Raw genomic sequence first — 144,179 nt, forward strand, 5'->3', positions numbered from 1 at the left:
CAAGACTGGCAGGAAAAAAAAAAAAAGAGCCAGGCTCATCAAGATGTTCTCATTCATGTCCCAGCTCTTGGATTCATACGTTGTAGGTACTTAGACAATGGATGAAGACATCCTGTGCAGTATCATTTCATAGTGTTTCAATAACACCAAGAGGGAGAATGAATTTAACTCACAGTCATGAATTAACGGAGCATGTCTCCCCTTTTTCTGTTTGTACACAGTCAGAATTTGCCAGTGCTAGCTTAAAGTAATTAAACAACTGATCAAAGGGCGTAGTCTAAGCATTAATAATAAAGGTATGAGAAGGCAATAAGATAAATGCACCAAGGTACTCTTCCTGTCTTTGACAAGATTATTGCAGAAGATTAGGTACCAATAATCCTCTCTTTATTTAAACACAGGATAAAAATTCATAAAACCCATCAGTTTTCTGCTAGCATCAATAATTCTCCAAGTATCCATAGTTACCATAGTGCCCTAGGATTTCTACACATTGTGTGGCAGAGAAGTAGTTCTTTGGACTCAAGGCCAAGTGAATCAACAGTTACTGTAGAACATCTTGAATTCTGTATGGGAGTATTTAAGGTTAGCATTTCTCCTGTGTCTTAGTGGAAAACATTCCAAAAGAAAAAAGGAAGTGAAAAACTTACAGGAGAACAATTTTCTGTTGACCTAGAAGCCAGAAGGTACCAGAAATTAAGGAAGACAGCAGATTTTCAGGCGTAAGATAAGTGAGAACAACACTTCTCAAAGGTGGAGCACAACCCTGGGATTCAGACCAAAGCTTTAAATGAAGACAACATGACTTAATTTGGGGGCCTGGTGTTTCCCATGTAGGCTGTGGTTCTGGGAGGCAATATCAAAATAGGAATTTGATGGCTGGGAATATGGCCTAGTGGCAAGATTGCTTGCCTCATATACATGAAGCCCTGGGTTCAATTCCCCTGCACCACATATATAGAAAATGGCCAGAAGTGGTGCTATGGCTCAAGTGGCAGAGTGCTAGCCTTGAGCAAAAAGAAGCCAGGGACAGTGCTCAGGCCCTGAGTTCAACCCCAGGACTGGCAAAATATATATATATATATATAATAGGAATTTGAAATTCATTTTGTAGAACATAGAAAAGAAGACTTGAAAATTCCCATAGATGCCAGCTGTAATTTTCAGGGAGAAGTGAGAGTTTGTCAAACATAGGTATAAATCCTCCCTCTCAGGAACCACTCTTGCTTAGGTGTGACAGATAATTTCCCCTATCATACATGCTTAGGTTCTCTGGTTGTGGAACACATTTCTGTCTTCAAATATAAAGTTTCAGGAGGAAACTAGCCCAATATATCTATAATTGTTGCAAAATAAACTAAACTAAAAATCTTCCCTCAAACAAAACAAAATTCAAACAAAATAAAGGAAGGGAAATAAGTGGCAGATTGTATGTCCTCAGCTTGAGAGCCTTAGCAGTCAATTATTGAGTATTTTGACTAAATATTTCCTCTGGTATTAAAACAGACACTGAAACTTAACCAGAGAAGAACATGACTATATCAATATTTTAAAAATAATTCATTAGAGAGATGCATACAGTTCTCATAAATCCATTCCTAGTACTATTATTTTTGAATCTTTAGTAAGTAGGATGGGAGAAAATACCTTTGCCTTTACATGACTATTGGATGCCATTATGTTTTTATTCCCCCTTTTTGTTAAACATTTTAGATGTCCAGCAATTAGATGGCTTGATTGAAATATGCCAGGAAAGTCCAGACACACACCTGTTGCAAGTTGTAATCACCAGTAGCAACACAGTGGAAGAAAGAGTTAGCTCTTTAGGTGTAAAAGGTGTAGGAAATCATTTTACTATAAACCAGGCTTCACTCACACAGCAGAGATACCCTATGAAAACAATGAATGCAGTTAGCAGAAGTAAGATCTCAGCAAGTCTCAGAGAACTCACACAGGAGAAAAATCACATGAATGTAACACATGTGGAAAAAATTTCAAGCAAAACTCATACATCAGTGTGTATCAGAGAAGACACACAGGAGAGAAATCTTATGAATTTAACCTATGTGGAAAGCTTTTCTAATGGACATCACAGGTCAGCATGCATCAGAGAACATACAGGGGAGAAACAATATGAATGTAATGCCCATGGAAAGTGTTTCATCATACAGTCATACCTCAGTGAGCATCAGAGAACACACCCAGGAGAGAAACCATATGAATGCAACACATGTGGAAAGTCTTTCAACTGCAAGTCAGGTCTCCGCAACCATCATAAAACACACACAGGAGAGAAATCTTACGAATGCAACAAATGTGGCAAGTCTTTCAACCACAATTCAGCCTTGTATGTGCATCAGAGAACACACACAGGGGAGAAGCCATATGAATGTAACACATGTGGAAAGTCTTTCTCCCAGAACTCAAACCTCAATTTTCATCAGAGAACACACACAGGAGAGAAACCATATGAATGTGACACATGTGGAAAGTCTTTCAACTGCAAGTCAGGTCTCCGCAAACATCAGAGAACACACACAGGTGAGAAACCTTATGAATGTAGCAAATGTGGCAAGTCTTTCAACCACAATTCAGCATTGCATGTACATCAGAGAACACACACAGGGGAGAAGCCATATGAATGTAACACATGTGGAAAGTCTTTCACCCAGAACTCAAACCTCAATGTTCATCAGAGAACACATACCGGAGAGAAACCATATGGATGTAACAAATGTGGAAAGTCTTTCGCCTGCAAGGCAAACCTCAATAACCATCAGAGAATACACACAGCAGAGAAGCCATATGAATGTAATACATGTGGAAAGTCTTTCAGATGGATGTCAGATCTCAGCAAACATCAGAGAACACAAACAGGAGAGAAACCTTATGAATATAACAAATGTGGCAAGTCTTTGAAGCACACTTCAGCCTTGCATGAAAATCAGATAACAGACACAGGAGAAAAATCATATGACTGTAACACATGTGGAAAGTCTTTCAACTCCAAGTCAGATCTCTACAAACATCAGAGAACACACACAAGAGAGAAACTATATGAATGTCATAAATGTGGCAAGTCTTTCAACCACATTTCAGCCTTTCATGTACATCAGAGAACACACACAGGGGAGAAGCCATATGAATGTAACACATGTGGAAAGTCTTTTGCCTGCAAGTCAAACCTCAATAACCATCAGAGAATACACACAGCAGAGAAGCCATATGAATGTAACACATGTGGAAAGTCTTTCCGATGGATGACAGATCTCCGCAAACATCAGAGAACACACACAGGAGAGAAACCTTACAAATGTAACAAATGTGGCAAGTCTTTCAACCACAATTCAGCCTTTCATGGACATCAGAGAACACACAAGGGAGAAAATCCATATGAATGTGACACATGTGGAAAGTCAACCGCAAGTCAGATCTTGGCAAACATCAGAGAATACACACAGGAGAGAAACCATATGAATGTAACAAATGTGGACATTCTTTTGCCTCCAACTCAAACCTCAAGAAGCATCAGAGAATACACAGAGAGGAGAAGCCATATGAATGTAACACATGTGGAAATTTGTTCATCAAGAAGTCAATCCTCAATGAGCATCAGAGAACACAGCTGGTGGAGAAAGCTCATGAATGTCACATACATGGAAAGTCTTTAACTGAGAAGTCAAATCTCAGTGCACATCAGAAGACACACAGGAGAAACCATATGAATGTAACACATGTGGAAAGTCTGTCATTCACAAGTCAACCCTCAATGTGCACCAGAGAATGCTCACAGGTGAGAAACCATATGAATGTAATGCATGTGGAAAGTCCTTCATCAAGAATTCATTTCTCAGTGAGCAGCAGACAACACATAAAGAAGAGGATTCTTATGAGTGCAACACATGTGGAAAGTCATTAAGATGGATGTCAAATCTCTACAGGCATAACAGAACACACACAGGCAAGAAGTCTTAGTAATGCAACACATGTGCAAAGTCTTTCCACTGCAAGTCAAACTACGATGTTCATCAAAGAACACACACAGGAAAGAAACCTTATGACTGTAACAAATGTGGAAAGTCTTTCACCTATAAGTCAGTTTGTAACAGACATTAGAGTTTAGGGGCTGGGAATATGAGAAATCAGCATCAAATCAGAAAGATGGAAACAAAGATTCTAAGAGCTTTGAACTTTGGTCTGAGCCACCCTGGAACCATGCACCTCCATCATAGTGCACAAATGTTGGAGAGGTTGATGTTGAGCAGCAGACTTTGACCAAATACCTGGGGGCGCTGACTATGTTGGACTATGAAATGATGCACTTTCCCCCTCAAATTGCAGCAGGAGCTTTTTACTTTCCACTGGGAATTCTTGACAGTTTTGCATGGACACTACCTCTTCATTACCTGTCTTTCACTGAGGAATCCCTTTTTCCTCTACGTCTTTTCTTCTAAGCTGCTTTCAAGGTACTAGGGACCTCAACTAATGTATACAGTTGCCACATTTGTTTATAAACTTGGCACTTTTTTTTGTAACTGCAGTTTATTTCTAATATGGTGAAGAGAAGTAAAACTGTTACTTCTATAGAGCATAACTGTGTGTGAGCGAAGTCATTTTGGAGAGCTTTTTACCTAGTTCTGTTTCTCAGTTAAAGCCTGCCACCTCGTTCTGGTTCTTTGGATGCTTGCTTCCCTGCTTCTGTTCTCATCACTTTCTTGAGCTACCAAATTTTCTTTTTTGTAACTTTCTCACTTTAAATCTGCATTCTAAATCCAGTTTTCATTTTATGTGTTTGTTTTTGTTTATTCGTTGGGAAAATAAAACATGATATTCAGAACAAAAAAAGTTAATTTTCCCTACCTTTCTGAATTTTATGCTCCTGAAGGATATTGACAGATTAAAATACATCTAGCCTCCACTGCCCTTTGAAAACATCCATATATGTGAGTTGCTGTGGAGCATTTTTTTTTTTGTTTGCCAGTCCTGGGTCTTAGACTCAGAGCCTGAGCTCTGTCCCTGGCTTCCTTTTCCTCAAAGCTAGCACTCTGCCACTTGAGCCACAGCGCCCCTTCTGGCCATTTTCTATGTATGTGGTGCTGGGGAAATCGAACTCAGGGCTTCATGTATACAAGACAAACACTCTTGCCACTAAGCCATATTCCCAGCCCTGTGGAGCATTTTTTAATGGGTCCACTCCATATACAGCATGTTTATTCCTTTCTGTATTTATAACTCACATACTGTGGATACACTGTATGTTATATACACAGTGCCCTGTTGACATTTTGACCACTTTGATCATTTCCTGTACAATGTTGTAAAACATTTATTTTATACCATTTTTTACTTCCCAAAGTGTATGTGTTCAGGCAGAGCCAGTTGAATTTCTCAGTGGCCTCAGCAGTGCTTTTCTGTGCATTGTGAATTAAACTAGCAGAAACTACTCTATCCTATTTGTTGTTTTAATGTATATGCTATATCAATCCAAGTTCAGATATCTCTAAATTACTGGAGATTTTCTTTTATATTTCCAGATAGCAAGGTAGATAGTAAAATTTCTAAAATAAAATGCTTACAAAGAGTGCTTTTAAGTGATAAAGAAAAAACTGAAGCTCTGTTTTTATTCCAACCAAAAGAATAGATGGAATTAGAGGAGGTAAGCCAACATCAGAACGCCAAATGATGTGTTCTCATTCATTTGTGAACTCTAGACCTAACAGACACACATATAAGCACACATGCATGCACTCTCACACACACATACACACATATAGCATGATTGGGACATTGGGATTGCTTAGCAGAACACAAGTAAAAGAGAAGGGTGGAAGAAACACTTTAAAATACATTATGCCAGTGTGAAGATGACACAAGGAATCTCACTGAAATCTATTGAACCAGAGGGATACATAGGGACCTAAGGAAAGACTGCAATAGAGGAGGTAAACCAAGCTCAGTTATGAAGGCTTTTTGTGAAATACCATGATGAAACTTTTTGTGCAGTTAATATACACATATGCATATGTTCTGTGGCTTAATATAGTAGAGCACTAGCCTTGAACTGAAGAGCTCAGGGACAGCTCCCAAGCCCAAAGTTCATGCCCCATGACCGACAAAAAACAAAACAACCCCCACTCACACACACACAGTATTTAGGGAGGAGGTAACCGTTTGATAAGAAATGTACTCCCTGCCTTACCTATGAAACTGAAACCCCTCTGTACATCACTTTGACAATGAATAAATTTTTTTTAAAAAGGATGCATGAAATCTGGGCACCAGTGGTTTACGTCTGTAATCCTTGCTACTCAGGAGGCTGAGGTTTGATGATCACGGCTCAAAGCCAGCCTAGCAGGAAGGAGAGGAAAGTCTGAGAAACTCATCTCCAATTAACCACCAGAAAACCGGAAGTAGTGCTGTGACTTAAGTGGTAGAGTGCTAGCCTTGAGCTGAAGAGCTCAGGCACAGACTGGGGAAAAAAATGCATGAGCTGTTGGAAGCTGAGATAAGTGTTAGATGGAGGGACCATGGAGACAGTGATTGTGGGTGAATATGGTCAAAGCACTTTGTGTGTGTGTGTGTGTGTGTGTGTGTGTGTGTGTGTGTGTGTGTGCTGGTCTTAGCACTTGAAGTCAGGCCCTGAGTAAGGACCCAGATTACTTTTTTTTTTTTTTTTTTTTGCTCAAGACTAGAACTTTACCACTTGAGCCACTTGTAGCTTTTTCTGTGTATGTGGCACCAAGGAATCGAACCCAGGGTTTCATGCGTGCTAGGCAAGCACACTATCACTAGGACAAACTTCTGGCCCCCCAGATTACTTTTTAAATATTGATTATTTTTGAGCACCAATTAAAGAATTACCATTGTTGAAGGTACAGAATACAGATTTTCTTGGTGCCAATTACTCAGATCCCTCAGAAAGACAAAATCAAGTTTATTACTTAGCCCCTGGTCATACCTACTTCCTTCAAAAGGTAGGGCATTCCTTTGGCTGATTTCTCACATTTCTGAAGGTTTTATAGTTGATGCATTTGTGCAGTTTATCTCCTATCCTTTTATTATTATTTTTTGTAAGTCATGGGGTTTGAACTCAGGGCCTGGGTGTTGTCTCTGAGCTTTCCTGCTCTAAAGTAGTGCTCTACCACATTGAACCAAAGTTCTATTTCCAATTTTCAGATGGCTAAATTGTATGGCTCACAAGAGCCATATACATGCCTGTCACCAACACCCAGAACAGTCCCTCCTCTGGATGATTGGGAGAAGACAAACATATAGACCTGCTATTCATCAGGCCCAGAAGGGGCGGGTGTTCCCTTGCAGGTGGTACTCAGAAGCTGGCATAGTTGTTGCCTCCATGACAGGGATAAGTCACTAGATGACACAAAGGCAGTAAGGTCACCTATGTCCTCATGATGCCCAGCCTCAAAGATGAAACCCACAGGAAAGTAGGTGGGCCCCTTAGTGTTCTGTGAGGCTGGATTAGGCACCACAAACACTAAGCCTTTGTAATCTTAATGATGCTTTCCCCCCATATGTCTGATGCTGGATGTCCCTAGTCAATTTTTCATTTCATTTATCACTTCGTCCAGAATGTATGGTTTCTGTTCATCATTTCAATCTCCACATTCAAATCCTCAGTGGGTGAAATATCTTCTGCCCAAGTTCCTGGAATTTGTTAGTCCCTGGTTTCCTTCAAGTCACTGAGAATTACTAAAGAGATTATTTTTTTCTGAGATTATGAATTCCAATGTCTGGGCTTCCTTATGGATAGCTTTTGTCAAAACCTTGATCCCTATGCATAAGCCATACTATCCTCTCTAGGCTTCATACCCTTTTGAGAAGTGAACATTGAGTATTACCAGGTGGTCAGTCTGAGAAAGAGATTATTCATCCTCATGAGTTTGGTGCAATGCCTTGGTGAAGGTTCTAATCTTCTATCCTTGATAATCAAGCCTGATCTCCTTGCACAGGCCACAATGTGTGGCTACTACACTCTGCCCCTGGCCCTCAGTGTAATGGATATTTCCCTGGAAAGGCTGAGCACTGGGGCATCCACTCTGCCATTGGGCTGTTGGTTACTTTTCTTTCCAAAGACACCCAAAGCTGAGGCACTAGTAGTGGCTCATGCCTGTGATCGTAGGTACTCAAGAGGTGAGATCTGAGGATTGAGGTTCAAAGCCAGCCTGGGCAGAAAAGTCCCCATGAGACTCTTACCTCCAATTAAGAACTCAAAAGCTGGAAGTAGAGCTGTGGCTTAAAGTGGAAGAGTGGTAACCTTATACAAAAAAAGCTCAAGCACCCAGCCCAGCACCCAGGTCCTGAATTCAAGCCACAAGACTGAACAAAACAATAACACCCAATTATCAGACATTGAAGTTCTGTGGGAGAAACTAGAACCTCTGGGCCCAGGCCTTCCTGTACCATAATAGGGCAGCACCAAGTACAGTGAAAGTGAAATGAACACTTACTCTGTGCTGGGTGTATAGGCACTTCATTAGAGTGGAGAAAGGGGGTGACATCCTGCTTGTGGATAAAATCCTTTGTCTCCTACAAGGGTTCCTATTTCATAGCAGGTAGGAAGGTATTATTTTTTTAACACTAAAAGTGAAAGACTAAAAACACAATGTCCACACTATAAGAAGAGAATTGTAATATCAGTATTCAAGTCTAACATTTTCTGTTTCTAGCAACTAAACTTGCCCTAGCCCAATCTGTAAACATTTGATTTTCTGCTATTCATACAAGTATTCATTCACTATACTCCATAAACAGACCATAAACTCAAACCTCCATGGTGTCCTGTATCCCAGGAGGTGTTTCCATTTTAAATGGCCTATTAACTGGCATGGCATTAACCCAATCTGACTGTCATTGAGAGGTGAAGAATGGGGTTTAGGAGAAGCATTTCTGCATGGTCTCCAGATCCCTGGGTTTTGTTGTGGTGGGCAATACCCTCTCTAGGCCAACCCTGAGTAGAGAAGGGTAGCTGTAACACTGAGGGAGGGCTGGTCAGTGTATCAAATGCCAGTGTCATTTTGTCATCAGGATAGGTGTGTGCATTAATGATTCTCAGTGTCCTAAACTTGAACTTTTTTTTTTTTTTTTGCCAGTCCTGGGGCTTGGGACTCAGGGCCTGAGCACTACCCCTGGCTTCTTTTTGTTCAAGGCTAGCATTCTAACTCTTGAGCTACAGCACCACTACCAGCTTTTCTGTATATATGGTATTGAGGAATCGAATGCAGGGCTTCATGCATGCTAGGCAAGCACTCTACCACTAAGCCACATTCGCAGCCCCTAAACTTGAACTTTGAAAAGCAAATCAGAGGGGCTGGGAATATGGTTTAGCAGTAGAGTACTTGCCTAGCATGCATGAAGCCCTGGGTTCAATTCCTCAGCACTACATAAACAGAAAAAGTTAGAAGTAGTGCTGTGGCTCAAGGAGTTGAGTGTTAGCCTTGAGCAAAAGGAAGCCAGGGACAGTGCTCAGGCCTAGAGTTCAAGCCCCAGGACTGGAAAAAATAAATAAAAAGAAATCAGAGCAGACTGGAGAGAGAAATCATCTCAAAGAACAACACCTAAGTCCATGGAGTTATTTTCTTATGTGTGTGGGGTGAGGGTCTTCATCATAAATTGGAATTCTGAACAACTGCAAATTGAAAATGTGCCAATAAAATTACCTTTGTGTCTGAGATGTGGCTTAGTTGTAGAGTGCTTGCCTGGTATGCATGAAGCCCTGGGTTTGATTCCTCAGTACCACATGAACAGGAAAAGCCAGAAGTGGCAGTGTGGTTCAAGTGGTAGAGTGCTAGCTTTGAGCAGGGACAGTGCCATAAGTTCAAGCCTCCAGACTGTCCCCCCCCCCCCCCCCGAAAAAAGAAAAAGAAAAGAAAATCACTCTGCACTAACCAGAGCCATACACAGTAGAATTTAGTGTGGAGTTTCCCAACACTGGCTCATGTGAGCTCATCACAAATCTGGACCCCTGTAGCAATGAGAGACATGGCAGGCCCGCAGCTCCAGTTTCTTGTTGCTTTGCAGAGCAAAGACTCTGATTTACAGAGAGACCCATTTGATCCATGTGGGAAATCCCAGAGTGGAGGTGGAATGAACAGAGCAATGATTCAGAGAATTCCTGGGCCCAAAGCAGACTTGTAAGAGGGGGAATAAATTAATGAAAAGGAAGGCTGGGAATGTGGCTTAGCGGTAAAGTGCATACACAAAGCCTTGGATTCGATTCCTCAGCACCACATTAACAGAAAAATCCAGAAGTAGCACTGTGGCTCAAGAGATAGAATGCTAGCCTGGAGCAAAACGAAGCCAGGGACAGTGCTCAGGCTCTGAGTCCAAGCCCCAGGATTAGCCTCCCCCCCCCCCAAAAAAAAGGAGAAAATCTTGACGTCTCTGCTTGCAATTTGGATGTGCCTGCCCTAAGCAATTCTCTCTGCAGTGACTTTGTTGTAATCACCTTGGAATTGGGGACAGACTAGACTGGCTGATCATATATTATGACAAGGGACCAGAATTGATCCCCTAGGAATATTAGTGCCTCCTCAGGTCAGACCACCAGCCAGGCAACAAGGAAACAATGACTTACTCATTCTGATCAGTGATGACAATCTTATCTGGGAGAACTGAAATTCTGACAAACCAGGCCATACTTTGACCCAAACATATCCATGCCTGTTTTGCCCTTCCCAAACTCCCTTTAATCTTATAGCTCATGTCTGTACCCCAAAGGTGGCTGAAGAGATACAGAACTGCTGTCTTCCTAGGGCATACCTGGATCTTGTAATATATTGCCTTTCTCTGCTCTTTTTACATGTCTTTTTATGTGGTGTTTCCATTTCTTCTCTTAGGACACTAGGCAGCCAGGCACTTGTGGCTCATACCTATAATCCTAACTACTCAGGAGGCAGGCTGGACTCTGAGGATCAAGGTTCAAAATTAGTGTGAACAGAGCAGTGTATGAGACTCCATCTCTAATTATCCAGCAATAAGGCTTAACTGGAGATGTGGACTAAGTTGTACAGCACCAGCAGTGAGAGAGTGAGCTCAGCAAGAGCATGTTTAACCAAGTCCAACCAAAGTTCAACCCAAAAAAGTTGGGGGACAGCTCAAAGAAATCCTGACATACATTGTGAAACCATATATAAATACATATGTATATATATATATATACATTTATAATAAAATGAAAAATTCTTTAGAGATGCTCAGTTGTAGAGATGATATGAAAATGAAAGATAGCAATGTTCAGAGACCAGTAGATGTTAATTGACTTGAATAACACAGGGGGGAAATTGAGAACAACCAGATTTTCAGCAGCCTATGGACAATATCAAGTTTTCCAGTACAAATATCAATGATGTGTTAGCATAGAAAAGAAGTTGAACACTAGAAAAATACAAAAAAAGAAAATCCCATGAAATAAAAAGTTAATATAGACCCTAAGAAAATGTTTATAAGCCATATATGTGACAAAGTGCTAATAGCTAGACTATATAAAGTTCTCAAAACTCAACAGTAAAAACTCAGTTAAGAGGTGGCCAGTGGATATGAAGACAGAAATCAGAAAAGATGTATTGAAAAGCACCCTCCATCACCAAGACTAAAAAACTTGTTTACCAACTAACTTGCTAGAATTTATTTGAATAAAAACCATCACCACCACCACAACATAGGACATTATTCATGAATCAAGTAATTCCTAAACCCAGAGAAGTTTCTGAGAGCACCACCCATATAATCAGATAGCATTTATAGGTAAACAAATTTGAGTCACAGAAAACAAATCACCTGACTACAGCCAAGTCAACAGACCAGCCTGTGGGTGGAGGATAACTACTTCATTGTTTGCTATGTTATCAGATAACTAGCTCTGGGGCTTTCTGCACAGTGCTAAAGCTCATTTATTGTGATTTCTCCTTTTATGGGTATGGTCTATTAGATCCAGTGCAGGAGCCCAGTCCAAATGCATGGCCCCCTACAAAGTGTAACTTAACATTAGCCACCAGGGAAATACCAGTTAAAATCAAGATACTATTAGATACCTCTTAAAACACCCCAAGTAATCATTGAGGAATTTTCCCATTTGGCAAAGATGCAAATAAATCAGGTATCTCACACTTTCCTAGTAAAATCTCACCAGTGTGAGATATTAAATCTACCAAATGTATGCATAAGCAGAGCAAACTAGGTGAGGATACTTAATCCTAACTAAAGTGTTATACATAGAGCAATTTATCTAGGGGAACAATCAAAAGGCAATCAGGACCCAATTATCTAGGGGAAGCAAAACTTTCTGAGAGTTTTACAACTCATGACCAACCTGCAATCTGAAGAAGGTCCTCTATAACCTCTAGAGCTCTCAAAAACTGCCCAATCTTCTATTAACTTCTATTAAGATGCCAAGATTAAGACTTAGCATTCTTATTTCACCAAGAGCAAATATCACCCACTGTGCTTCCTATCCTCAAGCATTTCAAACTGGTGGCCAGCTGCATCATCACCACATGTGTAGGGAACCACAGCATGTAGGAAGCAGACATGACCCAGGTGCTACAGCACTGGATCCACTGGGATGCTGCAGGAGGGGCTCCGGGGCCCTACTTGCCTTTGCTACCCTCAACATGTGAGGGCCTGTTCACTCACAGCCCACTGCCTGAGTTCTCAGACCCTCCCATGCCCTGTCCTTCCTTGAGCTGGCTGCAATCCTACTCTAGCTCAGCTAGGATCCTGCCATCTTTCTCCCCTCCTCCCCTCCAGCCCTTGTGGACCAAAGAAGGACCACAAAGAGCTTCCTTCTCAGCTCAGCTTCCACCTTCATCATCCCTACGAATGCTACCTGCTAATGGTGTCTGCTCCATCTATGAAATCCTATCTGCTCTGCAGAGATGGCCTGAAAAGGACATGAAAAGCAGTTTCCAGATGAGTGTGTCTCTCGCCTTGGCAACTATGGGTTCTTCAGCCTAGTATCCCTCCTTTGGGAGGCAACCTGCAATTTCCCAAAACACATGCTACAGTTCTGCACAAGTCAAACATATGGATTCCCCTGCTTAGCTTTGGCTTCCTCTTCTGCCACACATTGGACAAGGCCACCGGGGTCGTTTTCCTGTTTAGATATTGTAGCCATGGGGCTGGGAATGTGGCTTAGCAGTAGAGTGCTTGGTTAGCATGCATTAAGCCCTGGGTTCAATTCCTCAGTAACACATAAGCAGAAAAAGCCTGAATTGGTGCTGTGGCTCAAGTGGTAGAGTGCTAGCCTTGATCTAAAAAGAAACTCAGGGACATTGCTCAAGCCCTGAGTTCAAGCCCCAGGACTGGCACCAAAAAAAGTAAGAAAGAAGGAAAGAAAAGGAAGGAAGGAAGAAAGAGGAAGGAAGGAAGGAAAGAAGGAAGGAAGGAAGGAAGGAAGGAAGGAAGGAAGGAAGGAAGGAAGGAAGAAAAAGAAAGAAATTGTAGCCATACACTCTGTCCAGTGCTGTTCCAATCGAAACAAAGCTTGTGGCTTCCCCCAAAGGCTTTGCTTGAAATCCATGTGACCTAAGGTCATAGTGGATACATCCCCATGCAAACCTCTTCCCATTAGGATGAAGGCCTGCCTGAAAAAGGAAATCCATTCCAACTCTCACCTTGTATCTTCCCATCCTCCAGGGATAGTCTTGAAGTCTTCCAGAAGCTGACTAAAATGTTCTCCTAGGAGAAAATCTATATGAAACTGTAACCCCTCTGTGCATCACCTTGACAATAAAGGGGGGGGGGGGAAGAAAAAAAAATCTACAAGGAAGTATGGTCCCTGAAATAGGTTTTGGCCTCTGGGGCGGGGAAGGAACTCCTCCAAGATGGCCTTTTTTTTTTTCTTTCCAGAATGTCTAGTTGTGTATCAACCATAGCAAGGCTAGAAGCATCTGTTCTGTGCTTGGGTATAGGGTAGATTATATGGGGAACCGAAGGCCCCTGACAACCCTCTAGAATGAGTAGAGGAGGCAACCTGGGTGTCTGAGGAAGGAGAAGGAACTGACAGGGTTCAGATCTCCAGCTTCCTGCTGACATTTCCTCCTGAGTGGGTGTCCTGTGCTGGGGCTGCCTTCTCTATACACCCAGCCTGATACAAGCCATGCCTCTGCTCCATTTCTGTGTGGGGTTCACATACCAGAGGAGAGGCACTGAAGGGGACTTGGGGTTTTCAGATGCTCAGGGACTAACCAGCCACAGGAATATCCTGTTTGGGATCCAAACATCCACATCCACCATATAGACAGCCCCTGCTATATGCTCTGACTTGCCCAGGGAAAGAGACTGCTGATGGTCAAGGGAGGCTCAAAGCCAAGAGTCTAGGCCATGGCTGTCACACAATGTAGGGATACTGGAGGGTTAAATAGTGAGAGGAAGAGAATCTTCTAACTCCATGGTCAATCCTACCAGGGGAAATAGCCAAACTCCATGGCTTTCTGGAAAAAACTAAACAAAGGGAACAGGAAGACAGAGGAATTTGTAAGTGTGCATGCCTGAGGTCACATATTACCTAGAAGGATTGGACAGGGCTCCCATAGCTCAAGCCACCTGTTGACCCACTCCTTGAAGAATGAGATATAGCACTACACAAGGGCCTGCAGGAGCACAGGGGTGGGTGATGGGCAGGACCACAGACCTTGTACATCTGCCAAGTGCCAGCTTAGAACAGGGCCAAACTCAGATCCATTCCTATGTGCAGGAAGTCAGTGGCCTTTGCTAGGAGCTGGAGGATAGATCACTGAGTAAGGAAGCCTGTCATGCCCCAAGATTTTCCAGATGGCTGGTTCCATGAGGCTGGGACTAAGTCTAGGGTGACTTGTGGGGAGGTTAAGAGGACCCTTCTTATCATTCTACAGATTAAGGGGTTGGAGATCTAGAATATCGCATTCTGAGGGTATCCTTAAATAATTTTAGTGAGCCCCTGTCTCAATGATAAAGCTTTGTAGTGGTATTAAGGGCCTTTAATCCCTGCTCTCTGGGTAGAATGTGATCTCACCTTCCCAAGTAACTAGGATTGCAGGCATGAGCCACCAGCCCACACTCCAAATCACACAAAAGGGGACTTTGGACCCCAGTTTTAATGGATAGTCAAGACAACAGCTTGTCTTTGGGAAGCAGAGTTGGGCCTCTGGCTTTCTCCAGGCTCTGCTGATGACTAAGTAGCTTACCAGCCCTTGTGGCCTCTGCTGGAACTCAGCAAGCACTTCCAGGGGTTGCTGATCTGTTCCCTCTGCAGGTAAGGGGGGGAGGGGTGCTACACAGCCCAGCAGCTACCAAAAGCAAAGACCCAGTGAACACCAAGCAAGAAATCTCTAGCTTCATTCACAAGAATCAGACAGAGCTGGGAGCTCTGAGCCTCAGCCTGTATATCCCTAGGGAAGTCTCTGTGCTCACATAAATCCAGGAGAGGATGGGTGGATGAAGCAGGCAGGGAAAGGTACTCTTGCCTGCTCAGGAACTCTAGAAGCTCCGTCCTTGCACACATCACCTTGCCTTTGGCTTGCTCCACCTGCTTACCTGTTTGCCAAAGTAAGTCCCACTAGGCCAGGTGTAGTGTTTTATTCCTGTCATCCTTGCTACTCAGGCGATGGAGATCAGGAGATAAATGGTTCAAGGCCAAGCATGAAAGGTTATAAGATCCCATCTCCACCAAAAAGCTTATCATCCAAGCTCCATGGTAGGTGGATGTTTACAATACAAACTGGCCTGGAAAAGCAACTCCAGACCCAGTGCGAAATAGATCTTAAGCAATTCAAGCAATTGGAGCATGGCTTACTTCCTAGAGACCCTGCCTGGCAAGATAAAGCATGAAACTCTGAGTTGACGACCAAGTACACCAAAAGAAAAGAAATTAATTCACAAGACAATATGTTGGAAATTACCACACTATGGAAATGCTGAGATTGGGTGACACCAAGATGCACACACCCCATGGAAGGCAACTTGGGAGGCAGAATCAGGGCAGGGCAGCACTCCTGTGCCTAAAGGTCAACTAGTCTCCATCACCCTTCTAAAACTCTGAAGTGCATATGGTGTTTCCCAGCACAGTGACTAACCCGCTCAGTCCTACAGAGCACCATTGGCTCCTGTACCAGCTGGTCATCTGGGTTGTTACTTCAAACCACCCATGTCCTGAGGACAAGCTGCTCAAACTCTGGCTAGAAGCAGGCATCCATTGCCTGCAGGATGATGCCCCTTAGCTGGACTTCAGACCTGAGGAAGAAGCAGATATCACAGCTATGCCAGAGGACCAGGCATTGCATGACACAACTTGGAGAGAAAAGATTATGATGCATTGCCCTTGGAATCCTAACAACTCAGCAGAACAAGGTATGACGATCATAGATCAAAGTAACTGAGACAGACAAAGCTGACAGTCTTCTATCCACTTAATCAGCAAAAGGCTGCAGTGGAGGTTTGGTTCAGTGGTAGAGTGCCACCCTTCAGCTAAAAAAGCGAAATGAGAGCACAAGGCCCTGAATTCGAGTATGAAAATGAATGAATAGATTTATCTGTCCTTTCATTATGAATTCACATACAATCATTGTAAAAAGCATAAACAAACCCCATGAGGAATGATGAAAATGCCCGGGAATCTCTGCACATCCTCTCAAGGTGTGTCTTCTCGCCCATGCTGTTTTCTGCATTGCCTGGCACCACTGCTTAGTCGATTCTTGTCTGAGTTCTTTATTGGGTCAGTGTTGAAGCAGATACAATGCTCTAGCTGTTTCTGCAGTCTCGCGGAGGAAAACACTGATTTCCAGGAAGTCCTTCCACTTCCGTGGATTAGGTGGGGGAGTGAAGTCACCAGCCAGCCCGAGCTGACTCAGACCTGGGATCTTGGTCCAGATAACACCCCTGCAGACCGGCTTTCTCCAGGGTGTCGCAGTGCGCAGTGGGAAATGTAGTCTCCCTCGGGCACAGACCTCACAGGCGGGGCTGTCAGGCTCCCCCTGCGCTACCGACTCCCCGCCCATTCTCGGCGTTTTCCGCCCGGGATTTCCGGCTCCTGGCGCTGTGCCACGTTTCCGGAAAGACTCTGAAGTGGAGTTCTCAGCGTTGCAGGAGTTCTCGCCGTGTTTTAGAGAACCTAGCGACCTGGGTGAGTGGATCGCGGGAGGCTGGAAACCCGGGTGCAGTGGGTGGCCGGGAGGCTCCACTCGCTGCTCAGGTTCCTCCGGTTTGGGGTGACTTTGCCTGCGGGTCACAAGAGTTGGTACCGCCAAATCAGTGTCCTTCCAGGGGCGAGAAACTAGCTGGTTCCAGAAGATTCGAAGGCATGGGGCTGGGGATTTAGCTCAGCCGAAGAGCGCCTGCCTGACACGCGCAAGGCTCCCCGGAGTTCGGTCCTCAGCTCTGGGGGGTGGGGGGGGGGGGGGACAACAACTATAATAGACCAGAAAAAAACCAAGGCAACGAAGGCAGCCTAGGTGGTTGTCAGGCTAGGAGGGCTGAGGAGGCCGGCGTTTATATTCCACGGCTGCTTCTGCTGTGAGCCTGTGTGACACCGTCACGGCTGCTACCCAGCCGAAAGATGAACGCGGTCACCACTCCAGTGAGGTTGTGAACACAAGTGTGTGCTGGCCGGGTCATGGGACACGGCAGGGGTATTTGTGGGTTCTGTGTTTTTTCTTCTGGGGATGTTTCTACTCCCCTCCTGCACCTTGTAGCCCGCTTAGCAGTTCACACATGTTTGTACACGACCTTGTTTCTAGAAAAAGTTCTAACTGGCTGATGGGATTGTATTCTTTGGAATTGAGGAAACACGGCAAACTGGAAGGGGGGCAGAGTCTGAACAGGAGTGTCCATCCTGAAAGAACACCGCCCTTGTGAACTCTCACTAGCCCTAAAGAGCAGAGGCAGAGAAGCACTACAAGGAGAAGCTCTAGTTAGCTTCTCTTGCCGTACCATTTAGCTGCTGCTTTCCAGAGCATAAGATTCAGTTGGTAGTGTTTTCTCCAAAGCTCCCAACCACTCTCCCACCTTTGAGAGAGATAGGTGAGCTGGACTGAGCAATGAGTCAGAGCTGAGTTATGCGAGTAGATAGGAAGCTGTGGTTTGTAGTGGAGACATATCTGTCACACCGGAAGCATCTCTTTCTCCAAAGAACCCTAATGCCAGTCTCAATGATTCAGTCTAACTCCACTATCATTATTAGAATGCAAGCTCTCTCAAACGTAACCTATTATTAAATGTGGTCTCTAGAGATGTGCTTCTTCTGTTTTTCCCTGGTTATAGTTCTGGCAATTCAAGAAATGCTGCGGACCATATGCTTGAAAACAGAAATGACAAAAAAAATTACTTAAAGATGATGAATGTTGCCCAAGGTTCTGTTATTGGTAGACATTAAGTTTTATCCAGTGTTGCCCACTTTGTTACAGTCTGACAAAAGTAGGATGTTTTCAAATTGAAATTTCTTTTTAGGCCATGGGGTGGGGGAAAATTCCAGTCCCATAAATTGAGGTATTCAACCTCTAACAAGTTGATTTTAAGCTTTTAAAGTAAAAGAAAAAACTTTGGTCTCTGCATATGGCCTAGTGGTAGAGTGGTAGGGTGTTGGTGGAGGGAGCATGCATGAAGCCCTGGGTGGGATTCCTCAGCACCACATATTTAGAAAAAGCCAGAAGTAACACTGTGGCTCATGTGATAGAATGCTAGCCTTGAGCAAAAAGAAGCCAGAGACAGCCCTCAGGCCTTGAATTCAAGCCACAGGACTGGCAAAAAACAAAGTTAAAACTAAAATGCATACATTGCTTTTTAATGAATTACTTGCTTTTTTTTTTGCAGCATAATTGTGTTAAGGAAGGCTAGCACTAAGGAATTTTCAAACCTTTGTTCACATCATGTTCACTGGTGTCTTTTGCCAAAACAAGATTAATGGCAAAGTCCAGATCAGTGCTTCAGGCTCTCTGGGTACAGCACGATGTCCCATCTGGGAGTTAGTACTGGAATAGGAAGCCACGATAAATATATATTCTGCACATTTTCCCTTTATAATTCAGAGTGAAAAATAGTGATTATAAGAAACATGCTTTCTATGATGCTTAAGTATTCCAAAACAGGAGATACAATGAAATGCTCAATGATAGCTTTATATTAACTGGAAAATATTTTCTACATTTCTAAGTGCATTTCTGTAGTTACTAATTTTAGTAAAGTCATCATATGTCTTTCTGGGTTACATTATTCATTTATTTTTGAGGAAACTTTAGTTTTGACCTCACCTAGATATGAACTACAATTATATTATGTACCACTTAATGGTTTTTGGATACATCTTTACTGGAGAATATAATATGTCTACTTCTCCCATAGGAAGCTTTATTATTATATTATTATTACTTATCCATCCATGTTTAGTGTTTTGTGCAGGAAACTTTGGGACAAAGGTTCCTTCCTGACTCCTTGATTTCTCCCTGTGTGCTGTGAGAATCGTCTTTGCATTGCCAAGAACAAAGAAAAATGAACGGGTCTCTGGTGAGTCTCTTTTTCTTTCATTTGTGCTTTTTATGAAATGTTTTATGAGCTTAATGGAGTCCAAGGATGACAGTGGACAAGTAGAAACGATTTAGCCTCAGGAAAGTGGTTAATAATAAGAAAAAGATGGCTTGTAGATTTAGCAGAAAATGATATCTTAATAGTCTTATCTAAGGTGAGTGCAAATCTACCTTGAATTTTTCTCTGGTATTTTTGATGTGAGAAAAACCACTTACACTTGTTACATAGTCCAGTGAAATATAAGCATGCTAACTTCTTATGGAATGTGAAGATTGGTGGCTATCAGTCTGAAATCTCATCCTCATTAGTCATGTATTAACTTATCTTAATGGTGTTAAACATCTTTTCGGTTTTTTTCTGAAGTTACTGAATTAGTGTGGTCCCAAACATCTTTGCATGTTAGAGAGGCCTGAGTAAGCCATTATACTTAAATGAATGTCCACATATAACCCTTGGCTGGTGTGTATTGTCTGTAGAGAGTGCAACAGATGCCATAGGGGTTTTCTCCCCCAGAAGTCCATTAGTCACTGAAATTGTAGTCAAAGACCATAACTGTAGTTCAGGGTTTTTCTTACTTGAAACTTATGGTTGTCTATATGGCCTTTTTAGAAATTTTTATTCCTTTCTAAAGGGGCCTGGCACACTCTTTTTCTCTATTTCTCTTTCTTTTTTTCCTGTACTTTTTTGAGTTATTAGACTTAAAAAAATTAAACATGAGAGTTTCACTTACATAAGTCAAGCATGGAATAGATATTCTTTTGGACAATGTCACCCCTGCACTGACTCTCTTCCATTATTTTCCTCCCATCTCACCCATAGGTTGTACGGTACATTTTCAACACTGTGTCCAGTGAATACCATTGCTTTCCTTTTCTCCTGGAAATTGGGGACACTGGAATGTTGTGAGGCAATAAGAACACCAATTTATAAACAGCTCAGTAAGGCAAAAGTTACTTCTGCAGAAGGATGTGCTATCAGCCAAAAATCTGGCAAGGCAGCACATGGAACAAGCAACTGCTCCCAATTTGTCACTTACGCAGCAGGCCCTGTACCTCTGCTCTAATTGGCCAACCTCAGGTTCATCATTGCCTCATCATTTTCTAGATTAAAGGGAATAGTATCTATTAGTTATTTACAGGCTCTGCTCCTGTGTTTACTTGCTGATATTGTCTCAGTAGACTCATCAACAAGAGCCAAGGTATAAGTCCAAGTCAGGTACTTTAAGCAATCCACTGTGATAGAAAAGATCACTTTTTTCAAAATCCCTTCCTTTCTTCTTATCTCCTTTTCAACCTTCCTTTCCCTCTTCACTGCATTTCTCTCTCTCTCTCTCTCTCTCTCTCTCTCTCTCTCTCTCTCTCTCTCTCTCACTCTCTCTCTCTCACACACACACACACACACGCCTTTCTTCTCTAAATGCTCCTTCTTGGGCCCTTTTTTTATTTCATTTATTTATTGTCAGTGCTGTACAGAGGGGTTATCATACATAGAGCAGTGTGAACATTTCTTATCCAACTTGTTACCTTCTTCATCATTTTTTCCCCACCTTCTCCCCTCCCCATTTCCATCCCCCCCTTGAGTTGTGCAGTTGGTTTATATCATATAGTTTTGTAAGTATTGCTGTTATCTTGGTTTGCCTTTTTTCCTTTGTCTCTCCATTTTGATGTTCCCTTTCCCTTCCCTAGTTCCAATACACATATATACAATATCCAGTGTACCCAAATCAGTTATAGTGACATCAGGTTAAACCACAGGAAAGAAAGACAAAAGGAAAAGGGCATAATTTCACATAGTATGTTAAAAGTAATAACAGTGATAAACCACTTGTTTCCATAACTTGGAGTTCATTTCACTTAGCATCATCTTATGTGTTCATATGTACATAGCTATTGAGCTATTATTGTGCTCTTCTGTTAAGATAATCCTAGAAGTGTACTAATTATTCCCAATAAGGGAAACTATAGAGTCTATGTTTCTTTGGGTCTCTTCACTTAGTGTGATTTTTTTTCCAAGTCCTTCCATTTCCTTACGAATGAGGCAATGTCATTCTTTCTGATACAAGTGTAGAATTCTGTTGTGTTTATGTACCACACTTTCTTGATCCACTCATCTACTAAGGGGCATCTGGGTTGGTTCCATATTTTAGTGAGTGACAAATTGTGCTGTCATGAACATAGTTGTGCTGGTAGCTTAGGTGTTGTATTTCTTGTAATCTTTTGGGTAGATGCCCAGAAGTGGGGCTGCTGGGTCATGGGGGAGCTCTGTGTTTAGCCTTTTTGAGGAACCTCATATTACTTTCCAGAGTGGTTGAACAAGTTTACATTCCCACCAACAGTGTAGTAGGGTTCCCTTTTGGCCACATCCCTTCCAGCATCTGTTATTATTAGTTTTCTGGATAATGGCCATTCTTACTGGGGTGAGGTGGAATCTCAGTGTTGTTTTGATTTGCATTTCTTTTTTTTTTTAACATGTTGCCTATTTTCATTTATTTAACAAATCCTGGGGCTTGGACTCAGGACCTGAGCACTGTCCCTGGCTTCTTTTTGCTCAAGGCTAGCACTCTGCCTCTTGAGCCACAGCGCCACTTCTGGCCATTTTCTGTATATGTGGTGCTGGGGAATTGAACTCAGGGCCTCATGAATACGAGGCAGGCACTCTAGCCACTAGGCCATATCCCCAGCCCACTATTTAACAAGTCTTCATTTTTATGTCATCTTCTAGTTCTTGTAGTTAATCTAGTTACTGAATATACATTTGTGCCTAGATTTTCCACATTTAAGATTTTTGCATGTTCTCAACGGGCCACCTTGTTTTGATCTCTCTGTTCTATTTATTTTATTTTATTTTTTAGCCTTATGGCATGACCAGCACTGTAAATTTATTTTTATTTATTTTTTTCTTATTTATTGTCAAAGTGATGTACACAGAGGTTACAGTTTCATATGTTAGGCCTTGAATACATTTCTTGTACTGTTACCTCCTCCCTGTCTCTGTTCTATTTATTTATTCTTAAAACTGGTCTTTATTTCCCATCAGCCTTCTTTCATTTTTTCTATGTGTCTGCAGAACTGTGTAAGATGGCTTGGTGGTGGTGTTACCATTCAGCGGCTTCTGCAGCGGGAGCTGCAGACTGGTTTACAGTGACCAGCAGGAACAGTGGCCAGTAGGGAACTGTTGGGTAGGCTCATGCATATCGTCAGAACACTCTGTGCCCTCAGGTTGAGTGGCAGTAAATTCAGGAGCCTGCACAGTCCATTCACCCTGAAGTTCTTCCTTGCTCACAGCCTTTTCAGCAGCTGCCTGCTCTTCCTTCTCAGTCTGTTCAGGATCTCTGAAGAAGGAGCAATATGGCATGTCCTCCCATGGATTGTTCAAGAGAGATGGTGCCACCACGTACACAGAACTTCCCAGGCCAGCATCTACCCTATCCGACCTACTGAGGGAGCTGCCTTGTTACAAGTGTTCACAGGGCAGAGGAGAATACATGTTACGTGGAGCAATAGGTAAAAGCCCCAGCCCTCTGTGAGAGGTTGAGATCACACAGCAGTTCTCAGGATCTGGTTAGTGACTGAAAAAGGGAGATTTGCATTTCTTTTATGGCCAGTGATGTTGAGCACTTCTTCATGTGACTCTTGGCCATTCTCATGTCCTCTTCAGAGAAGTCTCTTTTTAGCTGTTAGCCCATTTGTTGAGGAGGCAGTTGGTTCTTTGAGGATTTGTTTTGGAGGAATTTAATTTTTTGAGTTCTACATATATTTTAGAGATGAAGCCTTTGTCTGTTATGACAGGGGCTTTCTATTTGTTTGACAAGCTATGTCCCTTGCCATGCAGAAGCTCTGCAGTTAGATGCAATCCCATTTTCCTAACCTTTTCTTGATTTGTTGTGTTTCTGGGCCTTTATTAAGAAACTTTCATCCTGTGCCAAGGAGCCCACATGTTTCTTCTATTTTTTTTTTTTTTTGGCCAGTCCTGGGCCTTGGACTCGGCCTGAGCACTGTCCCTGGCTTCTTCCCGCTCAAGGCTAGCACTCTGCTACTTGAGCCACAGCGCCGCTTCTGGCCGTTTTCTGTATATGTGGTGCTGGGGAATCGAACCTAGGGCCTCGTGTATATGATGAGGCAGGCACTCTTGCCACTAGGCTATATCCCCAGCCCATGTTTCTTCTATTCATCCTGTAAATTTTCAGGGTATCTGATTTTACCTCGAGGTCTTGGATCCATTTGGAATTGATTCTGGTGCAGGGTGATATCTTTCTTTTGTTACAGGTGTTGAACTAGTTTTGCCAGGACAGTTTGTTGAAGAGGCTTTCTTCCGTCCTATTTTTTTTTGCCCCTTTATCAGAGATTAAGTAGCCATATGTCTGTGGGTTCATCTCTGGGTCTTTGGTTCTTTTCTATTGGTCCTTGTGCCTCTTCTTGTGCCAGTACCAAGCTGTTTTTATTACTATAGCTTTGTAATACAGTTGGAAGTTTGGTATTGAAATTCTTCCAGCACTGATCTTTCTGTTTAGGATAGTTTTTGCTATTCGCGGTCTTTTATTTTTCCTTAGGAATTTTTGGATTGCTTCCTCTATTTCAATAAAGAATGGTGTTGGGATATTGATGGGTATTGCATTGAATATGTAGATAGCTGTTGGCAATATTTCCATTTGTACAATGTTAATCCTCCCAATCTAGGAGCATGGGAGGTTTTTTCCATTTTCTTAGTTCTGCTTTAATTTCCTTTTTTCAGGTTTTTAAAGTTCTTATCATACTGGTCTTTCACTTCTTTGGTTAAGGTTATTCCTAATTATTTTATGTTTTTTGAGGCTATTGCAAAGAGAGTTGCTTTCCTAATTTCAGCCTCACTGTTTGCATTCTTCATACAGAAAAGCCATTGATTTTTGAGGGCTTATTTTATATCCTGCTACTTTGCCAAAGTTTCTGCTCAAGTAACTTGGGAGTAGAGTCTATGGGGTTCTTTAAGTACAGGATCATGTCATCTGCAACGAGAGAGTTTAACTTTATCTTTCCCTATTTTGATCCCCTTTGTATGTGCCTCTTGCTTTATTGCTCTAGCTAGGAATTCTGGTACTATGTTGAAGAGGAGTGTAGAGAGTGGACATTCTTGTCTTTCTCCTGATTTTAAAGGAAATGGCTTTAACTTTTTGTCATTAAGTATAATGCTCACTGTAGGTTTGTCATAGACAGCCTTATATTCAGAAATGTTCCCTGGAATCCTAATTTCTCCAAAGCTTTCATCATAAATAGGTGGTGGATTTTGTCAAATGCTTTTTCCTTGTCTAAAGAAATTATCGTGATTCTTGATCTTGCCCTTAATGATGTGGTGAATTATGCTAGTTGACTTGCGTATATTGAACTAGCTTTGTATCCCTGGAATGAATCCAGTTTGATCATAGAGTATGATTTTTTTTTTTGATGACTTGTTGAAGCCAATTGGCCAGAATTTTGTTGAGAAGTTTTTTTTTTGGGGGGGGGGCAGTCCTGGGCCTTAGACTCAGGGCCTGAGCACTGTCCCTGGCTTCCTTGTGCTCAAGGCTAGCACTCTGCCACTTGAGCCACAGCGCCACTTCTGGCTGTTTTCTATATATGTGGTGCTGGGGAATTGAACCCAGGGCTTTATGTATACAAGGCAAGCACTCTTGCCACTAGGCCATATCCCCAGCCCTTGTTGAGAAGTTTTGCATCGATGTTCATCAATGAAGTGGGTCTAGAGTTCTCTTTCTTTGATGAGTCCCTGTCTAGTTTTTGGAATAACAGTTAGAATGTGTTTGGTAGCGAACTTTCACTTTCAATTTTGTTGAAGAGTTTGGGGAATGTTGGTATGGGTTCTGTTTTGAAGGCCTTATAGAATTCCACTGTGAATCCATCTGGGCCTGGGCTTTTCTTGGATGGGAGATCACTTACTGCAGTTTCTATTTCATTGCTTGACATGGGTCTGTTTAGTAGGTTTAAATCTTCTTGGTTAAGTTTGGGCATATCAGTTTTTGCTAGGAATTCATCCATTTCTTCCAGATTCTCAAATTTATTAGCATATAGGTTTGTAAAATATTCCCTTATATTCTGAATCTTGCTTGTTTCTGTGGTGATGATTCCAGTCTTGTTTCTGATTTTGTTTATTTGGATGTGCTGTTTTCATTTTTTTGTCAGATTTGCTAGGGGGTCTGTCGATATAATTTTTTTTTGAAGAACCAACTCTTTGTTTTGTTGATTCTCTCTATGGCTATTTTGGTACTCTAAGTCTTTTTAAATTCTGATTTAATATTAATTATTTTCTTACATCAATTGGCTTGGGGTTTGGCTTGTTGCTCTTTTTCAAGGAGCTTAAGGTGCTTCATTAAATTAATTGTTGTATAGAGATTTCTCTAGTTTGTTGATGTAGGCGCTCAGAGCTATAAATTTTCCTTGAGTACTGCCTTTGCTGTGTCCCAAAGGAGCTGGTATTTTGTGTGTTCATTTTGGCTAAATGCCATAAACATTTGAATTTTTGTTCTGATTCCTTCGATGACACATTGGTGGTTCAGCAATGCATTGTTCAGTCTCCATGAGTTGCAGAATTTTCTATGGTGGCTTTTTGTGTTGAGCTCTGCTTTTATTCCATTGTAGTTTGAGAGAATGCCGGGAATGATTTCAGTTATTTCTGAATTTGTACAGATTTGCTTTGTGCCCTAAAATGTGATCTATTTTGGAGAATGTTCCATGTGCTGTGGAGAAGAATATATTCTGGTGTTGCTGGGTGGAATATTCTGGAGATGTAGGTTAGGTCTACTTAGTCTATGCAGTTGTTTAGTTCTGAGGTTTCTTTGCCCAGTTTTTGGCATGTTGATCTGTCCAGAGGTGGCAATTGTGTCTGGACCCATTTTTCATTCTTCCGTTTTTCTTGTTAGGAAACTCTCTATTCACATTCTTTTTCTTATACCTCATAGAGGTAAACCACTATCTTACCTAAAGTTATCATGTACAATGAAATGGATTTCTCCTAATTCTGTCCTCTCTGTTACGTCTAAGATCATTAAATGTGGTCCTGCTTTTTTGTTTCATCTCATATTGTATTAGTATTTTCAACTGTTGTGTAGGTAATAACAGGAGCAGATGGTTCTAGTCAACAATAGAGTGACTTGTATTATATTCAAAATGTCACTGTTCACAAACCTGAAGGACATGTATTCAGTAATAAGGTTTGGGCCTTCAGGAACTCGGGTTTTAGCTAGCAATAGTGGCAACATCTACTAAGGTCTCTATTGGGGAACACATTTATACTGTAGTCAGTGAAAAGTTATACAAAGAATAAAAAGAAGATGCACAGAATCTAATATTTTCATCTCTTTCCTGTGTATCAGTTATACTATTTCAAGGTGGTATTGTTATTAGCTTCCAGTTATCTCTCACTTAATAAGATTTTGAAATTCTCTCTCTTTTTGTTGCCTGCCGAAGAGCTAGAATTCACGGCTGGACACTGTCCCTAATACAGTCCCACTTGAGCCATGGCTCTTTTTTCAGCATTTTGCTGGCTAATTGGAGATGAGTCTCATGGACATTCCTGTCTGAGCTGAATTCAAACTACAATTTTCAGATCTCAGCCTCCTGACTTGCCATACTTAGAGATGTGAGCCACTGATGCCCTTCTTTCAAACTCTTCTAAATTACTTGTTATGTTTTTTCTTTGTAATGGCCATTAATTACTTCAAGTCAGTAAGTAAAAGAGATACATATATCACATATAATATGTGAGCCACTGATGCCCTTCTTTCAAACTCTTGTAAATTACATGTTATGTTTTTTCTTTGTAATGGTCATCAGTTACTTAAAGTCAGTAAGCAAAGGAGATACATATATCACATATATTTATTTTCTCTTTTAAAAAATATTTATTGTCAAAGTGGTGTACAGATGGCTTACAGTTTCATACGTAAGCCAGTGAGTAAATTTCTTATCAAACTTGTTGCCTCCTCCCTCATTTTTCTCTCATCTTTCCTCCTCCTCCATCTCCCCCACCCCAGAGTTGTACAGTTGGTTTACAGCATATTGTCTTGTAAGTATTTCTGTTGAATTGGTGAGCATTTTACCCTTTGTCTCTCCATTTTGATGTTCCCTTTCCCTTCCCTAGTTCCAGTAAATGTATATACAATACCCAGGGTACCAAAATCAGTCACAGTGACATCAGGATTAAAACAATGGAGAAGGAAAACAAAAGAAAAGGGCATAATTTCACACATTGTGTTGAAAATAACAGCAACAATGATAAACTACTTATTTCTATAAACTTGGAGTTCACTTCGCTTAGCATCATCTTATGTGACCATATGTACATAGCTATTGAGTTATTGTGATCATCTGCTAGGACTTCCTAAACGTACTAATTATTGCCAGTGAGTGAAACCATAGAGTCTGTGTTTCTTTGGGTCTGGCTCAATTCACTTAGTATGATTTTTTTTTCCCCCCAAGTTTTTCCATTTCCTTAGGAATGGGGCAATGTCATTCTTTCTGATAGAATTGTAGAATTCCATTGTGTGTGTGTACCACATTTTCTTGATCCATTCATCTACTGAGGGGCATATGGGTTGGTTCCATATTTTAGGGAGGTAAATTGTGCTGGGATGAACATGGTTGTGCTGATAGCTCTAGTGTGGTCTTGCTTGTGATCCTTTGAATAAATGCCCAAAAGTGCAGTTGCTAAGTCATAGGGGAGTTCTATGTTTAGCCTTTTCAGGAATCTCCACACTGCTTTCCAGAGTGGTAGAACAAGTTTACACTCCCAGAAACAGTGTAGTAGGGAGGCTACGTCCCCACCAGCATCTGTTATTATTAGTTTTCTTGATAATAGCCATTCTCACTGGGGTGAGGTGGAATCTCAATGTTAGATTGGTTTGCATTTCTTTTATGACCAGTGATGCTGAGCGTGTGTATTTCTCTTTTTTTTTTTTTTTTTTTTTTGCCAGTCCTGGGGCTTAGACTCAGGGCCCGAGCACTTCCCCTGGCTTCTTTTTGTTCAAGGCTAGCACTCTACCTGTTGAGCTACAGCGCCATTTCCAGCTTGTTCCGATTATGTGGTGCTGAGGAATCAAACTCAGGGCTTCGTGCATGCTAGGCAAGCACTCTACCGCTAAGCCACATTCCTAGCCCCCATATATTTCTTATATAACTCGCATAATATTTGTCACACTATTTTTAAATGTTAATTTGAAGACAGGTTTGCTCTGTAGTCCAAACTTTTGTTGGCCTTGATGTATATAGCCTAGGCTGTCTAGTAACATTGCCTCAAACTCTCCCATATTCTTGGATTTTAGGTGTTACCATGTTTGGCTACATTAACCATTATTATTATTTTATTCTTGTCTAAGAATTAGACTTGAGCTTGTTATCTGACACTTCTACCCATTGGCTGGGTTTTACTACCTGAGCCTCTAGCCTCTAGCCTCACCATTCTTTTTTTATCTTTATTGACAAGGTGATGAACAAGGGGGTTACAGTTCTATAAGTAAGGTAATGAGTATACTTGTCTTTAAACACATACCCATCCCTCATTTTCTCTCCCTTATGACACCAAGATGCATATGAACCTCACCATTCTCAAATGTTTAGTTGATTGATATTGTATATGTTCATATTGTTGTTGTGCAACCTCCTTTTCCATCCATTTATAATATATTTCATCATCTGTATATGAAGCTGTATATATTCAAGAAACATGCAATTCCTGTTTCTGTCTACCCCTCCCCCCACCCAGTCTCTTCATTCTGCTTTTTGTCTCTATGAGTTTGTCCACCCTGGGAACCTCAGTAAGGGAAATTCTATAATGGCTATTCTGTCTTGTGTGTGTGTCTGAGAGAGAGAAAGAGAGAGAGAGAGAGAGAGAGAGAGCAGGCAGATAGGGAGATAGTGTGTGTGTGAGAGAGAGGGGGTAGGGAAAGAGAGAGAGAGAGAGAGAGAAATGCTTGTGTGCCAGTCCTTGCACTTGAACTCAGGAACTAAACACTCTTCTTGAGCTTCTTTTGTTCAAGGCTAGCACTCTACCACGTGAACTGCAATTCCACTTATATGTTTTTTTGCCCAGATTCCCTTCAAATCACAATCCTCAGATATTAGCCTCCTGAGTAGCAAGGAATACAGCTGTGAGGCCCTGATGCCCATCCTGTCACAGCTGTTTGTGAGTTCTTTGTTTTATTTAGCTTGTTGTATTCAAAATTCCTCAATGCTTTAGCATAACCTAGAATTTCCTTTCTTTTTTTCCAGTCGTGATGCTTGAACCTCAGGGTCTGATCACTGCCCTTGGCTTCTTTTTGCTCAAGGTTAGCATTCTACCACTTGAGCCACAGCTTTCAGCTTTTTCTGTATATGTGGTGCTTGTGGGCTCTCTCTCTCTACTTCCCCTCGCGGGGGGGGGGGGGGGGGGGGGGGGGGGGGGGGGGGGAGGGGAAGGGGCTTGTCCGCCCCTTCCTGGGTGGTCCTTTATCGCTCTCACGTGGGAGCGATAGCCACAGGTAGCCTCAGTGGTTTGTGGTCGCAGGGTGCCCCAAAACCGCCAAGAACGACATGGATGCGTGGGCCCCTGGAGAAAACCTCTAGGGCTTCTGTTTATTCAAATGAGGAGCCCCCCAGATATACCCCAAAAGTGGGCACAAGAGAGGGGCCCCTGATTGGTCCCAAGGAGCTGCCCCTCAAGTGATGTCAGGAGACTTCCTTTGTGGGCAGAGGTCCAGCCCCCCAAGGATGGGCCCCTGGGGTACCTCTCCACCATAGCACATGTGCTAGCCCCAGGAACAGGGGCTTCTCTTCCTGTTAAAGACAGGAAGGGGAGGGACAGGCCAAGGTCAGCTGTGGCCCCTTAAAGGTACAGCTGACCCCAACAGTTAGCATTCTACCACTTGAGCTACAGCTTTCAGCTTTTTCTGTATATGTGGTGCTGAGGTATCGAACCCAGGGCTTCATGCATGCTAGGCAAGCACTCTATCATTAGGCTACATTCCCAACCCCTTCCTTTCTTTTTCTAAAGCATACTTGTTAAATTTTATGTGTTTACTATGGTTTTTTTTTTTTTTTTGATGTGGTTCACATCTATCTTTTGATTATTATGAGTAGTTGCTATTAAGTGATTCACTCCCCACCCTCACCCCCCTCCCAGTCCTGGGCCTTGGACTCATGGCCTGAGCACTGTACTGCACTTTTTTTTTTTTTAAGATTAAAAATTTTTTTTTTCTTATTTGTTGTCAAAGTGATGTACAGAGAGGTTATAGTTTCATACGTTAGGCCTTGGGTATATTTCTTGTACTATTTGTTACCTCTTCCCTCATTCCCCTTCCCACCTCCCCTTTTCCCTCTCCCCCCCCATGAGTTGTTCAGTTGGTTTACACCAAATAGTTTTGTAATTATTGCTTTTGTAGTCGTTTTTATTTTTATCCTTTGTCTCTCAATTTTGATATTCCCTTTCACTTTACTAGTTCTAATACCAGTATATACAGTTTCCAATGTACGCAGATAAGATACAGTGATAGTGTGGGTACAACCACAGGAACCTGGCTTATTTTTGCTCAAGGCTAAGTATTCTACCTCTTGAGCCACAGTGCCACTTCTGGCTTTTTCTGTTTATGTGGTGCTGAGGAATCAAACCCAGGGGCTCATGCATGCTGGCCAAGCACTCTACCTCTAAGCCACATTCCCAGGCCCTAGTTGCTATTAAATGATTCTGCCAATACCTGGTCAAACCCCTGCTTTCTCTTTGGTTGGGTGCAAGTATAAAACTGTTGAACCATATTCTTGTGTACTGCTATGTTTCATTCTTTTGTATCATCTTGGATTATTTTTCATTCTTGCCAGAAATCCACCAAATTTCATACTTCTCTTTGTCCTTCCCAATATTTGTCCTATTTTTGGAGTTTTAATATTTGATGTATCCCTACTACTGGGTATAAAGTGGGTATTTCATTGTGGCATTTATTTGAATTTTTTGTTACTACTAATACTGAACACTTTTTTATATGTTAATTAACCATTTGCCTGTATTCTCTATAGGAAGGTCTTGTTCATCATTTGCCCACTTTAAAATCACTTTTCATTTGTTTTTGAGTTACAGGATTTTGTTTCATAATTTTTAAAATGGTCTGGTTATTAATCTAGTACACAAATATTTTCTCTAATTTCATGGATATTTTGCCTTTGATGAGATATGTTTTCATATTTTACATTTGAACTTGTCTGGTTTTTGTACTATGCATTTTTGGTGTTATATCCAAGAAGTAATTGCCAATTTAATGTCATGAAATTTTCTCTCCCTCTAATAACTGTACTGTTTTTTCTGTGATAGTTTTTTTTTTTTTTTTTTTTAACTAAGCAAATTGGCAAGTCTGGCCTTCCTCCAAGGAGGAAATTTTTGTTTGTGGCCACCATTGTAGTACATTTTGTCCCAGATCCATTTTAATTTCCTACAAGGCTTTTGAATCTTAGATTAAATATCTTGGCTTTTCTTACCTGTTTTGGGAGAGTTTGTGTTAAATAAGTACATAACTTGTATTATTCTGATGTATGATCTGTCTTTTATTATGTCTCTGTGTGTTATCATGCCATTTGTATTGATGTTTATTTCCTCTCATATGATCTCAATTTCAGCTTTTCATTGATTTTTGCTTATGGCCTCTGTGTTTGTTTGCTTATTTATTTTATTCTTTAGGGTATGCCTTTGTGAGTAACATGTTTTTGAATTCTTTTGTTTTTCAGGTCATTTCAGACAATGCTTTATGTCTTTATTTACGTTACAATGCTAACATGATTTCATTTATTTTTACCATTTCACTACTTCTTGTCTCCTTTCCTCATTTGATAGTTGTTATTACTTCTTGTCTTGTTTTTTTGGCCAGTCCTGGGCCTTGGACTCAGGGCCTGAGCACTGTCCCTGGCTTCTTCCTACTCAAGGCTAGCACTCTGCCACCTGAGCCACAGCGCCCCTTCTGGCCGTTTTCCATATATGTGGTGCTGGGGAATTGAACCCAGGTCCTCATGTATAGGAGGCAAGCACTCTTGCTACTTGGCCATATCTCCAGCCCACTTCTTGTCTTTTTTTTTGCCAGTCCTGGGGCTTGGACTCAGGGCCTGAGCACTGTCCCTGGCTTCTTTTTGCTCAAGGCTAGCACTCTGCCACTTGAGCCACAGCACCACTTCTGGCCATTTTCTGTATATGTGGTGCTGGGGAATTGAACCCAGGGCCTCATGTATAGGAGGCAAGCACTTTTGCCACTAGGCCATATTCCCAGCCCACTTCTTGTCTTTTTAAAGGTGCTAAACCAGATCTTTCCATCATAGTCACTTCTGGGTATCCGCAGAGAATGTTCCAGAAGCTCTTTCAGATACCAAAGTAGATTTTACTTTCCTTCTATAAAACTTTATTGTGATTTCATATAACCAGCAGACATTGATCTGTACATTTTATATCACCCCTGAATTACTTCTGACACCTTGTACAAATTAATGTCATGTAAACCCTTGTTATTCACCATTTTCAGTGGATTATCACAGTTTTTATGTCTGTACTTGTTCAGTACAGAATGCATATATTTTCAGATTTTAAGATCAATACTTGGTTGAATTTGTGAGACACACAAATATGCAAGGCTATGGTATTTACTTGTTGCAAAAGTTATCATGTATGACGGGGCTGGGGATATAGCCTAGTGGCAAGAGTGCCTGCCTCGGATACACGAGGCCCTAGGTTCGATTCCCCAGCACCACATATACAGAAAACGGCCAGAAGCGGCGCTGTGGCTCAAGTGGCAGAGTGCTAGCCTTGAGCGGGAAGAAGCCAGGGACAGTGCTCAGGCCCTGAGTCCAAGGCCCAGGACTGGCCAAAAAAAAAAAAAAAGTTATCATGTATGAGCAACTAATAGAGTGTAGTACTATATTTTCCTCATAAATGAGAAACCAGGGATTTTACATTGATTGGAATTCATTCTCAGCCTGAAGCAAGGAGATTCTGAAGAGGTCAAACCTACAGGCAGCATTTTCTTGAGGTCTCATTTCTAGAACTACAAGAAATGTATTTCTATCCCACTCTGTTTTGGTATGACAGCCATAGGAGATAAATATACTTAGAGTAGTGTCATATTGCAACCTTATATATCCATATAAGACAATACTTCCATAGATAAGCTTGACCCTTTTTACATAAAAACAAAGTTGTGAGGTTTGGCTTTTTACTTAGAGCATGATGTGTGAAAGGCAAGTGCAGTAACAATTGGATATTTAATCTGTAGTTCATTGCTTCCAATACATGTAGGTAGGTACATATCGAATCAATATTCATATGAGTTACCTATATTCTGTTGTAGTTCTTGCTTTAAGCCATCATTTAAAACATTACATTAAAAAATGTGTCTGGGGGGGCTGGGAATATGGCCTAGTGGTAAAGTGCTTGCCTCGTATACATGAAACCCTGGATTCGATTCCTTAGCACTACATACATAGAAAAAGCCGGGAGTGACGCTGTGGCTCAAGTGGTAGAGTGCTAGCCTTGAGTAAAAAGAAGCCAGGGACAGTGCACAGGCCCTGAGTTCAAGCCCCAGGACTGGCAAAAAAACAAACAAACAAAAATCTTATGTATGTGTGTGGGGGTATTCCTTTCAAAAACTATTTCTCTGATCCTGGTCCCATGAGTACATCTATATTAGAATCTTTTGTCATTCTCTAAGCAGGACAGTTTCATGTACCACTCTGGTAATGAAGGTATGCTGCTGTTGAATTTAATCTGAAAGTATGTTAAATACACATGATCAGATAGTTCCTCTGGAGTGTAGATTGTGAATTAAAGGTTATTTTCTTTGCACCCTTTACACACATTGCCTTTTGATGGGTTGGGGGGTCAGCATTCATTTTTGGTATTGTTAAGCATAGTGACAATCTAAAGGTAGTTGAACATTCTTTGTAGTGGGACTCAGCATGGGAATAAAATTCTTGTGTGCCTTCTCCATAACACCTTAGTACAAAATACTATCTTCCCATCTTTTATTTTCTTTCATATTTTTGGACCAGTTATTTAATCTTTGTTCTTATTTTTCATTGTCCTAGTCAGGTTAGTCAAATCTCACACTGCTATCTTAGGGTCTGTCTCTCCTATATCCCTTCCATCCTTCCATGAGGAAATAGAAAAATGGAAATACGGTCAAGATATTTTATTCTCCTCTTATTTATGTTCTGTGTTGTAGAAGGTGGGTGATATCATAATAGTTAATACTACCAGTTCTTTAGATTTAGGAATTAAGTATAAGGGGGCCTAAAAACATCTTTAGGCATATATTAGCAACAATGACTACATGAATCTCATATTGTAAGAACTTAGTAATCTCCTATATGTCCCAGATCATTACTAATCTGTTTCTTTTCTTTTCTTTCTTTCTTTTTTTTTTTTTTTTGTACCAGTCCTGAGGCTTGAACTCAGGGCCTGAGCACCGTCCCTGGCCTCATTTTTGCTCAAGGCTAACACTCTGCCATCTTGAGCCACAGCACCACTTATGGCCTTTTCTATATGTGTGGTGCTGAGGAATCGAACCTTCATATATATGAGGCAAACACTCTTGCTTCTAGGCCATATTCCTAGCCCACTATTCAGTTTCTTGAGTACTGTCACTCCATGTAACACTTACCTGGAGAATATTTATGTAGATTTACTAATGTATCCCCTGTGATTTCCTAACTGAGCTCTGGATATCCTAGATAGTAGACCACTATTTCTAGTTGATGCTGTTAATGCAGATCATTACCTCCTTAAAAGAGAATTTTCATCTTGTCTCCCTTGCTAGCAGCAAAAAGACTTCCTAATTGATAAGGAAAACTTTGCTTTCATAAGGTATAAGTTAGTATAGAAGCAGGTATTTCTATTTTGTCTTTTATCTCCCATACTGCATAGATAACAGAGCAAGCTCCAACCATTTTATGTAAGACAGAAACATACATGTAGTGGAATGAAATCCTCAGACTTGGCTTTATCAAGACTAATGACTTTTTGCAATGTGCCATTTCAGGGTTTGGTATCATTTGAGGATGTGTGTGTGGACTTCAGCTGGGAGGAGTGGAAAGACCTGGATGATGCTCAGAGGACCCTGTACAGGGATGTGATGCTGGAGACCTACAGCAACGTGGTTTCCTTAGGTGAGTAAAGGTCCCATTAATTCCTAGGAGTGAGGGCTTTGTTCTTAATAGTCAGGTGAATATGTATGAGATTTAGCGCTATTTAGATGTCATATTCTAGTCTTTAAGGACCATCACTCTGCCGAGCCAGCCGGCAGCAAAGAGGGAATCCTGATTGAGGGGGCAAGGATTAAAGAAAAAGAAAGATAGATAAGAGAAAAAAGAAGACACGAGACAAAAGATGGGGCTCAGGAGGTCTGCATCTCGAGATTGTAACTCAAGACTGCAGCCAAGTTTATTCTTAACTTCCAGTTTATATGCAGTTTAGGAACCAGGGAATAGCATAGGGTTGCTAACATTCAAGAACAAAACAGGCTTTGAAGTTCGCAATGTCTGATTACAGTAAATACAGGATCAGGTCAATTAACATGGGAATGTATTCCAGCGGACATAGCAAAGAACATAGCAAAGCAATTCCGGATAGTGGCTGTGAACAAATGCTAGGGAACAAATGTCCTTGCACCTAGCATATCCTGATAACAACACAGCCAGAGGTCAGAATGAATTTAGCTGCAAGTTTGGCTCCTGACACATCACCTCCCTATAACACCAAGTTCAATTTGGTTGCACAACTCCTGAAACTATCTTCTTGTCCTTCTAGATCCTGAGCGAGTTGTTTTGTGAACATTCTATATAAGTGCCCAATAACAGGGCCCTATGTTTTCAAATCTGAGCTAATTATGAAGCTGGAGCAAAGAACAGAGCCCCAGATAAGAGAAGGACCCTCAGACCAGGGCTCCCCAGGTGATTCAGTGCATTCTGGATAGAGAGGTTGTGAAGATCCATGCCAGAGTGGCCATGTCGAGCTGTTATTAACTGTTTCCGTAGGTTCCACACATGAGGACAGCTCCTGTGCGTTGCACATCTGCCTTCTGCAGTCTTCATTGGTCCCTCTTGTGTAAATGTAGATCCCCATTTTTGTTTAAGTCTTACTAAGACTCTAGTTGCTTTCCAGCTCATAGACTTTCTTTCTGTATACTATTTCTATATTTTCAGTTGCTTTTTTACTGTCCACTTTTAAAATATTTTCCCCTATGCATTTATTAATAATAGGTAAATTCCTCTAATGCTATTAGTTCACTAATTCACATGTGCTGGTGTTTTTGTGACCATGTAGATAAGAATATAGATGAAATATATTTCCTTTGAAAGAACTTGCACTATTTTGAAAACAAAAAAATAAAGCCAATATGTTTATCTTTTTTTTTTTTTTTTTGCCAGTCCTGCACCTTGGACTCCGGGCCTGAGCTTCTTTTTGTCCCTGGCTTCTTTTTGCTTAGGGCTAGCACTCTGCCACTTGCGCCACAGCCACTTCTGGCCATTTTCTGTTTACGTGGTGCTGGGAAATCGAACCCAGGGCTTCATGTATATGAGGCAAGCACTCTTGCCACTAGGCCATATCCCCAGCCCCAATATGTTTATTTGTTAGATGAGATCCACAAAGAAAGTTTTAACTGGATGAGGCAGAAAAAAGAATAGGATGATAGACAATATTTACTTAGGGATTATTTACTTTTAAAGTGATGCTTTTCCAAATCTGACATGTAAATTGTAGGTTGATATACAATACCCTATAAATTATGCACCACTACTGGAAACATAAATTTTCAATTTAGTAATTTAAAGCTGATATCTAAGACAGCAGCCTGTTGCTCATGCCTATAATTCTCTCTGTAACTCTCTGTAATTCTCAGGAGGCTGAGGTATGAGATTCCTGATTGAAAGCCAGCCTGGGCAGGAAAATCCTTGAAACAGTTATCTCTGAGTATCCATCAGAAAACCGGAAGTAATGCTGTGGCTGTATGTGGCAGAGCTCTAGCCTTGAGCTGAAGAGCTCAGGGACAGTGCCCAGGCCCCGAGGTAAAACCTACTGCTGGCCAAAAAAAGAAAGGAAATAAAGTTGGTATTTAAAATCAAAAGCACATGATCATGGAGCAAGTCATCTATACAACTGAGGAGAAGTGAGAAAAAAGGTTCAGGAGAAGGCTTTTCCACCAAATTCTCTGAGCTCATTGCACCAGGCCATAGATTTTTAATATTTCCCATTAACAGGGTACTGTCTTCCTAAACCTGAAGTGATTGTTAAGCTGGAGCAAGGGGCAGAGCCATGGCTGGGAGAAGCCCAAGACAAGAACATCACAGGTGAGTTAATATTTACTGGACATGGATGTTAAAAAGAGCAGAGCTCATTGAGATGTTCTCATTTGTGTCTCAGCTCCTGGATTCCTGTGTTGCTGTGTCTTTCTAGTACATACTGGAGCAATGGATTAATACATACCATCATCTGTTAATAACACCATGAGAAGAGGAATGAATGTACCTGACAGACATGAATTAACAAAAAATGTCTCCCTTATATACACTTTTATGTTGTCAAATTTTATTAGCACTAGTGTAAGGGAATTGCAGGAACAGATCAAAAGGGCATATTGTAAGCATTACAAAAGACTCAGAATGCAGTAAGATAAGTACACAGACACTTTTCCTGTCTTGGACAGGCATATTGCAGATTAGACACTTACAATCTTGTCTTTGATTAAACAGAGGATAAAGGCTAAAAAAACTCTATCAATTTTCTGCTAGCATCAGCCATTCTCTAAGTATTCGTAGTTCCCACGGGCCATAGGGTCCCCAAACTGGGTGAGGTAGAGAAGTAGTTCAAGGCCAAGTGAATCAACAGTTAATGTAGAGTCCTTAATTCTGTGTGGGAGCATTTACGGTTGGTATTTCTCCTGTGTCTTTGTGTAAAATATTCTTAAACAGAAAAGAAAGTGAAAAACTAACAGGAGACTCATTTCCTATTGATTTGGTAAGCAGAACATAACAAGAAGTACATGTAAGCAGGACGGCAAATTTGTAGACCTCAGATAAGTGAGAATAAAGCTCCTCAAAACTGGAGCACAACCATGGGATTATAAAGCTTTAAGTGAAGGTACCATCACCAAGTTTGGGAGCCTGTTGTCTCCATATGGGCTTTTGTTCTAGTATGCAACTCTATTGCAAGACATTTCGTAGAACATAGAGAAGAAAAGACTTGAAAATCCCCATAGATGCCAACTAAAATTTTTAGGGAGAAGTGAAAGATTGTCAAACATAGGCAAAGTTTCAGAAGGAAAGTTGTGCAAAATTTCCATAATTGTTGCAAAACCAAACCAAAAGTGTTTGCTACAGTAAACCAAATAAAGAAAGGAAAGTAAGTGGCAGATTATATGCCCTCAGCTTGAAAGCAAGAGTTATTGAGTGTTTTGACTAAATTTCCTCTGATATTCAAAAAGAATAAAACTTAAAGAACTGGAGAACATGACTGTCCATATTTGTTAAGTCACTCATTAGAGAGAAATGCATTCAGTTCTCATAAACCCATTCCTATACTAATATTTTTGAATTCTTAATAAGCAGGACAGGATGTAATGCCTTTACCTTTACATGAGTATTCTCTAAGAAATACTTGGATGCTATCATGACTTTATTCTGACTTTTTATTAAACATTTTAGATGTCCAGCAAGTAGATGGCTCGATTAAAATATGCCAGAAGAGTCCAGACGCACATCTGTTTCAAGTTGTAATCACCAGCAGCAATACAGTAGAGAAAAACGTTGGTTTTTCAGGTGTTAGAAATGGAGCAAATCTTTTTACTACAAACCAGACCTCACTGTACAGTAAAAAACTCACAGAGGAGAGATACTCTGTGAATACAATGCATGTCACTACTGGAAGTCAGACCTCATCAGGCTTCAGAGAACTCACACAGGAGACAAATCCCATGAATGTAACACATGTGGAAAGTCTTTCGAACAAAACTCATGACACACAGCAGAAAAATCTTAGGAATGTAACACGCATGAAAAGTCATTCAAATGGAAATCAGAGGTCAGTGTGCATCAAAGAACATATAGGGGACAAACTGTATGACTGTAACACGTGTGGAAAGTCTTTCAGTCAGATGACCTATCTCCGCACACATCAGAGAATACACACAAGAAAGAATTACTGTGAATGTGACACATGTGGAAAGTCTTTCAGGTGCATGTCTTATCTCCACATCCATCAGAGAACACACACGGGGGAGAAGCCATATGAATGTAACACCTGTGGAAAGTCTTTCAGATGGATTTCAAACCTCCGCATGCATCAGAGCACACACACAGAAGAGAAACCATATGAATGTAACACGTGTGGAAAGTCTTTTTTCCTCAAGTCAAGACTCAGGGAGCATCAGCAAACACACACTGGAGAGAAACCATATGAATGTAACACATGTGGAAAGTCTTTTGCCTTTCAGTCAAAACTCAGGCGGCATCAGACAACACACACGGGTGAGAAACCTCATCAATGTAACACATGTGGAAAGTCTTTCAGTGAGAAGTCAACTCTCCGCATCCATCAGACTATACACACAGGAGAGAAATCTTATAAATGTAACACATGTGGAAAGTGTTTTGGGCGGATGTCAGGTCTCAGGATCCACCAGAAAACACACATAGCCCAGAAACAATATGAATGTAATACGTGTGGAACGCCTTTTATTTGCACACCAAATCACAGGCATCATACGACACTCACAGGAGAGGAGTCTTATGAATGTAACAAATGTGGAAAGTTTTCTGTCATCAAGTCAGAAGTCAGGCAGCATCAGACAACCCACTCAGGGGAAAAACTTCATGAATGTAACACCTGTGGAAAGTCTTTTAGCAGGAAGTCAACACTGCGCATCCATCAGAGAACACACACAGGAGAGAAACCCTATGAATGTAACACATGTGGAAAGGGTTTCATATGGATGTCAAGTCTTCGCAACCACTGCAAAATACATGCAGAAGAAAAATCTTATGAATGTGACATATGTGGAAAGTCTTTCACATGGATGTCGTCTCTCCGCTTTCATCAGAGAAACCACACAGGAGAGAAACCATTTGACTGTAACACATGTGGAAAATCTTTTGTAATGAAGTCAGAACTCCGGCGGCATCAGACAACACACACAGGGGAGAAACCTCATGAATGTGACACATGTGGAAAATCTTTCAGCAGGAAGTCAGCTCTCCGCATCCACCAGGCCACACATACAAGATGAAAATCCTATGAATGTAACCTATGTGGAAAGCCTTTCAGATGGATATCCTGCCTCTGCATCAATCAAAGAACACACACAGGACAGAAATCTTATGAGTGTAACGCATGTGGAAAGTCAAACAGATGTCAACACTCTGTATACATCAAAGAACACAGAACAGAAATCTTATGAATGTAACACGTGGAAAAGTTTTTTAAGGGAGTCAGAACTCCAGCAGCATCATACGTGACACACGGGAGAAACCAGCACGTTTGGAAAGTCTTTGACCCGGATGTCAACACTCCATATACATCAGAGAACACAAACAGAGGAGAAACCATATGAATGTAACGTGGGGAAAGTCCTGTACCAGTCAAGCCTCAATGTTCATCAGAACACACACAGGAGAGAAGCCTTATGAATGTGACAAATGTGGAAAGTTTCATCTACAAGTCATATCTTAGCAGACATCAGAGTTTTATACAGAAAAGAAATCAAGATCAAACCACACAGGAATAAAATTTCTAAGATCTTTGAATTTGATTGTGGGCTACCCTGGACCTGAGCACCCCCCTCATAGAGCATGGAATGTTGAAAAGGTTGATGTTGAACAGCATACTTTGATCAAACACCTGATGGAAATAGGTTGGACTATAAAATGGTGCTCTCTCCTTCCCAAATTGCAAAAGGTTCTTTTTGCTGTGCACTGGAAATTCTTTTTCTTTTCTTTGCTTGTCTTTCCTTTTCTTTCTTTTAAATCTGTGCTCTGGGCCTGTGAACTGCCTTTGATCTTGTTTTGCTCAAGGGGACCACTCTTCCATTTTAGCCACAGCACACTTCTGGCTTTTTTGAGCAGTTTATTGCAGATCAGTCTCATGGAGGGAGTCTGGCTTACAATTGGGATCATCAGATCTCAGTCTTGAGTACCTAGGATTACAGGCATGAGCCACCAGCACTGTGTTAGGAAATGTTTGTCCATGGCGACTGGACACTACCTTTTCAGCATTAACTGTTTGATACTAAGGAATCCCTTCTGCCTCTGATGCAGCACCTGGCTAAGAACAAAGTCATGGACAATTGGGGCTTACAAGGCACAAGAATATCAAGAATATGTATGCCACATCTAGGCATGGCAACATCAGCATTCTACCCCAGATGGATTCTCCACTGGTTCACAATTTAGCTAAAACTCTGACAAATTTGTGACTTCTCTACTTCATTTGGAGGACTATAACTTCTGCAAACAAAATTGAACCCATGTGCTGCTTGTACATTCTATACTACATTGAAGGTTTATAATGAGAGTTGTGGCCATTTTTACTTTTGATAGCTTAAGTCATCTGAATGTGATTACTCTAGGGTAACCTGTAAGGCATAAAATACAAATGGGTAGGGCCTGGGAATATGGCCTAGTGGTAGAGCACTTCCCTCACATACATGAAGCCCTGGGTTTGATTCCTCAGCACCATATATATAGAAAAAGCCAGAAGTGGCACTGTAGCTCAAGTGGTAGAGTGCTAGCCTTGAGCAAAAAGAAGCCAGGGAGAGTGCTTAGGCCCTGAGTTCAAGCCTCAGGACTGGTAAGAAACCAAAACCAAAACGGGTAGTCTTTTTTTTTTATTATTAAAAAAAAAACCTTTGTTTTAAAATGCTATCAGATTAGAAGGATATTCAATTAGTTTATATATATTGTTACATATATGTTCATATACTTGGCTCTTGTCTTATGCACCTGGATTTTTCTTCTAATGTGGTGAAGATAAATAAAACTGTTACTTGTATAGGGCATGGCTGTGTGTGAGCTAAGTCATTTGGAGAGCTTCTTACCTACTTGTTTCTCTGTCAGAACCTGTCACCTCACCCCTAGTGCACTTGTGTTCTGTTTCTTCAGGAGCTTGCTGCCCTGCTTCTTTTCTCATCACTTTTTTAGCTATCAACTTACTGTTTCTTAACTTTCTCACTTTAAAGACTGCATTCTAAATTCAGTTTTCATTTAATTTGTTTTTGTTTATTGGTTAGGAAAATAAAACATGATATTCAGATCAATAAAGTTAATCTCCTTGCCTTTCTGAGTCTCATGCTCTAGAAGGATCTTGACAGATTAAAATATATCTAGCCCCACTGCCCTCTGTAAACATCCATATATTTAAGTTACTGTGGAGAGTTTTAAGTGGGTCCATCCAGTATACAGAAACATTCCTTCTAGAATTTGTAGTCCTTTCTGAATTTATACTTCACCTACTCTGGATGTACAATATGTAATGTACAGTTATTACCATGTTGACATTAGGACTGCATTTGCTCTTTGCCCTTACAATGTTGTTGAAACATTTTATACCACTTCTTTTCTTGACGTGATAGATTTCCCAAAGTATATGTGTTCAGGCAGAGGCAAATAATTTTCACTGTCAACAAAAGTGTCTTAAATCTTTGTGAGTCCCAACTATGAAAAACTACTCTATATCATCTGTTGTTTCAATTTATACTCCTAGCTGTGCATGCTATGTTACTGCAAATCAACTAAATGGTTTATCTTATCAATGTGAAAATGAGTAACAGAGAAACTGTTAGAACAAGTTGGTGTTTAAGAGTATCACTTGTGAGCCATTGGCATAGGTGCAGTGTGGAGGCAAAGCCAGACGCCTGAGGAAGTTAAGAAGACCAAGATGTGAGCAGCGTTGTAGGGGTGAACAGGCCAGTGGCTCACACCCGGTCATGTGTACTGTCAATGGATGGGGCCTTAGTCAGTCTTGCTTTGTCTAGTTCCCTGACTCTTGCTCATACTTAAGCATATGGGTTTGAATAGTACATATGTTTTAACTGTTTCCTTCAGTTTATATATGCAGTTCAGCTATCTGTAAAGTACTGGAGATTTTCTTTTCATAACTTCAGATATCAAGGTAGGTAGTAAAATTTTTTTTTAAATAATTATGTGGTCAGAGTTTTGTTTATTTGTTTTGTTTTTGTTGCCAGTCCTGGGGTGTGGACTCAGGGCCTGAGCACTCTCCCTGGCTTCATTTTGCTCAAAGCTAGCACTCTACCACTTGAGCCACAGCACCACTTCTGGCTTTTATCTATATATGTGGTGCTGAGGAATCGAACCCAGAGCTTCATGTATACAAGGCGAGCATTCTATCACTACGCCATATTCCCAGCCCCAGGTAGTAAAATTTCTAAATCAAATTCTTACATATAGTGATAATGAAAAACTAGCCTTTTTTCTCTTAAAAAAGGGAACTAGAGAAGATAAGCCAATGTCAGAATGCCAGATGATATGTTTTTACTCATTTGTGAAATCTACACCTAAAAGACACATACATGAGCACATGTTTGCACTCACACACACACGCACACTGGTATAAAGCATGATTGTGACATTGGGATGTTTAGTAGAGCAAGAAAGGAAAAGTTTTAAAATACATTATGGCTGTGTAGAAATGCCATAAAGACTCACTTTTCAAAATGTGCTTCCCTGCTTTTCATAACAGAAATGGGGGACAACAAAAGCTGTAAGCCAGCTCCTCATTTGACTTTTTTTTTTTTTTTTGCTACTCCTGGGGCTTTAACTCAGGGTCTTGGCACTGTCCCTGAGCCTCTCTGAGCTCGAGGTAGTGTTCTGCCACTTGAACCACAGTGCCATTTCTGTCTTTTTCTGTTTATGTGATACTGAGGAATTGAACCCAGGGCTTCATGCATACCAGGGAAGCACTTGACCACTAAAACCACATTCCCATCCCTTGTTTTATTATTGACAAAGCTGCCAGGAATATTTAGATGTGTACATAAGTTTTCCGTTGCCTAGAATATACACTGAGGAGAAAGATAGCTGGGTAATAGGGTTACTTTGTGTGCAATTCTTAAAAAAAACTTTCGAGTACCATTTTGCCATCTAAGTGGCAAAGTTGAGAGATCTAATTTATGTGCATCTTTGTCAAAATGTGATATTTCCTGAATAATTATTTTAGTTATTTTAGTTGTTTTTGGGGGCTGGGAATATGGCCTAGTGGTAAGAGTGCGTGCCTTGTATTTTAGTTGTTTTTGAGAGGTATCTGATTATATCTTGATTTTAACTGGTATTTCCCTGGTGGCTAGTGTTAAGTCAGGACTCAGGGCCTGAGCACCATCCCAAGCTTCTTCTTCCTCAAAGCTAGCTAGCACTCTACCGCTGGAGCCACTGTGCCACTTCTGGCTTTTTCTGCTCACATGGAGCTAAATCAAGCATGCTAGGCAAGCACTCTACCACTGAACCACATTCCCAGCCCTTAATTTACTTTTTACTGTTGAGTTTTGAGAACTATTTAGCTTAATAGGAGCACTTTGTCACATATATTGCTTGTGAGTACTTTTTATGGGTCTATATTTTGCAATTTTCTGAAGTCATTCAGAGACCATGGGATTTTAATTTTGAAAATATTCTGAGTTTTTATTTCATGGGTTTTTATGTTTTTGCATTGTTCAACTTTTCTATACTAACACTTTATCTATTGTAGGGCTTGACCTCTGGGTCTGGGCAATATCTCTGAGCTCTTCAGCTTAAGGCTAGTGCTTTTCTACCACGTGAGGGACTTTGCCACTTCCATGCCACTTCCTGTTTTCTGGTGGTTAATTGGAGATAAGAGTCTCATGGATTTTCCTGTCCAGGCTGTCTTTGAACTGTGATCCTCAGATCTCCGCCATTTGAGTAGCTAGGATTACAGGTGTGAGCCACCAGCACTGGACTGTTACTTATTTATTTTTTTATTTTATATATAGGTATGTGTGTATGTTTACTGCCTCACAATGTATAGCAAGCTTTCTTTGAGCTGTCCAACCACTTTGTTGTGATTCATCTTGGAGCATGTGCTCTTGCAGAGGCTCAGTCACTCCTTGCTATTACTGTACAACTTAGCTGATTAAGTCAAGATGGAGTATCATAGTTTCATTTGTCATAATTTTGTAACATTATCCTCAGGCGTCAGTCTCCTGTGCAGTTAGAATTAATCTTATCAGCCTTGCTATCATTCCCTCCATCTCCAGTCCTCAGCCCCTCACACTTCACTTCCTGGACGAGCTCCTATCTCCCCCCAGTTGCATCAGCAGAATGCTCTCCACCCAAATCTGAACTCCACTATCCCCTTCACTATGAACTTTCCCAGTTCTTCCGCCAGTTTCTCCAGGATTGGTAATGACAAGTGATCCTAGCAAGCCCTTGGAAAAATAAGCTAAGGTTTTAGTTCCCTGGCTGGGCAGCATCAGCTTCCCTGAGTCTGCTTGAAGAAGCCACAGAAGCTGGGTCTTTGCCATTGAGATCGAGAGGCCAGAGTCATTTTTGGAAAAGGAAGGCAAGACAAAGGCAAAAGCATGAGAAACAGTGGTTAACAAGTGTGTAAATGTGGAGATTGCACTTGCAAGAGATGGTTACTGTGAGAGCCTGAAAACCCAAGCTCTGAGACCCCAAAGTATTGGGAAGATGGAATTCCTCCCACCTCTCAGAAAAACTGAGAGTCTCCTGGAAATGTCAATCAGTCCTAGCTTAACACGAACACAGACTTCTAGGTGTGGCTAACTCTACCCTAAAACGTGGGAGCCTGAGGGTAGACTTAGGTTTATGCAAAGTGTAAGCTGTTTACTACTTAGCTTTCCTTCCCAGAATAAGAAGGTTGCCTTCAACTTGTATGGCAAATATTGATTGTCACATGTAAGTATGTACCTTACCAAGTATGTACCTTACACAAGACCATTATGAACCTTGGTTAATGGAACCTTGAGATCTGAAGCTGGAGGAAGGCTACAGGTTCCCCCCAGACCTCCAACCTCAGTACCACAGTCTGGTGTCCGTTAATTGTGTTGCCCCAGATCATGGCAAGTAAGGGAGCACTAGGCAGGTTGCGACAGGTTACAGGCTCAAGCCTTCTATGTCTTTCTAGAAAGTCCTAGCCTTATTGGAAAAATATCTGGTTAACAAAGCTGTCCCCCTGTTGAATTACTCAGGGGCTACTGCCTTAACTGGTAGGGCACCGGTCCTCAAAAGCCAATATAAAGTCATAGTCCTGCTTTAGGTTAAACATCTTTTATCAGTCTGCAGAAATTTGCAAGCAACCCTGCAGGAGGTGTGACGAGCTCTCCAAAGGACTCTGGGAGATGCTAGTGCAGTCTAGCCCACATCTTGCCCATCCCTTCCAACCTGGACATTTAATTTGGGCAAAGGACAGGCCCAATAAGACATCTGGAAGGTGTTATGGGGTGCGAGGAAGATGGTTTCACATTCCTCCAAGAGACCACCACTCAGAGACAGCCTCAAGCAAAAAGATGGATTTATTTGGGAAGCAAAAAGTGAACTGACCTGCCAGGGACACAGCACAGACTCAGGAGCTGAAACTGCGCTCCCTAGCATTCCTCGAGCTGGGGTTTATAAAGGTAAAAGATAGCACATAGGTAGGGGGTTGATGCAGGGGCTAGAGCAAATAAACCATTTACAGAAGCAGAATTTTGCAGTCAGGTAGACCTAATACTTAAAATGAAGTTAACTATTCCTACCATGTTTCCCTATTCAAGATGGAGTCAGCTCCCCCCAACATTTGCTATCGTGTTTCCCTAATCAATATGGAGTCAGCTCTACTCCCCCAACATTTCCCTTTTCTTTCAGCCTAGTCAAATCCTTGACTCATTTCAATAACATTGAGGGGTATGTACTGGGTGCGTAGGACCATCAGTTTTATGGCCCCAATTCTTTATTCAAATGACATTAATGCATTAACACATGGGCCATCCTTGATCTCAACCCAAATGGAATGTTCAGGGGCAGTGGCTCCCAGTGGCTCCAATAGAATGTCACACCTGCTGGGTTGCCTGCAGCTTTCTGCATAGACTGGTTGAATAACCATCTCTCACAAGGATGGTCTCCACTCTTGTACACTTGTTACCACTGTTTTCCATGCCTCTAAGTTATCCTGCCTCATCTTCTCAAAAATGACTCTGGTATCTTGATCTTAAAGGAAAGCTGATGGGCGAAGATCATCTTCTGTAACTTCTTCAGGCTGACTCAGGGACGCTGACCCTACCTATTCAGGAACCTATAACCTTACTTAGCCTGCTTTGCCAAGGGGTTGCCAGTATCAGATGTCCATTAGGAGCTTACTCCAGACTGGAAATTACATACAACAGTTAACTTTTAACAACTGCACAGACCTCTTCTTGGGCTACAACACTGTAGTCTTCTAGTACTCTGGTTTACAGAAGCATTTTCCTGACTGGCTGGGGAAACTGATCTCCAATGGCCTAATAATGCCTAAATTACCTTTGCAGGCCTTAGACAGATCTGAATAAAGACATGATCTCAGGTTCACAAGCTTCTTTTCCTGAACAGATATGCCAGCTCAAAATTCAATGTTAGAGCTTTGAGCAGGTACAGGGGGTTGGGATTTAAAAGTATACCCCTGTTGGGGATTCAGCTTTGGCCTTGAGCGGCGAAGGGCGAGGAGAGCAATCCTGAGATGCTGCCCTTCCCCCAGCCCTGGGGCAGTGTGGAAGCAAGCCACACCTATCTGGGTCTGGAACCAGAAGGGGTAGCTTTGTGACCAGCCCCCCAACTTCTCGCCAATGCGCACGTGTGCTCCCCTTTTGGGGGCTTTGCCCAGGGGGCGGTACTATGGGAGTGCCCATGGGGGATGTCCTGGGAAGCTGCCCTTGGACGGACAAGCTTGCCAGCCTATCGCCAGCTCCTGCTTTCCTCGTCATCTCTCCTGGTATAAGTTGTTAGCCCCTCCCTTTATTAAACCAGATTGCTCTTGAAGCTTTCTTCGAGATTCCGTGTGCATCTTGCTTCCTTGGTGGGTAAGGAGGGAGGAAAGGGGATCTCGTTCAGCCACAAGCACCTGAGGCCTACCCTAGCTCCCCCACTCCACCTTGGTTTGCCTGCAGGTCAGGGAGCCAGGGGAGAGGGTGAGAAAGGGAGCACAGATAAGAGAGTAAGCTTACCATCCCCGCACCAGGGGAGATAAATCTAACCCGGCATACCCCCATTTGACAAACTGTTCCTGCCCAATTAGTCAGACATGGGCATCAGAAGGGTATGCTTATAAACTATTCTCCCATGACATCCTGGCTTCGATTAACTTTTGAAGGGCCAGATGCAAGTGACTGTAGTATCTGACACCATCTTTGCCATCCCAGCCATGGCTTACCCCCTCTGGATGATGCTCCATCACTTTTGTCCCAGGAGTGATTTTTCCATGCTGGGATAAATGCACCTTTGACATTTCTCTTGGTAGCTGGATTTGGACTCAAGGCCTGAGTGCCATCCCTCAGCTCCCCAGCTCAAGGCTAGTACTCTGCTACTTTGAGCTCCAGTACCTCTGCTCCCAGCACTCTGCTGGTAGATTAGAGATGAAGACTCTCCCAGGGACCTTTCTCTGCCAGGGCTGGCTGCGAACTGCAGATTTCAGATCATGAATCTGTACACAAGGCCACTTTACTCCAATTAAAAGCAACAAGGTGGTCCACACAAGTAGTTTTTAAGCATGTTCTTTCCTGGAATTTATTAAGGGTCAAGGTTACGTCTGACAGACTTGTAGGGATTGTCTATCCTTCTCTGTGTGCCTGCTGGAAACTGTTTCAAAGACCTATAGGCCAACTGGAATCATTTTGGTAGCCGTAATTTTTCCTTTATCCAACTTGAAAGAAACATTTAGGATCATTTTATTTCCAAATTTTATGCCTAAAAATCAATTCTTCCTTTTTAATGCCTCTTACTAACTTCTGCTTTAACACTTACACTTTGGCTTTCATTTGCATTTGAAGAACTCTGGAGCCCAGAGGCACCAGGTACTGCCCATTGCCTCCGGGCTTCCTGTTATAAAAGAGCCATTTTTTTTCCCTTCAGTCTGAATTACTGCCTTGAACATCAGAACTCAATTAGGTTTTCCTTAATGCAAGAATCACAAACACCAGAATTACAAACACAAGAATCTGGACTTAGCGTCTTTGCTTTTTCAATACATCCAAATTGCAAAATAGCACAGAAATCAAGTTACATCATAAAAATAAACATTTTAAACCCTCTTCTTAAGACTTTTCCAATTTTAATCCATCCTAAGGGGCAGTTTTAAAAATACCAATCAAATCTTTCATTTTTACCAGTTTCCAGTGTTCATCTGAAAACAACAGAGACAGGACAAAGAAAGGCCTCCAATAGCCTGTCCTACAGAATGGGCATATACCCATCCCATGTTATGCCTAGATTTCCGGTCCCCAAAGACCACCAAGGAGCCGATACCGATGCAAACACATGAGAGTCTTTATTGCAAGCTTGAGCCTGGACTCTCAATTGTCACCGACGCAGGGGATCTGGATTGAAGGTCCCGACCCTCAGATAGGCAGGGTTTTTACTGTGATTACAACAGTGGCAGGGTATTTCCAACTTGGCAGATACTTGATTGGATAGCATTTAGCAAGCAAGTCTTGTCCTATTTCTATTGGCTATCTACCTTTTCAGTTATCTATTTTGGCTTTGATATCGGGAACTGGCCTCAATATCAGGAATTGACAACAGGTGGTCACGTAGCACTGATGCAGGGGATTAGTGCAGGGGGTAGAGCAAGTCTCAAATGGGTTAAGCAAGCCATTTACAGAAGCAGAATATTGTGGTCAGGCTGACCTAGTACCAACTTTATTTTAACAATTGTGACCATGTTTTCCCATTACCACTAAGCAAGCTTGAGTGGGCTAAAACAATCCAGTACTCAATCATAAGTAAACCAACCCAACAGTTACCATGGCATTTTTACTACTATTATGTTTATTTCTGTAGTCTATGACTATGATCATTTTTTACTGTCCATTACCATGGTTGCTACCCAGGTACAGAGGGGAACAAGTGCTCCCTACATTTTTAAATGTCAAACTACAAGAAACTAGTCTCATGGGTTGGGGTGCAGCCCTCTAGCATGGAGTCATCACCAGGGTTTAGAAGCTGTTATAATTTTAACACTAAAACTTATATTTAGTTACTCAGGTTCTCAGGTCAGCCCTAACACCCACTCCTTAGAGCTTGATGAAATGCCTTGGTGCCAGCTTACCCTCTTCTACCATGCATGGACTCCCCCTATGGCCTGTCCCACCATGCGTGGACTCCCCTCAGGGCCTGTCCTACCATGTGCGGACTGGCTAAGCTGCACCTTTGCCAGATCATCTCTCACTCCTGAGGATATGCACACAGGCCTGTCCCAGGTTTTTCCTGTCTTTTTCTATTCATCTCTGAGAAACCCAAGCGGTTCTTTAACAGTGATAATCAAACATTAATATCCAAATTTCTAACATTTAGTCCCAAAAGTTAACAGTGGAAGGAAAGACATTTCAAGTTCCCAAAGCCTTTTGCTAAACCAGATAGCTTGATGACAGTGCAAACAGCCTATAAATCAAATTACATCATAAAGTTCAATCCTCCTCTCTGAACCTCCCACCTGTATTTCTCAGTCTGGTTGGATGAGTCTTTGCCCCATGCCACTGCATCCAAGCCACAAGAACATTACTAGTCTAAATGTTTTACAAATGTTCATTTTAGTGGGTCGTTGCCAGATTGCACCGCCTTCCATTTGTCCTCCTTGGTCAGGTTAGCTGTTTTGATGTGGGAGGCATGGATCCAGGTCTTTAGGCCGTTTACCTTGACATCAGGAGGAGTGGTCAGAACTATGGTGTAGGGGCCTTTCCAGTGGGGCTCCAAAGACTCAGTCATATGTCACTTTACCCATAACACCTGTCCTGGCACAAAAGCTGGGGCATCCTTGGGCAACTCCTCGTGAGCAGCCCTGATCTGGGCCTGCAAGGACTGTATCACATGTTGGTTAGACAATTCAGCTATTGCATCAGAACCAAGCTTAGGGCATAAAGGAGGATGTCTCCCGAACAATATCTTATAAGGTGTGATGCCCTTAAAGTATGGTGTGCAGCAGCATACTTGCAGAAGGGCAAATGGTAGGAAGGCCATTCAGTTTTTGTCAGTCTCAAGGATAATTTGGTTAAGGTCTCTTTTAGAGTCCTAGTCATCCTCTCTACCTGACCTGAACTTTGGGGGTGATAGGCACAATGTAATTTCTTTCTTTTTTTTTTTGGCCAGTCCTAGCCTTGGACTCAGGGCCTGAGCACTGTCCCTGGCTTCTTTTTGCTCAAGGCTAGCACTCTGCCACTTGAGCCACAGCACCACTTCTGGCCGTTTTCTATATATGTGGTGCTGGGGAATTGAACCCAGGGCTTTATGTATACGAGGCAAGCACTCTTGCCACTAGGCCATATCCTCAGCCCCAGCACAATGTAATTTCCAGTTAATCCCCAATGACTTACCATTATACGGACCATTATCTGAGCCTATGGCCACCGGGAGTCCAAACCTGGGAATTATCTCCTCTAGCAGATTCTTTGTTACTGTCTGTGCTGTTTCCCACTTGGTTGGGAAAGCTTCCATCCATTCTGAAAAAGTGTCTAGAAAAACTAGCAGTTATTCATATCCATACTTGCCTGTTTGTCAGTAAAATCTACCTCCCAATAGGCTCCTGACACTGTTCCTCTTCCCCTCTTTCTCTTTTTTTTTTTTTTGCCAGTCCTGGGCCTTGGACTCAGGGCCTGAGCACTGTCCCTGGCTTCTTTCCCGCTCAAGGCTAGCACTCTGCCACTTGAGCCACAGCGCCGCTTCTGGCCGTTTTCTGTATATGTGGTGCTGGGGAATCGAACCTAGGCCCTCGTGTATCCGAGGCAGGCACTCTTGCCACTAGGCTATATCCCCAGCCCCCCCTCTTTCTCTTGATGGCTGCATTGGTCCACTGGCATGGCACACATTGGCTGGTATTATCTTCTAACATTTTGTCCATTTCAGGTCTATGGTAGAATCAGCAGATCAGTTCTGCTAGCTTTCTCTTTCCTAATGAGTTCCCTGGTATATTTGCTTACTAAGAGTCCATCCTAACGCAAGCAGAAGAATAATTCTCCCGTTGTGAGTCTGTTTCCAGCCTCCCTTTTTACTTTGTGAAGAGACTGGAGAGCCTTTTGCTCTTCAGGAGAATACTGGGACTCCTCTGGGAGGGCTGGCATTGGAAGGAGGGCCAATGCCATAGGGCCCCTATCTATTGTGTCCACTTCCCGTTCAGCCTTGTCGGCTCTCTGGTTCCCTTTTGCTTCCTCTGAGTTCCCCTTTTGAGGTCCTGTGGGCAGTGTATTACAGGGACTGCTTTTGGCAGCCATATGGCCTGAAGTAAGCCTAAATCTGTTCTTTATTTTGGATGGTTTTTCGCTCTGCTGTCAGCAGCCCACGTTGCTTGTAAATGGCCCCGTGTACATGTATGGTGGTGAATGTATACCTGCTGTCCATATAGATGTTGACCTTCTGGTGCTTTCCCAGCATCAAAACTTGGGTTAGGGAAATGAGCTCAGCCTTTTGTGCCTAGGTGCTCACTGGTAATGGCTCGGCCCAAATGACTTGGTCCCCTTCCATAACTGCCGCTCCCGCTAACCTCACTATGTCCATCACATAGCTGCTTTTGTCAGTGAACATGGTCTTTTCCACATCGGGTAGTGGGACATCCGTGAAGTCTGGTCTAATGCTGTGGACATGAGTCACAACCTCAGCACAATTGTGCAGCACTATTTGGTCAGTATCTGGTAGCAGGGTGGCAGGGTTGAGGGCTGTGGAAGCTTGGAAAGTCACTTTAGGCTGGCTGAGCAACAGAACCTGGTACTGTGTTAGCCTGGCGTTGGACATCCACCAGTCTGGGGGGCTTCACAACAAGTTCTCAACTGCAGAGGGAGTAGTTACCACTAGGCCTGCCCCAATGTTAGCTTGTTAAGAGTCTTTGACTAGCTGAGCTGTTGCTGCAATTACTCTGAGGCAAGCAGGCCATCCTGATACAACTGGGTCTCATTTAGATAAGTGGGTCACTGGCCAATACCAGGGTCCTAACTTCTGAGTTATCACACTTCTTCCTCCCCAGCCTTTTCATCTGTGAACAAGTGAAAAGGCTTGTGGATATCCGGAATGTCCAGGGCTGGGGCTGAGACTAGCTGTTTTTTAAAGGTCTGGAAATGCCCGTTCCTCTTCTTCAATCCATCTAATATTTTCTCCTGGCCCTTTGGTAATCTTATATAAGGGCTGTGCTGTAAGGGCTGACCTGAAAACTGGAGTAACTAAATATAAGTTTTAGTGTTAAAATTATAACAGCTTCTAAACTCTGGTGATGACTCCATGCTAGAGGGCTGCACCCCCACCTGTGAGACTAGTTTCTTGTAGACATTTAAAAACTTAGGGAGCACTTGTTCCCCTCTGTACCTGGGTAGCAACCATGGTAATGGACAGTAAAAAATGATCATAGTCATAGACTACAGAAATAAACATAATAGTAGTAGAAATGCCATGGTAACTGTTGGGTTGGTTTGCTTATGATTGAGTACTGGATTGTTTTAGCCCGCTCAAGCTTGCTTAGTGGTAATGGGAAAACATGGTCGCAATTGTTAAAATAAAGTTGGTACTAGGTCAGCCTGACCACAATATTCTGCTTCTGTAAATGGCTTGCTTAACCCATTTGAGACTTGCTCTACCCCCTGCACTAACCCCCTGCATCAGTGCTACGTGACCACCTGTTGTCAATTCCTGATATTGAGGCCAGTTCCCGATATCAAAGCCAAAATAGATAACTGAAAAGGTAGATAGCCAATAGAAATAGGACAAGACTTGCTTGCTAAATGCCATCCAATCAAGTATCTGCCAAGTTGGAAATACCCTGCCACTGTTGTAATCACAATAAAAACCCTGCCTAGATGAGGGTCGGGACTCTCAATCCAAATCTGCTATGTCGGTGACAATTGAGAGTCCAGGCTTGAGCTTGCAATAAAGACTCTTGTGTGTTTGCATTGGTATAGGCTCCTTGGTGGTCTTTGGGGACCGGAAATCTAGGCATAACAGTGCTACTTTAGCAAATCCCCAAATCCAGAGTCTATAATACCCCACAGTTCCCAAGAATTCCCTTACTTGCATCTTAGTCTTGGGAGTGGGGATTTGTATGATTGCCTAGTTTCTGGAGCTTGACAAGGTCCGGAGTACCCCTTCAATGTTGTACCCAAGATATGTGGCTCTCTTGGTGCACACCTGGGCCTTCTTCACCGAAACCCAGTAGCGGAGTTCCTGAAGTGCTTTGAGGAGTCCTTCAGTTGCCCACAAGCAGGTCTCTTCTGTTTCTGCAGCTACCAACAAGTCATCCACATATTGTAACAAGGAAACTTCAGGGAAGGAGACTCCGTACCCACCGAGGTCAGTGTGCAGTGCCTTGTCAAAGATAGTGGGGGAGGGGCTGGGAATATGGCCTAGTGGCAAGAGTGCTTGCCTCATATACATGAAGCCCAAGGCTCGTTTCTTCAGCACCACATATATAGAAAAGGCCAGACATGGCACTGTGGCTCAAGTTGGCAGAGTGCTAGTCTTGAGCAAAAAGAAGCCACAGACAGTGCTCAGGCCCTGAGTTCAAGCTCCAGGACTGGCAATAAAAAAAAAAGAGGGCTGGGGATATGGCCTAGTGGCAAGAGTGCTTGCCTCGTATACATAAAGCCCTGGGTTCAATTCCCCAGCACCACATATACAGAAAAGGGCCAGAAGTGGCGCTGTGGCTCAAGTGGCAGATTGCTAGCCTTGAGCAAATAGAAGCCAGGGACAGTGCTCAGGCCCTGAGTCCAAGCCCCAGGACTGCCCCCCCCAAAAAAAAGATAGTGGGGGAGTTTTGAACCCTTGAGGCATCCCAGTCCAGGTCAGTTGTCCTTGATATCCATCCTCCGGATCTGCCCACTCAAAGGCAAAGATGGGCTGACTGGCCTTCACCAGTGGGATGCTGAAGAAGGGTCCTTCAGGTCTACGACTGTGTAAACCTGTTTCTTGGGAGCAAACATGCTGAGGAGAGTATATGGGTTAGGTACAGTTGGGTGAATGTCTTCAACCCTCTTATTTACTTCGCTTAAGTCTTGCACCACCGGCCTATAGTCACCTGCTTCTGTCTTCTTTACAGGGAGAAATGGTGTATTCCAAGGTGACTGGCACTGGACCAGTATCTCCACTTGTCATAGGCAGTTGATATGGACCCTGATCCCCTCTCTTGCTTCTGAGGCAATGGGGTACTATCTCACTCTCACAGGTTCAGCAGAAGCTCTCAGCTGGACCAGCACTGGACTCTGGTGGACAGCTAGGCCAGGGAGGTTAGTTTCTGCCCACACTTGGGGAAATCTCTCCTGGAGCTCCTGGAAGAATTTGTGAGGGTGACTCTTTTCATTGTTCTGGTGCAGAACATATTCCTGGGCTATTGGCAGTTAAAGCTTTAGGGTCTGGTCCGCCTGCAGGGGACTCAAGTCAACTTTAATCTGCGCCACCTCACACTTGATTTGTGCTCCCAATTTGTGTAATAAATCTCTCCCCAACAGGGGGTATGGACACTCGGCATTACTAAAAAGGAATGGGTAACAGTTCCTCTGCCCAAGTCCATTGTCAGATTTGTAGTCCATCGATAAGTTTTAGATCCTATGGCCCCTGGTACTTAAGCTAGTAAAACAGGTGTAGGCCATGAGAGCTTCTTGTGACCTTTGGTTAGGGTAACTTGGTTAACCTAGGTCCTGTTATTGGGCAATCATATAGAACATTCCCACAAAATGACTCATCCAGCCCCTTGAAGAATGACAAGAGGATGGCTTCAGGAGTTGCACAATCAAATTGAACTTTGTGTTATGGAGAGGTGATGATCCTCAAAGACTAGAATAGTACATCAAATCAGCATTAAATCATATATATATATATATATATATATATATATATATATTAAGAACAAAGTCCTCACTTCTAGGAATTAATGTGGCCTTTACTCACCCAAGGAAACCACATTGCTGTAGGTCTCCAGCATCATATCCCTGTACTGGGTCCTCTGAGCATCATTCAGGTCCTTCCACTCCTCCCAGCTGAAGTCCACACACACATCCTCAAATGATACCAAGCCCTGAAATGGCACATTGCAAAAAGTCATTGGTCCTGACTCATGAGAAAACCACGTCTGAGGAATTCATTCCTCTACATGTATGTTTCTGTCTTACATAAAATGGATGGAGCTTGCTCTGTTATGTATGCAGTATGGGAGAGAAAAGTCAAAATACCTGCTTCTATACTAATTTATTCCTTATGAAAGCAAAGATTTGCTTATCAATTAGGAAATGCTTTTGCTGCTAGCAAGGGAGACAAGATGAAAATTCTCTCCCAAGGAGCTAGTGATCTGCACTAACAGCATCAACCAGAAATAGAGGCCTAGAGTCTAGCATATGCAGAGCTCAATTAGGAAATCAGTAGGGGCACGTACCACATTAGCAGATCTACAAAACACTGTCTCTTGGTAAATGTTAAATGAAGTGACAGTACTCATAAAACTGATTAATAATAATAATATGGGGCATATAGGAGATTATTTAGTTCTAATATAAGTTTCTTGTAGTATGAGTTGTTAGCATATGCCTAAAGATGTTTTTAGACCCACTTATACTTTATTCCTACATCTAAGGAACTGGTAGCATTGACTATTATGACATCACCTTCTACAATACAAAACATAAATGAGAGGAGAATAAGATGTGTTGACCCCATTTCCATTTTTCTAGTTCCTTGTGGAAGGATGGAAGGTATATAGGGGAGACAGATCCTAAGATGACAGTGTGAGATTTGACTAACCTGACCAGGACAATGAAAAATAAAAATAAAGATCAGAGAGTTTGTCCAAAAATATAGGAGAAAATAAAAGATGGAAGAATAATATTTTGTACTAAAGTGTTGTGTAGAGGGCATAAGGAGAGTTTTATTTCCATGCTGAGTCCTATTACAAAGAATGTCCAACCACCTTTTGATTGTCACTATGCTTAACAATACCAAAAATGAATGCTGACCCCCAACCCATCAAAAGGAAATATGTGTGTAAAGGGTGCAAAGAAAACAACCTTTAATTCACAATCCACACTCCAGAGGAACTATTCTGATCATGTGTATTGAACATACTTTCAGATTAAGAAATTCAACAGCAGTTTGCCTTTGTTACCAGAGTGACACATGAAACTGTCCTGCTTAGAGAATGACAAAAGGTTCTAATGTAGATGTACTCATGGGACCAGGATCAGAGAAGTGGTAAATTTGTAGGTTAGCACCACACATACATTTGTTTTATGTAATGTTTTAAATGATGCCTTAAAGCAAAAATTACAACAGCATATAGATAACTCATATGAATGAAGTCAATATGTGATGCATGTATACACAGGAAAGAGATGAAAATGATTAGACTACACATCTTACTTTTACACTTTCTATAACTTTTCACTCATTGCAGTGCCAATGTATTCCACTAACTCTTGAGTGCTTTCTCTAAGCAGATGTTGCCACTACTGTTACCTAAAAGCAGGCTTTTTGAGTACCCTAATCCTATTACTGAAAACAGGTCCCTGAGGTTTGTGAAGAGTGACACTGACAATGTAATAAACCATGTTACTCTACTGTCATCAGCTCCTGTTCCATCCTAATTTTCTTTACCTTTTTTCTTGTAATTTTTTCACCTGTCAGGCAAGTAAAAATTGGAGCTTGGCCCATGCTACCACACCTTCATCCTCAACAGACTACAAAGTCATGGTTAATTATATTCCCTGGTTCTTTAGGCCTTCAGTTCAAAACTTCACACTTGCTAGTGTGATACAGCTCAGGCATGTCCTTTTGGACACTCGCTACAAATTCTTCCATGCAACCAGCAGCCACCGTGCTCTTATGTACATATTTCTGTGTGTGTGTGTATTGGGGGGGGGGTGTTATCACAGTCTGGATGTCATACTCTTTCCTTCCTTCTTTCCTTGCTACCTTGCTTGCTTGCTTCCTTCCTTCCTTCCTATTCTTTCCTTCCCTTCATTTCTCTTCCTTCCTATTCTTTCCTTCTTGCCTTTCCTTCCTTCCTCCCTCTCTGCCTGCCTACCTTCCTATCTTTCTTTGACAGTAGTAGGCCTTGAACTCAGGCCTTTGCATTCTCACTAGACTTCTTCACTAAAGGCCGGTGCTCTACTACCTGAGCCACACCTCTGTTTTCAGCCTCTTACTGGGTAATTGGAGATGAGAGTCTTGGGCCTTTTCTGCCTAGACTGATTTGAACCAAGATCTTCAGATCTTTCCTGCTGATTACTAGGATTATAAACATGAATTACCAGCATCTGCCTAGCTGGGGCTTGAACTCAGATCTTTGTCCTTGGTAGGCAGCCAGTCACACATTAGTGCCACTCTCCTCTTTTTTGCTTTAGTAAATTTCTTGAGGTTTTCTTCCTAGGTTGGCTTCAGATCCCAGTCTTATGCTTCCCTTATAGCTGGGACTATGGACAGGATCTATCTTGCCCAGCTTTTCTACTGAGATAGAGTTTTGAATACTTTTTGACTGGGTTGGCCTTGAACTATGATCGTTCTGATCTCTGCCTTCCAAAGGCTGGGATTACCAGGCACGTAACACCACTCGCTGCTGTTCTTGAATTTTTCTTTCAAGGAGTATTTTAAAAGCTTGCTGGTCAACAATAGTACAATAGCTATGTACATATGATCACATAAGATGATGCTAAGGGAAATGAACTCCAAGTTATGGAAATAAATGTTTTATCATTGTTGTTCTTATTTTTAGTGTATTATGTGCCTTTTTCTTTTGCTTTTCTTCCCTATGGTTTTACTCCTGATGTCACTGTATTTGATTTTGGTTCCCTGGGTATTATACGTATGTTTATCAGAACTAGGGAAGTAAAGGGGAATATCAAAAGGGTGAGACAAAGGGTAAAAAGAAAACCAATGCAGCAGCAATACTTACAAGACAACATGCTGTAAACCAACTGTACACTCTGGGGAGGGGAGGAGGGAGCTGGGGAGAGGAGAAGGTGAGAGAAAAATGAGGAAGTAACAAGTTTGATAAATAATGTACTCACTGCCTTACATATGAAACTGTAACCCTTCTGTACACCACTTTGACTATTAAAAAATAAAACAATAAAAAAACCCCGATGATCAGGAAGAACTTTGTAAATGTTGTGAAGATTTTGAGTGTCCCTAAATTATTTCATAAATACACATTGGGACTTAGAAAGCAAAACCCAGAGGTTGATGAACATCTATAAAAACAAAGTGTGATATATATGGTGTCCTCAAAAAGCCCAAAGAATGGACAAACAATAGCCTGGTATTGGCACCTGAATGGGAAGATCTTAGGGCTAAAGGCATCTGACAGACCTGACAACAGATGAATCCCAAGGCAACCAATCAGAACTCCTAGGGAAGTATACCCACAGAAGCTGACATTGGGGCCTGAAGCAGTGATACATCCCAGGCTGTATGAATCCAAGAAGCATCTAGGGAAATTGGAAGTAAACCTTGATGGGAAGCAGAAGGTTTGGTGGTTATCTAGGTTTTTAATGTTTTATGTAATATTTGAAAATGTTTCAGTGGTTCATGGGGGGGGTAATCTCTTGGGAGCTTGAGAAAAGGTCTCTTCATTTAGATCTCCTCCCACTAGGATATTAAAATAAATATTTAGGGCTGGGTGCTGGTGGCTCATGCCTATAATCCTAGCAACTCAGGAAGCTGATGCCAGCTTGGATAGAAAAGTCTGAAAGATTCTTACTTCCAATAGCAGGCAAAAGGCTGAAATGTGCTTGTGGTTTAAGTGGTAACAGCAGCATTGAGTGAAAAAAAAACAAAAGAGAGCTTGAGGCACAAAACAAGCAAACAAAATATTAGGAAGGACTATATTTGAGTTGCTATAAAATACTGTAGTCTGTATGGCTTATAAATATAGACACTGATTTCTCAATTCTGGAGGCTATGTGTCCACGATGAAAGGCGTAGGAGATTCAGTGTCTGATAAAGACCCAGTTGCTTCTTCATGGAATTTTCACTGATACGGCCCACTCAAGCAATCAGGTCTTAGTACTGTTGTTTTCATTTTGTTTGTGCCAGTAGTAGGGAAAGCCCAGGGCTTTTAGTCTGCCTTTCCTTTCCCCATGCAGAATTGGAGCTCTACTACTTGAGCCATACCTCCAGATTGGTTTGTTGCTGGTAGAATATTTCAGACTTTCCTGTCTAAGCTGTCTTTGAACTGAAGTCCTCAAGTCTTAGTTTCCTGAATAGCTAGCAGTACAGGTGTGAGCCACTGGTGCCCCATCTTTGAGTTCTTTTTCTATAAGGGGTTGTCCTATTCATGATGACTCCACTTTCTGTGACCTAACCACATTGAGAAACCGCAAAAGCCTTCATTGCCTTGGGAGTTGGGTCTGGTTTGAAAGTACAAGTTAGAGTACAGCGACATATACACCGAGTCTACAACAGTGGTTAAATCCCATATTCAATTATTACAAAACAAAATAAGGGGCAGAATAACACCCTTACAAACATGGGAATCATCCAAGAGGGCTTGCTTAAAACCTGGGACACAATGGAACCTAATGATGCAGCAATCAAAGAAGAAAAGCAGGTTGGTCAGAAGTTGGTAAAGGGTGAAGTTAGCTTTAGGGTGCATAGGGTTTATTGCTCTGCCACTTGGGCCATGGATCCACTTCTGCCTTTTTAGCGGTTACTTGAAGATAAACATATCAAAGACTTCCCTGGCTCAGACTAGCTGAGAGCCATGATCCTCAGATCTCAGCCTGCTGAGTTGTATGAATTGCAGGCATAAGCCTCTGGCATGTGGTCACCTTGGCTTTTATTTGTAAGTGTGCTTTGATTGCATCTGCTCAATGTGAAACAAAAGCAAAACACAAACAAAATAGAAAACAAAGTGAAACTTGAGTTTTCTATACTCTGAAAACAAACACTGAATATTTACTCTTTCTTCCCTCTTCATATCTTCCTTGCCCTCTTCCTTTCTTTCTCTTCCAAAGACTTACTTCAGTCACATCTGCACTTTGGCTTTTGGTAGTTAATTGGATTTCAGATCTCAGCCCCCCGAGTAGCTAGGTTTACAGGTGCTAGCCACTGATGCCCAGCTCTGTTTTTGGGATTTGAACTTGCATTGAAGGAATAAAGCAAGGACCAAGAGAGAGACTATAGCTGAGTGCCAGTGGCTTTCACCTGTAATCCTAGCTACTCAGGAGACCGAGATCTGAGGATCACAGTACAAAGCCAGCCCAGGCAGAAAAGTCACTGTGAGACTCATCTCCAATTAACCACTCAAAAACTGGAAGTGGGGCTGTGGCTCAAAGCGGTAGAGCACTAGCTTTGACCAAAAGACCTCAGATACAGGGCCCAGGCCCTGAGTTCAAGACCCACTGTTGGGATCTGAACAACCCCTTTCTCCCCCCACGGGGAGAATGGTAACCACAAACTCTATGAAAGAGCACTCAACCTGGCCCTCCGCCAGCGGAAGGCCAAAGGCGTGCTCACATGGGCAAGCACTAAGTTGAGGAAAGGTTGCTGAAGCCTCCCCTCCCCCCAGTCCCCTCACATGTTACCAAGGGCGGAGGCGAAAAGGAAGGCATCAGGGACACGCTGCGGTGGTGGGAAGCATCTCAAAGACTTTAATATGGAAGGGCACTTATATAGAAGTAATGGCGGGAAAGAAAGGGGGCTGGCCAAAGGGCCAGTCATAGGCTAGGGATCACGTTCATCAAGTGACATCACGAAACTTCCCTTTGTGGGCGGGACAACCCCATCATGGTGGCACGCACGTGTTCACCTCCCAAGGGGTGGAGGCCAGAAGGTGGGAGGGACTTCCATTGTCCCAAAGCTGGCGGAAGGGCAGCCTTCCCAAGGCCATAATAATCCCCAACAACCCACAACCAATTAAAAAAAAAGAAAGGAAAGAAAGAGAGAGAGAGAGAGAGAGAGAGAGAGAGAGAGAGAGAGAGAGAGAGAAAAGAGAGAGAGAGAGAGACTTGCTGCTCATTTTTTAAAAAGTGGCAGCTGGTTGGAGTTCATTATCTGGGTGGGTAATTATCTACTGGTAATGGACATGGTTTCCAAAGATGTTTTTCTTCTTGTGATAAAGCATCTGCCTACAGATTTGCAGATGAGCAATGCTTTCACCCTGGAATTGCTGAATTTACTCATCGTTGTATGCAATATCCTGACCTCCTAGTTTGGCCTGGGCCTGTGGGTGCTAACTGCTCAGAAAGCCCAGCATGTGGCAGAAGAAACAGAACAGCTCTAATAGGCAATAAGGCTTATAGTAAAGTGTTGGACAAAATGACCCACTCATCTACATGCTGTACTAAGTAGGATCTGCCTCACAGCTCAAGGTAGCAAAGGGACAGAATAAGATGAAGATGAGGATTTCAAGGCTTTTATCTCACTTTAACCATCAACTAGATATCCATAGCTTCCAGTCAAAACATGTTATTTTTAGAGAAAATGACCTTCAGAAGGTTGTTGAAGCTAGCCAGGCAATTGTTCTCATAACCTACAGACACATCAGACATGTGGTCTTCAGTAGGCCAATGGGAAGCTAATAATATGTAGCTCAGCTGTGTGACTTTCAAATTTGATAACTTTGAAAAGCTTAACCAAGAGAAGATGGTATGGTTCTGGTCTGACAGATGATCTGATATCTGGATGGGTTCTAGGGAGGTACCACGCACTCTTTGTGGAATGAGATCTTTCCATGGTAGCTTGTGGTAGGTCGTTTCTCTAGTCACCTCAAAGCTCATTGGTTTTAGCTCAGTTTTGTCATAAGGAGCTTCAAGGTTGCTGTTTTTTTTTTCTGTCATGGTTTTTTTTTTTTAAAAACAACAACAACAACAACAACAAAACTCTAAAAGTGCAATAAAGTCAGTTTTCTTTCCTTTGCTCAGAACGATTTGCATGTCCTACTACTGCCTGGAGAAAGGAGTCTATTTGTCAAGAGAGCTAAGAATGCCAACACACAGGGACAGTAGACTGCAGATTTCTCACAGCTTGTGTCCTACAGTGTAATTTCGCAGGAAAGAGGGAAGAAGGAACCTGGCCAACTGGGCTAGAGGCTGCCCAAGCACAGAGGGAAAGGATGCCACACTGCCAGACACACCTAGGAAGTGGAGAAGCTTCTCCTCTGGCCCAGGTGTACCATCTTCCTCCTACCTTCTTGGCAATACCCTCAATCTCTTGAGCCCCTTTCTTAGGGACAAAGCCTTCAGCTCACTAACTTTGACCCTGGAGAGGGTTCAGGATAGAACAAGAACCAGGAGAAAAGGAAGAGGTGGGAAGAGAACAGTAGTCCTTGAGTTTTTGTGAATGACACCTTCACTGTAAACAATGGGAAAGAGAGTCAACCAGGCAGCAGCGCGGGCAAGCAGTGTAAGAGCAGCAGCTCTGGGACCTGCTCAGAGCGTTAGACAGGTTTGGGATGGCCACCGGTCCACTGGGCCCTGGCAGCCCACACTGGCTCCTTCTGGGGGCATCTATTTTCTTCTTTTTGGTTTGGATCTCTATCCTTCCCCACAGAGGAGTCTTTTCCAATGAGAAATGGCAGGAGCTGCAGGTGCAATTAAGTCAAGAGTCCCCAGGGCCTGAGGACTCCTGGGAGGCACTGGTCACTTGTGGTGCTGAGTAGTCTTCTTCCTTTTCCTCTTAAAGAAACAGCAGCACTTAGCTTCCTCCACTACCTCCACCTCAGCATGAGCTGTGATTGGTGCATTCGACTGGGCTCCAGTGGGGTCATCCACATTCAGCTCTCCATTGGTTGAGCTAACCACCTGCACTGATCCCCCATGGTGGTCTGCAGCCAAGTGAGACATCAGGTATGAGGTATTGGTCTGCCAGCTGGGCTGGATTTCCCACTCTCCTCGGCGCTCTGACAATGCAGTCTGATTTCGAAGAGGCTGTTGTTGTGATGGCCGATCCCTGTGTGTGTGGCTTTCTCGAGTTATTGCGGATGCACCAGAATCTACATGAACTGACCCTACTGGAGTAGGAATAGGTCTCCCAACCCAATCGTAGGCATAGTCAAAGGTGTAGCCTTTCCTTTCAAAAAGGTCTGTGAAGAGGGTCCGTAAATACTCATAATCAGGTTTTTCAAAGAAGTCTAATCGCCTGACATATCGAAGGTAGGTTGCCATCTCCTCTGGGAAGTTCTCACAGAGTGCTTCAATGGGAGTATTCCTTTTGGTGTCACCAATTTTTTGATATCTCTCTTTTAATGTATCAGCCTTGAGTCCTTGCCAGGGTAGGCTGCCTCGGAGGAAATACATGAACATATGGCCTAGGGCTTCCAAATCATCATGCCGGCTTTGCTCTTTGCCAAGATGTGTGTTGATAGACACATATCTTGCAGATCCAGTTAAACTTTTGTGCTCCCTATAAGGTATGTGTTTTTTGGTTTCAGGATCAATGTATTCCTTGGCCAGTCCAAAGTCTATAATGTGTATAACATGTTCTTTCTTATTGCCTTGTCGGCTGATCAGGAAGTTCTCTGGCTTGACATCTCGGTAAATGAGATTCTGAGTGTACATATTCCATTCGAGAAAGCTGAACTGCCAAGTTGTTTGTAAAACCTGTACTCTAAATGAAGCAGTGGAGCACGTGATTTTATTGGTTCCAGCTTGATTGCTACGTATTCATTGGTGTAGAGATTTTTACCTAATCTGAGCTCTCCGAAGTTCCCACACTCTATCTTCTTGCCAACTCTGAAGTTGGGTCCCACCATGAGAACCCCAGAGGATGACGTGCCAGAAGATCGGGAGCAGTGAGCACTCCTTTGTGCCATGGGTTTACTTGATCGTTGTCTTTCATCCTTTTCCCTACCAGGATGGTCCATGATCCTACACAACAGAGTCTTTGCACAATGAGTAAACTCAGTGTGTATGCCTCTCTTCAAATACAAAAGTATGTCCAAATAAATTGTAGTCAGAGAAAGATAAGGAGTTCCTTTGGCACCATATTTATGCTTCTAATGTATCTCCAGGAGATGAAAGACCACTGATTAGTTCCTGTAGGACATGTTGTCTGTAGATCTCAAGCATAGGACATTTTGTAACCTGGACCGGCCGTGCTCCTGGGGCTCCAACGGGGCAGGCGTGGTGGGCTCCCGGGGTGCCCTGAGCCTCTCTGCCCACCCGTAGTGGTGTCTTCTGGGTCCTCAGAACTGGAGGGAGGAGAGGAAGAGGCGGAGGGGAGGGGAGGGAGGGGGAAGGTGAGGAGCCTAGGGGGCGGCCGGAGCCGAACCCCAAGGTTGCTGTTTATGACATAGCTATTGAAAGTATAATTTTAGTCTTTTCTCTCTTTTTTTTTTTTCTTTCTCAAGGCTAATCCTCTACTACTTTGAGCCACAGTTCCACTTTATTTTCTGGTGGTTTACTGGAGATAAGAGTCTCCTGGACTTGCCTTCCCAGGCTGGCTTTGAACTGTGGTATTCAGATCTTAGCTGAGTGAGTATTGAGGATAACAGGTACAAGACATCAGCACCTGGCTTAGAGTACAATTTTACTGGGTATCTATCTTAGTGCCCGGAGTTTATGTGCACTTTTGTCTCCCAGTATTAGTTCTTAGCTGTTTCATCCCCACCATCTCTTTTCCAGTCTGGTTTCTAGTGAGAGATCATGAACAGACCATTACTTCCTCACAGGAACATGCTAGGTTTGCATGTGTGCATGTGTGTGTGAGTGTGTGCCCATGCACATGTGCATGCGTACCACTACTGAACTAAAGGCCTGAGTGCTTTCCCTTTTTCTGTTCAAGGCGATCTCTCTACCACTTGAGCCACAGCTCCACTTTCATGTTTTATTGGTTAATTGAAGGTAGGAATCTTTCAGATTTGACTCCCCCCACTGTCTTCTGGATAAGATTCCCATATCTCATCCTTCGGAGTGGCTAGGATTACAGGCTCAAGACACAGCACTCAGCAAGATCATGCCATTTCAAAGAGGAGTGGAGAATATTTGAATCTTCTCAGTTGCAACAGACAGGTGTTGAGGGCTCTTGCTACTATGGCAATCTCACTTTGCCTAAGAAGATTCTTATGCTAGTGGCCATATTCCACCAGGATTATGGGCTCAGAGATCACCAGGTGGCCTCTGGAGACTTGTAGTTTACAGGCTGTTTTAATAAGCTCCTGGTTGTCATTCCATGAGGCTCCCATTGACCTAAGAGGTGACATCATTCTTCTCTCTTCTCTGATCTTTGGCATTTTTTTCAAGGCCCCATAGATAAACTCACACCACCACCTCTACCTCCTGGCAAAAAAAAGAACAAATATAGCCATCAGTCTGACATGTCAATCATTTCATTTATGCTATATATTCTTTAAAATTAATCAAATTAGGATATGAAGTAGGAACTGAATACATATATGTATACACACATATCTATCTATCTATCTCTACATACTCTAGAGACAGCAATTTGGAACCACAGATTGAGGGGTTGGAGATGTGAAGCATCACACTTTGAGGGTATTCTGAAAAAAATGTTTAGTGAGACACTAGAAACTCTGCATTTGCACACATCATCTTGCCCTTTGTCTTGCTCCACCTGTTTCCTTGCTTCCCAAATAAAGTCCCATTAGGCCATGTGCAGTGGCTTAAACCTGTCATCCTAGCTACTAAGGCAAGATAAATGGTTCAAGGCCAAGCAGGAAAGTTACAAGATCCCATCTCAACTAAAAAGCTGATAAAGCTTGGTAGCAGTCTGGAGGGCCTTTGATACCGGCTCTGTTAGTAGAATATGAACTCAGCCTCCTGAGTAACTAGGATTGCAGGTGTGAGCAATTGGCTCACACGCCAAATCAAACAAAAGGGGACCTTGGACACCAGTTTTAATGGCAATAGCTTGTCTCTGGGAAGCAGAGCTAGGTTTCTGGTTTTCTCCTGTCTCTGCTGATGACTAAGTACCGCACCAGCCTTTGTGGCCTCTGCTGGAGGCAAGCACCTTCTGCAAGCACCTTCTGGGGTTGCTGAGGTGTGCCCACTGCAGGTGACCAGCAGGGGCCGGGGTGGGGGAGGGCTGATACATACTCCAGCAACTGCCAAAAGCAAAGACCAGGTCAACATCAAGCACAAGATCTCTAGCTTCATTCACAGATCTCTAGCTTCATTCATAAGAATCAGACAGAGCTGGGAGCTCTGAGCCTCAGCCTGTGTATCCCCTAGGGAAATCTCTGTGCTCACACAAATCCAGGAGAGGCTAGGTGGATGAAGCAGGCAGGGAAAGGCACTCTTGCCTTCTCAGGAACTCTAGAAGCTCTGTTCTTGCACATATCACCTTGACTTTGGCTTGCTCCACTTGTTTCCTTGTTTCCCAAAGCAAGTCCAACTAGGCCAGGTGTAGTGTCTTATTCCTGTCATTCTAGCTACTCAGGCGATGGAGATATCTCCTGAGATAAATTCAAGGCAAAGCAGGAAAAGTTACAAGATCCCATCTCCAACAAAAAGCTTAGAGTTTCATGGTTATCATCCAAGCTCCATGGTAGGTGGACACTTATAATACAAATTGGCCTGGAAAAGCAACTCCAGACCCTGTGCGAAATAGATCTTAAGCAATACAAGCAATTGGAGCATGGCTTACTTCCTAGAGACCCTGCCTGGCAAGAGAAAGCATGAAACTCTGAGTTGATAATCAAGTACATAAAAAGAAAAGAAATTAATTCACAAGACAATATGTTGGAAATTAACTGTACAACTGGAGGAGTGGGGTAGGGAGGAGGGTAGGTGGAACAAAAATGAGGGAGGAGGTAACAAGTGTGACAAGAAATGTACTCACTACCTTAAGTATGTAACTGTAAGCCCTCTATACATCACCTTGACAATAAAGTTAATTAAAAAAATTAATTTCCCAGTAGATTTCAGGGCCAGCTCCCAGCTGTCCTGTACAGCCTGGAAGGGTGTAGGTTGGCTAAGCTGATTTGATGCATGGAATTCTAGGAGGAAGACCTGCACTTGAAGGGTTATTAGGCCCATAGGCATGGAATGGCCTCATTCAAAATGCCAGAGAGCACTGAAAGCCAAGCCTTTGGTAGGGCACAGGGGCAGCTTATTGGCTGGGAGGCCTGTATCTCAGCTTGGTGGATCTTCTTCACCTCTGACCTTTTCTGTGGGAGTCATTGCTGGGACAGAAGGATCCTGCATCCTGTCTTGTCAGAGTCACAAAACCTTGTACACAACGCTGCAGGGATATCACCTTGGTCAGAAACTGACATGTGTGTCAAAGTAGACAAAAGCCAGAAACAGTTCATGGGGTGGGCAGGAGGAGGGACTCCGGGCTTCAAGATTGCCCAGCAGAGCAGGGATGGAGGAAGAAGGATGCCAACGAACTACCCTGTGCCCACTTACCTCAGAGGCCACACATAGTGCACATGGCCACAATTAGAGAAGATGCCATCTCCATGTTTCAGATGGCAGCAGTGTGGGCAGCTTAAACAGGCTTGCTTGCCCTTTTCTGGGTAGGATCTGAGGGCACCATTCAGGAGGCCTTGCTCTGCAGCACAGACATAGGGACTGTATATATTGTCAGCAGTTACCACACCATGGAAATGCTGAGATTGGGTGACAGCAAGATGCACACACCCCATGAAGGGAACATGGGAGGCAGAATCAGGGCAGGGCAGCACTCCTGTGCCTAAAGGTCCACTAGTCTTCATCACCTTTCTAAAATTCTGAAGTGTGCATGGTGTTTCCCAGCACAGTGACTAACCCACTCAGTCCTACAGAGCACCATTGGCTCCTGTACCAGCTGGTCATCTGGGTTGTTACTTCAAACCACCCATGTCCTGAGGACAAGCTGCTCAAACTCTGGCTAGAAGCAGGCATCCATTGCCTGCAGGATGATGCCCCTTAGCTGGGTTTCAGACCTGAGGAAGAAGCAGATGTCACAGCTATGCCAGAGAACCAGGCATTGCATGACACAACTTGGAGAGAAAAGATTATGATGCATTGCCCTTGGAATCCTAACAACTCAGCAGAACAAGGTATGACGATCATAGATCAAAGTAACTGAGACAGACAAAGCTGACAGTCTTCTATCCACTTAATCAGCAAAAGGCTGCAGTGGAGGTTTGGTTCAGTGGTAGAGTGCCACCCTTCAGCTAAAAAAGCGAAATGAGAGCACAAGGCCCTGAATTCGAGTATGAAAATGAATGAATAGATTTATCTGTCCTTTCATTATGAATTCACATACAATCATTGTAAAAAGCATAAACAAACCCCATGAGGAATGATGAAAATGCCCGGGAATCTCTGCACATCCTCTCAAGGTGTGTCTTCTCGCCCATGCTGTTTTCTGCATTGCCTGGCACCACTGCTTAGTCGATTCTTGTCTGAGTTCTTTATTGGGTCAGTGTTGAAGCAGATACAATGCTCTAGCTGTTTCTGCAGTCTCGCGGAGGAAAACACGGATTTCCAGGAAGTCCTTCCACTTCCGTGGATTAGGTGGGGGAGTGAAGTCACCAGCCAGCCCGAGCTGACTCAGACCTGGGATCTTGGTCCAGATAACACCCCTGCAGACCGGCTTTCTCCAGGGTGTCGCAGTGCGCAGTGGGAAATGTAGTCTCCCTCGGGCACAGACCTCACAGGCGGGGCTGTCAGGCTCCCCCTGCGCTACCGACTCCCCGCCCATTCTCGGCGTTTTCCGCCCGGGATTTCCGGCTCCTGGCGCTGTGCCACGTTTCCGGAAAGACTCTGAAGTGGAGTTCTCAGCGTTGCAGGAGTTCTCGCCGTGTTTTAGAGAACCTAGCGACCTGGGTGAGTGGATCGCGGGAGGCTGGAAACCCGGGTGCAGTGGGTGGCCGGGAGGCTCCACTCGCTGCTCAGGTTCCTCCGGTTTGGGGTGACTTTGCCTGCGGGTCACAAGAGTTGGTACCGCCAAATCAGTGTCCTTCCAGGGGCGAGAAACTAGCTGGTTCCAGAAGATTCGAAGGCATGGGGCTGGGGATTTAGCTCAGCCGAAGAGCGCCTGCCTGACACGCGCAAGGCTCCCCGGAGTTCGGTCCTCAGCTCTGGGGGGTGTGTGGGGGGGAAACAACAACTATAATAGACCAGAAAAAAACCAAGGCAACGAAGGCAGCCTAGGTGGTTGTCAGGCTAGGAGGGCTGAGGAGGCCGGCGTTTATATTCCACGGCTGCTTCTGCTGTGAGCCTGTGTGACACCGTCACGGCTGCTACCCAGCCGAAAGATGAACGCGGTCACCACTCCAGTGAGGTTGTGAACACAAGTGTGTACTGGCCGGGTCATGGGACACGGCAAGGGTATTTGTGGGTTCTGTGTTTTTTCTTCTGGGGATGTTTCTACTCCCCTCCTGCACCTTGTAGCCCGCTTAGCAGTTCACACATGTTTGTACACGACCTTGTTTCTAGAAAAAGTTCTAACTGGCTGATGGGATTGTATTCTTTGGAATTGAGGAAACACGGCAAATTGGAAGGGGGGCAGAGTCTGAACAGGAGTGTCCATCCTGAAAGAACACCGCCCTTGTGAACTCTCACTAGCCCTAAAGAGCAGAGGCAGAGAAGCACTACAAGGAGAAGCTCTAGTTAGCTTCTCTTGCCGTACCATTTAGCTGCTGCTTTCCAGAGCATAAGATTCAGTTGGTAGTGTTTTCTCCAAAGCTCCCAACCACTCTCCCACCTTTGAGAGGTAGGTGAGCTGGACTGAGCAATGAGTCAAGAGCTGAGTTATGCGAGTAGATAGGAAGCTGTGGTTTGTAGTGGAGACATATCTGTCGCACCGGAAGCATCTCTTTCTACAAAGAACCCTAATGCCAGTCTCAATGATTCAGTCTAACTCCACTATCATTATTAGAATGCAAGCTCTCTCAAACGTAACCTATTATTAAATGTGGTCTCTAGAGATGTGCTTCTTCTGTTTTTCCCTGGTTATATTTCTGGCAATTCAAGAAATGCTGTGGGCCATATGCTTGAAAACAAATGACAAAAAATACCCCAAGAAGATGAATCTTACTCAAGGTTCTGTTGTTGGTAGACATTAAGTTTTAGCTAGTGTTACTATCTACCAAAAGCAGGATGTTTTCAAATTGGAAATTTTTTTTTAGGCCATGGGGTGCGGATGGTGTGCTTTAAGTCAATGTAACACAAACATTGCTTCAAAATACTTGACTTGAAATAGGCTGATCCTGTTTCTTCTCCTCAGCACTTCATGTGTTTTTTTGTGACTTCAAAATAATACTAACGAGCTGGACACTGGTGGCTCTCACCTGTAATCCTTGCTACTGAGGAGGATAAGATCTCAGGATTATTGTTGACAACAACCCTGACTGACAATAAAGTCCCTGGGAGATTATTATCTCTAGTTCACCACTCAAAAATTAGAAGTGCTGCTGTGGCTTAAATGGTACAATCCTAGACTTGAGTACAATGAGGCTCGGGGACAGCAGGTAGGCCAAGAGGTCAAGGGCCACAACCAACAATACAAAAATGTTGGGATGTCTGGGACCCCTCTCCCCACTTCTCCAGAGGAGATGTTGGGATCTCTGGGATCCCTCTCCCCACAGGATTTAGCCAACAACAAGCAGAACTTAACCGAATCTCCAAGCTTAACAAACATCAACAACATGAGCAGAAAACCTTTCTTTGCGTCTTTCAAAGCAGCTTTTTAAATCACATCAGACAAGCAAACTTTTCATCCAGAAAAAACTCCGCCAGTTTTTGGTATCTTTGAACTGGCAATTATAGAAAATCCAACCAAATTACTTATTGCTGTATTAAACTCTTTGTTTTCCTTTTTAATATTCCGTTTTAGTTTATAATTTGAGACTTTTCCTTGTTTTAACCCCGCCTGCAGCTGTAAGTCTGACACAGAGAAAACGTGCAGGGAAGGTGGCGGGGAGTTCACAGGCAGGCGCTAGCCTCACCCAGCTGCGGCGGGAAAATTTGGAATCTCTTTTATCTGTTAACCAAGTTTAGAATTTAGCCCACAAACTCAGAGTTAATGAACCTCCGACTAGGGAACATTGACAAAAACCAACAACCCTTTTGTTTCCTTTAAAGCAGATTATCCAGCCTTCCCAGGCCTCAGAGGCAGGGGGAGGGAGCCAATATAAAGCAGTTTCCTTTGTGGGTGGAGAGGGCACGCAATGCTCTGTGCCCCAGGATGCTGTCACGTTAAGTGCCGCTCACAGTTGCCACGGGTGCCAGCCGCTCTGGCGCTCGCGCACGCTTCTGCCACACTTTGGGCTCAGTGGCCCAAAGATTCTCGCGCTAGGTGCTCGGTGCGGCGCGGGCCACAAAGCATGCCGCCGCTTGTGAATCCAAGCGCGGCCCGATCGCTCTCGGTGCTGGTCCCGAGACCCGTCCCTCCCCCTCTCCCGCCCCCCTCATGTGGTGCGAAGCCGCCATGGCGGGACAATTCTTTCTGGTGCTGTGTCCCGGGACTCGCGAAGCTCCGCGAGCCCATTCTTGTTTTCTCTCTATGCGTTTGCCCCATCCTGGTGGGGACCCTCTCCTCTGAACACTAAACGCAATCTGTGTGGTTGCTGGACCCTGAATTTCCTGGCTGTGCGTTCCCGCCCCGCATGGGCGCCAGATGTTGGGAATCTCTGGGACCCCTCTCCCCACTTCTCCAGAGGAGATGTTGGGATCTCTGGGACCTCTCTCCCCACTTCTCCAGAGGAGATGCCCAAATTCCAAACTGTGAAAGAGCACTCGGCTTTGTCTCCCTCCAGCAGAAGGCAAAACGTGCTCTTGTGGATCACGTTTAGCTGAGAAGAGAGTTGCCGAAAACCTCCCCCCGCATCCCCTCTCACGTGTCAGAGGTCGGCGCAGAAAGGAAGGCTGCCGGGAGACAATCTGAGGTTTGAACTGGTCTCGCCCGCCCAGGGGACGGGCAGAATTTATTACGGTGAGAAAGGCAGAAGGGGATGGACTTGGGGTGACTAGCTAATTGGCTGAACTGGGCTGCCCATCAGATGATGTCATGAAACTTCCTCTGTGTGCGGGGACCATAATCCCCCAAGGGCCAGGCCTCCGCCATTAGACACGTGGCCAAACGTGAGGCCAAACGAGAGGTGGGGACCGCTTGCTTCTCTTCCGGTTGAGGCTGGAAGGTGGGAGGGGTTCCCTCCCACACTGCTCCAGGGTTGGGGGAAGGGCAGCGTGAATACCCAACACAAAATGTCACTAACATTTTCTGCTTCTAACATATTCTTGAAATAGTACAAATGCTGCAGCACCAGTCTGAATTAGTTTTACTTTATTGAAAATAAGGACGCCTATATATACTTCCACCCTAAAACATTTTCACTCCCTCTTTTAAGTGGAGTTTACATGCTTAAACAGAAATTCTCTTCATATGAAACTTTATATTTCTTGTTCTAGGGATGTCCAAAATTCAAAACAAAGGAAAACAACCCTCCTACTATGAAATCTATGGACATTCCAGTCCCATAAACTGAGCTATTCAGCCTCTAAGAAATTCATTTTATGTTTTTAAAGTAAAAGAAATAACTTTGGGTTGGGAATATGGCCTAGTGGTATGGCTTGCCTCACATACGTGAAGCCCTTGGTTGGATTCCTCAGTAGCACATAAACAGAAAAAGCCAGAAGAAGTGCTGTGATAGAGTGCTAGCCTTGAGCATAAAGAAGCCAGGGGCAGTGCTCAGACCCTGAGTTCAAGCCCCAGGAGTAGCAGCAAACAAACAAAAGTTAAAACAAAAATGCATACATTGGTCTTTAATGAATCACTTGCTTTTTTTTTTGGTGGTAGTATAATTGTGTTAAGGAAGGCTAGCACTAAGGAATTTTCAAGCCTTTGTGCACATCATGTTCACTGGTATCTCTTGCCAAAACAAGATAAATGGCAAAGTCCAGATCAGTGCTTTAGGCTCTCTGGGTAGAGGGAGATGTCCCATCTGGGAATTAGTACTGGAACAGGAAACCACAATGAATATGTATTCTGTACATTTTTCCTCTATAATTCTGAGTGAAAAATACTGACCTATAGGAACATGCTTTCTATGATACTGAAATATTCCAAAACAGGAGATATAATGAAATGCTGAATGGAGTCCTATATGATATCTTTACATTAACAGGAAAATAGTTCCTACATTCCTAAGTGCATTTCTGTAGTTCCTAATTTTAGGAAAGACATCATGTCTTTCTTTGACTTACATTATTCAGTTAGGACACATTAGTTTTGCCCTCACCTAGACATGAACTACATTTATATTATCTACCAATTAATGGTCTTTGGATACATCTTTACTGGAGAATATAGTATGTCTGCTTGAGACATGAATTCTCCCACAGGAAGCCTTATTACATTTTTAAAATTACTTTTACTACTTCTGTTGTTATTTACCAATCTATGTGTAGTGTCTTGAGCAGGAAACTTTGGGACAAAGCCACATTGGTTCCTTCCCTAGTCCATTTGACTTCTCCCTGGTGTGCTGTCAGAATTGTCTTTGTATTGCCAAGAGCAAAGAAACATGAATAGGTCTCTGGTGAGTCTCTTTTTGTTTCATTCTGTGCTTTTTATGAAATGTTTTATGAGCTTAATGGGGTCCAAGAATGACAGTGGGAAAGTAGAAAAGATTTAGCCTCAGGAAAGTGGTTAATAATAAGAAAAAGATGGCTTGTAGATTTAGCAGAAAATGAAATCTTAAGAGTCTGTCTTAAGTTGAGTGCAAATCCACCTTGAATTTGTCTCTGTTGTTTCTGATGTGAGAAAAACCAGTTATGTTTGTTACCTACTCCAGTGAGACAGACGTAGGAGGTAAGCATGCTAACTTCTTATGGAATGTGAAGATTGGTGGCCATCAGTCTGAAATCTCATCCTCATTAGTCATGTATTAACTTATCTTAATTGTGTTAAACTATCTTATTGAGCTTTTTTCTGCAGTTACTGAATTAGTGTGGTCCCAAATTTCTTTCCATGTTAGAAAGGCCGGATTAACCCGTTATACTTAAATGATTGCCCACTTATAACTCTTGGCTGGTGTGTATTTTCTGTCGGGAGTACAATAGATGCCATAGAATCTCCCCTTTCCCCCAAAAAAGTCCATTACTCACTTAAATTGTAGTCAAAGCTCATAACTGCTGTTCAGTGTTTTTCTTACTTGAAACTTATGCTATATTTGAAGATGTTGTGTATGGCTTTTCTAGGAATCTTTATTCCTTTCTAAAGGGGCATGGCACACTATTTTTCTCCATTTCTCTTTCTTTACTGTGCTTTTCTGTGTAATTAAACCTTTTTTTAAAATTAAATACGAGAGTTTCATTTACTTAAGTCAAGCATGGAGTAGATATTCTTTTGGACAATGTCACCCCTGCACTGGCTCTCTCCCAGTTATTTCCTCCTCCTATCCCACCCACAGGTTGTATGGTACATTTTCAACATTGTGTCTAGTGAGTACCATTGCTTTCCTTTTCTCTTGGAAACTGGGGATATTGGAATGTTCTGAAGGAATAAGGACACCAGTGGAAAAACAGCTCAGCAAGACAAAAGTTACTTCTGCAGAAGGGTGTGCCATCAGCCAGAAATTTGGCAAGCCAGCAGGTGAAACTGGTAGCCATTCCAGATTTATCTGTTATGCAGCAGGCCGTGTCCCTCTGCTCAAATTGGCTGACCTCAGGTTCATGAGTGCTTGGTCATTTTCTAGGTTAAAGAGAATAGGATGTGTCAGTTAGTTACACCCTCTGTTCTTGTCTTTACTTGCTGATATTATCTCAGTAGACTCATCCAAAGGAGCCAAACCACAAGTCCAAGTCACGTATCTTAAGCAACACTCTGTGATAGAAAAGATCACTTTTTTCAAAATACCTTCCTTTCTTCCTATCCCCGTTCTATCCTTCCTTTCCTTCCTCACTGCATTCCCTCCTCCCCTCCTTTCTTCCTTTCTTCTCTAAATGCTCTATCCTGTACCCACTTCTTACTCTTCAGTTTTTCTTGTCTTAGGGAACTCTCTTGATTCACTTTCTTGTACACTTTACATAGGAATATCACTACCTTCCAGAAAGTTGCCTAGTGCAGTGAAATGGATTTCTCCTAATTCCATCCTCTCTGTTAGGTCTACCCTCAGAAAATGTGGTGCTGCTTTTTTGTTTTGTCCTTTCACTTTATTTTGATGTTTTTCAACTGTTCTGTATGTAAGAACAGGAGCTGATGGTTCTAGTCAACCATAAGTGGCTTGCTTTATTACATTAGAAATGTCACTGTTCACAAACCTGAAGAACATTTCTTCAGTAATAAGGTTTGGACCCTCAGGAAATCTAGTTTTAGCTAACAATCGTCTGTACTGCTAGAAAGCATGCAAGAGTTAGTGGAACACATTTATACTGCAGTCAGTGAAATGTTATTCAAAAAATAAAGACAGGATGCGCAGATCCTAATATTTTCATCTCTTTCCTGTGTATCAGTAATACTATTTGAAGTTTATATTGTCATTCTGTTTGTTTTTTTTTGTTTTGTTTTTTTTTTGCCAGTCCTGGTGCTTGAACTCAGGGCCTGATCGCTGTCCCTGGCTTCTTTTTGCTCAAGGCTAGCCGTCTACCACTTGAGCCACAGCGCCACTTCTGGCTTTTTTCTATATATCTGGTGCTAATGAAGCAAACCTAGGGCTTCAGGTATATGAGGCGAGCACTTTACCACATTCCTAGCCCCTGTATTGTTGTTCTGTTTCTAGCTACATCTGACTTAATATGTTTTTGAAATTCTTTTGTTGTTGTTGTTTCTAGTCCTAGGGCTAGAACTCATGGCTAGGCACTGTTCCTAATATAGTCCTGCTTGAGCCATGACTCCACTTTCAGCTTTTTGCTGGTTAATTGGAGATAAGAGTCTCATGGACATTCCTGCCTGGGCTGAATTCAAACTACAATTCTCAGATCTCAGCCTCCTGACTTGCCATGATTACAGATGTGAGCCACTGATGCCCTTCTTTCAAACTCTTCTAAATTCCTTGTTGTGGTTTTTCTTTCTAATTGCCATTAATTACTTAAAGTAAGTATGGAGAAGAGATACATATATCACATGTATTTCTTCTATAACTCATATAACTTAATATTTGTCACACTAGCTTTTAAATGTTAATGTGAAGACAGATTTGCTATGTATTCCAAACTTTTGTTAACCTTGATATATAGCCTAGGCTGTCTAGCAATCTTGCCTCAGGCTCCCATATTCTTGTATTTTAAGTGTTTGTTACCATGCTTGGCTACATGGTTATTATTTTCTTCTTGTCTGAGAAGTGGACGTGAGTTCATTATCTGATACTTTCATCCCTTGACTAAGTTTTACCACTGGAGGGCCTGAGCCATGCTGCTAGTGTCACCATTCTTTTTTTTTTTTTTTTCTTTCACCTTTATTAAAAAGGTGATGAGCAAGGGGGTTACAGTTCCATAAGTAAGGTAATTAGTGCATTTGTCTTTAAACACTGTTACCCATCCCTCATTTTTCTCCTCATGACACTGTATTGGATAAGAGCCTCACCATTCTCAAATGAATAGTTGATTGATACTGTATATGTTTATATTGTTGTACTACCTCCTTTTCCATCTATCTAATATTTTTCATAGCCTGTATATGAAGCTATATATATATATTCAAGAAACTTGTAATTCCTATTTCTTCCCCAGTCTCTTGGAATCATCCTTCTGCTTTTTTTCTCTATGCATTTGTTCACTCTGGGAACCTTAGTAAGGGAAATTCTACAATGGCGATTCTGTCGTGTGTGTGTGTGTGTGTGTGTGTGTGTGTGTCAGTGTGCCAGAGAGAGCAGGCAGATAAGGAGACTGGGTGATAAAGAGAACACCTTTTTATATATTAATTAACCATTTGCCTGTATTCTGTGTTTTTCATTGTTTCCCCATTTTAAAATCACTTTTCATTTGTTTTTGTGTTATTAGATTTTGTCTTACATTCTTTTAAGTGAATTCTGGTTATTAATCTTTCCAGATATATAAGCAAATATTTTTCTCAAATTTCATGGATGCCTTTGTCATTGTTCCTTTGATGAGATATGTTTTCATTTTCTACATTTGAACTTGTCTTTTTTTTTTACCATGCACTTTTTGGTGTTATATCCAAGAAATAACTGTGACATTTAATGTCATGAAATTTTCTCTCCTTCCTACCAAGTTTCCCCTCTCTTCTTTCTGGTATGAACACCTACTTCCCTCCTTTCCTTTTCTCTTTTTTTCCTCAGATGGAACTCGTTGTGTTTCCCTGATCAAATGATATTCCAACCTCAGCCTCCCACCATGCTTGATGCTTTCTTCTTTTCCTAGTACCAAGGTTTGCACTCTTGAGATTCTACCTTGGTCATTTTGCTGTCTTGCTTTGATCCTTTCCTGCAACCTGTCTGTTTGCTGGTTAATTGTACTTGTCTGCCCAGGCTGCCATCTAGGCTTTAGCCTCTTTTGTAGCTATGATGAGATGCTTGAGACACAGGTGCTGGCATTCTGGTTTTTGTTGTTGTTGTTTGTTTTATTAGTTGGTCACTTAAAATTTATAATTAGTAAGATACTACAATAAAACAGGATTCTTTTACTGGTTTATGTAGAAATGTGTATTTAAACAAAACTCAAATAGTCCATGGTTCAAAGCAGGTGCTGCCTTTTCTTTTGTAATGACTATAATTGTTTTTTTCCTCATTGTGATATGTTTTCTTTCTTCCTTCCTTCCCTTCCTTCCCTCCCTCCCTTCTCTCCTTCCCTCCCTCCCTCCCTTCCTTCCTTGCTTCCTTCCTTCCTTTTCCTTCCCCTTCATTCCCTTTAGTCCCTCCCTCCATCCCTCCTTCCCTCCTTCCTTCCTTTCCTCCTTCCCTCCTTCTCTCCTTTCCTCCCATTCTGGGGCTTGAACTCAGGGGCCTGGGCACTGTCCCTGAACCTCTTTGTTCTCAAGGCTAGCGCTCTACTACTTGAGCCACAGCACCACTTCCAGCCTTTTCTGTTTATGTGGTACTGAGGAATTGAACCCAGGGCTTCAGGCATGCTTGGAAAGCACTCTACCACTAATCCACATTCCCAGTCTGTGATAAGTTTACTTGACTAAGCAAATTGGTAAGACTTGCCCACTTAAAAGAAAGAATTTGTTTTCACCCCAAAGGTGGGAAAATTGAGTTTGTGGCCACCATAAATAAACCGTAAGTGCCAACATTACAGTACTTGTTGTCTCAGACCCATTCTAATTTTTCTACAAGGTTTTAGAATCTTAGATTAAATACCTTGGCTTTTGTTTCATGTTTTGTGAGAAATTTAGTGTTTATACAAATACCTTGTGTTATTCTGATGTGTGATCATTCCGTTATTATATCTCTGTATGTTATCATGCTGTTTGTGTTTATTTCCTCTCATATGAACTCTATTTCAGCTTTTTCAGTATTGTTTTTTGCTTATGGCCTGTTTTTGTTTGTTTATTTATTTGAGTCTTTAGGATATGCATTTGTAATAGAATATTGAGTTCTTTTTTTTTTGTCAAGTCAGAAAAAGCCTCTTGTCTTTACTCCATTTATAGGAAATACTAATGTGATTTCATTTATGTTTACAGTTTTGCTACTTTTTGTCTCCTTACTTCATATGGTATTTTTTTCTTCTTCTTAGGAAGTATTTAAACCAAATCTCTCTAGCGTAGTCATCTCTTGGCTTCCAGAGATGGTTCCACAAACTCCTTGAGATAACAAAGTAGGTGTTCATGTTCCTTCTATAAAACTATATTGTGATTTCATATATCTAGCACATATTCACTTCTGAATTTCTTCTGATACCTAGTACAAATTGATGCAGTGTAAACACTTGTTATTCAGCATTTCCACAATTTTTATGTCTGTACATGTTCAGTACAGGAGCCATATATTTTCCAATTTTAATATTGATAGTTGTTTGTGTTTGTGGAACTCACAAATATGCAAGGCCTACAGCATTTTTTTTTGCAAAGTTTATCACGTTTGAGCACTAATCGAGTATGGTACTGTATTTTGTCACAAATGGGAAACCAGGGATTTTACATTGATTGAAGGTCATCCTCAGGCTGAAGCAAGGAGATTCAGAAGAGACCAAACCTCAGGAAACTTATTGCTGTGGTCTCATTTCTAGAACTGGAAGTGCATTTCTCTCCCACTCTGTTTTGGTATGGCAGCCATAGGAAATAAATATACTTAAGAGTAATGTCATATTGCAACCTTATAGATCTGTACTTTTCAAGACAATACTTCCATCGATAAGCTTGATCCATTTCACATTAGCACCAAGTTGTGATGTTTTGGTTTTGAACTTAGAGAATGATGTTTTCAAGGCAAATAGAGTAACAATTGGATATTTGATATTTGATCTGTAGTTCATGTACTCTTGTTTCGATGTTTACATGTATGTAGGTACATATTGAATCAACATTTATGAGTTACCTACCTATATGCTATTGTAATGTTTGTTTTAAGCCATTGTTTAAAACATTACATACGTGTGTGTTCGTGGTCTTCTTTTACGCCCACATACAAATTTACTATTTCTCTGATCCTGGTCCCATGAGAACATCTATGTTAAAATCTTTTGTCATTCTCTAAGTAGGACAATTTCATATAACACTCTGGTAATGAAGGTATGCTGCTGTTGAATTTTCTTAATCTGAAAATATGTTCAGTCCTCATTATCAGAATAGTTTTCTGGACAGAAGGTTGTGAATTGAAGGTTATTTTCTTTGAATCCTTTACACACATATTTCCTTTTTCTGTGCTGGGGGTCAGCATTCATTTTTGGCATTGCGTAGCATAGTGACAGTAAAAAGATGGTTGGACATTGTTTCTTTGTAATAGGACTCAGCATGAGAATAAAACTACCCTTGTGCCCTCTGCATAACATCTTATCACAAAATACTATTCTCCCATCTTTCATTTTCTTCCACATTTTTGGACCACATTTCTGGTGTTTATTCTGACTTTTCTTTGCCTACTCAGGTTAGTGACATCTCACACTGCTATCTTAGAATCTGTCTCTCCTATATCCTTTCCATCCTTCCATGAGGAACTAGAAAAATAGAAATGTGGTCAAGACACATTTTGTTCTCCTCTCATTTATGTTTTGTATTGGTGGGTGATGTCATAATAGTCATTGCTGCCAGTTCCTTAGATTTAGGAATAAAGTATAAGGGAGCCTAAAAGTATCTTTAGGCATATACTAACAAAAATGAGCACATGAAACTTATATTGTGAGAACTTAGTAATCTCTTGTATGTCCAAAATCATTACTAATCAGTTTCTTGAGTACTGTCACTCCATTTAACACATACTGGAGACTGTGTTTATGTAGATCTACGAATGTGGTAGAATCCCCTTGTGATTTCCTGACTGAACTCTGGATCCTAGATCCTAAGCCTCTATTTCTAGTTGATGCTGTTAGTGCAGATCATTACCTCCTTAGAAGAGAATTTTCATCTTTTCTCCTTTGCTAGCAGCAAAAACACTTCCTAATTGGTAAGGGAAACTTTGGTTTAGTCACTAATAAGTTAGTATAGAAGCAGATATTTCTATTTTGTCTTTTCTTTTCCATATTGCATAGATAAATAGAGCAAGCTCCAACAACCATTTTGTGTCAGACAGAAACCTACATGTAGAGGAATGAAATTCTCAAGACGTGGTTTTTCTCATGAGTCAGGGCTAATGACTTTTTGCAGTGTGCCATTACAGGGCTTGATATCATTTGAAGATGTATGTGTGGACTTCAGCTGGGAGTGGAAGGACCTGGATGATGCTCAGAGGACCCTGTATAAGGATGATCTGATGCTGGAGACCTATAGCAACATGGTTTCCTTGGGTGAGAAAAGGTCACATTAATTCCCAGGAGCAGAGGCTTTGTTCTTAATAGATAGGTGAATATATATGAAATTTAATGCTATTCAGATGTACTATTCTAGTCTTTGAGGATCATCTGTAACACCAAGTTCAATTTGTTTGTACAACTCCTGATGCTATACTCTTGTCATTCAAGGACCTAGGTGAGTCATTTTTGTGAAAGTTCTATGATTACCCAGTAATAGGGCCCTATGTTCTCAAATCTGAGTTAATTATGAAGCTGGAACAAACAGCAGAGTCCCAGATAGAGAAGGACCCTCAGAACAGAGCTGCCCAGGTAATTCAGTGAATATAGAGAGGCTGTGAAGATCCGCACCAGTGTTGTTATGTTGAGCCGTTCTCAACCATTTCCACACCTTCCACACCTGAGGACAGCTCCTGTGCATTGCACATCTGCCTTTTGCAGTCTTCACTGGTGCCTGTTGTATAATTGTACCTCCTCATTTTTGTTTGTTTAAGTCTTACTAAGACTCTAGTAACTTTCTGGCTCCTAGACTTTCTTCTTTGTTAGTGTTTCTATATTTTCTGTGGCTTTTTTACCATCCCCTTCTAAAGTCTTTTCCCCTATGCATTTATTAGTGATAGATTAATAAATGATAGATAAACAAAAATAGATAAATTCCTCCAATTCTGTTACTTGAATAATTCACATGTGTTTTTGTAACTGTGTAGATGAATATAGATCAAATGTATTTCTTTTGAAAGAACTTTTACTATTTTGAAAACAAAAAGGAAAGCAAATATGTTTATTTTTTAGATGAAATTCACAAAAAAAGTTTTACCTGGATGAGATAGAAAAAATAATAGGATGATAGACAATATTTACTTGGGGATAATTTGCATTTAAAGTGATGCTTTTTGAAATTTGATATATAAAATTTAGGTTGATATACAATGCCCTATAGAGAATACTTTACTTTTGGAACCATGAATTTGCAAATCAGTAATTTAAAGCTGGTATTTCAGCCTGGTACCAGCTGTTCACGCCTCTGTTCCTAGCTACTCGGGAGGGTGAGATACGAGGATTGAGGTTCAAAGCATCCCAGGCAGGAAAGTTGATGAGACTATTATCTGCAGTTAACCAGAAGAAAACCGAGAGTGGCCCTGTGGCTCAGAGAGGTAGAGTACTAGCCTTGAGTTGAAGAGCTTGGGGACAGCGCCCATTCCCAAACTGCAAGCCCCACAACCAAGCAAAAAAATAAATAAGCAAATAAAGAAAGCTGGTATTTATTATCAGAAGCACATTTTTATGGAGAAAGTCCTCTGTAAAACTGAGGAGAAAATAGGTTCAGTTGAAGCTTTCTCCACTAGGTGGCCTGAGATTATTACACCAGGCCATATAGTTCATATTCCCCATTAACAGGACACTCAGTTCCTGAACCTGATTGTTATGCTGGAGCAAGGGGTAGAGCCAAGGCTGCAGAGAGCCCCAGATAAGAATATGACAGGTGAGTCCACATTTACTGCTCCTGGATATTAAAAAGAGCAGAGCTCATTGAGATATTCTCATTCATGTCCCAGCTACTAGATTCCTGTGTTGCTGGGTCTTTCCAGCATGTACTGGGGCAATGGATTAACACATACCATCATCTGTTAATAACACCATAAGAGGAGGAATGAATGTCGCTGACAGACATGAATTAATTGAAGATGTCTTCCTTATTTACCATTCTATGTTGTCAAATTTTATCATCACTGCCTGAAGGGAATTACAAAAACAGATCACAAGGGCATATTGTAAGCATTAAGAAACACATATTAGAATAGAGTATGAGAGAACACACGCACTTTCCTGTCTTGGACTAGATAATTGCAGAATATTAGACACTCATAAACCTGCCTTCTCTTAACCAGAGGATAAGAACTCATAAAACCATCAATTTTCTGCTAGAATCAGTCACTCTTCAAGGATTCATAGTTCCCAAAGGGCCTGAGGGGCCCCACACTGTGTGGGCAAAGAAGTAGTTGAACTCCAAGTGAATCAACAGTTAATGAAGAGCATCCTGAATTCTGTGTATTCTGTGTATTTATGGTTAGCCTTTCTCCTGTGTCTTTGTGTAAAATATTCTAAAACAAAAAAGTGAAAAACTTATAGGAGACCCATTTTCTATTGACTTAGAAGGCAGAATCTACCAGGAACTAAGGAGGGCATCTAAGATAAGTGAGAACAAAGCTTCTCACAGGTGGAACACAAATGTGGGATTCAGAAACAAAGCTTTAAGTTAACAGAACATGACCAAGGTTGAGGATCTGCTTTCTTCCATGTGGGCTTTCATTCTAGTATGCAATTCTACCAAATGGGAATTTGAAAGACATGTTGTAGCATATAGAGAAGAAAAGACTTGAAAATCCCTGTAGATACCAACTAAAATTTTCAGGGACAAGTGAGACATTGTCACATATAGGCATAAATCTTCACTCTTAGGAACCATTCCTGCTTAGGTGACAGGTAATTTCCCCTTTTGCATATTCTCAGTTTTCTTATTGTGGAACACATTTCTTTCTTCACATCTAAAGTTTCAGAAGGAAAGTAGCACAAAATTTCCGTAATTGTTGCAAAACCAAAAGTGTTCCCTAAAGCAAACCAAAAAGAAAAAAGGAAGGGAAATAAGTGGCAGATAATATGTCCTCAGCTTGAAAGCATTAGCAGTCAGTTATTGAGTATTTTGACTAAATATTTCCTCTAATATTAAAAAAGATAAAAACCTAACTTGAATGTGTCAGTATTTGTTAAGTCACTCATGTGAGAAATTAATGCAATTCTCATATATCCATTCCTAGTACTATTACTTTTGAATCCTTAATAAGCAGGGTGGGAGGTAATGTCTTTACCTTTATATAAGTATCCTCAAAGAAATGCTTGGATGCCATCATGATTTTTATCTTGCCTTTTGTTAAACATTTTAGATGTCCAGCAAGTAGATGGCTCGATTGAAATATGCCAGGAGAGTCCAGACATAAGTTTGTTGCAAGTTGTAATTACTAGTAGCAACCCAGTAGAGGAAATCATTGGTTTTTTAAATGGAGGTAATCTTTTTCACAAACCATGCCTCACTGTATAGCAGAAAACTCACAGAGGAGAGATACCCTGTGAATGCAATGCATGTAATTACTGGAAGTCAGACCTCAGCAGGTTTTGGAGAACTCACACAGGAGACAAATTCCATGGATGTAAGATAGGTGGAAGGTCTTTCCAGCAAAACTCATACCTCAGTGTGCATCAGAGAAGACACCCAGGAGAGTATTCTTAGGAATGTAACACAGGTGAAAAGTCATTCAAAAGGAAATCAGAGGGCAGCATGCATCAAAGAACATATAGGGGACAAAATGTCTTTCTGTCAGATGTCAACTCTCCGTGTCCCATCAGAACACGCATACAGGAGAGAAACCATATGAATGTAACACGTGTGGAAAATCTTTTGGTATCAAGTCAAGACTCACTCAGCATCAGAAAACACACAATGTAAAACATGTGGAAAGTCTTGTCATCAAGCCAGATCTCAGACGGCATCAGAGAACACACACAAGGGAGAAACAATATGGTAGCACATGTGGAAACTTTCTCTCGGATGTTATCTCTCTGCATGTAAAAGAGCAAACACAGGAGAGAAACCTCATGAATGTAACACACGTGGAAAGTCTTTTGTAGTGAAGTCACAACTTTGGCAGCATCAGACAACACACACAGGAGAGAAACCTCATGAATGTAACACATGTGGAAAGTCTTTCAGACTGAGAACACATCTCCACAGCCACCAGAGAATACACCCAGGGGAGAAACCATATGAATGTAGCACATGTAGAAAGCCTTTCAAGTAGAAGTCAGCACTCTGCATCTACTCTGCAACACTCTGTACACATTGGAGAGAAACCATATGAATGTAATACTTGTGAAAAATCTTTTAGCATTAAGTCCAGACTCCCGTGGCATCAGAAAACACACACACGGGAGAAACCGTATGAATGTAACACATGTGGAAAGTCTTTCAAGTGCAAGTCAACACTCTCCGCCCAACAGAGCATACACACAGGAGAGAAAGCATATAAATGTAACACTTGTGGAAAATCTTTTAGCATCAAGTCAAGCCTCACTCAGCATGAGAAAACACACACAGAAGAGAAAACATATGAATGTAACACTTGTGCAAAGTTACTCTTAGATGTTAACTCTGCACACATCAGAAAAAAGACACAGGAGAGAAACCTCATGAATGTAACACATGTGGAAAGTCTTTTAAGACTGAGGACACATCTCCTCAGCCACCAGAGAATACACATAGGGGAGACACCCTATTAATGTAGCACATGTGGAAAGTCTTTCAAGTGGAAGTCAATACTCTGCATCCATCAGAACACACACACACAGGAGAGAAAGCATATGAATGTAACATGTGGAAAGTCAAGTGCAAGTCAACACTCCCTGTCCATCAGAGCATACACACAGGAGAGAAAGCATATGAATGTTACACTTGTGGAAAATCTTTTAGCATCAAGTCAAGACTCACTCGGCATCAGAAAACAAACACAGGAGAGAAACCATATGAATGTAACACTTGTGGAAAGTTTCCGGTACGAGTCAACCCTCAATGTTCATCAGAACACATACAGGAGGGAAGCCTTATGAATGTGACAAATGTGGAAAGTCTTTCTCCTACAAGTTGTGTCTTAGCAGACATGAGAATTCACACAGGAGAGAAATCAACAAATCAGACAGATGGAAATGAAGGTTCTAAGAACTTTGAAGTTGGTGTGGGCCATCCTGGACCTGCACACTTTCCTCATTGAATGTAGAATGTTGGAGAGGTTGATGTTGAGCAGGATACTTTGACCAAATACCTGATGAAACTGTGTTTGACTATGAGGTGGTGCTCTCTCCCTCGAATTCCAATCGGATCTTTTTACTTTGCAATTAAAAGAATTTTTTTTTTTCTCATTCTGGGGATTGAACTTTGGGTCTGTTCACTCTCATTGAGCTTTTGCTCAAGGTGAGCACTTTTCCATTTGAGCCACAAACCTCTTCTGGCTTTTTTGAGTAGTTTATTGCAGATGAGTCTCATTGAAGGGGGCTCACTTCAAACTGGGATCCTCAGATGTCAGCCTCTTGAGTACCTAGGATTATAGGCATGAGACACCGGAGCTCAGTTAGAAATTCTTGATGTAACAAATGTGGAAAGTCTTTCAGATGGATGTCAAATCTTCACATGCATTGAGCATACAAACGGGAGAGAAGCCATTTGAATGTATCACATCTGGAAAGTCTTTGAGATGGATGTCAATTCTCCGCAACTAACCCAGAATGCACACAGAAGAGAAATCTTATGAATGTAACACATGTGGAAAGACTTTTGGCTGCATATCGTATCTATACATCCATTAGAGAACAGACACAGGAGAAACCATATGGTTGTAACACATGTGGAAAGTCTTAACGATGGATATGACATCTCCACATCCATATGGAAACACACACAGGGGAGATGTTTTATGAATAACAATGTGGAAAGACTTTTGTCACCAGTTCAATCAGTCTGCATCAGAGAACACACACAAGAGAGCAGCCTTATTAATTTATTTGTTTGTTTGTCGTGGAGCTTAAACTCTGGGCCTGTGCGCTGTATCTTAGGTCAAGGCTAGCACTCTGCCATTTGAGCCACAGCGTCACTTCTGGCTTTTTCTGTTGATGTGAAATAGAACGCAGGGCCTCAGACATGCTAGGCAAGCATTCTATCACTAAGCTACATTGCTGGCCCTGAGAGACATCTTATGAATGTGGCAAATGTGAAAAGTCTTTTGCCTACAAATCATATCTTAGCAGAAATCAGAGTTTTAATAAATAAGTCAGATGGAAATGAAGATTCTAACAGCTTTGAATTTGTGTGTGGGCCAACCTAGACCTCTGTACCTCCCTGATAGATAATGGAATGTTTTAAGAGCTTGATGTTGAGCAGCATACTTTGATCAAATACCTGATGGAAATATGTTGGACTGTGAAATGGTTCTTTCTCCTTCCAAAATGGAACAGGATCTTTTTGATTTGCACTAGAAAGTTTTCTTTTCTTTTTTTTTTTTTTTCTGGTCGTGGGGCTTGAACTGTGGGCCTATGCACTGTCCTTTAGCTTCTTTTGTTCAAGGGGAACCCACTACCATTTGAGCCAAAGCACCATTTCTGACTTTTTTGAGTACCCATCAGGCCCAGAAGTGGCTGTGTTCCCCTTGCAGTTGGAACTCAGAGGCTTTTACAACTGTTCCTTCCAGTATAGGCATAAATCATTGGATGAGGCCACAAAGGCAGTCAGGTCACCTTATGTCCCCTGGGAAGTCCAGCCTCAAAGATCACACACACAGGGAAGAAGGGTACTTAGATGTCTTGGGCTGCACTAAGCAGCACTCACTCTCAGCCTTCATCATCTTCATTTTACTGATGTCTCTCCCCCCATATATCTGCTGCTGAATTTTCTTTTCTTTTCTTTTATCTCTGTACCCAGAATGTGTAGTTTCTGATGTCTAGGCTTTCTCATAGATAGCTTTTGGCTCTTTCCTCTCTAGGCTTCATACTCTCTTGAGAAGTGAACATTGAGTATTATCATGTGGACAATCAGGGAAAAAGATTGTCAGTCCTCATGAGTTTGGTACAATGTCTTGTTGAAGGTGCTAATCTTCTATCCCTGATTAGGCAGTCTGATCTCTTTGTTGAGGCCACAATATGTGGATTCTAACCACTACCTCTGACCCCTCAGTGTAATGGATATTTCCCTGGAAAGGCTGAGCATTGAGGCTTCCCCTCTTCCATTGGGCTGTCCTTATTACTTTTTCAAAGGCACCCAAAACTGGAGTGCCAGTGGTTCATGCCTGTGATCTTAGATACTCAGCAGGGTGAAATCTGAGGATTGGTGTTCAAAGCCAGACTGGGAAGAAAAGTTTCCCTGAAGATCTGATATCCTATTAATTACTCAAATATCAAAAGTGGAGGTGTGGCTCAAATTGTAGACTTTTAGACTGCAACATCTCAAAGAAAATGCCTCATCCCTGAGTTCAAGCCCCAAGACTGACAAAAGCAAAGATACCCAAACATGAAACATTGATTCTGTGGGAGAACCTAGAACCTCAGGCCCAGGATTTCCTGGGCCCTGCCAGAGCAGCACAGAGTATAGTGTGATGAAATGAACACTTGGTCTGTGCTAGGCAAGTCATTCATTAGGGTGAAGACGGGATGGCATTCCCTGCTCTCAGAGAAATTTTGGGCAAGGCCCCAAATGCCTGAGGTGTACAGAGCTTCAGCACCTGTTCTGGTTGCTTGACAGTGCTCTTCCAGATGGTGCTAGGCTGAGAAATCTATCCTTGCCAAGGAAAGAGGCACACTCACCTGGAAAGTCCTTTCCATGTCTTTTTCAGGCCTTGGAGGGTGAGCTCAGATAGGGATTGCATAGAGAGAGAAGACATTTCTCGGGGGAGGCATTCCTAGGGATGGTGAATGTGTGAGCTGAGCTGAGGACTGAGCTCCTTACGGTCCTGCTTTGATCTAAGTGCTGGGGCTGAATGTTGGGGAGATTCGGGGAGATGGCAGGAACACTCTAGAAGCAGCAGATTGTAGCCAGCCCAAGCAAGGATGGCATGGGATGGACTGTACTCAGGCAAGTGGGCTGTGAGTGAACAGGCCTCCATAGAGTGAGGGCAGGAAGGGGAAGCAGGGTACAAGAGCCCCTCCTTCAGCATACCAAGGCCACCTAGATCCAGTGCTCCAGCACCTGAGTCCTGTCTGCCTCTTCCATGCTGTGATCCCTACGTATGTGGTGATGACATAGGTGGCTAACTTGTCAATATTCTTCAGGAGGCACCAATGAGCTTCAGATGGTCATGGTCAAATAAGGATACTGGGTCTAAATAATGCCATCCTGGCATCTCAATAGAAGTTAATAGAAGATGGGTACTTTTTGAGAGCTCTAGAGGTGATAGAGAACCTTCTTCAGATTGCAGATGGTTCATGACTTGTTAAACTCCCAGAAAGTCTTGCTTCCCCTAGATAATTGGGTCCTGGTTGTCTCTGATGTTTCTTCCGGATAATTGGCTCTGCCTATGTATGGCACATTTGTTAGGATTACATATCATCACCTAGTTTGTTCTTTCCATGTATAACAATTTTGGTAGATTTAATCTCTCATACCGGTTATGTGGTTTTTCCTTAATTGCTTTGTGTAAGTGACATTATGGACTGTAGGTTTTTGAGACAGGAGCCCACCTGCTGCTGCTGGCTTCCTAATAATGACTCCCAGTTGAACCTCTCAAAATGTGGCTTCTGTTTTGTGAAATGACAACAAAAGATGTAAGGCAGCAGCTCATTTGACTTAGTATTGATAAAGCTGCTATGGATATTTATGTGTGAACCTAAGTTTTCCATTGCCTAGAATACACTGAGGAGAATGATAGTGGATAATATGGTTAATGTGTGTGCAGTTCTTAAATAACCAATCTATTTCCCAAATACCATTTTGCCATCTCACTGGCAAAGTGAGAGATCTAATAGATGTGCATCTTTGCCAAAATGGGATATTTCCTCAATTATTATTTTGGGTGTTTTCAGAGGTATCTGATAGTGTCTTGATTTTAATTGGTACTCCCCTAGTGGCTAATTTCAATTACACTTTGTAGGGGGCCATGCATTTGGACTGGGCTCCTGCACTGGATCTTATAGACCAAACCAAAAAAGGACCAAATCACAGGAAGTGAGCTTTAGCACTGTGCCGAAAGCCCTAGAGCCTAGGTATCTGATTGCATAGCATACAATGAAGTAGTTATCCTCCACCCACAGGCTGGTCAGTTGATTTGACTATAGTCAGGTGATTTGTTTTCTGTGATTCAAATTTGTTTTCCTATAAATGTGGTCTAATGTGGTTGGTGTTCTCAAATCCTACTGTGGGTTTAGGAATTGGTTGATTCACGAGTAATTTCTTTTGTGGTGATGTTGGGGATGGGATTTGTTTAAATAAATTCTACCAAGTGTAGCTGGTAAAAATAAGTTTTCTTTTAACCTTGGTGATACAAAATACTTTTTCATTTACTATCTATACATCGTTGCTGACATACCTTCTGGCCACTTCTTAATTTAGTTTTTACTGTTGAGTTTTGAGAGCTATTCATATAGCTTAAATGGGAGCACTTTGTCACATATATTGCTTATAAGTATTTTTCATGGGTTTATATTTTGTCTTCAAAAGTATGGGATTTTAATTTTGAAAAACTTCCATTTTTCTTTCATGGGCTTTTCTGTTTTTGCATTGTTACAGTGTTGAACTTTTCTATATGGACACTTCTGTTTCTATTCATACTGGAACTTTGATATTGTCTATAGGCTGCTGAAGATCTGGTGGTTATCAATTTGTTCTCCTGTGTTATTCAATCAGTTAATGCCTATTGATATTTCAAAATTGCTATCTTTCATTTTCATATCAATTCTACAATTGAGCATTTTTAGTGCATTCTATTTATTTATTTTATTTGTAGTTGTGGGATTTGAACTCTGGGTCTGGACTATGTCCATAAGCTCTTCAGCTAAAGCCTAGCACTCTACCACTTCAGCCAAAGTGCCACTTCTGGTTTTCTGGTGGTTAATTGGAGATAGAGTCTCGTGGACGTTCCTGCCCAGGCTAGCTTTGAATTTGGATCCTCAGACCTAAGCCTTCTGAGCTAGGATTATAGGTGTGAGCCACTGGCACCTGGCTTTTTTTTTATTTTTTATATTTATATTTTTGTACATGTCTTCATAATTTATAGCAAGCTTTCTTTGAGCTGCCAACCACTTTTTTGTGACTGATCTTGTAGCATGTGCTGCTGCTGAACTCTGTCACTGCTATTGCTGTACAACTTAGTCTACACTTTCATTTATGACTTCTTGTTGGTGATTTAGTGGAAATGGAGTATCATACAGTTTTATTGATGGTAATTTTGAATCTCTACCCTCAGATGTCAGCCTCCTGAGAATTACTGTCATCAGCCCTGTTAGCATTTCCTCCATCTCCAGTTCTCCATCCCTCCACTTAACTTTTTGGAGCAGCTTGTATCTATCTGCTCCCAGCTGGATCAGCAGAATGTTCTCCACCCAAATCTGAGCTCCACCCTGCCCTTCACAAACAGCTCTCCTAATTCCCCTGCCAGTTTCTCCAGGATTGGTAATGACATGTGATCCTGGCAAGACCTTGGTAAAATAGGTAAGGTTTTAAGTCCCTGGCTCAGCAGTGCCAGCTTCCCTGAGTCTGCTCAAAGAAGTCACAGAAGATGGATCCTCTCCCATTAACTCCCCTCAAAATCAAGGAACCAGAGTCACTTTTGGAAAAAAATGGCAAGATAAAGGCAAAAGCAAGGGAAACAGTGGTAACAAATGTGTAAGTGTGGCGACTGCACTTGTGAGAGATGGTTACAGGTTCAAGCCTTCTATATCTGCCTAGAAAATCCTGGTCTTATTGGAAAGATACCTGGTTAATAAAGGTGTCACTGGTAAATTACTCAAGGACCACTGCCTAAACCAGTGGGACACCAGTCTGCAAAAGCCCATTTAAAAAGGTTCCTGCCATAGGTTAAATGTCTTTAACAAGTCTGTGCAGAAATTTGCAGGCAACCCAGCAGATGTGACAAACCATCCAAGGAACACTGGGAGATGCTACTGCAGCCTACCAAACATCCTGCCCATTCTTTTCAACCTGGGGTTTCCCTTTGAGCAAAGTCCAAAGACATCCTCATAGTCATCTGGAGGGCACTGTACCAAATGCTGCCAAATGTTGGACGTGGCACTGTGACTCAATGTAGTAGAGTGTTAGCCCAAAGCAGAAGTGCTCAGGGACAGTGCCTAGGCCTTGAGCTCAATCCCAGTGAAAGAGATGCCATCTGGAATGAGATATTCTAGCAACAAGCACCTAGAGCCCCACCATGAAGCCAGTCCTGACAAGGAGGAACCATGTAGAGTAGTAAGAGGAGATGAAGTCACATCCTAAATGGAGTCACTTTACATATACTCTTTCAAAATTAATTAGAGCTGGGAGATCAAAAGAAATAGTTAATAAGCTTGCCCATCTAATGTCCATAGCTGTCTACTTTCTAACTGGACAGGAACTTACATTCTTGACTTCTTATGTGCTACTTGTATTTATAGTAATTCTTAGACTCAGGACAATTAGCCTTGGCAGCTTCCGGGGTCTTTCATACATAGTTTATAATCCAAACATCTATCAAGGCCTCCCGTTTGGCCCTTAACTTCTCTAATCTAGCCCTAGTCTCAGACTGGTTATTTTCCACCACTCCACTCTGCTCTCCCCTACCCAGTAGCCCAAACCACTAGAGACTCCATAGCTGTCCCCAGTCCAATTATATGGAAATTTCTCCTTGTCTGTAATGGGTCACAACTGGGCTTATATTCCAAATAGAACTTGTAGCCAGGGTATGTTCTCTTGTGTCACTCATGTTAACTGGTCCTGCCACCTTGTCAGTCTTTGCCTGATCTCACCTTTTCAAAAGTTTCTCTTTAACAGGATAACACTCCTCACTCAGGATACCACCTGGGGACAAGTCAAGGCCGTCCTATTACTACGGAAAACTGGAGGCTTCACTTACACTGCCCTGCCCTGCTCAGTGCAGACCTGGACCCTGAAAACCCAAATCCCAGTGTGACTCCTTGATGCCCACATGCCAGCAGGAAGTGACCAGAAAAGACCCTGATGCCTGTTGGCCCTGGTACTTTTAAATATTTGTTACCTCCTCCTCAGGCTCCTGTGATGCTAAGATAAAGCTGGAAAAGCTTTACTTCCCTTTCCAGGATATGAGGAATCAGGTACCATGCAATATGTCTCCAAGATTGAGAAGGCAATCTGAGGTCTTTGATAGCCCTTTCTGAGAATCAATCCCTCCTGGCTTATGTCTCCCTTGCATCAACTACCAGCGATTTTTGCTTTCTACTAATTGTACCTTGCATTTTTGATAACTACAAAATATTCTCATGGAAAAGATGAAGACTATTCCCAATCAAAATATCAACTACTTCTTGGCTAGTACCTGGTCGAATGACAAATCAGGACTCCTGACTGACTACTTTCTCTCTTTACAGCAGGAAGCAGCTCTCAATGAAAGGACCTCCATCCGTACTTCTGGACCCCTACCTGGTACCCATACTTATTAAACAATGAAGGGGGGAATGTTAGCATTCCTTCCATCTCTGGTCCTCAGCTCTTCCCACTTCACTTTATGAGCAAGTTTTTTCTTTTCTTTCTTTTTATTTTTGGCCAGTTCTGGTGCCTAAACTCAGGGACTGGGCACTCTCCCTGAGCTTGACCTACAGTCCCACTTCCAGCCTTTTCTGTTTATGTGGTACTGAGGAACCAATCCCAGGGCTTCATGCATGCTAGGCAAGAACTCTGCCACTAAGCCACATTCCCAGCCCATAGAGCTGTCCCCAGCTGCATCAGTGGAGTGTTCTCTATCCAACCCTGAATTCTATCCTGCCCTTCACAAAGAACACTCCTGGCAGTTTCTTTTCTCTGCGATTGGTCAGCATCTCCACTCTGACCACCCCTAACTGTGTACACAGTGCACCTCCTACCTCTAGCCCAGGTATTACAAGGATGCCCTGAATACGGTCAGGCGCCATTTTTCTCCCTCTCCTATGGTGGTGATGTCCTTGTCACCTACTCTGATAAATCTTAAAAACCTCATGTATGTGACAGTGTCCATGTGGTCTTCTGGGATGAGTGCTTTCAAGCCCAAAGTGCCTGGCTGCCCAGTCTAAGAAGGGAAGTCATTGAAATACCACATAAAAAGACATGGCAAAAGGGGACCAAGAAAGGCAGTGTATTACAAGATCCAGGTATGCTCTGGGAAAAAGCAGTTCAGTGTATCTTCAGCCACCCTTAGGGACAGATATAAGCTATAAGATTAAAAGGAACTGGGAAGGGGAAGAGAGGTAAGCATGATTACTGCACAGTTGTGGTCCAAGTATGGCCTGGTTCGTCAGAAATTTCAGTCCTCCCAGAGAACTGACATCACTGATCAGAATGAATCATTCCTTGTTGCTTGGTTGGGGTTCTCTCCTCAGAAGGCACTAATATTCCTAGGGATTCGTTTCTGGTCCCTTGTCATAAACATATGATTAGACCTGTCCATCTCCAATTCCAAGGTGTTTACAAAGTTTCTGTAGAGAGAATTGCTCAAAGCAAAGGCAGAGTAAGCAGAGATGTCAAGATTTTCTCCTGCTTTTCTTTATTTCCTCTCATAGGTCTTCTTGCGCCCAGCAATTCTCTGAATCATGGTACTGTGCATTCCCAATCCATTCTGGGATTTCTCACATGGATCAAATGGGTGTTTCTGTAAATCAGGGTCTGCTGCAGAGCAAAAAGGCAAGAAACGAGCTGCAGGCCTGCCATGTCTGTCATTGCTACAGGGCTACAGATTTGTGATGAGCTCACACAAACCAGTGCTGGGAGACTCCACACTGCTTTCTACTGTGCTTGGGTGTGGTTAGTGCATAGGTGATTTTATTGGCACCTTTTCCATTTGTAGTTGTTCATATTTCCAATTGTGGTGGCAGAACCTCCCCCAACACAAATATGCAAATCCATGGAGTTAAGGGTTGTTCTTTGAGATTGACTTCTCTCTCCAGCCTGCTTTTTAAAGTTTGTCCCTGAGACTTTAGTTTGCAGTAAGTGGGAATTACTGTGGAACAGGCCAAACCTCTAAATGCTAGCTTTTAAGTAAAGAAGGTTGAATAATTAGAGGAATTAAGAACTGCTTTAAGAAATCTTTTGTATGAGATAAACCTGTGTGGATAATATATGGCTCAATTGGGAAAAACTGAAGGGGGAATTTCTTTAAGAAGGGACCCTGCACCCATCCCTTCTCCTCAGGGGTGTTTTTTCCAAGGTGTAACCCCAAAGAAGAACTGGGATTTGACAAATAGGAGGCTGAAGCCCTTGGAATTGAAAGCTTTCCATGTGGGAACAGTGACAGTGGGGAGAGACAGAGAAAGGTGTAAAGAGACAGAGCAATTCTCAGTGGCATTGGGCCGGCCTCTAGAAAGCCTTTTCTGTTTGGAGATCCACATGATCTAGGATGCAGTAAGAATAGGAGAGGAATATCTTTGCCACCTCCAGACTGAGCTGGCTTGAGCTGTATTCCCAACTTCTTTTCTGAAAAACAAATCAAAACAAAACAAAAAACATAGATAGATTTCAGCAGTGTGTTCCAGGCAAGTATGGAGTCCTTCCTTGTTAGTCCTTGAAGTAGATTGGGGGGATTTAAAGGTCATGACTCAGACCAGGTATGCAGGAGGTCCTCCAGTTGTTGTTGTGTCCCAGTCCCTGCCAGTACTGCTGATTAGCTTTGTTTCTCTTCCACCAGCTATGAACAGTCATGATAATGCTAACGTTATTGTGTCATGAACAATATGGCCAACTACAACTTTGTGCTCCAGAAATCAAACTTGCTCCAGCAGACAAAGGTCAAGCATGGAGCTTGACCTTTTTCTTTTTTTTTTTCCTTGTCAAAGTGAAGTACAGAGGGGTTACAGTTTCATATGTAAGGCAGTGAGTACATTACTCAGATGAAAATATTAAGCTTTCCATGTAGGGATGTTTTTCCTTGGTCTGGCTATCCAGAGGATAAGCAATTCCTGACTGGAGTGTCCCAGGTCAGACTGTACCCACCATTTACATCAAGTTTAAGACATTGAAAATCATTAATGCACATCCCCATCCTGATGCTAAAGTGAGACTGGCGTTTGATATACTGACTTGCCCTCCCTCAGTGTTGCAGGTGCCCTCTACTCAGGGCTGATCTAGAGTATTGCCCACAACAAACCCCAGAAATCCTGAGACCATACAGAAATGCTTCTCTTAAACCCCATTCTTCATACATCAAAGGCAGACATTCAGATTGGGTCAGTGTTATACTAGTTCATGTCATTCAAAATGTAAACACCCACCCCTGGGATGCAAGACAACATGGAGATTTGAATTTGTGGAAGCATGGCTCCATGGTCTGTAGAGTGAATGAATATTTCTAGGATTAGCAGAAAATTAAATGTTTACAGAGTTGGGTGGGGCAATTTTAGTTGCTATAAATAGAAAATGTTAGACTTGAATATTGATATTACAATTTTGTTCTTCCTGTAGTATGGACATTGTGGTTTTAGTCTTTCACTTCTAGTGGTAATAAGATACCTTCCCACCTGCTGTGAAATAGGAAACCTTTCAGGAGACAAAGTGGGCTTTATCCAGAAGTAGGGAATGCCACTGTCTTTCTCCACTCTTAACGAATGACTTGTCTACTCTGCACAAACCAAGTATTCATTTCACTTGCATGATACACCGTGCTGCCCTGTCAAGACCCAGGAAATCCTGGGTCCTGAGGTTAAAGGTTCTTCCACAGAACTTGAATCAGTGTTTTATGGTTCAGCATTGTTTTTTTCCCCCAGTCTTGGGAATTGAACTCTGGGACAGGGACCGTCCTTGAGCTCTTTTGTGCCAAGGCTATTACTCTACCACTTTGAGCCATAACTCCACTTCTGGTTTGAGTGGTTAATTGGAGATAAGAGCCTCAGGTAGACTTTTCTGGCTAGGCTGGCTTTGAACCCTGATCCTCACATCTCACCCAGTGAACAGCTAAGATCACATGCGTGAGCCACCAGCACCTCAACTTTGAAAGTAACAAACAGTCCAGTAGCACCCCAGTGCTCAGCCTTTCCAGGGAAATATCTATTACAATGAGGGCCAGGGGTGCTGGGTAGAATCCACATATTGTGGCCTCTGCAAGATTAGGCCTGGTACTCAGGGATAGAAGATTAGAGCCTTCAGCAAAACATTGCACCAAACTCATGAGGAGGGACAATCTTTTTTTCCCATACTGACCACATGGTAATACTCAAGGTTCACCTCTGAAAAAAAGTATGAAGCCTAGAGAGGAAAGTACTGTTTATACACAGGGATCAAGGTTTTGACCAAAGCCATCCATGAGAAAGCCCAGATATTGGAACTAGTGCTCAAAAAAACAAAAACCCCTCCACAAAAACAAAAAGAACAACAAAAAAACCCTGAGCATGTAAATGGCTCTTGAGAGCCATCCCATTAATCTCCTGAAAACTGAAAGTGGAACTGTGGCTCGATGTGGTAGAGCACTATCTTGAACCAAGAAAGTTCAGAGGCAGTGCCCAGGCTCTGAGTTCAAAACCTATAACATACAAAGAAGTCAGGGGATGAACTCCACAATCACAAATCTTTCAGAAATATGAGAAATGGACCCAAGAAATGCCCCATCTTTTGAAGGAAACAGGTATGATCAGGGGACAGATAATAACCTATGTTGATTTTAATTAAATTTTGCCTCTGAGGGATCTGAGTAGTTGGCACCAAGAAAAATCTCTATTCTGTACCTTCAATAAAGTCCATTCTTTACTTGGTGCTCAAAAAATAATCTAATATTTCAAAGTAGTTTGGGTCCTTACTAGGCCCTGACTTCAAGCTCCAAAACCAGTCCTTTAATAATTGTGGATAACCTTCTTCATTGCTCTGTCTTTCCTTGAATCCCTGTGTATCCCTATGGTTCAATAAAATTCAGTGAGATTCCTTGTGCCATTTTCACAGAAGCATATTGTATTGTAAAACTCTTCCTCCACCTTTGTCTTTTACTCTTATTCTGCTAAATAATCCCAATGTCACAACCATGCTTTATGTATTGATGTTTGCGTGTGACAGTGTGAGCCAGAGAGAGAGAGAGAGAGAGACAGAGACAGGAAGAGGGGGAGAGGGAGAGGGAGAGAGCACAAGTGTGCTCATGTGTGTATGAGAACATATCACTTGGCATGGCATTCTGATGCTGGCTTATCCCCTCTAGTTCCATCTATTTCTTTCTGAAAAAAAAAAAAAAAAAGCTAGAAGAACAGTCTTTGCAAGAAGTTTAGTTTGGATATTTTACTACCTACCTTGATATCTGGAGTTTTGAAAAGAAAATCTCTAGTACTTGACATATGTCTGAACTGTATATATAAACTGAAGAAAACAAATACTAGCTTTTGAAAAGTATGTACCATTCAAATCCATATGTTGGAAATCAGCATGAGCAAGCGCCAGGGATCTAGACAAAGCAAGATTGACTAAGGCTCCATCCATCAACAGTACACACAACCCTGTGTGAGCCTCTGGCCTGTTCACCCCTACAAAGCTCATATATGGGTCCTCTTGACTTCATCAAGTGTCTGGTCTTTGCCTCCAGAGTGCTACTGTGCCAACTACTCACAAATGATACTATTAAACACCAACCTGTGTCGGGCTCGTTCGCCTCTCCCGGCGTGGGGATCAAGGCTCTGCTAGGTTTCTCGCCATCCCCTTTTCTCGTCCTCTCTCCTGGACACCCGGCCGGCAGATAGCTAGGATGGGACGGCGGGGTCAGGGCCGACCTCACGTGTGCACGGTCTAACGAGAAAGCGTGCCTGCCTCCTTACCGGTAAATAAAGTCAGGTGTACACAAGTGTCGGAGAAAGCTTCTAGAGCCAACTGATTTATTAAGGCAGAGGTAAAGGGAGATGATAGCGAGAGAGGGCGATCGGCCAGGAAGCCGATAGGCTGAAAGCTGTCACATGATCCCCTTGAGCTAACGTCACTCGAAAGCGCCCAGCCAGGGCAAGACTGGTAGGCGCCTGGGCTGGCGGGAGAGTTGGGGGCTGGATGCAAAGCCAGTTCTTCTGGTTCCGGACCCAGAGAACCGTAGACTGCTTCCGCATTTCCCAGGGCTGGGGGAAGGGCGTCAAGCCCCCCACCAAGTCTAAAGGCCGATCCCAACAAACCTGTTCTAACAGTTTGTCTGTTACTTATTTTCACATTGGTGAGACAAACTATTTATATAACTTGCATTAACACGGCATATATAGCTGGGAATACAAATTAATCCAACATGAGATAGAGTAGTTTTTCCCAGTTGAACTCAGAAAGACTTAATATACTTTCAGATTTAATGAGGCAGGGAAAAGCACTAGTGTACACTGCTGTGCTGAAATTTGTCTGGCCCTGCCTGAATACATGTACTTTGGGATATGAATCCTACCAAGAAAAAGTGGTATAAAATAATGCTTAAAACTCTATGGGCACTGAACAAATGTCAATATGGTAATAGCTGTGCACATTATATCATGTACATCATGTACAGTATGTGAGGTATCAATACACAAAGGATTACACATGGCAGAAGAAGTGGTTCAGTATACTAAATGGACTCATTCAAACCTCTCCACGGCAACTCATATATATGGATGTTACAGAGGGCAGTGGAGGACAGATGTATTTTAATCTGTCAATATCCTTCTGGAGCATGAGATTCACAAAGGAGATTAACTTTATTCTTAATATTGTTTCCTTTTTTCCTAACCAATAAACAAAAACAAATACATAAAATGTAAAGTGGACACAATAGAATTCTATGCCTCTATCAGAAAGTATGACATTGCCCCATTTGTAAGGAAATGGAAGGACTTGGAAAAAATTATACTAAGTGAAGTGAGCCTGACCCAAAGAAACAAGGACTCTATAGTTCCCTCATAGGGAATAATTAGTACATGTTTAGGCTAGTCACAGCAGAGGATCACAAGAGCCCAATAGCTATGTCCTTATGAACACATAAGATGATGCTAAGTGAAATGAACACGTTATGGAAACAAGTGTTATATCATTGTTGTAATTATTTTCAACATGCCATTTGAAACCATACCCCCTCCGTTTTTTTCTCTTGTATTCCCTTCCTGTGGTTTCACCCCCGCTATTACTGTATCTGATCTTTAGTACCCTGGATACTGTATATATGTGTATTGGAACTAGGGAAGGGGAAGAGAATACCAAAATCGAGAGACAAAGGATAAAAAGACAAACAATTCCCAAAGCAATACTTACAAAACCATTTGGTGTAAATCAACTGTACAACTCATGGGGGAGAGAGGGAAAGGGAGAAGAGGGAGGTGGGGCAAAACGAGGGAGGATTTAACAAGTTGAACAAGAAACAATCACGGCTTTACATATGAAACTGTAACTCCTCTGTAATTCACTTTGACAGTAAAGTGAAAAAAAAGAAGTCTGTTTAACACACAGCAATGAAAATTCCTACCAAGTTTCAGTCGTTTAAAAATAAAGCTTTCTTATATTTGAAAAAAAATGTAAAGTGGATATAGAATGCACAGTTTTTAAAGTGAGAAAGTTAAGAAAAGATAAGTTGATAGTTAAGAAAGTGATGAGAACAGAAGCAGGGCAGCAAGTTCCTTAAAGAAACAGAACACAAGTGCACTAGGTGTGAGGTGGCGGGCTCTGACTGAGAAATAAGTAGGTAAGAAGCTCTCCAAATGGCTTAGCTTACACACAGCTATGCCCTATACAAATAACAGTTTTATTTATCTTCACCACATCAGAAGAAAAATCCAGGTACATAAAACAAAAGCTTAGTATATAAATATAACAAGTGACAATTTTGTACACTAGTTGGGAGTCCCTGGTAACTTGAAAGCAGCTTAAAAGGTTTTAGAGCCTTTAAAAAAAGGATTTACATAGTACCCAAGAGTAGGAAGTAACCACATTCAGATGAGTTAAGCCACTGAAAGCAAAAATGGCTACACCTTCATACAAAACTAAGTCACCGTATTTTGTTTGCAGCTACTGTAGTTAGTTCAACATAAGTAGACAAGTTTCACCTTTGTCACAGCCTTGGATAACTCCTGATATAGTGCAGAATCCAGCTGAGGTAGAATTCTGACATTTACATGCTTAGATGTAGCATATTTTTTCTTAATCCTCATGTCGTTTGTAAGCCCTAATTCACGATGACTATGTTCTTAGCCAAGGTGCTGCATCAGGTAGAAGGCATTCCTCAGTGTAAGGCAGGTAATGCTGAAGAGGTAGTGTCCATTTACTATCATCTAGAATTTCCAAGCCTGGCACAAGTGGCTCATGAATGTAATTGTAGGTACTCATGAGGCTGCGATCTGAGGATTGTAGTTTGAAGCCAGCTGGAGCACGAAACACCATGAAACTCTTACCTCCAAAAAAACTATTCAAAAAAGCCAGAAGTGGGAATATGGCCTAGTGGCAAGAGCACTTGCCTCGTATACATGAAGCCCTGGGTTCGATTCCCCAGCACCACATACATAGAAACTGGCCAGAAGTGGCGCTGTGGCTCAAGTGGCAGAGTGCTAGCCTTGAGCCAAAGAAGCCAGGGACAGTGCTCAGGCCCTGAGTCCAAGGCGCAGGACTGGCAAAACAAAACAAAAAGCCAGAAGTGGCCCTGGGGTTCAAGTGGTAGAGTGCTTTCCAAAGTATGCTGTTCAACATTAACCTCTCCAACATTTAATGTTCTATGAGGGAGATGCATGGGTCCAGGGTGGCCCAAATCAAAGTTCTTAGAATCTTCATTTCCATCTATCTGATTTGGTGTTGATTTCTCTTCTGTATAAACTCTGATTTGACTTGGTGAAAGACTTTCCACAATTGTTACATTCATAGTTTCTTTCCTGTGTGTGTTGTTTGATGAACATTGAGGTCTAACTGTAGGGGAAAGACTTTCCACATTTGTTCCATTCCTAAGATTTCACTTGTGTGTGATCTGATGCATGCAGAGATTTGATATGTCTGAAATACTTTCCACATGTCCTATATTCATATGGCCTCTCTGATGCTTAATGAAGGCTGTAATCTCCTTGAACTTTCCACATTGTTTACGTTAATAAGGTTTCTCTTATATGTGAATTCTCTGATGCCTACAGAGACTTGATGTATGGCTGAAATACTTTCCACATTTGTCACATTCATATGGCTTCTCACCCGTGTGTGTTCTCTGATGAACACTGAGGGTTGACTTGTACAGGAAAAACTTTCTACATGTATTACATTCGTAACATTTCTCTCCTGTGTGTGTCCTCTGATGGATGTGGAGATGTGACTTCCGTCTGAAAGACTTTCCACACTTGTTACATTCATAAGATTTCTCTCCTGTGTGTGTGCTCTGATGGATGCGGAGAGTTGACATCTGACAGAAAGATTTTCCACATGTGTTACATTCATGAGGTTTCTCCCCTGTGTGTGTTGTCTGATGCCGAATGAGTGTTGACTTGGTGACAAAAGACTTTGAACATGTGTTACATTTGTATGGTTTCTCTCCTGTGTGTGTGCTCTGATGCCTGCGGAGATTTGCCATTTCTGTGAAAGACTTTCCACATGTGTTACATTCATAGGGTTTCTCTCCCGTGTGTGTTCTCTGGTGGTTTCGGAGATTTGACATCCATCTGAAAGACTTTTCACATGTGTTACATTCATAAGGTTTCTCCCCTGTATGCGTGCTCTGATGGATGCGGAGAATAGACATTTGTCTGAAAGACTTTCCACATGTGTTACATTCATAAGGTTTCTCTTGTTTGTGTGTGCTCTGATGGATGTGGAGAGTTGACATCTGTCCGAAAGATTTTCCACATGTGTTACATTCATAAGGTTTCTGCCCTGTGTGTGTGCTCTGATGGATGCGGAGACTTGACATCTGTCCGAAAGATTTTCCACATGTGTTACATTCATAAGGTTTCTGCCCTGTGTGTGTGCTCTGATGGATGTGGAGAGTTGACATCTGTCCGAAAGATTTTCCACATGTGTTACACTCATAAGGTTTTTCCCCTGTGTGTGCTGTCTGATGCCGAATGAGTGTTGACTTTGTGACAAAAAACTTTCCACAGGTGTTACATTCATAAGATTTCTCCCTTGTGTGTGTGCTTTGATGGGTGTGGAGACTTGACATCCATCTGAAAGACTTTCCACATGTGTTACATCCATAAGGTTTCTCACCAGTGTGTGCTGTCTGATGCATTCTGAGTGTTGACTTGTTGACAAAAGACTTTCCACATGTGTAACATTCATATAGTTTCTCTCCTTTGTGTATTTTTTGATGTTTGCAGAGTTCTGACATCTGTCTGAAAGACTTTCCACATGTGTTACATTTATATCGTTTGTCCCCTGTGTGTATTTTTTGATGTTGGCGGAGATTTGATCTGTGTCTGAAAAACTTTCCACATGTGTAACATTCATATGGTTTCTCTTCTGTGTGTGTGCTTTGATGGATGTGAAGAGTTGACATCTGTCTGAAAGATTTTCCACATGTGTTACATTCATATGGTTTCTCCCCTGTGTGTGTTCTCTGATGCAAACTGAGCTGGGATTTGTAGTAGAAAGACTTTCCACATCTGTTACATTGATAAGATTTCTCTCCTGTGTGTATTTTCTGATGTTTCCGGAGATTTGACAGCCGGCTTAAAGACTTTCCACATGTGGTACATTCATGTGGTTTCTCTTCTATATGTTCTCTGATGTACACTGAGCTCTGATTTCCATTTGAATGACTTTCCACATGTGTTACTTTCCTAAGAATTCTCTCCTGGGTGTCTTCTCTGATACACACTGAGGCATGAGTTTTGCTTGAGATACTTTCCACATGTGTTACATTCATGGGATTTGTCTCTTGCGTGAGTTTTCTGAAGCCTGCTGAGGTCTGACTTCTGGTAATTACATGCATTGTATTCACAGGGTATCTCTCCTCTGTGAGTTTCCTTCTGTACAGTGGGGTCTGGTTTGTGGTAAAAAGATTTGCTCCATTTTTAACACCTAGAAAACCAACGTTTTCCTCTATTATTTTGCTAGTGGTGATTTCAACTTGCAACAGATGTGTGTCTGGACTCCCCTGGCATATTTCAATCGAGCCATCTACTTGCTGGGCACCTAAAATGTTTAACAAAAAGGCAGAATAAAATAATGATGGCATCCAAGCATTTCACAGAGAATACTTATGTAAAGGTAAAGACATTTCCTCCCATGCTTCTTACTAAAGATTTAGCATAGTACTAGGAATGAGTTACTTAACAAATACTAATATAGTCATGTTCTCCGGTTCTCTAAGTTTCTGTCTCTGTTTTAATATCAGAGAAAATATTTAGTCAAAACACTCAATAATTGACAGCTAATTCTTTTATGTGGAGCATCCCTTATTTGCTTTTTATTTTTTTTTGGTTTCAATTTTGTTTTTTCTAGGGAAGACGTTTGGTTCATTTGGTTTTGCAACGATTATGAAAATGTTTTGCTACTTTCCTTCTGAGACTTGAGATTTGAAGATAGAAATGTGTTCCAGAATCAGAGAAGTTAATGATATATAAAAGGGTAAATTACCTGTCACCTAAGCAGGAGTGGTTCCTGAGAGCAAACATTTATCCCTATGTTTGACAATTTCTCACTTCTCCCTGAAAATTCCATTTGGCATCTAGGGGAACTTTCAAGTCTTTTCTTCTCTATGTTCTACAAAATGTCTTTCAAATTCCTATTTTGGTAGAGTTGCCTCCCAGAACCACAGCCCACGTGGGAGACACGAGGCTCCCAAAGTCGGTCATGTTATCTTACCTTAAAACTTTGGTTCTGAATTCAGGGTTGTGCTCCTCCTTTGAGAAGCTTTGTTCTCACTTATCTGAGACATGCAAATCAGCTGTCCTCCATAGTTCCTGGTATCTTTTGCCTTCTAATTCAATAGAAAATGGGTCTCCTGGAAGTTTTTCATTTCCTTCCTTCCTTCCTTCCTTCCTTCCTTCCTTCCTTCCTTCCTTCCTTCCTTCCTTCCTTCTTTCCTCTCTCCCTCCCTTCTCTCTCTCTCTCTCTTTTTAAAGAGAGTTTTGAACAGTGACACAGGAGAAAAACTCCCATACAGAATTTAGGATGTTCTGCATGAACTGTTATTTCATTTGGCCTTGAACTACTTCTTTGCCAAACCAAGTGTGGGGACCCTGAGGTCCTGTGGGAACTATGAGTACTTGGAGAATGACTGATGCTAGTAGAAAACGGATGGTTTTATGAGTCCTTACACTCCTGTAAGTAAAGACAGGATTATGGGTGTCTAATGTCCTGCAGTAATCCTGTCAAATACAGGAAAATTTCCAGTGTGCTCTTATCTTACTGCCTTCTGCTATCATCTTTTTTAATGCTTAGCATATTCCCTGTTGATCTTTTCCTGTAAGTCCCTTAGGTTACTGCTGGAAAAACTTGACCATATAGAAGAGGAAAAAGGGGAGACATTTTTAGTCAGGTAATGTGTGTCAGTTCAATCCATTCCTGCTCTCATGGTGTTTTAAAACATATGGCATGTCTTCATCCATTGCTCCAGTACATGCTGGAAAGAATCAGCAGCACAGGAATCCAGGAGCTGGGACATGAATGAAAACATTTCAATGAGCTTGACTCTTTTTAACATCCACGACGTCTAGTAAATGCTGACTCACCTGTCATATTCTTGTTTGGGGTTTCTCCCAGCCATGGCTCTGCCCCTTGTTCCAGATTAATAATCACTTCAGGTTTAGGAACCGAGTGCCCTGTTAATGGGAAATATTATGGAACTATAGCCTGGAATAATAGATGACCTTCTCCATAAATATATATTTTTTTATTTTAAATACCAGTTTTAAATGATTTGCAAATTCATGTTTCCAATAGTGACGTATACTTTGTAGGACACTGCATATCACCCTATATGTTATATGCCAAATTTGGAAACACATCACATTAAAATTAAAGTACCCCTAAGTAAATATTGTCTTTCATCCTACCCTTTATTCTGTCTCATCCAGGTATAACCTTGTTTGTTAATCTCACCTCACAACTAAACACATTTGATATATGTTCTTAAAATAGTATAAGTTCTTTCAAAGGAAATATGTATTTAATCTCTATTATCGACACAGTGGCAAAAATACCAGCACATGTGAATTATTCAACTAACAGCATTGGAGGAATTTATGAATTATCAATAAATGTTTAGGGAAAAGATTTTAGAAATGGACAGTAAAAAAAGCAACTAAAAATTTAGAACAACGGACCTAAGAAAATCTAAGAGTTAGAAAGTGACTGGAGTCTTAGTAAGACTTAAACAAGCAAAAATGGGGAGGTACATTTATACAAGAAGCACCAATGAAGACCACAGATGGCAGATGTGCAATGCACAGGAGCTGGCCCCAGGTGCCGAAATGTTGAGAACAGCTCAATGCAGCCACAGTGGCTCTGATCTTCATAATCTCTCTATCTAGAATGCAGTGAAACACCTGGGAAGCCCTGTTGTGAGGGTTCTTCTCTCATCTGGGGCTCTACTATATTGCTCAGGCTTCATAGTTAGCTCAGATTTGAGAACCCAGGCCTTGTTATTGGGCAACCATATAGAACTTTAATGAAACGACTCAGCTCCTTGAAGAATGACAACAACTATCCTCTATCAGGAGTTGTGCAACCAAATTGAACTTTGTGTTATGGGGAGGTGATGGTCCTCAAAGACTAGAATAGTTCGTTTGTCCATCCGTCCTTCCTTTCTTTCCTTCTCTCTTTCTTTCTCTCTTTCTTCCCCCCTCTTTCCTTCTCTCCTTCCCTCCCTCCTTTCTCTCTCTCTCTCTCTCTCTCTCTCTCTCTCTCTCTCTCTCTTTTCTCTCTTCTCTCTCTCTCTCTTTCACCAGTCCTAGGGCCTGAGCACGGTCCCTGGCTTCTTTTTGCTCAAGGCTAGCACTTTACCTCTTGATCCACAGTGCCTCTTCTGGCTTTTTCTATTTATGTGGTACTGAGGATTGAACCCAGGGCTTCATGCATGCTAGGCAAGCAATCTACCACTAAACCACATTACTAGCCCCTAGTACACGTAAACATTTAATCTGATACATATTCACCTATCTATTAAGAATAGAGACTTTGCTCCTGGGAATTAATGTGTCCTTTTCTCACCCAAGGAAACCATGTTGCTGTAGGTCTCCAGCATCACATCCCTATACAGGGTCCTCTGAGAATCATCCAGGTCCTTCCACTCCTCCCAGCTGAAGTCCACACACACATCTTCAAATGATACCAACTCCTGTAATGGCACATTGCAACAAGTCATTAGTCCTGATTCATGAGAAAACCAAGTCTGAGGATTTCATTTCTCTACATTTATGTTTCTGTCTGACACAAAATGGCCGGAGCTTGCTCTCTTATTTATGCAGTATAGGAAAGAAAAGAAATGTCTGCTTCTATACTAACTTATTCCTTAAGAAAGCAAAGATTTGCTTATCAATTAGGAAATACTTTTGCTGCCAGCAAGGGAAACAAGATAAAAATTCTCTTCTAAGGAGGAAATGATTTGTACTAACAGAATGAACTAGAAATAGAGAACTAGTATCTAGGATATCCAGAGCTCAGTCAGGAAATCACAAGAGATATATACCACATCAGTACAACTACAAAAACACAATCTCCAGGTAAGTGTTAAATGAAGTGACAGTACTCAAGAAACTGATTAGTAATGATCTGGGACATATTAGAGTTTACTTAGTTCTTACAATATAAGTTTCATGTGCTCATTGTTATTAGTATATGTCTAAAGATGTTTTCAGGCTCACTTATACTTCATTCCTAAATAGTAAAGAACTGGTATCACCGATTATTATGAAAGCATCCACCTTCTACAATACAGAACATAAACAAGAGGGAAATAAAATGTGTCTTCCTCATGGAAGAATGGAAGGGACATGGGAGAGAAAGAACCTAAGAAAGCAATGTGAGATGTGACTAGCATGAGTACAACAAAGGGAAATAAAAATAAAGAACAGGGAATTGGTCCAAAAATGTGGAAGAAAATAAAAGATGGGAGAACAGTATTTTGTGCTAAGGGCACAGGGCAGAGTGCACAAGGAGTAGTGCAGAGGGCACAGGAGAGTTCTATTCTGATGCTGAGTCCCACTATAAAGAAAGAATGTCCAACTATCTTTCTACTGTCGCTATGCTTAGCAATACCAGAAATGAATGCTGACCCCCAACCCATCAAACAGAAATATGTTGTAAAGGATATAAAGAAAATGACCTTCAATTTATAGTCTTTTGTCCAGAAGAACTATCCTAACAATGGACTGAACATATTTTCAGATTAAGAATTAATTACTGGCATTACCAGAGTGCTATGAAATTGTCCATCTTAAGAGTATGAAAAAAAAGTGCTAACTCAGATGTACTCATGGGACCAGGATCAGAGAAATAGTAAATTTGTTGGTAGGCATAAAAGAATACCCTCCGCCCCCACAGACACCTGAACACACAGACACACAGAGACATATATACATATGTTTTATGTGATTTTTAAATGATGGCTTAAAACATAAATTACAGTAGCATATAGATAATTTATCTGAATGAAAATTCAGTATGTATCCATTTACATGTACTGAAGACAAAAGTACATGAAATGGGAATACAGATCAAAAATCCAATTGCTATTGCAGCTGGCCATATATCATGATCTAAGTTCAAAGCCATAATATCACCAATTATTTTAAAATGTAAAAGAATCAAGCTTGTATATGGAATTATTCCACTGAAAAGTACATATGTATTAGGATGCAGCATGACAGTACTCTTAGTATATTTAGTTTCCTATAGCTACTATATCAAAGCAGAGTGGGAGAGAAGTACATTTTTTGCAGTTCTAGAAATGATACCTCAGCAACAAGTTGCTTGTAGATTTGGCTTCTTGTTAAACTCCATGCTTCAGCCTGAGGATGAATTTCCAATCAATGTGAAATATTTGGCTTTTCATTTATGAGGAAAATACAGTACCACACTTGATAATGCTCATACATGATAACCTTGGCAACAAGTAAATATGGTAGGTCTTGCATATTTGTGAGCCCCATAAATTCAAACAACTATTGATCTTAAACTTTGAAAACACATGGCTCCTTTAATGAACGTGTATAGACATAAAACCTTTGATAATCCCCTGAAAAATGCTGAATAAAACACACTAAAGCCACCAGCACAACAATGTTTATTGCAGCACAATTTGTTATAACTAAAATATGGAACCAACCCAGATGCCCCTCAGTAGACAAATGGATCAGGAAAATGTGGTACATATACACAATGGAATTTTATGCTTCTATCAGAAAGAATGACATTTCCCCATTCGTAAAGAAATGGAAGAACTTGGAAAAAATTATACTAAGTGAAGTGAGCCAGACCCAAAGAAACATGGACTCTATGGTCTCCCTCACAGGGAATAATTAGCACAGGTTTAGGCTAGTCACAGCAGAGGATCACAAGAGCCTAATAGCTATGCCCTTATGAACGCATAAGATGATGCTAAGTGAAATGAACTCCCATGTTATGGAAACGAGTGTTATATCACTATTGTAATTACTTTCAATAGGTCATGTGAAACCGTAGCTTCTTTTGTTGATGATCCTCTTGTATCCCTTCCTGTGGTTGTACTCGCACTAACACTGTATCTCATCTGAATTCACTGGATACTGTATATACTGGTATTAGAACTAGGGAAGTGAAAGGGAATATCAAAATCAAGAGACAAAGGACGAAAAGACAAACGACTCCAAAACCAATACTTGCAAAACCATTTGGTGTAAACCAACTGAACAACTCATAGGGGGAGAGGGAATGGGGAGGGGGGAGGGGGAATGAGGGAGGAGGTAACAGTACAACAAATGTACCCAAGGCCTAATGTGTGAAACTGTAACCTCTCTGTACATCACTTTTGACAATACATTAAAAATAAAAAAAGGAAAATGCTGAATAACAACTGGTTACATTGCATTTAATTTGTACAAGGTCCAGAGGTAATTCAGAGGTGATATAAAGTATTTAAGTGGATATGTGCTGGTTATATGAAATCACAACACAGTTTTGTATAATGAACCTGACATTTACTTTGGTATCTGTAATGTTTTTTGGAACCATCCCAGTGGATAACTAGAGATGACTATGCTAGAAAGATTTCATCAACCTCCCCTAAGAAGGTAGGAAGTAAGAAACAAACATCAGATGAGGCAAGGAGAAAAGAAGTAGCAAAATGGTAGACATAAGTGAAATAACATTCGTATTTTAATGCAAATGGAATAAAGACACAAGTCAGTATGATCTGACCCCGCACTCCTTAAAGAACTCAATAGTGCTCACAAAGGAATACTCTAAAGCATAAAAAATAAACAAATTGATGTTATAAGCAAAAACCAGTACTGAAAAGCTTAACTAGTTATCATATGAGGAAATAAATGTCAATACAAACTGTATGACATAACAGACAGATCATACATCAGAATAACATAGGTTACATGCTTAAACACAAAGTCTCCCAAAACATGGAAGAACAGCCACAAAATTAAAAGGATTATTTTAAATGGAATATTACAATTGGATAATTAATACTTTTCTTAATTAACAATAGAAAAATTAGACAAAATAAATAAAAGAGCTAAAAGACAGCACTTGCTTTGAAACATAGACTATTTGAGTTCCAGTTGAATGTAAATTTCTACTAAACCTGTAACAATAGTCCTGTTTTACTGTAGTATTTACCTAATGATGAATGTTAAATGACCAATAAAGATTAATAACCAAAAATGATTAATAAAAAAACAAAAACAATTCTAACACCTGTGTCTCAGGCCTCTTATCCTAGCTACAAAGGAGGTGGAAGTCTAGATGGTAGCCTAGGCAGACAATTCCAATTAACCAGCTAAAAGACAGATTGCAAGAATGCCTCAGGTGAGTGAGAAAATTGACCAACTCTGGGTTCTCAAGAGTTCAAACCCTGGTACTGGGAAAAGGAAGAAGAAAACAAAGTATGGTGGGAGGCTGAGGTAGGACTATGATTTAAGCTTATGATTTGGAGAACAATCAGGGAAGTCCCATCTGAGAAAAGGGGGAGGGAGGGGAATAGGTGTAGACACCAGAGGGAAGGAAAAGGAAACACAGTAGGAGGGAGACAAAATTAAATGACATTAAATTTGACAATTACCTCTTGGATATAACACCAAAAGTGCATGGTACAAAAACCAGACAAGTACAAATGTATAAAACAAAAACATGATGCATCAAAGGCACAATGACAAAGGCATCCATGAAATTTGAGAAAATATTTGCTTATATCCCTTATAGATTAATAACCAGAATTCATTTAAAAGATTATAAAATCCTATAACACAAAAACAAATGAAAATTGATTTTAAGATGGCCAAATGATGAATTTCCTGAAGAAAATACAAATGGTAAATATATAAAAAGGTGTTCAATACGAGTAGTAACAAAGTAATGAAAATACCTACTTTATAGCCAGTAGTAGGGATGTATTAAATAATAGTAAAACTCAAAAAATATAACCAATATTGGGAAAGATGTAGGAAAGTATAAAATTTGGTGGATTTCTGGCAAGAATGCACGATCAAAGATGCTAAAAAAAAGAACTAAACATAGGCATATACAGGAATATGGTTCAACAGTTCTATATTTGTACCCAACCAAAGAGAAAGCAGGTATTGGAAGAATCATTTAATAGCAACTACTCACAATAATTAAAAGGTAGTAGTGAACCACACATCTAATAATAAGAAAGCAACAGAGTTTAAAAATAACATAATAAACACAAAAATGTAACAAAATTATGCTTTAAAAGAGAAAGGAAATGCTGGGTACCAGTGGCTCATGCCTGTAATCCTAGCTACTCAGGACGCTGAGATCTGAGGATCGTGGTTCAAAGCCAGCCCAACACAAAGTCTACAAGACACTTATTTTCATTTAACCACCAGAAAACTGGAAGTGGTGCTGTACAGGCTCAAGTAGTAGAGCCTAGCCTTGAGCTGAAGAGCTCAGGGACAGCTCCCAGGCCCAGTGTTTATGCCCCAAGCCCAAATTTAAAGAAAAAAGAAAAGAAAAGAAAGGAAATTCTAGGTCATGCTACAGCATTGAATACTATAAGGTAAATAAAACAAAGGTGCTACAAACAGCCATGAGAAGATGGGTGCCAGTGGCTTATACTTGTGTTCCTAGATACTCAGCAGGCTAAGATCTGAAGATTGTGATTTGAACGTAGCCTGAGCAGGAGAATCCCTGAGACTCTTATCTCCAATTAACTACCAAGAAAGTGGAGGGCTGGGAATGTAGTTTAGTGGTAGAGTGCTTGCCTTGCATGCATGAAGTCCTGAGTTCGATTCCTCAGTAACACAAACAGATAGAAGTGACATTGTGGCTCAAGTAATATAGTGCTAGATAGCCTTGAGCAAAAGAAGCTCAGGGACAGTGCCCAGATCCTGAGTTCAAGCTGCCGGACTAGAAAAAAAGAAAAAAGGAAAAAGAAAAAAAATATAAGCGGTGTTGCAGTTCAAGTGGTAGAGTCCTAGCCTTGAGCAAAAGAAGTTCAAGGATAATGTTCAGTCCTTGAGTTCAAGAGCAAGGACCAGGACACACTAATGTTTCTCTTTCTCTCTTGTGTCTCTCTTTTATACATACATACACAGAACAACCATGGTAGACTTTCCCTTATTGAAGTTCCCAGGGTCAACAAACTCAAAGGTACAAAAAGCAGGTGGTTCCAAGAGACTGGGGTAGACAAAAATAGGAACTACATGTTTCTTGAATATATACAGTTTCATATACAGAAGAGGAAAACTTTTATAGATGGATGGGAAAGGAGGTTGCACAACAACAATATGAACATATATAACATCAATCAACTGTACATTTAAGAATGGTGAGGCTGGAGGCATGGCTCAGGTGGCAAAACCCAGCCCATGGATGAAAGTGTCAGATACTGAGCAAGTCTCAGACAAGAATAAAATAATAAGAATGGTTAATGTATCCAGGCATTGTAACAACACCAAGAATACGTGAGTTTGAGACAAGATTACTGGACAGCCTAGGCTATATATCAAAGTCAAGAAAAGCTTGGATTGCACAGCAAACCTATCTTCAAATTAACATTAAAAGGAAGGTAATGTGACAAATATTAAGTCATATGAATTATGTGAGAAATGTGATATATGTATCTATTTTCCTTAGTGACTTTAAGCTATTAATGTAAATTACAAAGAAAAAACATAGGTAATTTAGAAGAGTTTGAAAGAAGGTCATCAGTGGCTCACATCTGTAAGCATGGCAAGTCAGGAGGCTGAGATCTGAGAACTGCAGCTTGAATTCAGCTCAGGCAGCAATTTCCATGAGACTCTTATCTCTAACTAACCAGCAAAAAGCTGAAGGTGGAGCCATGGCTCAAGCAGAACTGTATTAGGAACAGTGCCCACATGAGTTCTAGCCCTAGGACTGGGAGCAAGAGAGAGAGAGAGAGAGAGAGAGAGAATTTCAAAAACGTGAGTCAGATGTAGCTGGAAATAAAATGACAATATAAACTTCAATTAAAATTACTAATACATACACAGGAAAAAGATGAAAATATTAGACTCTGCACATCTTGTTTTTATTCTTTGTGTAAGTTATTTTTCTGACTGCAGTATAAATGTGTTCCACTAACTCTTGTATGCTTTCTAGCAGTCGAGACTATTGTTAGCTAAAAGCAGAGTTCCTGAGGTCCCAAACCTTATTACTGAAAAAAATGTCCTTCAGGTTTGTGAAGAGTGACACTTCTAATGTAATAAACCAGTCATTCTAATGTTGACCAGAACTATTCGCTCCTGTTCTTATATACAGAACAGTTGAAAATATTAAAATAATAAGAGAAGACAAAACAAAAAAGTACCATCACATTAAATGAAGCTAGACCTAATAGAGAGGATGGAATTAGGAGAAATACATTGCACTGTACTTGGTAACTTTATGGAAAATAGTGATTTTCCTATATGAAGTGTAAAAGAAAGTGAATCCATAGTTGCCCAAGATAAGAAAAACTGAAGAGTAAGAAGAAGTGGGGCCATGATAGTGATCTTCTCCATCACAGTGGGTTTCTTAACAGCTCCTGACTTGGACTTGTCACTTGGATCTTGATGATTCTACTAAGACAATATCAGAAAGGAGCAGAGGGTGAGAGTAATTGACCAACCTCATCCTCTTCAAACTGTGAGGTGATTATGAAGCTAAGGTTGGCCAGTTTGGGCAGAGGGAAGAAAGATAAAATTGAAGATAAGTGATAAAACAAGAGATAAATTGGAGCAGCTATCTGTTCCATGTGCTTGTTTGCCAGATTTTTTGCTGATAGTACACCCTTCTGCAGAAGTATATTTGTCTTGCTTAGCTCTTTTTGAGTTGGTGACATTATTCCTTCATAACATCCCAATATTACCGATTCCCAACAGAAAAAGAAAGCAACAGTACTCACAGGGCACCATGTGAAAAATCAACTATGCAACCCTGTGAGTAAAAGCAAGGGAAAACTGGGAAAGAGTGAGCACAGGGGTGACATTGTCCAAAAGGATATCTACTCTTCGGTTGATTTACTTATTGAAACCCTTGTGTTTAATACTTTTTTAAATAAAAAGAATGGGAAAGGAAGGGAGAGAGAGATGTAGAGAAAAAGTATGATAGGCCACTTTAGAAAGAAATAAAGATTTCTAGAAGGGATATACACATTGTCTTCAAATATAGTGTAAGTTACAAGTAAGAAAAACACTGAAAAGCAGTCATGGGGTTTGACTATAATTTAACAGACTAATGGGCTTTGGGGGAAAAAAATGGAACTCTATGCCATGTGTTGCACTCCCTACAGAAAATACACACCAGCCAAGGGTTGTGTGGACAGACAGTTAAGTATATGGCTCACTCAGGCTTCTCTAACATGCAAAGATGTTTGGGACCACACTAATTCAGTAGCTACAGAAAAATCTCACTCAAATAGTTTAACATTATTAAGACAAGTTAGTATAATAACTAATGAGGATGAGATTTCACACCAATGGCCAGCAAATCTTCATATTCTAAGAAGTTAGCATGCTTACTGACTAGGTGTCATTGCATCGTGTAACAAGTATAATTACTTTTTTCTCATATCAGAAACACCAGAAACAAAATTGAGATGAATTTGCACTCAACTTAAATTGACTCTTAAGATATCATACAAGCCATCTTTACCTTATTTATGAATATTTTCCAGAGGCTAAATACTTTCTACATTTCCATTTTAATTCTTGGACCCCATTAAGTTCATAAAACATTTCATGGGGCTGGGGATATGGCCTAGTGGCAAGAGTGCGTGCCTCGTATACATGAGGCCCTGGGTTCAATTCCCCAGCACCACATATACAGAAAAGGGCCAGAAGTGGCGCTGTGGCTCAAGTGGCAGAGTGCTAGCCTTGAGCAAAAAGAAGCCAGAGACAGTGCTCAGGCTCTGAGTCCAAGCCCCAGGACTGGCCAAGAAAACAAAAAAAAATTTATTTCATAAAAATCACTGAAACAAATAAAAAGAGACTCACACTCACCAGCGATCCATTCATTTTTTGTTGCTGTTGGCAGTGCAGAGATGATTCCGATAACATCGGTGGGAGAGAAGGCAAATGAAATGGAGTCAGGAAAGAAGCACTCTTAGTCCCATATTTTCCTGCTCAAGATATTACACATGGATTGGAATAATAATAATAAGCCTTTCTGTGGAAGAAGACCATTTTTCATGTCTCATTTTTTATATTCTCCAGTAAAGATGTATCCACATTCCATTAACTGCTAGATATTGTAAGTAATTTTAGGCACAACTAATGTTCCCTCAAAAATAACTGAATAACGTAAACCAAGGAAAGACATATGATGTCTTACTAAACCGAGGAACTACAGAAATACACTTAGTAATGTATGAACTATTTTCCTGTTAATGTAAAGATATTATAGAGGATTCCATGAGCATTTCACTATACCTCCTATTCAGGAATACTTAAGCATCACAAAACGCATGTTTCTTATAATTCAGTATTTTTTTAGCTCATAATTATAGAAGAAAAATGTACATAATATATGTTTCTGGTGACTTCCTGTTCCAATACTGGTTTGCGTATGGCACATATTCCTCTATTCAGAGAGCCTGAAGCACTGATCTGGCCTTTGCCATTTATCTTGCTTTGGCCACAGAGACACCAGTGAATATGATGTGAACAAAAGTTCGAAAATTCCTTAGTGCTAGCCTTCCTTAACACAATTATACTGTGAAGAACCTTGGCTCCACAAAACATTAAACAAATGAAATGGCTGTACGTTTTTGCTAATACATGATGGTTGGCTTACTACATAGGAGGTACTGGCATCATTCATCACTCTGTGGTTTTTAAGAAAATTATGCAGAAGACAAACTTGTGAAATAAAATGGAGTGAACTTTTTAGCCACATTGACGAATAGTGCAAATCATCATGAAAGTCAGTTATTGGGAATTCAGTGAGGTTGCCGTTGCTAGTAAAGAACAAGTCAATCATTAAAAAGCAATGTATGCATTTGAGTTTTAACTTTTGTTTGCATCACAACAATGTTTTTATACTTTGAAAAATATGAAATAAGTTTGTCGTAGGCTGAATTACAATTTATGAGACTTGAATCTTCATTGTTTTCATGGAGAGCATTTTCTTTCTCTATTGAATTTTGGACAGCCCTAGGGCAAAAAGTTGGAAAGTCTGATATTACAAAATTTCTGTTTAAAAATGTAATCTTCATTTAAAACAGGGACTGATGCTAGTTTGGAACAGAAGTATATTCAGTCCTTCCTATTTTAAGTAATGTAAAAGAAGTTCTTTATTATAGTGTAATAAACTTTGTATTTTAATAACATAGTAAAGGTGGAAAATATTCGTGTTATTACCTTTTTTTTTTTTTTTTTTTTTGCCGGTCCTGGGCCTTGGACTCAGGGCCAGAGCATTGTCCCTGGCTTCTTTTTGCTCAAGGCTAGCACTCTGCCACTTGAGCCACAGCACTACTTCTGGCCAGTTTCTGTATATGTAGCGCTGGGGAATTGAACCCAGGGCTTCATGTAGACAAGGCAAGCACGCTTGCCACTAGGCCATATTCCCAGCTCCTGTTATTAACATTTTTAAGTCATAAATGCCACTGGCAGTGCTGAGGATAAGAAATAGGACCAGCATATTTCAAGTAAAGTATTTTGAAGCAATGTTTATGATACATTGATTTTAACCATCTCCCTCCCCCCCAAAAAAACCCTTACAAATGTGAAATATACTACTTTTGGCAAATTTTGTCAAAATGGGCAACACTAGCTAAAACTTGAGGATATTGAACATCCTCAAACCAAACAACGTTGAGCAGGATACATTACCCTAAGCTTTTGTATGTCATTTCAATTTTAAAGCATTTTCTCAACTGCCAGAAAAAATCACCAGGTAAAAGCAAGTACCAGAACATCTCTAGACACATTTAATAATAGGATACATTTGAGAGAGCTTGCATTCTAGAAATGATAGTGGGGTTAGATTAAATCAATGAGATTGGCATTAGGTTCTTGTAGAGAAGGTATCTCTCCACTACAAACTACAGCCTCCTATGCCCTCTGATAATTCAGCTCTGGCTTATTTTTCAGTTCTGTTCACCTCTCCTCTCTGCAAGTTGGAGAGTGTTTGGGAGCTTTGGAGAAAATACTACCACGTGAATCTTGTGCTCTGGAATGTAAGCAGCTAATTGTAGGGCACAGGAAGCTAATTAGATCTTCCCCTTCTAGTGCTTCTCTGCCTCTGCTCTTTAGGGCTAGTGAGAGTTCACAGGGCAGTGTTCTTTCAGGATGGGCACTGCTGTTCAGACTCTGCCCCCCTTCCAATTTGATAAGTTTACACATATCTATCAGCCAGTTCTCCAATATCCTGTATGGATCTTTCTCTAGGAACGAGTTCGTGTGCAACCATGTGTGAACTCGAGCCAGGAGTGTTAAGCGGGCTACAAGGTGCAGGAGGGAAGTAGAAGCGTCCCCAGAGGAAACAACACAGAACCCACAAATGCCCCTGCCGTGTCACATGACCCGACCAGCACACACCTGTCTTTACCTCACTGAAGTTGTGACCGCGTTCATCTGTAAGCTGGGCAGCAGCAGTGACGATGTCACACAGGCTCACAGCAGAAGCGGCCTTGGAATATAAACGCCGGCCTCCTCAGCCCTCCTAGCCTGACAACCACCTAGGCTGCCTTCTGGACCCAGTTTCTGGCCCCTGGAAAGGACACTGATTCTGGCGGTACCAACTCTGACAAGGCGATCGTGACCCCCGGGCACAGTCACCCCAGACCGGAGGAACCTGAGCAGTGAGTGGAGCCTCGGGGCTCACCGCCCAGCTCCAGTTTCCGCCCACACCCCGGTTTCCCAGCCAGCCTGCGATCCACTCACATTTCAGGCCCCAAGGTCGGCCAAGGCACGGCGGGGGCTTGAGCCACCCTGGGTCCAACACTCAGAACTGTGAATTCTTCAGAAACTCCCCAAGAGCGCAGCACCGCGCCAGGAACCGGAATTCCTGAGCGGAAACGTCACGAGTGAGGGGGGAGGCGCAGGCACAGAAGGAGCCTGATCTGAGGGGGGAGACTACACTTCCCACGATGCATTGCGCTGTTCTGGAGAACGCGGGCACGCGGGTTTGTCGTCCAGAGTCAGACTGGCAGTCCTTGGCCAGCTGTGGCTGGGTGTGATCCTGACTCTCCTATCTGAGCCAGGAAAGTGGAAGTACTTCCTAGAAATCCTGGTTTTCTCTCAGACATTGTGAGACCAAGTGCAGAATTTCTATCAGTGACCAGCTCATTGAGATTTCCAACTGAAACCTAGCACAAAGAACAAGGATGTTCCCTGCCATTTCAAACTCAGCCCCCATACACAGGACTTCCTAGCTATGTCTGGAGATGTGAAGGGAAACGCCCATGTTTTAATTCCAGGCATTTGCTTATGGTAATCTATGTGATTTAGCCAGGCCTGCTCACAGTAGAGAGGTTTGCAAATTTCCAAGTATGTGAACTAGCAGGTAAAGGAAACTACCCTATTGCTGTATTGGCCCCTGATTCATCCTTTACAACTAGTATATAATGAAAAATATATGTAAAGGAAACTTCCTGAGCCTGGCCAAGAGGCTTATTCTGTAGGTTGAGTTACTCCGGAGCTGTCAGGAGGATCACTTGAATATGGAGCCAATTTGGACACCATACTGCCATCTCAAATATAAATGAAAAAGATGAATAAATAAAAATAAAATAAGTTAAGCAGTGTTTCATTAGGGGAAAGGGAGATGCGAAACATTTCCAGGAGAAGCTGTGAGAGGACAGATAATTTATATTACAGTGGTTTACCATTTAAGATGCATATTTAACATTTTAGATGGCCTTTTGCTAGTTAATTGGAGGTGAGTCTCAGACTTTTCTGCCTGGGTTGGCTTCAAACCTCAGTCCTCTGATCTTAGCTTTCTGAGTAGGAATCATTACTGGTGGGAGTCACTAGTACTTGGCTAGGAATATTTTTACTAGATACATAAAGATTTATAGGATACCTTGTGGTGCTACAATACATAATGGTCAGATCAAGGTGTTTAGCATATCCTTATCTCACCTTTCTTTGGTTTGGAAACATTCATAATCCTATCTTCTACCTATAGGGACAGAAAAATACATTTAATCATGGCTAGTTATGGTTACCTTCCTGCTAATACAGGACTTTTCAAATCTCTAGTCCCCCTTAAAGATGAATTAACACATGGAATTGGGAATTAGAAGAAAACCAGGCTCTAGAAACCAACACAGAGCTGCCAAGCACAGAGCTGTGTCTCTGAGATGCTGACCAGAGTGGTAGGTCTCTTCTAACAGGGCAGTAATGTTTTTGGGACATTGTTGATGTTTGTGTGCAAATCAGGACAGGCTGAGCAGCCTGACTGCATGGGGGGTGGGTGGCTGATATTCCCACTGCCCAGCTGAGTACCTGTCTCCAGCTGGAAGCTGCTCTTGCTGCTGAGGTCTCTGGTAGAATTCTGGAGACTGAATTGAGGACTACCTTAGTTCCAGGGCCTCCCCAAGGACGTATGGCAGTCTCAGACTCCATATCCCCCTGTGCCCGAGGCAGCCTTCATTACTCTGCTCACTTCCAACTAGCCCATTTGCCCAAACCTCTGAGGACCACTGTGTGACCCCAATGAAGAAAGTGAGATGGGCAGAGCTCAGGCCACATAACCCAGTCACAAGGTGACTTTTGAAAGTCCCTTGCCTTGTGGGTCCAGGCACTTACTTTGTGAGGGCTTCCTTGGGAGGGAAATCCTCCTGGTGTTCCTGGTCAGGAAGCTATCCCTGTAGGGAGGCTCCAGCTCCTTGGACAGCTGGGAGCTAAGACAGGGAGTGGCTGTGAGGACAGCAGGCTCATACTGGGGCTCCCTCCCAGGGTCCCTAGGGACTCAGGAGCCCATGTTCTCAGCATCCAACAGGACACAGTGGAATACTGACTCAGGTTGCAGGCTCCCAGGAGCTGCTTCTGGGGATCCCCATATTTGCCATCCCTACTCCCTGCCCCAGCTCACCTTTCAGACTTGGTGAGGTGCTGCGTATTCTGGAATCAGGATACAAAATTGACCTCTGGTATCACGTGGAGCTCCTGGCATGTGGACTGCAATTCCTTGATGATGGATAGGGTCTTGAATTCCTGAGGAAAGGATGGTGATGCACTTGTGCAAGCTAGGCCAGGCAACGTACTCTGGGTCTTTACCTGGGTTCACTCCTCTCTTTCTCATATTTAGCATCCTCTTTGTTTCTCTGCTGGGATCCAGTGGCTACCCTCAGGAAGCTGTCCTAGATCGCGCCCCTCTAGCATCCCATTTCCAAATGTGACCATCTTCAGAGGCAAGGATGGACCTAAGTGGCCTACACAGCTGACACCCTGTGGATGAGGGCCTCTTCATGTTAATTCAACTACTCTGCAAGTCAAAGAGCCAATGTCCTTAGAAAATGATGTGTCCATAATACAGGCTTCCTCTGCAGACCAGCAGAGGGCAGGCTATGTCCACACCTGAACTAGGGTTGCTCAGTCTAGGGCAGGGAGTCTGAGGCTTGAGGACAGGGATCTGGCTGCTCAACTCTCTCTGGACATTGGGGAGAATGAGGCTTGCAGTGAGGTGGCCATGCAGGTCCCACCTGCGATATCATCTTGAAGGACCTGGTGCCACATTCCCACCCATAGTTATCACCCATTGAGAAATGGACCCAAGTCACCAGCAGCACTGAAGTCTGGCAGCTTGGGGGCATCAGCAAGTAGGATTGCTGTGGTGCTTGGCACCCTGGGGAAGGGGTGAATTCGGGGCACTTACTGGGGTCAAGGGGCAGCAAGAGGCTCTTTTTCTCCAATCTGATTTCCCAGCCTTGGGCCCCTGCTCACTTACATCCTTGAAATCCTTGGATTTGTGCAGTGAGGCCAGGTATGTGAGGATGGTGCCCAGTAAAGGGACCATGCCCTCCAGATATTTCTGTGCCATTGGTAGGGGAATGATGAGAAGGGTCCTCTTAACCTCCTCCCAAGTCACCCCAGACTTACTCCCAGCCTCATGGAGCCAGTCACCTAGAAAACTTGGGGCCTGCCCCCAGTGAGCCACCCTCCAGCCCCTAGCAAAGGCCACTACCCTGCACATGGGAATCGAAGTGGGTCTGGTCCCTTTCTAGGCTGGCACTTGGCAGATGTGCAAGTTCTGTGGTCCTGCCCATCACCCAGCCCTGTGCTCCTGCAGGACCTTGTGTGTTGACTACAGCTCATTCCTGCTACATACCAACTATGCGGAGGCCACGTGTGATGGGGCATTCAGAGAGTGGGCCAGAAGCTGACTTGGGCTTCCAGAGCACCCTCCACACCTCCTATAGAGTCTGTGGCCTCAGGTATGCACACTTACCAGATCCTCATCCTTCCCGAGGCTTTGAGTTTTTTCCAGAAGGCCATACAGTTTGACAGTTGCCCTTGGCAGGATTGAGTATGGAGTTAGAAGATTCTCAAGCCTCCACTTGCTCCATAGCAGGACCAGAACCAGATTCGAATCTTCCACTTCCTGTGGCCTCTACCTTTGGCCCTGAGCTGTCTGATGCAATGGGACTGGGATCCAATGGCTAACCGGCAGATGCTTCTGGCTCTTGAGCAGATGGTAGAATTGGTTCAGCTTTGCTTTGAGGCAGCTGCTGTACTAGAATAGGCACTGGCATGTCCTCTTCTCCTGAATGTCCTGGTGGATCTATACCTGGGGCTGAAGTCATTGGTGCTATTGGGCTAGATTCTCTAGGGAGAGATAGAGTAACCAGATCTTGGAGCTAGGTGTGGCTCCGATGGTGCTGCTGGCTGCACCTCTGACAGAGATGGTAGTGTTGCTTCTAGGTGGGGTGTTGGATCCACGGCTTGAGATGACTGTGGTTTTACCCTTGGTTTGTCACCAAACGCTGGAGCTGGTGGGACAGCTGCAAGAGAAGACAAGACCCCCCCCCATAAGACTACCTTCCCTTGAGTCTTTCCTAAGTCCCAGGAGACCCCTGCCTTCCTGTCTCAGAAGTCCCAGCCCCTAACTCCACCACAGGAAGCCTTGCCAGGCTCCAGCCTAAGGTCTCTGGATTCCCTGGCTCTTCTTACTTGTTGCTTCATGGCAGGATTGGAGCCTGAAATGGAGCAATTCCCCCTCCTGTTCTCTCTTTTGCCAGACCATGCTACTTACCCTCAAGCTCTGCCTGTCTGTGGCCCACATGCTCACCCATGAGCAGAAGTTCAGCTTGGTTCTTCTGCATAGACCAAGGCATGTTGCACTGTAGGTATGCTAGAAAATATTTGAGGCAGGTAATGTTCAGCAATTTGGTGAAATCTTCCAGATACTCTCTCATCCAGGAGTGCAGGATTAACAAAGAAAGTGCTGGGTGCAGAAGGATAGGTAGCAGAGTCAGAAGGTGGGATGTTCCATCTCTTGGCCTTCCTTAAACACATGTATAGCAGCTGTGTTCCTGGGCCTGTTCATGTCCATGCCTGTGACAGGCTTAGTGAGCTGATGGGACTTAGATCATACATGTGAGCAGCACTCTTCTATTTAGAGCCTCACACCTACCTGCACAAGCCCCTGGGCACTCTCCTCATGCACTGTCAAGTCTTGGGTGCTTTGTCCTCTTGCTTGCCACCCCCAGATCCCTGCATGTCCTCACTGAGACAGGCTTTCATTGCCTCCTCCTCCATGAGCCATGTCTCCCCAAACAGCACACCCTTTCCCCTGAGTGCTCACTGAGCCCCCAGGAAACCTACTGAATGCTCATGATGGAGCAATGTGGGCCTCCCTCTTCTGTGTGGGCCTGATGTGCAACAGAGCAAGCAAACCTAGCTAGGCTTGGCTGACAGGTTACTAGAGGATTCTCCTTTATTCCCCAGGTGCAGAGGAACCCAGCCCTAGTTTCCTGCATGGACACCTTTCTGCCTTCTTTGGGAATTCCAAGTGATTAGAATGCCATTTGGCTTTGACCATGCATCCCCAAAGCCAGCTCTCCAATGCATCCATTCTGAAGACAGATGCCCTCCATCCTCCCCCAATGCCACTCAGTGCTGCTGTAGCTTCTGCAGTCCTCCATTCTCATCAGTATAGTTAAGAAAGCAATCATATCTAGAGAAGACCACGAGGGTATCACTGGCATGGTGACATCTAAAGTTCCTGGCATAGTCTCTGAGCACAGGATGGAGCTCTGGATGACAAGGATTTCCTTGTTCCTTTCACATAGTCATGTGAGTGTCTGCGAATGCATACCCACACTGATGATTCCTACAGGATGTTGCAGTGGATTAGCCCCAACTTCTTCGTACATTCCTGAATGGACATGGTGTCTGAGTATCCCCCTAGGGCTTCCTGGTGTGGTTCAGGTAGGTCAGGAACAGATACTATGGTGGAAATGAACTATACACCTTTTGGGAAAGGGAAGTTGGAACAAGAAAAACTGGGAGAAAATGAGGGAGGGGGTGTCATTGTTGAAAAAGAAATGTACTCATTACTTGACTTTGTACACCACTTTTACAATAAATTTTTTTAAATAAAGGAAGCTCTTGAGACTTTGATCTCTACTTAACTGGTGAGCTATGGCTCAAATCGTAGAGATCTAGCTTTGAAAAACAACAACAACCTAAGGGAGAGCAACCAGGCCCTGGGTTCAAGCCTCAGCACCTGTGTATGCACATACATGTCTGCATGCACATACACACACCTACACACACAGAGCATTGTACTCTTAAACTAACATGTTGAATTAAAACCTCTTTGAATCACCTCTGTTAGAATGGCCATTATTAATAAAAGTAACAGTAACAGATGCCAGCAGGGATGTGGCCCAAGGAGACCAAAGGAGGATATTCTTAGGAGAGGATCACAAAGGCTCAATAGCTATGTAATATGGTCATATAAAATGATTTTTTTATCCATATGAACTTCAAGAAGTGGAAACAGAGGTTTTTTTCATTTCCTTTTTCTTTTTAATAAAAATTTATTGTAAAGGTGGTGTATAGAGATGTTAGAGTCACACAAGTAAGGCATTGAGTACATTTCTCTTTGAACAGTATCACCCCCTCACTCATTTTCTCCCATTTCCCCCCTCCCACCCCTCACATTGTATAGTTCATTTTCAATATAGTGCCTACTATCACTGCTGAATTTCTTCCCCTTTGTTACTATTTTTGATTTCTGTACTTGTTGTGTCCTATGTAAGTTGAGCTATTTTGAGGAGGATAAGGAGGAACATAGAAATTGTGGGACAAAAGGTGAATTAATGCAGCTGTGATACTCACCAGACACTATGTTGAAAATGAATTATACAACTTGTGGAGGAGGAGGACCCAGAGGGAAAAATGGAAAAAATGAGGGAAGAGTAGGCACTTTTCAAAACATAATATACTCATTACTATTCATTACCTGAATTATGTAACTATAACCCCTCTGTAATCAACTTTACAAGAAAAATTAAAAAAACTTATTCCTACAACTATTTAAAGATAATAAAAATAAATGTAACAAAATATACTCTTAGTTGACAAATGAAAATAAGGTTGTTACTAATACCTATTTATATATAACTTCTATGCAATGTTATAATGATTATTGCTTTATTTATTTTGGCAATTACGGGGTTTGAACTCAGGGCCTTTCATTTGCCAGGCAGACATTCTAACACTCAAGCAACTGCTAGCAAGACTATTGATTTATATAATTGCTTTTAATAGTTTATCTTAAACACATCATATTCTCAGCAGACCCAGACTAACAGTGACTTCAGAGGAAGCATGAGAAAGGCTTCATGGCAGTGGAAATAATTGCCCATTGGTCCATAAAGAAATACATTTGACTTTCTCCTCTAATATTGTGCTCTTTGCTCTACAAAAAAGGCTGTGAGGAAGGCACATGAGATGCTCTCCAGGCCCTCCAAGCTCTCAGGATTCAGGATTCAGGTGGGCCTGCCTGGGAACCCTGGGTGTTAGGACTCACAGGCTGGGATCTCTGCCATGCAGACATCAGGGGACCTCTTTATTAAGGCTGTAGCTGGTCCAGCCACAAAACAGCCTGTCTTTCCCCTTTCCTCTGGGATGACTCGTTGGTGCCGTGGCCCTTGGAACTCTGGAACTCTGGCTCTGCTGTCTGACTGTTCTGGTCCCATCCCACTGGACCTAGAATCCCATCCAGTCCCAAGGCAGTGTGTCCCAGGGACAGAGAGACTTGTATAGGTTGGGACAGGGAAGAGGGTCAGGGTGAGGTGTGGCAGGATGGAGGGGAGGGGCTATACAACCCAAATCCCTGGAGCCAATCCAGGAGGGGGGAGAGCGGAGGCCAGTCTGCCTCTAAAGCTCACCAGCACCTTAGGCCACAGGAGGCAGAGTTGGGTCCTGGTGAGGTTGTGGGGTCCACTGGGAGCACACCTCACTGGGTCCTGGAAGGCGTGCAGAACCCAGACTACAGCAAGTAGACATGGTGGCACTGTTGGTGGATACCTTGGCAGACATGGATTAGAGGGTGCCACCACGGACTGGCAGTTGGTCCTGCTTCTATCTGAGTGGAATCTTGGAGTAATTGCCAAATCTGTCCATCAGGAACACTGTCCAGGCAATGCTGGTTGTTTATGCCACACACTGTAGATAGGATAGGAAAAAGTTGCTCTCAACCTTCCTGCCCAAGTTAATGGAGAAAACTTACATTTAGATACTAGATGCAAGGAGAAGTCACTATGACCAAAGAGCCCCAGAAAATCACAAGTCTTGCAAATTGCTTCGTGTGTTAATAGGTCATACATAGCACTGTCTTCTGGTAGAGACTTTTTTTTTTGTTAGTCATGGGGCTTGAACTCTGGGCCTGGGTGCTGTCCCTGAGCTCTTCAGCTCATGGCTATCACTCTACCACTTGAGCCACAGCACCATTTCTGGTTTTCTGGTAGCTAGTTGGAGATAAGAGTCTCAGACTTTCCTGACTGGGCTGTCTTTGAACCACGATCCTCAGACTTCAGCCTCCTAGGTTGCTAGGATTACAGGCATGAGCCACTGGCACCTGGCTAAATCCCTCTTCTTAACTCATGAATAATTACCCTCTTCACTAAATTTTGGCTATAAGAAGGAATATTCAAAATGCCAGTGATGAGAGTTCTTTTTGAGAACTCGGAGTCCCTTCTTGTGTACTTTCATTGAAATAAAATTCCTCTCACTTCCTTACCTTGTCTCATCTCTTTATTCTTTCTCTGACCCTAAGAAGAACCTAGAAATACTTTAGAAGTTTCTGTCTTCTCTGTAACACCTCCCCAGACTTCACCTCTGGCAGTCATCTGAACATAGAGAAGAAGCCCTGGGTATTCCTGTAGGATGGCTTCTGTACAAGCAATCTGTTGGGGAAATCAGTGTCTGTGCTCCATGTACTGTCATAGTGCACTATAAATGACATTCTTTGTGGTAATGGGTTGTTTGTACACATTTCTCCACAGATTGTAAGCTTGACAAATGGATCCAATTTTTCATCTGTGGGCTGGGGTATATCTTACTAGTGAGTGCATGCTTGGATGCACACAGCTTAGATCCAATCCCTAGCATCCTAAGAAAAATAAAAGATCCCTAATGTATCCTAGTAACAACATCAGCTTTTAGAGGAAGTGAGCTGTTTGTGAAGAGGTGTTCAGCAGTTGTTTGATTTTGTAGAATGCACACCTTGTGTGTATGGACACAACTTGTAGAACTCTACATGATGATAATTAAAGTTTTCTCATAATTTGGATTGGATGGTAGTTTCATGAATAAACCTAAGGAAAAGAGAAATCTGTTGGTTTTTGCCTTGTTTAGTTTTTTAAACTTTGATTTTATTGTCAAGGTGATGTACAGAGGGGTTACAGTACTTACTGAAGGTAGTTAGTACCTTATCAAATGTTGTTACCCTCTCCCTCATTTTCCCTACCTTCCCCTCCCCCTAGCCCTCCCCCCAAGTTGTAAAGTTTATTTCCAAGATATTGTCTTTTGAGTATCCCTGTTGCATTGGTTCACCCTTTGTCTCACCATTTTTTGTACCTTTTCCCTAATTCAGATAAACATATGCACAATACACAGGGTACCAAAATCAAATACAGTGACAACAGGGGATAAACCGTAGGAGGAAAAATGAAAGAAAAAAAAAGAAATAACTTCACATAGTACATTAAAAACAATAACCACAAAGGAAAACCTCTTGTTTCCATATCTTGGTGTTCATTTCACGTAGTATCATCTTATATGGTCATATGTACATAGCTATTGGGCTATTGTGATCCTCTGCTAGTACTATCCTAGACATATACTAATTATTACAAATGATGGAAAGCATGGAGGCTATGTTTATTCAGTTCTGGCTTACTTCACTTAATATGATTTTTTCCAAGTCTTTCCATTTCCTTATGAATGGGGTGATGTTCTTTCTGATGGAAGCATATAATTCCATTGTTTAGTTTTATAAAATGTAAGTCTACCTTTTAATTTAAACATAAAATTGCTATGCCTTAATGGGAAGAGTCCCACAGTTTGTGGCCTTGATGGTGAAATAGCTGCTGCAGCCAGCAGCTTTATGACCTTATGACCAACAATCATGCTGTCCTTTTCCTCCAGGGGCCCCATCACCAACACTCTTGAAAGTTTACCCATGTTCCACCTGTGCAGACTTCCTAGAACTGGCTGAAATGCTCCTATCATTTCTGGAAAAGAAAAAAAATTCCCTGATAGGACCATTCCCCAAATTCCTGAAGAGGAGATAAAGGAGCAGCCAAGGCTGGATAACCAGCTCTGCTCCCCACCCCCCCATCCATTTCCCTGTCTTTTGCTTTGCAATGCACTCTCTCTTCTGCTCAAGTGTTTTCTTTTATTTTTATTTTTATTTTTTTGCTGTTCCTGCCTTTATTTCTATACTGTCTAGAGAACAAGGAATCATTTGCTTTGTTAGCACCAGCAAACAAGGGCAGATTAATATATTTCTACCAAACATGAAAGTTTCTTGAGCTAAGATGTGTTGATATGGTCAGGATCAAAAGGCAACCTGATTTTAAAAAATGTAAATGAAAACCTAAAGTATTGAAAAGTGGAAGAAATAATTGTTACTTCTTAGTTCTGTAAAAGAATGACAAAAAGGTTGGTAGAAACAAGGGAAATGTGAGTTAAACAAGGCTATACTTTTAAAAAGCTAAAATCCAAGGGCTTAGCCTTAGGCTTTTCCTCAAATGTGCTGAGACCTTAGCCATCTTGATGAAGCTGTGACTTGAAAAATGGACTTGGGGAAAGTTTTTCAAGTCCATAGTTTGGAAATCAGGTAGGGAGGTGGGTGATTTAACTTTTCAGTGTCCTATGGGGTAAAGACTCTAAGGTCTCTCAAGGGGAAATGTTCTTGGTGACTCATTCTTGGTTAAGGTCCTAGATACAGAGCATTACATGTTAAATTGAGGATATTTCCCAGTAGAGTTGCAAATAATTGCAGACCAATGAGAGAACCAATAACACAGTGGTCCTGGTTATTGTCCTGTAGCACATTAACCTGGGTTATATCTAACTCCAGATCCTAAAGTTACCTGGCTCTACAAATCCTCTTTGAATCAGTTACATCTTGTTTTTTTTTTTTTTTTTTTTTTTTTGCCAGTCCTGGGGCTTGAACTCAGGGCCTGGCTTCTTTCTGCTCAAGGCTAGCACTTGAGCCACAGCACCACTTCCAGCTTTTTTTTCCCTATATATGTGGTGCTGAGGAATCAAACCCAGGGTTTCAAGTATACAAGGCGAGCACTTTACCACTAGGCCATATTCCCGGCCCCTGAATCAGTTACATCTTTCTGTTTCCTTTCCCACTTAATTAACTAATTATTAAATACTTGGCCTATGTTTACTTCTTGTGTGCATGTTTTACCTTTGGTGTGAACATGATTCAAAATAACAGAAATTTGCTCTATTACTCTTTTGAAGCCTAAAATGAAGTGGCCATTAATAGTTGTCATTAATCTCAGTAGATTCCAGAGGAAATTCTTATTTGATTCTTCCATGTTCCTTTCATTCCAGGCATTCTTTAGTGTGCAGCTGTATAATTCTAATCTTTGCCTTTAGCTTCACAAGACCCTCTGTTGTGGGGTTTTGTGATTTGATTGATAAAACATATATATTACCCATGATGCCTTGATGGTGTGGGTCCCTGCCTACACAGAGGAGGGTAAATAAAGACGATACATAGTGTTATATCATTGCTAATCAGGATTATTGGCAAAATGAGTTGGCTACAAATTTAGTACTTAAAAATTAGTTTTCCGGGGAGGGGGGAATGAAGGAAGAGGTAACAAACAGTACAAAAAATGTACCCAGGGCCTAACGTATGAAACTGTAACCTCTCTGTACATCACTTTGACAGTAAATAAGAAAAAAAATAATATTAAGTTTCAGGGAGGAAAAAAATTAGTTTTCCATGGTATTTGAATTTCAGAATTTTAGATAATAGTTGATGAATTGTGTCTATAAAGTAACTTTAATGGAGCCAGTTATGTACTGAGCACCTACACTTTTTAAATTAAATTTTATTGACAAGGTGTTGTGCAGAGGGGGTACAGTTATATAATAAGTAGTGAGTACATTTCTTGTTATAGCTGTTACACCCTCGCTTTCTTTCCCTTCCCTAGTTCATGTAGGCATATATATAATATCCAGTGTACCAAAATCATATACAGTAACCACGTAGGGCATGCCAAAGGAAATTCACCTAGAATATTAAACATAAGGACAACAATAGAATCCTCCAGTGTCCTTCTCTTGGAGTTGTTTTTGTTTATCCTCATCTTATGTAATCATGTGTACATAGCTGTTGAGCTATTGTGATCCACTGATAATTCTATCCTAGACCTTTTTATGTTTGTTTAGTAGTTGTTTGGTTTTAGATACATAATGTAAAGTGGTGACACAAACATGTGGAAATACCCTTTGAAAAGAAGTTTGTTATTTTGCAGACCTGGTCTCTACTGTTCCCCACCCCCAACAGTCATATGTCAAGGAGACCATGCCCCTTTGTTTTCTGTGTACTAGGCTTGTCTCCCTCAACATTATTTGTTCAAGCTCTGACCATTTCCCTGCGAATACCAATATTTTATCATTTCTTATCGCTATGTAGTATTCCATTGTGTACAGGTACCACATTTTTTGGATCTATTCATCTGTAGTGGGGCATCTGGGTTGTTTCCGTATTTTGGCTATTGTGAATTCAGCACCTACATTTTGACAAGTCTCCAACATCAAGTGGTTATCATATAATTTAGCTTGACACAGTCTATACAGAGTTAGCATCAGATCCCATGAGCTGAAGGGAAGGGCTTGGTTTGCTGAGTCTTCCCTTTGCTCAGATGGGGTCTTCTGCCTTCCTGACTATAAAGTTTGGATTTCTCATACTCCTTCATTCCCAATAATAAATTAGAAGAACCCATAGAACTGAAAAAAACAAAACCTTTTCTTGTGACTGTTATTGTATTATTGAAGCGATGGATGAGTGGAGTCATCAGATGAAGAGGCACACAGGGCAAGGTCTGGAAAGTCCTAAGTGCAGGAATATCTGTCCACAAGTGTCAAGATATACAACCTCCCAGAACATTGATATATTCACAAGCTAGGAAGCTCCCAAGAGCCTCATTCTTCATGGTTTTTATGGAGCCTTTCATCCTTAAGGATTAAATCATTGGTCATCCATCTCTAGGGCAAGGCACTTACCAGAAGCCCAATGGAAACACAGGGCATCCTCCAAGCTTCCAACACTGTGAGCCAAGATAGAAATATTCTTTATCACTTTACAACCCTGGGAATTTTGTTATAGCAAAAAAAAATGGATCCAGAGACTTAGCTTCATAATGAATAAGTACCTACCCCACATTACTAGGCGTGCAGGTGAGAGTTAGGTCTAGGATCAATGTCTGATTGAATAAGGATCCAGTTCTACTTCTCTGTGGTTCTCCACTCTTAATTTCCTTGGCAGTGAGCTTTATTTTAGTGCAGTTGTCACACCAAAGACATCTCACCAGAGTCCATTTCCAAGAGCTGGAATATCTTTCAGAGAAGTTTCATTCAGCTGCACAGTCCTTCTAACCCAAAGTTACATGGGGATCCAAAAACTAAGTCTCTGGGAAGCAGTTGGAAATATATGGACAGTTCAGGTGGGTTTTACTATGTGAGCTGGAGCCTGGACTTTTGCCTTATCTCTCATGTCAGGATTGGACCTGAGAACAGACAAGGCAGACACTCAACCAGCAAATCTTGCTTTACATTTGTTTTATATCTAAAAAAATCCATTTCTTTTTGGTATACATAACAGTAACATTCTCAGAACTTTATTGTTTTTAAGGCCAGTATAAGTAAATACACAGGAAGTTGTAAAGACAACATGGAGATATCACATAGAACCCCCATTCAGGGACTTTGAGTGGTTATCTAACTATTCTAAATCAGAACACTGATAATCAATACAACAGGTGTAGCTCTGTGCCCTCTTATCACAAGTGCAAACAGAGCAGGAAATTATCTACCATCACAAAGAGCTTCATTATGCGGCTCTCCTCTTCCATTCCTCATGCTTGATGATCTTCTGTATTACCCCTTGGGAATCACTACTATACTCTATTTTATTCCTTTCATATATACATATATATGTAAAATCTTGAGTTTTTTGTGCATAATTGATATTTTCCACTCAATAAGATTCTAGAAATTCATCCAAGTTGGATGTACTGATAGTTTCTTCCATTTTGTTGCTGAGCAGTATTCCATGTATAAATATATAAATGTATTTAGACATTCTCATACATATGGACATTAATATCAATTATTGTTTTTACTTACTATTATTATTTTACTTAACTGTAACAGGATTTGAACTCAGAACTTTGTAGTCCTGTAGCTTTCTTTCTTTTTTTTTTTTTTTTTTGGCCAGTTCTAGGCCGTGAACTCAGGGCCTGAGCACTGTCCGTGGCTTCTTTTTGCTCAAGGCTAGCACTCTGCCACTTGAGGCACAGCGCCACTTCTGGCCATTTTCTGTATATGTGGTGCTGAGGAATCGAACCCAGGGCCTCATGTATACAAGGCAAGCACTCTTGCCACTAGGCCATATTCCCAGCCCTGCCTGTAGCTTTCTTACTTGGTTGGTGCTCTTCCATACCTCAAGCCCTGGTTTCATGGGTTATTTTGGAGATAAAGTCTAGTAAACTTCTCTGCTCAGTCTGGCCAGGCACAATAGTCCGCTCTCAGCCTCCTGAATAGTAAGATTGCAGCTGTGAGACACTAGCACCAGGTTTGACTTGTTGATGAAGTTGCTATGAATATTCGTATTCAAGATTTGGAGTGAATATGTATTTCTTTCTCTAGAATACACAGGCAGAACAATAGTTGGATTATATGGTAAATGTGTTCCCAAGTTTTAAAGAAGTGGCCAATCTATTTTCAGAGTACCACTTTGCCATCTTGCTGCCAAAATGTGAGAGATGTGATTTATATGCATCTTAGCCAAAAATTGGATATTTCCTCAGTGGTTATTTTAGCTGTTCTAAGAGGTATGTGATATCTTGATTTTAACTGGTATTTCCCTGGTGGCTAGGGCTAAATTGCACTTTGTAGGAGGCAATGCATTTGGACTGGGCTCCTGCACTGGCCCTAATAGACCAAACCAATAAAGGGTAGAATCACAGTAAGTGATCTTTAGTACTGTGCACAAAGCCCTGGAGCTAGTTATCTGATTAGATGGCAAAGAATGAAGTAGTTCTCCTCCACCAACTGGCTAATCAGTTGACTTGGCTGTAGTCAGGTGATTAGTTTTCTGTGGCTCAAATTTGTTTTCCTATAAATGCTATCTGATTATGTGGTTGGTGTTCTTAGAACCTGCTCTGGATTTAGGAATTCCTTGATTCATGAATAATTTTTTGTTGTTGTGGGGATGTGATTTGTTCAAGTAAATTCAATCACATTTAGTTGGTAAAAAGAAAATTTAATTTTACCTTGGTAAGACATAATCTTTTTTTCATTTATTATTTATATACTTTTTCTGATTTCTGTCTTCATATCTACTGGCCACTTCTTGACTGAGTTGTTTTTACTGTTGAGTTTTGAGAACTATTTATATAGTCTAAATGTGAGCACTTTGTTACATATATGGTTTGTAAATATTTTCTATGGGCCTATGCTTTGTCTTTTTCTTTTTTGAGTCATTCAGAAAGCCTGAGTTTTCAATTTTGAAAAGAATTCCAAGTTTATATATCATGGGATTTTCTTTTCTTTTTTGTGTTGTTGTAGTGTTCAACTTCTTTTACACACACACACACACATACTTTTAAATATGAACTCATACTGTATATCAGGCTGTCTTTGAGCTCTCCTCCTACCTTTAAAAATTTTTTTTGGGTGGAACTTGGGGCCTAAGCTAAGTGGCCTTTGTGCATAGCTCACTCTCACTGCTGGTGCTGTACAACTTAGTCTATATATCCAGTTAAGCTTTCTTGCTGGTTAACTGGAGATATAGTGTCATAGGCTGTTCTAGTCACATTGATTTTGAACCTTGATCCTCATATGTCAGACTCCTGAGTATAGTTAGTATTTTAGGCATGAGCCACAAGGGCCTAGCTGGCCTTGAATCTATCTGCCCAGCTTCTGATGGGAAGATATTGAAACATCAAATAAAAAGACGTGATAAAGAGAGGCAGAGAAAGGCAATTTATTATAAGATTCAGGTATGCCATTGTAAGTTGGCCATACAGTATGTTTTCAGTGACCTTTGTGGGTACAGACATGAGCTATTCTATTAAATAGGGAATTGGGGGAAGGGAAAGAGAGGTAGCATAATTATTACACACAGTTCTGGTCAAAGTATGGCCTGGTTTGTTAGAATTTCAGTCTTCCCAGAGAGATTGTTACCACTGTCATAACTGATCAGAACAAACAAGCTCTGGTTACTTGGTTGGTGGTCTGTCCTGAGGAGGCACTAACATTCCTAGGGGATGATTTCTGGTCCCTTGTCATAAAGATATGATCAACCAGTCCTGTCTGTCCCCGATTACAAAATCATGGCAGAGAGAATTACTCGTAGCAAAAGGCACATACAGCCGGCCGTGGTGGCGCATGCTGGTAATCAACAAGGAGGATGAGGCAGGAGGATCACGAGTTTGAGACCAGCCTGGGCTACATAAAAAATAAGGTACATACAAAATGCAAGCAGAGATGCCAAGATTTTCTCTTGCTTTTCATTAATTTATTTCCCCTTTTACAGGTCTGCTTTGGGCCCAGGAATTCTCTGAATCATTGCTCTTTGTTTTTCACGTCCATTCTGGAATTTTCCACACGGATCAAAAAGGCCTCTCTAAATCAGGGTCTGCTGCAGAACAAAGGAGCAAGAAACTGGAGCTACAGGCCTGCCATGCCTGTTGTGGCTATATGGGTCCAGTTTTGTGATGAGCTCACACAAGTCAGTATTGGGAGACTCCACACTGCATTCTACTATGTCTAGCTCTGGTTAGGGCAGAGGTGATTTTACTGGCACCTTTTCCATTTGTAACTGTTCATAATTCCAATTTATGGGTTTCCCTAAACTTCTATGTTGGATAAAATGAGAGGACCCGTCCCCTACCCCTTGAAAATTGAAAAGCCAAAATGACTCCATTTTCAGGCAGCCCCCATTTTGTTGATTGTTTAAACTGAGTAACCCAGAGCCCACCCTAATTCCAGGAACTGATTTGTTTCTGCTGAGACTGCTAAACTGTAAAGTCCTTAAACAAAGCTATCTTAAAGCCAGCCAGGCCCCATTCTGTGCCTGTAACCTTGGGCCTGCCCAAGCTCTGAGAAATGGCCATGCTGGTCAAAGATAAACAAGCACTGTGAGCCCACTCAGGCCTCCAAATACTCCACCTAACAGGGCACGTTGTCAGAACCCAGATGGCTGAAGGACTGTTTTGGTAACTTCTGTCCACCCTGGAATGTTTTTACCCCAGAGCCAATCAGATCTGTAAACACCTGGTTACTGTAACTTTGTGGTTTTTGCCTTTAAAAACCCTGTGAGATTTCCGCTCGGGGTCCTCCCCCCTATCTCCGCTGCATCGGTGAATGGGACGAGACCCAAGCTGCAGCTTGCCTGAATAAAGCCTTGCTTTTGCATTTCGGAACATCTGGCTCTAGGTGGTCTTCTTGAAGGTCCTCTCGCGACTTGGGAATAGCAAAAATAATTCCATGGAATTAGGGGTTATTCTTTGAGCTTGATTTCTCTCTCCAATCTGTTCTGATTTGCTTTTCAGTGTTCATTCCAGAGACAACTTTAATTTGCAATAAATGTGAAGTACTGTGGAAGAGGCCAAAATACCTAATGTTGGCTTTTAAGTAGAGAAGGTCATGGTGCAAATGTGAAATAGAATCATTAGAGGAATACGGCTTAGTTTTTAAAACTATCCTCTTGTATGAGTGTAGATAAACCCATGCAGTGTACAATGCATGGTTTATTTGGGAAAAACTGCATCCCTTCTCCTCTGAAGTGTTATTTCCAAGGTGAGGCAAGGACAATGTAACCTTCAAGTAGCACATGAGATTTCAGCAATGGGAGGCTGAAGCCCTGGGAGGTGAAAGCCTTTCAGGCTTCAGTGTGGCAGAGGTGACAGTGGGGACACTGAATTAGAGGGGGAGAGGAAGGGAGGGAGAGAAGTAGGAAGGGAGGGAAAGAGGGTCTGTGTGTGTGTGTGTGTGTGTGTGTGTGTGTGTGTGTGTGTGTGTGTGTATAAAGTAATTCTATCAACTCAGTCATGGTATTAGAGAGATGTAGGCAAATAGCTACATAGTTTCTCTTCTTCTGTGGACCTGGAGGGTAAGGAAGAGAAGAGGGGTCAGTCTCAAGGTCTAGATGAGAGAGCAGAATAGCAATGTACATATGGACATAGAGACCAAGTTCAAACACAAGAATTTCAGCAGTGAGGTATGAAGACACTGGTCTTCTTAGGACAGTTCATTATCATGCCTCAGTGAGGGAAGAGATCAGACCAGTTTGTGAATTTGGGGGCTGTTTGAAGCCAGAAGCCTGGCTGAGCTGTGGGTGTATGTAGAGAAGAGAAGTAGGTAAAGACTAGTCCTGAGATCATCTCAACTTTCAGAGATAGAAATACAAGTAGGGATGGGCAATGGAGATGTGGCTAGGGAGGTAGGAAGTGAAGGAAGAGAAATGTAATGAGGAAGGAATGTGATACCATGTCCTCATTTCTTTGCCAAGGTCATAGTAGAAGAGTCTTGCTTGGTCTGTCAATTGGATTTAGGAACATGGTGGTCTCAGAGGAAATCACAAAGGAGCAGTGAGGGCAAAAGCCCTACTGTGAAGGATTGAAGACAGGTGAGATGTAAAGTTGTGAACGGAGAGAATATTGGCAGCTATTGTGAAGAATTCTGGTATTAATATGTCAAGATAGGTTACTGTAGCTGGCAGAGTCTATCTTTTATGGGATGGCAGCTACTCTATTTGTGTGCTTGTAGAAATGATCCATTGAAAAATGGTAAAGTGATGGTACTTCAGAGCTAGAGGACATGAGAGAGGGGGCTGTCTTTACCGAGGAAGAATCCTTTGTAGGGATGGATTTGCATTCTAGAAGTGAAGGCAGGGTATCTGAATTAAAAAGAGGTCAACATAGCCGGGCCTGGCTCACATCTGTAATCCTAGATACTCAGGAAGATGAGATGTGAGAATTGTAGTTCAAAGCCAGTCTGGGCAGGATAGTCTGTGAGACTCTTATCTCCAATTAACCACAAAAAGCCAGAAGTAGAGCTGTGGCTCAAATAGTAGAGCGCTAGCCTTGAGCACAAACCTGAAGAACGATGCCCAGGTTCAGAATTCAAGTCCCAGTAATACCAGAAAAAAAAAGAGAAAGATCAACTGGCCCATTTGGTAGAGGAACTGTATGAATGTTTTTCTGATTTCATCTTATTTTTCCTCAGGGAAATACTAGTGTTTTTTTTTTTTTTCTCTCTGTGTCAGTCTGTCTGTCCATCTGTCTTTCTGTGTGCTGCCCCTAGGGCTTGATCTCTGGGCCTGGATGCTGTCCCTGAGCCTTTTACTCAAGGATAGCTTTTTACCACTTGAGCCACAGCTCCACTGCCAGATTTTTGATGGTTAGTTTGAGATTAAAGTCTTACAAGACTGATTTCTTGCCTGGGCTGACTTTGAATCATAAGCTTCATATCTCAGCCTCCTAGTGAGAATACAGGAATGAGAGAAAGGCACCTGGCAAGGCCTCACTTTTTACATCTGTAGAGAGAAATACATAATACCTACCTACTTTACTGCTTTGTTGAAAATCACAACCAATATATGTAAGTGTATTTTGAAAATTGCAAGACATTACATGAATAGCTCTCATCACAGATCTTGGCAAAGTTATTTCCTCTTTTGTGATACCAGACATCCTTAGGATTTTTTTTTTTGCTGGCTTGGGAGTCTCTAGCTGTTACTGGCCTAGTCTGAAAACACCTCCTTCAGAGCCAATTCTCTTCTATGACCTTAAAAGAACAGAAGCCCTGGAGCCCATTACCAAGTTGAGATTATTTATTTAGTTATTTATTTGTATGGTTTTCTTTCTTTTTTTACTATTATCTTTAAGTACTTGTACAAAGGAGTTGCCCCAACAAATCAGTTTATGAACACAATCTATCTTGGTCAATGTCATGTCAATTAGCATTCTCATCCACCCCTCTCCTATCCATCCTTTCCCTCACGCTTCTTAATTTTATAGGATATACATTGGATTTTTGACTGAGTTTACTCCCTCTTCTCTTTATTCGTCTGCCCCTTTCTCATTGACCCCACTCCACCTCTTTTGAGTACCTGCTTCCTGATCCAACTTTGAATGTTCCATTCTATACTGTCAAATTTGATGGTGGTATTAACAGATAGTACATTTCATATATTCACCTAAAGAAATGGAATTTGGTTCAAATGGGAAAGTGTAAGAAACATGACTTAGACTTCAGACTATCCCAAAACATATGAAAGTAAATCTATTCAGTGCTCTTAAATTTAGGTCATAGGCAGGCAACTTACTCTCTTCTCAATATTAATAGAGTTTTGAATTTCTTTCTTTTTTTATTTTATTTTGCCAGTCCTGGGCCTTGGACTCAGGGCCTGAGCACTGTCCCTGGCTTCTTTTTGCTCAAGGCTAGCACTCTGCCACTTGAGCCACAGCGCCCCTTCTGGCCGTTTTCCGTATACGTGGTGCTGGGGAATCGAACCTAGGGCTCTTTGGGAGGCAAGCTCTCTTGCCACTAGGCCATATCCCCAGCCCCTTGAATTTATTTCTTAATGTTTCTAGCTCAGTAGACACCAGAAAACATTCAAAGGCAAGAGCCATTTGCCATTCTCAACTTTTTATCTCTTGAACAATTATTTTTGCAAAACTTGGAACTTTTTTTTTCTATTCATGGAAGTAGAGAAACTAATTTAAGAACAGGAAAAATTAGCAAGATAGGATTTCAGTATCAAAAAGTAAATTATTTAAATGACCTGTGATGTTATTAATTTTCAGGATTTATAAGTTACAATTAAATAAGGAACATTTGGGTCATGAAAAATTTTAAGCTCTGACACATCTACTTATTTTAATAAATAAATCAGATTTTTAAAGCCTTTTAACAGACAAAGGGTTAATCTTACTTGACAATACTGCATAATTTACATTATAACATTTACGTACATTAACAGAACCTGTCAGAGGAATCAACTAAGTGTGTGTGATGTGATAATCTCCTACCCTCATGGACTTCTGATGGTTTGGTAAGCTCTTGGGAAGATATTTAACTCTGACTGGAACAATCGATGTTTAAAACTTACTCCATCCTTGCACTACTGGAGTAAAGATGTGCTTGGGAGGAGTACAAATGGAGGGAGGAAGGCTGAGCGAACAGTCATTATATTTAATGTATACTGTATAAACATTGAACTTGAGGATAGGGATCAGATGGGGAAAGATGGAAGCGGTAACATTGGTTAAGATGTATTGTACTCATAACCTGACTTGTGGGATTGAAACCCTTTGTACAAGTATTTAATAAAAATTGTGTTTTTTTAAAAAGAGTTGCTGGGAAAATATGAAGTTGTTTTTCAGCCTTCTAACAGTCCTGTTCTTCATTCCTTTCTGTTCTAGATTCAGCTCTGTTTTACTCTTTCCTCCACGATGTTTGGCTGGCTTCCAATCTCCTTACTTAATCTGTGTTTCTGATTAAGGGATCCAACATTAATTTAAAGAATTCAGAAGACCTGGATGTGAGGTGGAAGAGTGAGCTGTCTGGAAGGAGTAACAAAGAATGGACATTGGGAGCATTTTTCATTGTGGGCCATAAATCCATATGTTACCTTCATAAATCAGTATGAGAAGTCCATGTCAAAGTAGCAATTAAATATGGAATCATGATTTCTCATGATGCTGCCTGAGGCACACAGGAGTGTCTGCATAAAGTATATATTAATGTTTGCTATCCTTTGAGTAAAAAGTTGTATTTAGAGATTATTTCCAAGAAATTTAATTCTAAGGGTCCTTTTATACAAAGTTAATTCTGCCCTAAGCTATGATGGTCTCACTATCTTCCAGAGTCAAAGACATTTCTGATCTAATTTTTAGCAGTCAATTTCTCACCTCATCTTGAGGCACTCAGAAAGAAATTCATTTCTCAGATGTCCTTTGTAAACGTTGAGATTCCTTAGTCTACATAATGTCAGAGACAATGGATATTTCTTTTTCACTGTTCTACAGATCAAGTTCCAAGATCAAGCTGTCATAAGGGCTGGTTTCTGTGAGAATTTTCTTTTTTTATGTGTACATATGTCTATTTATTTATGTATGTATTTATTTTACATCCATTTAGAAAAATTCTAGACAAGCCAAAAGTAAAATTCCATGCCACAAATCTTATCTGTGGCTACCAGGGGACAGAAATGAGTAGGTTTTTACTTCAGAGAGGGCATGGAGGTTTTGGGGAATAATGGAAAAGTTCAAAATACTGATTATGAGGCAGACACCAGACACTCATGCCTGTAATTCTAGCCAGTTATTTGGGAGGCTGAGATTGGAAAGACTGTGGTTCAAGGACAACCCATACAGGCAATTTTGATAGACCCTTCTTTAATCCATAGCCAAGTGCAGTGGTTTGTGCCTGTCATGTGGGAATTTTCTTTCTGGCTTGTAGCAGGTACCTTCTTTCTGTATCCTCCTGTAACTTTTTCTCTGTGTAGAAAAATTACTATTTCTAAATTTCTTTTGGATTGACAAACCTTCAGTTTTGCGTATCACAGTAGAATAGAATCTAATGAGGTCTCTCTGCCTCCCTACCTCCCCCCTTTCCCATTCTCTCTTTTCCTTTTTGTTATTGGGTTTTTTTTTTTCTTTATTGTCAAAGTGTGATACAGAGGGGTTACAGATTCATATGAAAGACAGTGAGTACATTTCTTGTTCTACTTGTTATCTACTCCCTCATTTTCCCCTTCCCCATTCCCCCTTTCCCTCTCCCCCCAAGAGTTGTGCAGTTGGTTTACACCAAATAGTTTCGTTTTTTTTTTTCACTCTTTTTTTTTTTTTTTTTGGCCAGTCCTGGGGCTTGGACTCAGGGCCTGAGCACTGTCCCTGGCTTCTTTTTGCTCAAGGCTAGCACTCTGCCACTTGAGCCACAGCGCCACTTCTGGCCGGTTTCTGTATATGTGGTGCTGGGGAATTGAACCCAGGGCCTCATGTATACAAGGCAAGCACTCTTGCCACTAGGCCATATCCCCAGCCCCACACCAAATAGTTTCTAAGTGTTGCTTTTTGATTGGTTGTCTCTTTGTTCTTTGTCTGTCAATTTTGGTATTCCTTCTCCCTTCCCCAGTTCTATTACCCGTATAAACAAGATCCAGGGTACTCGGATATAATACAGTGGTAGCGAGGGTACAGCCACAGGAAGGAACTACAAGAGAAACAAAACTAGACAAACCACTCAGTCAAACAAGCAGACAAGGAAAAAGAGAAAAAAAGTAGTACGAGTTCACATGACATTTTGAGAATAATTGCAACAGTGGTATAACTCTTGTTTCCATAACGTGGAGTTCATTTTACTTGGCATCTTCTTATGTGGTCATATGGGTGTGTAGCTATTGGGGTATTTTTGTCTTCTACCATGACTACCTTATTCATGTACCAGCTATTCCCTATGAGGGATACCATAGAGTTTATGTTTCTTTGGGTCTTGGTCACTTCACTTAGTATGATTTTTTTCCAAGTGCTTCCATTTCCTTATGAATGGGCAGTATCATTCCTTCTGATGGAGGCATAGAATTCCATTGTGTATATGTACCACATTTTCCTGATCCACTTTGCCAGTCCTGGGGCTTGAACTCAGGGCCTGAGCACTATCCCTGGCCTCTTTTTGCTCAAGGCTAGCACTCTACCACTTAGGCCACAGCGCCACTTCTGGCTTTCTCTATATTTGTGGTGCTGAGGAATCGAACTGAGGGTTTCATGTGTATGAGACAAGCACTTTACCACTAGGCCATATTCCCAGCCCTCTTTTTCTTTTTCTATGTGGCGGATTAATCCTTGGGCTTTATACATGCTAGACCAGCACTGAGCTCCATCCCTGGGTGTGGAGCTGATGAGTTTAGTCTCCCTGGTTTCTGCTCCTAATTGTTCTGCTATATTTGGACTTCTTTGCTTTTCTCTGTGTACAGGTGGTTGTCCAGGCAGGTGGAGACAGTTTCCTGTGCTCAGCTTCTGACAGTATGGGCATTTATTACCAAGACATCAATCTGTTGATGAGTTGATCTCTGGCAGAAAATCTGGGAATAGAAAGCACTGGGAGAAAGAAAGACTTCATTAGGAACTTTTTGACCACAATGGGGTTTGAATTTAAGACTTCTCATTTGCTAGAGAGGCACTCTACAACTTGAGCCATGCCTCATCACTTATTAGGTATGTTTTCTTATTTTGTCTGTGGAGTTGACTTCACAGTTGTACTGTTCAGTCCTTTGTTCCTCCCCCTGATAACCAAGCCCCTGTTGGAGGTCATTATTATCTTATACCTTGACAATTGCTATGGCATCATCCTGCTGGCTTCCCTGACTTTATATCTAGTGAAGGCATATGGGTGCTGGGGACAGCTATTTGCAGAGAAAGGAAGAGAGAGAAAGTAGGGTGCCCAGAATTCCCTGTGGACAAATTGTTTTCTCTTTTAGCCATTTATCTCAGTGAGACATCTCAGTAAAGTGGAGAGAGAGGTGTGAGGAAGGAGAGAGATGTAGAGGAGAGAAGAGGAGAGGAGGAGAGAGACACACACATACACATACACATACACAGACACACAGATACACACAGATAGATTCTACCCATCAGGGTCCACAAGGAAACATGACAACATAAGTCATGCTGAATAATATAAAGGAAAGGAAGGCAAAGTGGAAAACTCATTGTATAGACAGACAGACAGAGAGAGAGAGAGAGAGAGAGAG

The 144,179-nt window shown here is 41.8% G+C and overlaps 4 protein-coding genes and 1 long non-coding RNA gene across 6 annotated transcripts in view; 2 read left to right on the forward strand and 3 right to left on the reverse strand.

Moving 5' to 3' along the window:
* Window positions 1-4,962, forward strand: part of LOC125346738 (zinc finger protein 345-like) — a 15,753-nt gene extending 10,791 nt beyond the window's left edge. The window contains 2 exon segments of the mRNA XM_048339543.1: window positions 1,714-3,414; window positions 3,417-4,962. Of these exon segments, the coding sequence (XP_048195500.1) occupies window positions 1,714-3,414; window positions 3,417-3,919 (2,204 nt within the window). The 3' untranslated portion in view covers window positions 3,920-4,962.
* Window positions 4,963-19,403: 14,441 nt separating this feature from the next.
* Window positions 19,404-41,624, forward strand: LOC125346740 (zinc finger protein 782-like). Of its 2 annotated transcripts, XM_048339547.1 has the most exons (4): window positions 19,404-19,491; window positions 35,516-35,642; window positions 37,734-37,823; window positions 39,177-41,624. In XM_048339547.1, exons 1-4 carry the CDS (start codon window positions 19,477-19,479, stop codon window positions 40,754-40,756), a joined length of 1,812 nt encoding a protein of 603 aa, XP_048195504.1. In that variant the 5' UTR covers window positions 19,404-19,476; the 3' UTR covers window positions 40,757-41,624. The 2 variants fall into 2 exon arrangements, with proteins under 2 accessions (XP_048195504.1, XP_048195502.1); XM_048339545.1 differs by lacking the exon at window positions 19,404-19,491 and having other exon boundaries at window positions 35,318-35,642.
* Window positions 41,625-56,679: 15,055 nt separating this feature from the next.
* LOC125346743 lies at window positions 56,680-119,699 on the reverse strand. Its single transcript, XR_007210019.1, has 3 exons — window positions 119,447-119,699; window positions 116,705-116,728; window positions 56,680-56,724 (listed from the first exon to the last, which is right to left on the reverse strand). It is a non-coding gene; the product is annotated as an uncharacterized LOC125346743 (long non-coding RNA).
* Window positions 64,125-65,769, reverse strand: LOC125346742 (casein kinase I-like). The gene is given in 3 exon segments (XM_048339550.1): window positions 64,125-65,186; window positions 65,188-65,220; window positions 65,222-65,769. Coding segments are annotated over 3 exon segments (1,221 nt in total). The 5' UTR covers window positions 65,500-65,769; the 3' UTR covers window positions 64,125-64,276.
* Window positions 102,728-108,533, reverse strand: LOC125346739 (zinc finger protein 420-like). Its single transcript, XM_048339544.1, has 3 exons — window positions 108,243-108,533; window positions 106,763-106,852; window positions 102,728-105,221 (listed from the first exon to the last, which is right to left on the reverse strand). The coding sequence occupies exons 1-3, from the start codon at window positions 108,394-108,396 to the stop codon at window positions 103,201-103,203; spliced, it is 2,265 nt and encodes a 754-aa protein (XP_048195501.1). The 5' UTR covers window positions 108,397-108,533; the 3' UTR covers window positions 102,728-103,200.
* Window positions 119,700-144,179: the final 24,480 nt, after the last annotated feature.

Source organism: Perognathus longimembris, chromosome 2 (assembly GCF_023159225.1).
Source record: "Perognathus longimembris pacificus isolate PPM17 chromosome 2, ASM2315922v1, whole genome shotgun sequence".
Taxonomy (NCBI): domain Eukaryota; kingdom Metazoa; phylum Chordata; class Mammalia; order Rodentia; family Heteromyidae; genus Perognathus; species Perognathus longimembris.

Excerpts from the sequence above, each read along its gene's own strand:
- LOC125346740 (XM_048339545.1), top strand. The coding sequence starts at position 35,456 with ATGAAATCCTCAGACTTGGCTTTATCAAGACTAATGACTTTTTGCAAT. Across the intron at positions 35,643-37,733 it reads CAGCAACGTGGTTTCCTTAG|GGTACTGTCTTCCTAAACCT; the intron begins GTGAGTAAAGGT and ends TCCCATTAACAG. Across the intron at positions 37,824-39,176 it reads CCAAGACAAGAACATCACAG|ATGTCCAGCAAGTAGATGGC; the intron begins GTGAGTTAATAT and ends TAAACATTTTAG.
- LOC125346739 (XM_048339544.1), bottom strand. The coding sequence starts at position 108,396 with ATGACTTGTTGCAATGTGCCATTACAGGAGTTGGTATCATTTGAAGAT. Across the intron at positions 106,853-108,242 it reads CAGCAACATGGTTTCCTTGG|GGCACTCGGTTCCTAAACCT; the intron begins GTGAGAAAAGGA and ends TCCCATTAACAG. Across the intron at positions 105,222-106,762 it reads CCCAAACAAGAATATGACAG|GTGCCCAGCAAGTAGATGGC; the intron begins GTGAGTCAGCAT and ends TAAACATTTTAG.